Source organism: Eschrichtius robustus, chromosome 5 (genome assembly GCF_028021215.1).
Source record: "Eschrichtius robustus isolate mEscRob2 chromosome 5, mEscRob2.pri, whole genome shotgun sequence".
NCBI lineage: Eukaryota > Metazoa > Chordata > Mammalia > Artiodactyla > Eschrichtiidae > Eschrichtius > Eschrichtius robustus.
Window position 1 is genome coordinate 34,600,137 of NC_090828.1, and position 129,626 is coordinate 34,729,762.

Genomic DNA, 129,626 nt, shown 5'->3' on the forward strand with positions numbered 1-129,626 from the left:
CCAGGAAACACTGAACACCTATTTGAGGTTTGTGGTCATCGGCTTTAAGTGAGACCAGTCTGCAACACTGTGGTTTTACACCAGCCATAACCAAGAATTCCAGTACAAACATGGAGTAAGCAGACATATACGATTAACCAGTTTGGATTCTAGGACTGAAGGAAAGGCAAGGGTGTTGAGGGTTGGTGCAAGAGAGTAAGTTTAATGATGACACACGGACTCTAGTTGGGTAAAGAGGGAGTAAAGGAGTGAGAGGTGATGTTGACATTGGAAAGATGGCAGATAGTGTCAGTGGACTGACTAGAGGCCCCCGTGGCTCTGAAGACAGCTGAAGGGAGGGTCCTAGAGGAAGTGAGATGGAATTGTAGGAGGTGGTTTTCAGAGAGGGGCACACTTGAAGTTGAGACTTGGGTGGAAGTACAGATATTGGTAATGACAAAGTGTACTGGATTCGTGACGGAGCAGACATGGAGGTTAGGCTCACTTAAAGCGGGTGGGGAAGATCAGGGACAAATGCAGAGTGAAATAATGGGAAAGTGTATGCCAAATTAGAATTATAAGCGAATGAATTCTTCTTCTTTGTGTGTTCTTGTATTTCCCCAATATTCCACAATGAACATATATCACTATATAAGCAGAAAAAAATCATTAAGTAAAACCAAAGACACTACTCAGAGGTAAAAAGGAAAAAAATGTCTTTATTTATTGGTAAGGCAATTACTACTATTTACAAGTACTCAGTCCACAAAGCTCATAAAGTTTTTCCCATTCTAGAATTGTACCAGTATTTCCAGGCATCTTACAGCATCATTTTAAATAAGACCAAATGAGAGATGTGAGTTTCACAGTGTATAATATATACTTTGTTTCAAGAAATTCTTATTTTAAAATGCACATATATTTTTCTTTGTTGTATTTGCATTTGCACTAAGAAACCCTGAAATTATCTATGGGATGAGGAGGACAGAGGACCGGGCAGGCAATGCACAGAAATGGGGGCAAGAATTTTCTTGAACACCCTTTCATATTTTCTTATCTTTGAACAATGTAAAGATAGCACCTATTCAAAAATAAATTTAAACAGTAAAATTTAATATAATCTAAAAATTTTAATAGAAAAACCCTCTTTTAAATTTTCATACATGCAAAAGTTATGTTAAATACAATGTCTGTATTGCCAAATGGGTCTTTCTTTAAACAGGAAATTCCCTTATTGTTTTTTTAAAAGGGTTCTACTTTCAGAAATTTAGTTTCTGTTTAAAGATACAAATATGTCACTATATTCTTACCACATCTTTAAGAGCAAACTGCAGACTTTTGACAAGACTCAGACCCTACCAGAAAAAAGTTAAAAAAAAAACTTGTCACATACAATATATACCTCACCAGACCATAGCTACCCTTGCTTGGTATGTCTCCAGAGTTTAGAATGAGAACCCATGGTTCTAAGTACGTTCTAAGTGGGTAGGTTCAAGTCCAACAGAGAAAAAGATAATTAAAGCTGTCTGCAGGTGAAACCAGATGGCAGGATTGCAAAGCAAGAGATACACAGGATTGCAAATCCTCCACTAACAGCTGTGAGACTTTGGTAAGTTTAACACTCTGAAAGCTGGACCACAGGGTCTCTCAAATCCATGACTCTGTGTGTGGTGTGAGTTCCCTCTGCTGGAAGAGTTAAGGGGAGGGATGGTGAAGTAGAGTCTATAGGGTTGAGAGGATGGATTGGAGCAGGTTTCAAACAGATTAACCACTGACACTTGACAATAAACCTGAGAATCCCCAGCCACGGACCCTAATCTATGCTACATTTAAAAGTGCAATGTAAAGTTCATCACTTTCTGTGGGCACCCGGATGTGAGCACATCAGTTATGTGGCGGTACTCAAATATGAGGTGGTCATACGGAAGAGAAGGGCACTTGTATTAATTTTTAAAGATTATCCCCAAAAGGAATGACAACATTTAAAAATGACAACATTTAAAAATGAAGGGCACTTGTATTAATTTTTAAAGATTATCCCCAAAAGGAATGACAACATTTAAAAATGACAACATTTAAAAATGAAGGGCACTTGTATTAATTTTAAAGATTACCCCCACAAGGAATGACAACATTTAAAAATGACAACATTTAAAAATGAAGGGCACTTGTATTAATTTTTAAAGATTATCCCCAAAAGGAATGACAACATTTAAAAATGAAGGTGGAGGACTCTCAGACCCTGAAGATAAATCCACAAAAACCTAAGGGCCCAAGAATTTCAGGTTGAGAACTTGACTAGGTCACTCAGAAAGTATCCGACCTGGAAAATTCTGTTAATCAGATATGGCACACAAGTCGTCTATAAAATGAGGTAAATGTCTAATTTGGTTCACCTCAGCGGAGACTTGATCACTGATCTTTGGCTGCTATTCAGCCTCATTCACTGTTGTGTTAAACTGATCAGTGTCTGGTCTGATTGGTCAGTAACCACAATGTACTAGTTGCGTATATGTTTAAATTACCTGAGTATTGGGGGAATAATTATATTGCTAAGGGAAATGCCACGATATCAAACCTGCCCACCACCATGGTGAGTCCCTGAAGCAGACGCCAGTAGGATGCTGTAGTGACTAATAGTCCTAATAATGCTAAACATCGGTAGTATCATTATTAAATAACTAACATTTGCATAATACTCTATCAAAAGTTTTCATGTCTTTCATTTTGTTTGGTAGAAGCCAAACTTTTGAGCGATAAAAGAGAAAAGAAAAGAAAAAATTAACTACAGCTCTTGTAGGTTGAGCAAAACTAGGCACAATATACAGAAACCTTATTCCATCTGCCATTTTCATCATATATGTCTGGAAAGACAACGGCTGTAGGCACTGCCAAATGGTTGTGATCAATCACTTCCTTTTGTCTCTGGACTCTAAATTCACATACACACACACACACACACACACACACACACAAATACAGACAAGTGTGTATATGCTCCATTTAGGAAAAATGAGCCAAGAACGATTGCACTCCTGTTGTCTGTATAGACCCATGACTCACAGGCATAAATGTCTAGTGATTCCTCACGTGCTTGCTGGAGGCCTCTGTAAAGAAAGTTCATGGAAAGTTTCCTGATTCTAGAGTTTAACCCTGCACATGCACTAAGTTCCAGTGAAACAGAAATATAAAATAGGCCACAGGCCCAGGACTTCAACATCAAGCCCCACATATTTCTGATGCAGGAGAATTCATCACCTGTGTTGCCCAGCTGGACTCAGAGCCAAGAGCTGGCCTCGTTGTTCCTCAGTCAGAGAATACCAGCGGGTGTTGCTACTGTTGATTTGAAGCTAAAAGTCAGCAGGAATTAGATGCAAAGGAACTCAAACCCTGCTACTTCCATTAAGGTTACGACCAGAATACTGCTACCATGGGCCTTATATGCACCATGCCACAATTAGATTTAAACCTTAATCCTCCCAACAGATAATACTTCTCTGCTATATAGATAAGGCTCAAAAAAGTAGCTTGATTTAGTGTCTCAGAGCAAGGGAATCACAGCATACAACAGAAACCCAAGGCTTCTCTCTCCAGACCCTTTGCTCTTTCCTTTGTACCAAATCATGCTTCAACTAGCAAGGGACAGTTAAAGGGCCAAAAGCTGTGTATATCCAATTGGACAAAGACTGTACCCACCAGCTGTTAGCCTTGACTTGTATGAACAATGATTTTGGAAGATCATCCTGACATATATATGAGATTTGTTTCCTTGGTCAACCTACATTCAAATCTATGTAATTACTAGCTACATTATAACAAGGTTCTTATGAATATTCCTCATTGCAAATTTGCCAGACATTAATTTGACTTTCATAAAAATAATTATAAAATCAAGCATCACTGAGTTATTCTTTCTTCATTCCCTGACATCTTTCATGAGCACCTACATATCCAAGAAATGTTCATAAAGTCCTGTTATGACCCATGACATTCCAGTTCAGTTAAGTGGGAAATAAAATCCTGTAAACAATAGCTGGCTGGACGCTGTAGCAAATCACTCTGTCTCCTTGGGCTTCAGTTTCTTCATCTATAAATGAAGTCATTAACCACAGGACTTTCAATCTCCCTCCTTCCAGGAACTAACACTTAATTCCTTCCAAGAATTAAAAATTCCTCTTGAAATTTACAAAAAAAAAAAGTTCAGTACATAGGAGTGTTCACAACCTTAATTTTTAAAGTATCAAGCCTTCCATACAGAGCCACCCCCTCCAGAAGGCATAGCCAGACACTGCCTGGCTAGAGAGAGCAACAAGCCCTGTGAACACCTTCAGTCCCTGAGGCCGCCTCTCTCCTCATCACTTTGGGTCAGAGGAGCAGAGCGTGTTAGAGCAAAGGCAGGGGCTGTTGACTACAGTCAGCTGCCAACCCTGAGGACTCTGACCGAGACAGATGCTGTGTGCAGACTGAGTCCTGATTCAAGCCTCACCTGAAGCCAGTCTCCGCGTTCACGTGTTTTCAGGTGAAAGAAGGAACCCATTTTCTTTTTTGCTTTAGTTGGTGTGAGGTGGGTGCTCTGTCAGCGATGTCTGAAAGGTCCTGACCAACATGGAATTTAATACAAGGTTGTAAAGTCTGTGCTCCCAGAGCAGCTGAATGTGTCTGTCTTCATGCTGAGCTGTCATCTTCCGAGAGCCAACCCTGTTCTCGGCCCAGGAGAAACATTGCCTGCTTCTAGAAACACCTTCCTTACACTAAAGCAGGAAATGGGTGTGGCATAGATCAAATTTTAGGGGAGAACAGGGAGAGGGTCATTGAACCATGATCTCATCATCATCCAGTGTCCAAAACAAGACCATGCAGAGGGGATACAGAATTATAACAAGGGGTGAGCATATATAGAAGGGAAATCTAAGCTCAGTCAAGGCCACGAACAGTGGTTCTGAGCCAAAAGGAACCTTAAAATATACCCGGTCCCACCTTTTACTTCACAGATGCACAAACCGAGGCTAATCACTTTTTTCTCGGGGTGCCCAACTAAATTCAAGACTACAGTCCAAGGCTCCAATAAAGAAAGTTTCCTACCATTTAGACTTATCCAAAAAAAAACAACAACAAAAAAACAGATTTTGTTGTGTCAGAAAATAGGGTATGTTCTTCTACTAGAATGACAGGTGGAAGCCAGCTCACTACCTGTCACTGATTTCTATGACGGGTGGGAGGTTGGAAGCGATGCCCAAAGGGTCCTTTCAAGTTTAAGCGTCGATCAGAACTTTCTACTATAGTAAAAGTTCTTCCTGTGGCACAGGGAATACTACTTTTTTACGTAGTGTGAAAGCAGGTTGCGGCATCTGTTTTTTTTTTCCGCGTTTGTCCGCTTGTCGACTCACATCATCATTGACAGCGGTGAGAATGGATAAGATATCTTCCTGTCTGCAGGCAGAAAAGAAAATATATTTTCAACCAGGAGATAGAAATCACATACCAGGTCTTAGAAAACAGATTCTAAAATGTGTGGCTTCTTCCCAGTCTAGCATGCCAAGATTCTAACTGGAATTTTGCCAAATATAAAGAAACATTTTTTCTGAAATTAAAAAAGAAGTGCTAAATTATATAAAATTTTTCAATTCTACAGTCAGTATTTAAGAACATCATAATAATCACACCTCGCATTTGAATGCACTTAGTCCACAAAGACATTTTGCATGTAATTATTTTTCTGCGTTCTTCCTTCAAGCTGGTAGGTAGGTAGGTAGGTAGGTAGATAGATAGGTAGATAGATAGATAGATAGATAGAATAGGAGGTGATAGATATATAGAGAGAGAGAGCCTACTATTAATAATACCCTCTCTATTCTAGGTTTTGGGAGGGATAAAGGGCAAACATGACACAATTCCTGAACTTAAACACTTAGAATACAGACATGAAACATGTACCAAGGATAGCACAGAGACAAACTCCGTAATACAAGGCAGAATGTGATCAACACCGCATGAAAAGTAGGTCAAAGTTCCCCTGCAGATTCTGAGGAGAAGACAGTGCCTCTGGCTGGGAGAAGAAGAGAAGACTCCATAGAGGAGGCAGCATTTGATCCAGGGCTTATGTACATTTACCAGAATGTTCTGGGGGTGGGCAATACATATCACTGGAAGCAAAGCATAGGCTCTGGAGACAGAACTCAAGTTTGAATCATGCCTTCATGACTGGTTCTCAGCACCTGCATCCTGCATCACACTAGCTGTTCTCTCTGTCCCCAGATCTCCCTGTGGCTGACTCATCATTCAGTCTTGAAATATCGCCTCTACCAGGAAGCTTTCTCAAGTAGCTCCCTGCTCCACACTCTATATCATTATCCTGTTTTGCTTTTCATAGCAGGTATTACTTCCCAAAATTATCTCACTAATTCAAATATTCATTTACTTACATCTTTATTATCTGTCTTCCTGTCACTGAGCGGTAAGTCCCATGGAGAAGAGATTTTGTCTCTCTTGTTCACAACGATACCCCGAGCCCCCAGCTCAGTACCCAGTACAGTAGGCACATAGCAGGCCCTTGATAAATAGTGCATTTTCCCTGATGCCATAGGAATTGGTCTTTGACGGAGAGGTTGCTAAAGAAGGAAAAGCTAAGGTGACTCAAGGCTCCCATCCTGGTTCCCAATCCTGAATTCCCAGAATTGGAACCATTCCTAGAAATGGGGATTCAGGAGTAGGAGCCCCTGGAGAGGGCTAAGAAGATGAATTCAGGACTGTGCATATTGAATGTGAGGTCCAAAGGCAACAGAAAGGTGGGATGTCTGGCAGGCTGTGAGAAATGCATAGGACTGACCCAAAGAATGAAGTTGACTCAACCCGGCATTCACTGGTCCAGCAAATACTTATCAACCTCAACAATGTATCAGGTACTGTGTCGGGTGCTGAGGATATAAGGTTAAATGAAACATCTCTGCCTTTCAGAAACTCAGAGATGGCAATTTGGGAGATGTTTTCATGGAGTTGCCAGTGGCCTCCAGGTATAGCTAAAGCTGCCAAAAGGGGCTAGAGAGAGAGAGCAAAGAAGAGGGGCTGGGGCAGAACCTTGGTGAAGGCCCATTTCCATTGTACCAGGTAAACAGCATGTGACAGAGACAGAAGGAAAGTTGTCAGAGCAGTGGCAGGAAACCAAGGGTATTATAATGCCAAAGGCAGCACATGGGCATTCAGTAAATATAAGTGATTGATAATAAATAAATGAAGGAACAAATAAAAGACCTCCCTGCCTATACTGATGCTGTTCCCTCTCCCCAGAATGTCTTTCACCCTGATTATTCACCTAACATCTATTCGGCATCTCTAGAAGCTTCCCCTGATCCTCCAAATCTGGGTGAGGTACTAGTTTTATATGTTCCCATAATGCTTTACAATGTATATTTACCATAGGGAATGATCTTCCCCATATACTTGTCTGTCTTTCCAGATTGTGAGCAACTTGAGGACAAGTTTTCTTTTTTTAAATTCTGTATCTTCCTTTCCAGTTACGTGCCAGTGCTCAATACAGGTGTGTTGGATGGGTGGATGGATGGATGAATGGACGCATGGATGGATGCATGGGTGGGTGGATCGATGGATGAACAGGTAGGTGGATAGATGAATGAATGAACAGGCAGGTGAATGGAACAACTCAAGACTCTCACCTTGGGACCAAGTCCTTCAGATGATTATACAGAGATTGGATATACCAGCTACCTTCCTCCGCGTGCCGAAAGGACACGTAGCCGGGGACAGTGGCCAGGCCAAGAAGGAAATCCGCCTCAACGGGAACACTGTCCTGAAGGGAAGGGGGCACGTGCTCGGGATTTACTGCATCTGCTTCAATGGATACGGAAGGTTGTATTTCTTCACCTTGACAGGCCTGGATGAAAAAGAGTTTGGGTTTGTGAGCCAGAGCAGGACACTGCTGAGCTGTGAAGTGAGACATGATCTGCCGGATGGGAATGAGGTCCCCATCAGAAGAGTAGACAGCTCCAAATTTCCCATGGGTCAGAACACAGAACACAAAGCAGTCTCCATCAGCATGGCCTGGATGAGTCTGAAATTGCTGCAGAACCTCCTCTAGGTGGCCTTTAGTCACATTGACATAAATATGCACGCTGAACCCAAGCCACTGAAACACACGCTTCAGGCACTCTGTGAAAAAGGAGAGAAAGGGGAAATAGGGAAATGGAGGGAAACAAAACGAAACGAAGGGGTGAAACAGTGCTAGTAGTTATAAAAATCTGCATAGCAAATAGGCTGAAGCTTTGGACGTTTTTTCTACTTTCATAACAATAAAATTTTACAATTAACCTACCTTTTTATAGTAGCCACAGTGCTATCACAATGACCCTGTGAGTCAGCAGAGGCCAGAATTTTATCCTATTTCACAGAGGAGGAAGCTGAGGCCCCGTGAATCTCCCACACGATCACAAACCTGGTTAGTGGTGGAGGCACAACTCTAACCCAGGTTGTCTCATCTGACCCAGGTGCTCTCTCCCAACCAGAGTCGTAAATGGTCAGGGACTCTGGTCACTCCTTAAGCAGGTTGGTGACCCCAGGAGCTATGGTCTGAAAGTCTGTGTTCCCCCTCAACCCCCAAGGTGAGGGTATTAGGAAGCGGAGCCTTTGGGAGGTGCTTAGGTCATGAGGGTGGAGCCCATTAAGAAGACCCCCAAAGAGCAATCTTGCCCTGGCCGCTGAGTAAGGTTACAGAGAGAAGACGGTCATCTGGGAAGTGGGCTCTCACCAGATACCGAAATGCCAGAGCCTTGATCTTGGACTTCCCAGTCTCCAGAACTGTGAGAAATAAATGTTTGCTGTTTAAAAGGCATCTAATGGTATTAGACGCCATCGGATGGACTAAGACACCAGGAATGTACAGGAAGCTTAGAAACATTTCTGATATCATCCTTATATTTACATGGAAGATAAAAACTACAGAAAGAAAATGTGAAAATAAAAAGTGATTTTAAGATTTCTAACTTGCATTTCATGCGCTTCCAGACTCTCTTACCAGCATCTTTATTGGTCCCTGGTCTTTTTGACAGTGAGGTAAAACTGTGGTTATTGACAACAACACAAAGCCCTCTGTGTTTCCGATCCATCCTGTACACAGCTGTCTCCTTGAAAGAAGAAGAGACAGGAACCACTTATTAGGGAATCCTCATTTTAAAGGTTTAATGTTTCTAACCAGCCACTGCATTTATCAGTACCAAAGGCAGAGAGTTCTCAAGACCCTGGTCCTGATCTGGAATTAACGATTAATTCCAAGGTAGAATGCCAGGAATTCCTCATTAAAATTCAAACTTCACCTGTCTTGACTGCAGAATGTGAATTCGCAGTGTTAAATAATAAAATATGTATTTTTAACTTTGGCAAACCCAGGGTTTATGCAAAAGCATCTTTCTTGTTGGATTAGCAAAGTGAAGAAAGCATAGGTAAGGATCTAACAAGACAACAAAAATATCAAATGGTAATTTGTGTTTTAAAATGGTAGGATTCTGGAGTGATCTGATTCCTCCAAAAACAGAGAAATCTCTTTTGTAGAGATTACAGTGTGAATTTTAAAACATGTGCAATTGTTTTTGAAGATTATTGTAAATAGCATTTGATTACAAATTAGCTGAGTTGGCTTCAGCAGGGCCTCTCTGTGGCTAAAATGATCTCCTGAAAACATGGTACAGCTTTGATCCAAGCAGAAAAGAAGCGGCTTCAGTCGATGAAAAAGAAATTCCCCCTCTGCATATTTCAAAGGATATGCATGACTGAAAGGGCGATAACATCACCTCCATAGCCAAAGGTCAACACACTTCTGATTATTACAGAAAAAGGTGGAAAGAACAGAGACAATCACACAGAGACAGGAAGAAGAACCAAGATAGAAACAAAAATCTGAGCCCACAGAGTCATTAAGGGCTGGACCCTAGTTGGAGAAGACCTGAGGAAACAGTGCAAACCTTTGTGCTGGTTTCAGAAGTTAGAGTGTCAACAGATGCTCCCAACATCTCCACGGAGACCGAGGTTGCTCTGTCACCTAGAAAGACAAGTACTCAGACTCTTCAAATATCTTCCCCCAAACACTTAGATTTCCTTACAGAGGATGGGTTGGAATCAGCTCAAGTGTTGCTGGTTAAAAGTTTGCTTGGGTTGAGTCAACATTTATCTGTCACTGGATAGAGAGAGGCTGGGCAGACACCAAAAAGAAAGAGGGGGCGGGGGGGGGAAAAAAAGGCCCAGTGACCCAATTTGGGCAGAGCAAAAATCACCACAGCCCTGGGATCAATTTAGTCATGGCTTTGGCATTGGCTGCGGACTGCACTGCTTTGAAGTGCACCTGCAAACTCCCTGGTTCCTCCGGATAAGAATCCTTCGTAGAGAGAGGAAGCCAAAGATGAGTTGTCAGATGACAGTAAAGGGAAAATGTGACTTGAAGCTTTTCTTCTCCCACACACGCCTGGCAAGTTTTCAGTAGAATCCGGAAGCTCTGCCCTCGTCTGTGAGGCCTGAGTTAGCTATTAACCACGGTTAAGGGTCAGTCCTGGGCACTCAGCTCAGGCTGAGCAAGTCCAGGATCCTCCAGACCAGAGAACCTACCAAATGGGACCCCCGCTGCAGTCCTCCTGCGCACCTGTAAATTCCCCCTCAACGTGGGAGAAGGTAACTCTCCAGCGAAGACAGGTCTCAACTTTGAAACGGCAGAACTGCAGCACGGAAGGAAACGTGCTTGTTTTTCAGAGAAGTGAAACCATTGCCTGAGCTCTTGTAGCTGCAAGGGGTTAGAGCCAGGTCCTCAGAGGGTGTGCTCTGGAGTCAGACCGTCAGTTTCAAATCCCAGCTGCACTCCATTCTAGCTGCGTGACCTTCAGCAAAGCACCAGACCTCTTGGGTCTCAGTTTCCTCATCATTAAGTGGGAATAACAGTGGTACCTATCTCCAGGTGACTGGATTATTAAAGGAGATAAGTCCTAGAAAGCTCTTAGAACAGTGGCTGGCACATGACAAGAGCTCAGTAACAATAATTCTCATCCACATCATATCATGCAGCCTCCCAGATAGGCAGAAAGACAAAAGTCCCTAGGAAAGTGGGGTGTACTGGACTCTGAAGTTTACATTTCCAGGAAAAAAAGAAATGAGGAATGGACACATAACAGAGAGAACACCAGAACCCTGATTGTTTGTAAGCAGTTTAGCCCAGTGGGTTTCAAGGTCATGGTTTCTCAAGGTCATGGTTTCTGGGCAAGGATTCAGAGCATTAAACACACTGTTGCCAAGTCCCTCCGTCTGACCGCCTCTTTCCCTCTGAAAAATACAAGCAGCATCTGGAGCCAATACTATTCTACAGAGTCAACATTCTGTTCCCGATGCTGCTGCTGGCAGAGGGCTTCTGCCCACCAAGGGCTCCGTCCCTCCCCTCAGAGGGTGACCTCATTCTGAAGGGTGGAGGGAGACCAGCACTGCATTCCCCAGATGCTGGTAGGCTAGGCTTTCCAAGCAGAAACCACCCAGCCCTCGCCATCCGCCCCCATGGAAAAGCCTGGTATAATCCACGCATTCAGTGGCTTGCCCTGAATTAGAATAAAAACTGAATCCTCCACTCATTTGTAAGCCTTCTCCCAAGTCACCCCAAATTGCTTGGTATGTATCAAATATATCTATTACTGCCGTACTGATCCAAGTTATAAAAAGTGTATTAGAGGGAATTCCCTGGCCGTCCAGTGGTTAGGACTCGGCACTTTCACTGCGGGGGAACCCAGATTCAATCCCTGGTCAGGGAACTAAGATCCTGCAAGCCACGCAGCGTGGCAAAAAAAAAAAAAAAAAAAAGTGTATTAGAAACACCTACCATTTCTCTGTGCATGCTCATCTTGCCAGGACACCTCCTGCTGAGGCAAGAGGAAATTCATGAATTGCAGGAAATTCACACACTTAGGGTAAGGGCTGAAAATCTAGGCTTGATTCAGAGAAGAAAAAATACCTGATCCCCAGCCATAGAAAAAGTCACTAGCAGGTAACAAGAAAAGAGCAGAGCAAACAGGAAGGTTCACAAAGACACAGCGGCAAAAGTATATGACACATACACAAAGATATTTATTCACTGCAGCATTATTTGGAAAAACTGAAGACTGGAAATAACCCTAATGTTGACCAACAGGGAGTGGTCGAAAGAACAACCGGTTCGTCACACAGTGTGGTAGAAGGCGGAAGACCATCTCCCCAGGAGATACTGTGACATGAAAGAAGTAATGTGAAGATTGGTATTTAGTGTGCTTCCTCTTGTATAATAAAGGAGAGATACGAGTGGGTTTTTTTCAATGGGATAAATCAAAAAACTAATAAAAATGGTAATCTATGGGGGGAGGAAAAGCAGGGCAGGGATGCAATGCAGACTTCTCTGAGTGTACGCAATAGTTTTTCCTTTTAGTTTTATAAAATTAAATACAAAATTGAAGCACAGTTTAGGGCCTTTGTGTTTTCTGCATCCACTCCACTCCCACCACCCCCAGCCCTTAGCCTGCAGCTGAAAGCCCCAGAGGGGACATGGCCACGATGTTTTGGGGAAGGACTGACTCTGCCACTGGCTGTGTGGTGGGCAGTACCAGGACATCTGTTTGGCGTGACAGGCAAGTCACCCCCAAGTCACTGGGGGCGCCTCCCTCGTGGAGCCCACCAGGCTTCTGGCTGCAGGAGGGTGATTTCTCTTCGAGCCAGACCGGAGCTGCACTGCCTCACTCCCTAGCTGCCTGTGAGAAATGCGAGTCGTTTCTAAGGGGTGTGGCTCAGCCGTAATCTCTGAAGTGCGGCTGTTCCCGGCTCTGAGGGAACAAAGGCAAAGAAGTTTAGTTTCACTTTCCAGAAGACTTCCTGCCTTTCTTTTTGCGAGACACATTTCCCTTTCTTCTGCACCAGAGTCCTCCTCAACAGCATCCAAGGGCCAGGCAGGCTGTTTTCTGGGTTTGCACAGTTGGTTTTGAAAGCAGCTGAGTGAATTTTCTGGAATTAAGGGCATCACAGATACAGCAGTGGGCTCAGCCCAGGCATCTCCAGGCCCCAGGTTTCTTTGGTTTGTCTCTTCCCTTGTGCTGATAAAATCAGCCAGAAAAAGGACTAGGAATAAGCTTTAAGGTCTGTCTGGCTCTCTTTGTCTGAGAATGTCGCATCCCCTGTTGATACCTCCCAAGTAGCTGTGTCAGAGAGGAATGAATGAATGACCCATTGCCTGGCCACACTTGGTATTCTTTCCAGTGTTTTCCAGATGGGTCCAGTAAGGCCTTAAAAAGCAGCTGTTGTTATGTCTCCTCGTTAGAGGGCATGCATGTCTTTAAGAAAAGGCTAGGACACACTAAGAAATATTGATTTGGTTTTTAAACAAATTAGGGGATGCTGCTTGAAATACAGTTTTGTTTTGTTTTGTTTTGTTTTGTTTTGTTTTGTTTTACAACCTAACTGTCCATCGACAGATGAATGGACAAAAAAATGGAGTATATATTTGTACAAAGGAATATCATTCAGCCCCAAGAAAGAAGGAAATCCTGCCATTTGCAAAAACGTGGATGAACCTGGCGGATGTTAGGCCAAGTGAAATAATCCAGACACAGAAAGAAAAAAAGGTATCATCTCACTTACATGTGGAATCTAAACTAGTTGAACTCACAGGGTAGAATGGGGTTGTCAGAGGTTTGGTGGGGTGGAGGGGTGCAGGTGAAAAAGTGGAGAGATATTGGTCAAAGCGTACAAAGCTTAGCTATACGGGATGAATAAGTTCTGGAGATCTAATGTACAACATGGTGACTGTAGTTAACAGTGTATTGTATACTTGACACTTGTTAAGAGGGTGGATCTTTTTTTTTTTTTTAACATCTTTATTGGAGTGAAATACAGTTTTGATAAAAGAAATTTTCACATATTGAGGAACAGGGAAGTCATCCTGGCTTATACATGAGTTAACTTGAATTTTATGCTAACTAAAACAGCCTGTTTGTGGCCTATCAAGCATACACTGTACATCTGCTTTAATTATTAAAGAAAAGGGTGCACTGACCAGAAGTAAAAAATGTCCATAGTTAAAAAGATTAAATGCCTCCCTTCCTGGGGCACCAATGCTGGTCCTCCTTTGATGATAAGACCGTACCGACTTAGGTGCCAAGGCCATACCGACTCGCTGTGTACGTGCTGATCTGTTTTTGGTTTTCTTTTTGAAATCTTGAAGGAACGTTTCCCTGACTTTTTTGATGTTCTTTGCTCTGACAAGACATAAAACTGCTGAAAACCATGCTTCTCTGGAACAGTTTCTCAGAGTTATCTGAGAAACTGTCTTCCAGGCTATAGTCCTCAGTTTGGATCAAATAAAACCCTTTTCTATTCCTGTTATAGACTGTTTATTGATTTTTTTTTTTTTTGTCAATAGTTTCTTCTCATTAAATGCAATTGTTGGCAGTACTTTTTTATATAAGAAAACCTTTCAGGTACATATGAAACATGAGATAATTTACCAAGTTTTAGTTTATCTGTCACTTCACAGAGAGAGACTGGTGGCCTAGATAACTTTTAAGACACCTTCCAACCCTGAGAGTCTATGTGCATGTGTGTAATGTGAGGTGCTGCCCTCCAAAGCCTCCTGCACTCCCAGCACCACCATGGCTATTCTCCATCTTCATCTGGCCATGACCAGAATCACCCAACAGCAACAAAACAGCAGCACTTCAGAGGTTAAGGCTGAGCCACACGCCTTAGAAACTACTCAGGTTCTAGGAGGCAAAGGGGAAAGTCCTGTGTGTGTGTGTGCACGCGTGTGTGCGTGTGCGCGTGCGCGTGTGTGTGCGCCCACGTGTGTTTTCCACTTGCAAATCAGTCTCTGAGCACAAAACCAGGTAAAAATGTGGGTGAGGGACGGAATTAAGCTGAGTAGGCAAAACAACTTTTGAGGGAGAAAAGAGGGCTCCTGCTTACAGTAAAATGCTGAGGAGTAACACAAATGTGGAGAGAATACTGGAGTTTGAAAATCATTGCTTTTCAATCATGCAAGAATCATCAATGGATGCTCAATCTAAGGTGACATTTTAATTCATTTCAAGGGAAAAAATAGTAACTACATAAAATTAACTATATAGTGAAGAAATCAGACAACATCTGGACCAAATAATCAAAATTTAAATCATGAATAGGGAGCCAATGAACACCACATACCTGCAGATGGGATGCCCTGAGAAAGATATGGTATCATTGATGTAATATTCTGGCCAGAATATATAGCTTGAATCTAATCATGAGGTAACACCACACACACACACACACACACACACACGCACGTATGCACACACACAAAGAGGAAAATTCTATTTTTTTAATAAAAGGTGGTGGTGGTGGTGACTATATTCTTCAAAAGTGTCCATGTCATAAAAGAGGAAGAAAGTTGTGGAAATGAAAAGATTTAAGGAGACTAAAGAGACATGACAACTAAATACAATATATGATCCTAGACTGAATTATGTACTGGAGGGAAAAAAGCTATAAAACCTGTAAAAGATATTATTGGGTTAATAGATAAAATTGAAATATGGACAACTGACTTGGTGAAACTATTGTATAATTTAATTTAACTGTACTATAATCTGTAAAACAATATCCTTATTATTATGAAATATACACTGAAGTATTTAGGGGTAAAGAGCCATGATGTATGCAAGTTACTCTTAAAAAGTTCAGAAAAAATTATGTGTGTGCGTATACAAATAGATAAAGAGAGAGCACACAGATGACAAAGCAAATGGGACAAAAGTCACAACAGGTAGGTGAATCTGGGTAAACAAATTTTGTATTATTCACATTTTTTTCAACTTTTCTATAAGATTAAACATACTTCCAAATTTTTAAATAATAATTATAACTGTAAAAATATGACAGCATGAAAATAGTAAAGAAGCTATGAAAGAATTTTTTAAGAATTAAAAAATGAAACTTCCAGGGTGGGAGGGAGATGCAAGAGGGAGGGTATACGGAGATATATGTATACATATAGCTGATTCACTTTGTTGTACAGCAGAAACTAGCACAACATTGTAAAGCAATTATACTCCAATAAAGATGTTTAAAAAAATAAAAATAAATAAAAATAAAAAACTTCCAAAACAACCCAATTAAAAAATGGGCAAAGGACTTGAATAAACATTTCTTCAAAGAAGATATACAAATAGCCAACAAGCACATGAAAAGATCAACATCACTAATCATTAGGGAAATGCAAGTCAAAACTACAATGAAATACCACCTCACACCCATTAGGTTGGCTACTATCAAAAACCAAGAAAATAACAAGTGTTAGCAAGGGTGTGGAGAACCCTTGTGCCTTGTTTGTGAAAATGCAAAATGATGCAGCTGCTATGGAAAACAGTATGGTGGTTTCTCAAAAAATGAAATATAGGGAATTCCCTGGCAGTCAGTGGTTAGGACTTAGCGCTTTCACTGCCCAGGCCCAGGTTCAAACCCTGGTCGGGGAACTAAGATCCCTCAAGCTCCGAGGCACTGCCAAAAAGAAAAAAAGAAAAAAGAAAAGAAATATAGAATGATACATGATCCAGCAATTCCACTTCTGGGTATACCCCAAAAGAATTGAAAGCAGAGTCTCAAAGAGATATTTGTACACCCATGTTCATAAGCAGTATTATTCACAATAGCCAAAAGATAGAAGTCATTCAAGTGTCCATCCATGGATGAATGGATAAACAAGATGTGGTATATACACACAATGGAATATTACTGAGCCTTAAAAATGAAGAAAATTCTGACATGGATGAACCTTGAGGACATTATGCTAAGTGAAATAAGCCAGTCACAAAAAGGCAAATACTGTATGATTCCACTTATATGAGGCACCCAGAAGAGTCAAATTCATAGAGACAGGAAGTAGAATGGTGTCTGCCAGGGGCTGGTGGGAGGGGGAATGGGGAGTTAGTGTTTAACGGATATAGTTTCAGTTTTCAAGATGAAATGAGCTCTGGAAATTGTTTATACAACAATGTGACTGTACTTAACAATATTAAACTGTACACTTAAAAATCGCAAACATGGTACATTTTATGTTATTTGTATTTTACAACAACTTAAAAAATTTTTTTTGTATGGTTAAGATGGTAAATTTTATGTTATGTGTATTTTACCACAATTAGAAAACAAAACCAAAAACAAAAAATTCCAGGGACAACCTAACTTCATCGATGCTGACAGATGTCAGCAAAATAGAACTGCCAAGCAAGATGGGAATAAACATAAATCCCAGGGAAGAATGTCATGTGTCTTCCAAGGACCATGATGATGTTGTGAAGAATGGATTGCAAATTCTCCCAATGTTTCCCCCTCTACCTACCCTACCTTTGCTGGGTACTACAGGAACCCAGTTCTTGCCCTCTGGGACCCAGTGCAAAGTAAAACTGTGAGGCCCCTTGTTCACACATTATCAAGAATTTCAAAATAATGACAGCTGAGCAGTCAAAAAGTATGGGCCCTGTGCGATTGTACAGGCTGTATGCCCATGAAGCCAGCTGTGATCGAATCCCACAGATAAGAACAGAACCATTTCAAAGCAACCCAGTGATGTACTGGAGTCAGCTCTAACCAGCTAGTGAGAGCCAATCATTAGCTTTTCAGAAATTCTGCAATACAGTTAATATCAAGTTGGTAACTTGAAATCAGCCATGGTAGGAGTATTTACACCAAATGCTACAAATCATTCTCTCTCTCTCTCTCTCATTTGCAGTGAAGCTGGTGGTTACACATTTACCAACACACCAATGAACCTACCGGCAAGGCTCCAAGCAATTGGTTAATGTCCGAGTGGGAAAATAGTTCTTTCTCTCCTTGATGCAATGACTCAGTTTCCTTGGCTACAGGAGGTGCCCCTACCTGGGAGGCTGGGAAGAGAATCAGATAGAAAAACAAAAAAATCACCTTCTGACTAGTGGCAATCCGAAATAACCCATCATCATAAGAAATTATGTTATAGGGACCTGTAGATTTGTAGTGGCATTTGCTTAAAGAGGCCTACATGTATATACCCAGAAAAAATGTGAATTTATAAATTATTTTTATCATTATATTTTCATTCCTTGTATTATGATATTTGGTTCCTTACTATTTCTATTACTTTTGTAATTTAATTAGTTCCTTAAAATTACTATATACTTTACTAAATACCATTTCAGAACTTATGGTGCTCAATGTGTCAGGTAACTGCCAAATAAAGATTACAAAAGCACTACCTCAAGAAATAAAACCAGAACTCAGACTGTACTAGCAAATAAAGATTACAAAGGCACTACCTCAAGAAATAAAACCAGAACTCAGACTGTAATAGCAAAAAGAAAACGAAAGAAAGAAGCAAAAGAAGGTAGGAAGGGAAGGAAAGGAAAAGAAAAACCATTTAAAAGTGTTGATTAAATACATATGTTATATACAAAAAATATGTCTCTATGGAACCATTAAAAAAAATAAGCTATATCTGTGTTATATACATGGGAAAATGCCAGATATATTAGGTGGGAAAAAGCAAGTTACGGAATATGATTAGCATGATCTTCGCTAAATATGAATTATAGGTACCTATCTATCCATACATGCATACACACATGCACTTATCTCTATATAGAAGAAAAGCTACACAAATATACTCCAAACCGGGGTTACCTCTGGGGAATGGACTAGCTGTGGAAGAAAAAGAAGAGAGAGACTTTACCTCCTACACTCTGTATTGTTGTCATTATTTGAATTTCTATTTAATTTTATTATAATTATTATACATTATTTTTAATAATGAATTTAAAATATTAAAACAAACACCAAGGCTCAGGAAAACTCAGAAAGATATCCAGGTGGTCCTTAAACAGAGCTTGTGTCCTAATCAGATACAGTGGGCTTAGTCTTTCCACTCACCTCACTTACAGAAGCCTAAAATCTGCATACCTACTATCTTTTCAGTCCTTTAGTCCTTCATCCTAAATGGCAGAATTAAGCCCAAACTCTCAGAGGACTGTAGAAAGTCAATATTAAAATACTGAGACCTATGATATAATAATAAATATCCATGTGGTCTCTGCCCCTTTTCCTGGCACACAGTTCCTAAAACCCTACACTCTCTTAAGTGATAAGTGTCTTTTTGTATGTTAATGACATGACTGGTGGTTGGGGACATCCTGATAGCCTCAGGATGGGGGCTGGTTGCCAGGGGACCCAATCAAATGATCAGAGGGTTGGAACTTTCAGCTTTACTCCCAGAACTCTGGAAAGGGGACAGGGGCTAGAGGTTGAATTAATTACAATGGCCAATGATTTAATCAATCATGCCTACGTAACAAAGCCTCCATTAAAAACCCTAACTGAGGGACTTCCCTGGAGGTCCAGTGGTTAAGACTCTGCGCTTCCACTGCAGGGGGGGCACAGGTTCCATCCCTGGTCAGGGAATTGGGATCCCGCTGCCGTGCAGTGTGGCCAAAAAAAAAAAAAAAAAAAAAAAAAATCCCTAACTGAGGGGGTTCAGAGAGCTTCTGGGTTGGTGAACAAGTGGAGGTGTTGGGAGAGTGATCCCCCTGGAGGGGGCATGGAACTTCCATGCTCCTTCCCCCACGCCTTGCCCTATGCATCTCTTCCACTTGGCTGTTCCTGAGTTGTATACTTTTGTAATAAATCAGTAACCTAGTAAGTAAACTATTTTCCTAAGTTCTGTGAACAGTTCTAGCAAATTATCAAACCTGAGGAAGGGGTCATGGGAACCCCTGGTTTGCAACCAAGTTGAACAGAAGCTGTGGGTAATCTGGGGACCCACGACCTGAGATTGGTGGCTGAAGTGGTGGGGGGAGTCTTGGGGGACTGAACCCTTAACCTGTGGGATCTGCGAAAACTGATGAGTGTCAGAACTGAATTAAAACACAGGACACCCAGTTGGTGTCTGCAGAGTTGGAGAATTGCTTGGTGTAGAAAAACTCACACCCCTGGGGTCAGAAGTGTTCCAGAATGTTGTTGTGAGTATTAGTAAAGGAAAACAAGTTTTTTCTTTCAACATCCAAAAAATGATCATACAGCATGTAGATTATAAAAAAGAAAAATCAAAATTAGAATTCTTCTGACAGGGAACTATATTCAATATCTTGTAATAACCTATAATTGAAAAGAATCTGAAAAGAATGTGCATGTGTGTGTAACTGAATCACTTTGTTGTACACCTGAAACTAATACAATATTGTAAATCAAAAAAAAAAAGAATTCTTCTGATAATAAAGCTCAGTCCTCAAGACTCACTGAGGCAAATGTAAACATTTACTGCATAGAAACTAGAGAGCCTTCTCCAGAGTCCAAATAGTCAAATAATCTGGCCACCTGCCCTATGTTTACTCTGTGTGGAGTACTGCATTACAGGAAAACGATGATGTGATCAGAAAAAAAAAAAATCTCAGCATTCAGAGTTCAAGTGAGGATTTCAAATATACTTTCAACATCAACTCCCTGTTTTTATTTCTCACTTGATGACTTGATGGTTAGAAGAGCTGTTTTTATTCTTCATAATTTTTACTTAAAGTATACATTAAATTATCCATTGATTTGGTTATTGTTTGAGATTTTATCAAATTAACAACAGTACGTTTTGTTCCTTGACTCATTTTGTGTTAATACAATTCTTAGAGAGAAGTTTCCTTTTGGCTAGTTTTGTTTTCAACCAGATAAATTTGCACACTATGTTGAGTCTCTGAACTAAAATATGGGTGTGGCATACAAGCTTCATGAATACAATACTTTTAGCTTTTGTTTAATAGTGGAGAAATGGACTCAATAAACCACAAATATTCAGCATATTGACACATGGTAAGGCAGCCAAATTTGATTTCTGCCCTATGCAGCTACTTCTACGTAATACCACGGCAATACTACCTTTACAAGCCTGATTAAAAACAAAAGAGAAAGAAAGAATATTCTTCTCTGATAGTACTTTATGAGAATATGAAAGTTTTCATGACTTTCCCCTCTAACAAACGTATTCATAGGAATGTGTATTGAATGCTTACTCTATACCAGACATGCATTTTATAGGAATTACCTCATTCAATCCTCAAAAAAATTATGAAGTAGGTACTACGATTAGCCCCACTTTAAAGATGGGAAAAGTGAGACATAGAACAGCTGAGGAAAGGGCCACTGCACCATTAATAAGTGGAGTGCTGGCAATCTGACTCCATGGATCCCACTCTTAACTCCTGTGCCATCCTGCCTCCTTCTTTTTGATGTTATTTCATTCAAAACAATTTCTTTTACAATCACTTCCATGTAAGAATCAGAAGAAGACATTTGTCTAAAACCACTTTCCCTCACTAGAATATAAGCTCCAAGAAGGTAGAAGCTTTGCCTTATACCTTGCTGTAGCTCCAACTTCTAAAACTGTGCCTAGTACAAAGTATGCATTCAATAAACATGTGTTGAATGAACAAATGGGGAGATTTCAAAAGAATATTATCAGAGTGATAAGTAAACATCATACATTGCCAATTGGTTTAAGAATTCCCATGGTCTGATTCGAGCAAGCAAGCAAGCATAAGCTAGTTACCTTTCTCTCTTTTATATTTGTCTATCTTTCTCATAAGATTAGGTACAATTTTTTTGCAGAGATCCTCCAGTAATGTCAGATTATCTTCATCTATTTTATCTTGTTTCTCCAGATATGCCAGGAAACTTAGGGAGGTCTGCAAGAGAATCAATGGAGTCACATTTACTTGCCTACTGATTACCCATTGCAGTAATAAATTAGGTGGAGAGTCCATGCAGGAAGACTTCAGTAGTAGGGGGGAAGAGGCATTATAGAGATTGAAAATCTCTATACAATCTATATTAATACCAGATACCAAACACACATCACTCACTAACTACTCAGAAACAGTCCGATGAGCAGATGCTATTATATCCCCATTTTAAAGATGAAATAACTGAGGCACAGAGAGGTTCAGTAAGTCGTCCAAGGTCACAGAGCCAATAAGTGGCAGAGCTGGTATTTGAGTCCTGGCAGCCTGATGCCAAAGTCTGTCTCATTAACCATTGAGCAATAGTGCCTCTAACTCTCAGCTGTAAATGATATAAAAGATTAGGGCAGCAGCAAAACAGGGGTACCAAAGAAAAGAGAAGAAAATGTTTTGGAAGAATTTTATATTTGGTATTTTAAAAGAAAAAAATATCTTAAGCACTCCTGGGAAAAATTGCAAATTGGTTAGTATTATTTTAATATTGAATTACATATGAGGTGGAAGGCACCATAATCTTTTCAGTGATAAGGACTTCTCAACCAATGTATTAATCTGGTTATGAAAATATATATATGAATAAAATTGTGTTAGAGCCCACAGAAAAGAATAACTAATCAGAGGGACTTCCCTGGAGGTCCAGTGGTTAAGACCCCCCATGCTTCCACTGCAGGGGGCACGGGTTCGATCCCTGGTCGAGGAACTAAGATCCCACATGCTGCGCAGAGCGGCCAAAAAATAAATAAATAAAATAACTAATCAGAAAGTGAACAGCTAAACACTCGCTAACTGCGTACATAAGCATCAGCAGGATGGGAACAGGGGGCCGGGGAGTCTCCAGACATGCTGGCCAGTTGAAAAGGGACCGTATGGTCAGGAATATTGAGGAGGAGGCCTGAGTACAAACTCCGAGTGAAAGCTAGGCCACAGCTGGAACAGCAGGCTGGTATCAGGCCATGAAGGAACACCGAGGGGTTTGGGCAAGTACCCCATGGATGAAGGGGTTCCAGCAGGAATTTTTAAGGAGAACAGTGACATGAACAGGTTTGTTTTTAAATAGAAGTCTTGGGGATAGGTTGGAGGAGGAAGTGGGCTAGAGAGAAAATATCAGCAGGAAGATTAAATGCTCCGGTGAAGAGATCAACACGGCCTGGTCTAAAGCTAGTGGTGGAAACGCAGAGGAGGCGCTGGATTTGAGCGACTTTTCTGAGGTATCATTTGGTGAGCTGGGAGGTCAATTGGAGTGGGTGAAGAAAGGAAGGAAGAGTCGAAGACGACTTCAAATGGTGATGCCCCTCGTTTCTGCACGACTCACCTGCTCCACAGAGCAGGCGCCACACAAGCTGCACGTGGGAGGTGATACGTGAATCGCATCTCGAAGGATCACCACGCCTTCACTTCCGACATGCAAAAGGGCCTTCCAAGCAAAGAAAATCAGGTAGGGAAAATGAGAAACTGAAAATCTGGTTGTGAGCAGGCTCGTGGTAGTTTCGGCAAGAATAGTTTCGTGGGAGGGAAGGAGGCTGAAGCCATCTTGGAATGCGTTGGAGTGTGACTGAGAGTCGCGTCAGTGGAGAGAGAGCGTGTGTGGACTATTCTTTCAAGAAGTCTGGCGGTAGGACTTCCCTGGTGGCGCAGTGGTTAAGAATCCGCCTGCCAACGCAGGGGACACGGGTTCGAGCCCTGGTCCGGGAAGATCCCACATGCTGCGGAGCAACTAAGCCCGTGCATCACAACTACTGAGCCTGTGCTCTAGAGCCTGCGAGCCACAACTACTGAGCCCACATGCCATAACTACTGAAGCCCACGCGCCTAGAGCCTGTGCTCCGCAACAAAAGAAGCCACCGCAATGAGAAGCCCACGCACTGCAACGAAGACTAGCCCCCGCTCACCACAACCAGAGAAAGCCCGCGCAGCAACGAGGGTCCAACGCAGCCATAAATAAATAAATAAATAAATAAAATAAAGACAAGTAAATAAAATTAAAAAAAAAAAAGAAGTCTGGCAGTAAAGGGAAAGAAGATAGAGCAGTAACAAAGGATGAAAAAGGGTTAATGGAAGAATATGTGTGTGTATGTGTGCGCGCGCGCGCACGAAATGTGTGTTTTCAAACAAGGTACTCAAAATGCCAACAACCAAGGGAAAGGCCAGAGTTACAAAGTCTTAACTGATTTCTGTCCTAATCTGATCAAAAAAGAGATTATAAATTTTCAAGACATTCCAGAGACACATAGGAGAACCAAAAAGGCAAAGAAATGTGTGTGTCCTCATCTGCAGCGCCAGCACACCAACAACCTGCCCAGGAAATAAAGCAGGAGGGAGGAGGGGGTAAAGGAAGATTCATCCAGAGCTGATCAGCTGGGCAAAGGGGTCAGAGGGAATCCCCGAACAAGGTTCTACAGTCGGTTTATGTGCAAATGAGCTCCCGCTGAAGCTCAAAACAGAAACTCCTATCTTGACTTCATCCTACCAGGAGGAAGAAAAGGGGCTAAAACATGCTTCCAGAAGCAATGATGGAAATCCATTATACTTTGTACAAAGTGTATTAGATGTTGAGTAAATGACACCCTCCATACACACACACACACACACACACACAAACACACACACGAACACCCACAATATAAATGGAGTCTGCACATTAGTTTAAGAACACCACCCTGGCAAATATTAGCAGAAATTCTGAAACTCCCTTGCTCTGCATCTTTGTTAAAAAGATAGGTTTGGGTGTGGTTTCCTTTACATCTAACGTTCTATGTTGACTGCTACATTGAGAACGGATATCCTGACAGTTGTTTGGGTCACTCAGGATGTGTGAAGGCAGCTAAGTTTGCTCTAAGTTTGTGTGAAAGCTATCAAAGAGGAAACCTAGAACACCCTGCAAAGGTCGTTTCTGTCCATCCAGAGAGACCACGTGAATTCACAGTTCTTCCTTTTTATGGCTGAGAGGTATTCAGCCCCTCCTCCACTGGCTGGTAAAGAATTTATTTCTGTGATAAAGTCTTTTGCAATTGCAATTGCAGATAATGCAGTCCCATTAAGCCCTGGTATGGAAACACATCTGGGTTGCTTAGAGTTTGTCCTTTACGCACTTGAGAAGGCTGGCCTGATCACAAAGCCCAGTAGAGATCAACCTGGATTATCAGGTGTGTAACTCAGCCTCAATTCTGGCGTGAATAGTTAGATCTCCTTCAGAATACAGTGAGATCATTTGGAATCCAAGAAGGAAGTGCAGTTTTCATGAACTTGTCCAGGAAATTCCACAGTTTTATGCCACAGCTAAACACAGTAACTTCTAATTTACCGTTGTACAGAGTGAGAAAAGCATAAAATCATTTGGCTACTTGGGCACGGGCCTTTGATGATTTAAAAGCTAACTTAGCAGGAGGGAGAAATGTTTGGAATGATCCTGAACAATGAAAATGTTTCTGAAGCCACAGATGCCTGTAAGCAGAGGTCTAGGACCTGCGGAAAGGCCCAGAGGATTTTCTTAGTGGGAAATCATTGCTCGGTGTTGAGCATATCAAATGCCCTTCTCATCCTCCACCTCATTGTGGGGAGTAAGGACTTCTGTGCATGACAATAGGTGTAACAATAGAAAGTGGTCTCTTTTTATTTATAAACCCAGAGACTGGAAAAATTATGAGAGGATGCCCAAAGCTGGGAGATAATTTTATCCGAATATCCTGGAGGGTTTTTCAAACTACAAGAATCTCTTCTGATGTTGAGAAATTCTACATTTAAAGCAAAATGTTGTCATTTGAGTACGTAGCCACTTTGCACCAACATAAACTCGAGATTGCATCATCCCATTCATTCATGCTTTCACTCAGAGCACCATTTTGTAATTCTGCATTGTTTTGGGGCTATAATGATAAGTAAGACTCAGTCCCCATTCCCAAGGGTCCCACAGCCAATCCTTATGATAAAGGAGCCTGGAGAGAGAACCAATGGAAAGACGCAAGAGGCTAAAATCCCTGAGGGCTCTGAAAAGGAGAAAAAAAGGACTCAAAGGTTGCAACCAAAACAGAGAATTAACCTGCAGGTTAATTAACCTACAGGTCTGACACCAGGAAACATGTTTAATGAATTATTAAACATGGTCCTCATAAGACCTACCACATGTAAAAACAGCTTCCTACTCCCCAGTGATTTTTCTTTCAAAAAGAATTTATTTGTCAATAATATCAGTTAGTCTGGGGAGAATGTGATATGGGAGGGCTACACATGTAGGCTCTTTGCATTGGTGATGTGCTCATCTGTAAGTTGGACAGGGGATCCATGGCTGTTCACTTAGTTCTACATTTATAACTTCCATACATGTTACATGCCTTTTTTGGTGTTATCAAACATTATATAACTTAAAACCTAATAAAGATAGCAGTCGAATAACAAAATTAATGTTATAGGGTAAAATTTGAAAATTGGCCCCTTCCCAAATTAACTAACTTGCTTGTCACAAGCTGTTATGAGAATCAAAAGAAAAAATATAAAGTTTTGAGGCCTGGAAGAGAGATGTGCAGCTACTTTCCTGCCCTTAATTGTGACCAATCTAGCAAGAATATCAGCCGACAGCATTATGTTAATATTAAAAACATTACTGTTAGTTCCAAGCACTTGTATAGCCCTTTAGAAAGCACATCCTCAAACATCTGTCTCATTTGATTTTCACAAAACCCTACATGGGAGACACTGCAACGTCCACTGAAAAGGACACGGCTCCCTCAAAAACCTCAGCTAATGGAGGTGAGGAACAACTAATTCCCACTCTGCCATTAGCTACCACCTCCTCATTTCTTTGTGGCGCCCTGCACATTTCTATATCATAAAACACAGTGGATGCCAATAGCAATCATTTACTGCATGGTTAGTATGTGCAAAATACAGGCCCCAGCTAATAGTTTATGTACATTATTTCATCTAATCCTCTTAACACTCCTGGAAGGAAGTAGTATAATTGTCTATAATATGACACATTAGAAAATAGAGGCTCAGAAACATTCAATCACTTGCCCCACATCCAGGAGTTAGTCTAGGACTAGACTCCAGGCCCATCAAAAGGCAATGTTACTAACCCTTGTCTGATACTGTCTCCTGCAAAAAAAATGAGCCCTCCTGAAATCCCTTTCTAGCGTCTTCCCAAACACTGATTACGGCAATGTTCACAAAGACCCCATCCTATAGGGCCCACTCACCATCTGGACTTTTGGAATCCACTCCCTCAGAAGGAAGATCATGCTCTTTAAGTTCTCTGAGCTGATGTCTTCTGACAGTTCATAGAGCAGGTTTCTAAGACACACACCCAAGAGACAAATTAAAGCCTCGCACTTGCAGAGGATGGGCAGGAAATTGAGTGCTTTTATCGTATGTTATCTCTCATTTGAACGACCACAACCCTGTGAGTAAACAATTATTAATCCCATTTTATAGATTTAAAAACAGAAACTTTGAGCTTCAAAGTGACCTATTAAACGACAGCAACACAGTACGCAGTAGGAGCAGGCCTTCTGATTCCAAGTCCAGTGCTGTTTCAAATTCCACTAAGAAGGCGTAAAACACCATTTTGGCATGCCTGCCCTCCTCCGGACTCCATTCTAGAAATCAGGCTTACTTTATAGGCCCTCATCAGGGAGGACCGAATGCCAGTGAGTATAAAGTTCACTGTTGAAAAAGAAAGGAAACTATCCCGACTTCTGGAGAGTCATACAGTCGACAATTAGAAGAACTGAATATGGGGACTTCCCTGGCGGTCCAGTGGTTGGGCGCGGGTTCGATCCCTGGTTGGGGAACTAAGATCCCACATGCCGTGTGGCACAGCCAAAAAAAAAGAGAGAAGAAAAACTGAATACTTCATTCACAGCCCTGCATGCCTGAGACCATTCCTCAGCTGTCTAACCAGCAGAGTGGAAAAAATTATCTCCAGAATTCCCTCACTGACCCAAGGGCAGCTCAGGTTGTAGGAACCAGTTCAAGTGTTAAGGCCTGAAGGATTCTAACTGTCCAGGCCGTAAAATAGTATTACGAAGGCTCCACTTCGTAAGGCTGTTCGATGTAGATACTATGTTAGTGGATCGTTTAAAACAGCGTTGCTTAAGGTCTGTTGCCTTTATTCTACCTCTTTGGGCAAAATGCCTATATTTTACCTGTCTGGGTTTCACCCCAAAACTGGACAAACTGGACGTGGCATAAATGATGTCCCTCCCTACCCCAAAGACACATCTCCTTTTTTATTTTGCTCATTTGGGTCCAAGTATTCATTTCTCTCTTCTCAAATGGCTAGGTATAGGCTGACACACCAGGGACTCACTGGAGGCAGGAGGCTGAGAGCATGGAGGCTGGCAAAGAGGAAGGCGCTGGCCTGCTGCACACGGAGCAGGGCCTCCTTCCTCAGCGAGAAGCAGAACAAAGGGAAGCCACCACCAGGCACGGGGCTGGGTTTTGAAACTTTGCTGACCTCCCAGCCTCCCTTCTCATTAGCACCCGAAGTTAAGAAATCTCCTGCTTTAGAATCACCATACCATCCAAGGAGGTAGATGGGGGGGGGGGGGGTAAAAAAAAAAACAATCTTAAAAATTAATTCATCATTAATCCCAGCCTCTTTTCAAAGCCCAGTGGCCCTGCCGTGTCAATCACCTGAACAGAGAGACCTTCCGGCGGCCAGGCAGCCAGTGCTCCACCTGTTCCTTGGTGTAGCGCAGGTGCCGAAGCAGGACCTTCTGCTTGATGATGTAGAGGAGCTCCGCGAGGAAGGAGGGGTCTTCCTCACTCAGCCGCTCCTCTGCCATCAGGTAATCAAAGATATCCAAGGCTGAGCTGCATTTCTCCAGGTTCTTGGAGGCGATGGAGTCTCGGCAGAGAAACTTCAGGCGCTCCACATCTTGATCCCCCAGGTACGAATCAATAGTCAGAAGCGTCCCTCGGAAGTTCACTTGACAGTTATCATCTAAAGTGGAATTCAAACTTTGGCCTTGCGATGTCATGGCCAGCCTGAAAGAGATAAGGATTTGGGGGCCGCAGCTTAGAGAGGGAGGACAACACGGCACCCCAACTTCCCAGGCCCTCCCCCAGTTCCAGCCTCCTGTGTTCCAGGCCTTAGACTTTTCTAGAAATGCTGAAAAATGAAATTCTCTGCGAGGTCACTTCAAAAACCTATAGCCCAGAAAACATGACCCCAACACTGGCATGTTAACCTTTTAGGAAGTCTGGAGAGAGCTTTTATTGAAACTCAATTGACCCCGAGTTCCGCCAAATCAAAATGTCCCCATTGGGAGCTAGTCAAGACGGAGGACGACACAGCACAATTTCTCCCGCCTGGAGCTCTTAAGTCATTCCCACCAAATGGCAGAAGTAACACTTTTACATTTTAGAAATAAAGTAATGGTGGGGGGGTACATTTCTGAAGTATCTACCAACCCAAGGACAACAAGGTAACATTGCTAACCATACCAGGGCAGGCCTTTCTTTATCTTACAGAAAGAAAAGTCATAATCCCAGACCCCAGAAAGAGTGGTTTCAGACAACATTTGCTCAAATCATTGTAGGAAGTGACAAATTACCGAAGTCAGTATTTCCACACTAAATGTATTTCCACACTAAATTTCATTCTAATCAGAGGAGCAATGAATCGATAAAATTTTTTCAATGTAATTATTCATTCTTTAAGGACTTGAGGTATATATTCACTATGCAACACTTAACTATTTAGAAACAAGAAACTACTTTCTAAGGGAAGGCGAACATACCAATAACAAAAAAATAACAAAGAGTGGTTATATATAAGTGGTATAATTACAGATACTATAAATTTTATTCTGGGCTCTTGTCTGAGTTTCTCAAATTTTATGCAATGAACATATATTACTCTTATAGTTAGAAAAAGAAAAAAAAAATGTCATTGTTAATGTGAGCATCCATGGGGTCTTCCCTTCTAGTAGCTCTGTGATACTAGAAACAGTATGACTGGATTCCTGGAGACATCTTGTTCTAACACCGTACATTTGTCTTGCAGTTTCCTGAAAATTCTGATCTCTAGCTCTGGCAAGTCTGCCAGACTTTGTCTCCATTTATGGGCTAGCATATTTCTACCAGGAAAGGGCTGTGTTGGAGCCTTCCTGGGGCTTTCTAAGCTTTCTTTTTCCCTGGTACGGCTAGTAAATCCAGGCAGAAACAGTGCCACTGCTGACAATGTGAGATTTTACAAGTTTCCAGGAAGTAAAGCAAGGGGAAAAAAAGGCTGGCGCCTGAGACCCCAGAAGAGAAAAGGTCTTAATTACATACCTTCAGATCAAATTCCACTGATCCTCTGGAGATAAAAAGTTCTCAGAAAAATTTCCTGAAAACAGAGCTTTAAAGAAATTAGAATCCTCTTCGTGCTCCAAATCCAAGTTCCAAGGAAGCTCCCGTTTGCGCGGTTAAAAGAACTCAATTTGCCTGGCCGAACAAGTGAAAACTCGGTCAGCGGATTTGGGAAACTTATGCTAATTGCTGATGTCATCATTGACTCACTCGCCTTGCCTCCTCCCCTTTCCTGGGGTTAGGACAGTGCTGACAAACAGCGTCTCCTAAAGGCAGATGCACAACCTTCCCGCTGTAGAGCTCGGGACTTTCCCAGGTAAAGCCGAGGGCGCCTAACAGAGGAATTCCTGGCAGGCACTAAGTGCTCTAGTGTTTCCCTGGGGTCACTCCCCTCGGCAGTTAAAAAGGGAAGTGTCGATTATTTCCTGACCATCTCCTTCCCCAAACACACTAACCTTTAAAATAAAACTCAAAATGTTCATGAAATAGTAGTCAGCCATCTTAACCCTTTCTCAAGTAAGTACATGTGCAACTAAACAATAAAAAAATTTAAGGCAAAAAAAAATAAAGGAGGGGGCTGGACTCTAAGCCCATTTGGAAGTATTTGCAAGGAACTGAGTTAACAGTAGGCAAAACTGGTGAAGTCTCTGCCCTTCCAGCACATTCAGTCCAGCAGGAAAAAGACTCCGAAGACATTATTTCACGTAATAAAAACAATACCTAAAACTTGTATCCCAAGTACCATGTGCCAGGTACTATTTACTCATTTAATCATCCCAACAACTCTCTAAAAAAATACTATTACTATGACCCCTCTTTTAAGACGTGAAAATTAAAACACAAAAGGTTAAGTAATTTGCCCAAGATCACACAGGGAGCTGGTGGGAGAGCCAAGATTTAAACCAAGAAGTTTGGCTTTAAGTCACTACACTATAATTCAGCTAATTCAAATGCACAGTGCTGAAAGAAGTACAGACTCTTAGAAAGATATTTTATCTCTGAAAAAAAAAGATTTATGGGGGACTTCCCTGGTGACTCACGCTCCCAATGCAGGGGGCCCAGTTTAGATCCCTGGTCAGGGAACTAGATCCCACATGCATGCTGCAACTAAGAGTTGCTAAGGAGCCTGGCTGCCGCAGCTAAGACCCAGAGCAACCAAATACATACATACATACATACATACATACATAAATTTGGTCATGGAAAAAGTTATTTCTAAAAAAAAAAAAAAGATTTATGATGCCTTATTAACAAATGTATTACAGTGCCATTTCCATATCCTAGGCATGAAATTCTGTGTTTAAGAAAGACAAGCCCGAGTGGTGATGGTTGCACAACAATGTGACTATATTAACGCCACTGAATTGTACACTTGAAAATGGTTAAGACAGTAAATTTTATGTTATGTATATTTTACCAGAAATTTTTTTAAAAAAGATAACGATAAGACAGACAAGCTCTAAGTGTTGGTCTTCTATTCATTTCTTCAATTATACATATTTCACTCCCTGGACCATCTGGGAAGCCAATTTGATGAAACTATCGCTTCTCACCTTGTTCATAAAATACATTAACTTTTTCAACTTTTGTTCAATAATATTAAATATTTAGCAAGCTCTTCCTATGTGTAAAGCATGAACCCTCTAAGGTCAGTGTTATTATCCATATTCAATAGATGAGGAAATCAAAGTTCAGAGAGGAAAAGTATTTTGCCATCATCCCAACCCTGGGAAGAGTTGGGAATTCAGGACTGACACCTAGGTCTCTCTAATTCCAAATCCTATGCTCTTGATCCCAAGGCTACTACTGCCACTAACTCCATATGAGGTAATGTAATTTCTGTAACTACTGGGCAGGGTGATGCTGCAGTGGGGCTCACCTAAGTGCCACAGGAGCCCCACAGAGCAAGGCAGGAATCCAGATGGTGTTGCCTTGGAGGTATTTGAGCTAAGACTGAAAGGCAGAAGTAGAATAGAGACACCTGAAGTAAAACTTAAACCTTTATCCTAGGACTCCCAGTACTCAAGGGAAACACTTGAATCAAGTTAAAGGGGGGAGATTGTGTGCTATGTTATTTGCATTTGGCATTTCGTACTTCCCATTCAGAACACAATTACTGAGGGCATGCTGATGGTGAGTTGGTAGTAGTGGAAAGAATAAACATTTCTTACAGCCTCTTTCCTGATTGGTTGCAGTCGACTTGGTCCATATGAAGAGCCAATCAAAACCTACCACGGCCCTGGTGACAAAGGGGAAATACCAGATGGTTCCTATTTAGTTCTGCCTTGGGAGGGGGGCGGTGGTGTCAGTAATTGGCTTTCCTTTACATCCAGGGTCTGGTCCAAGTTCCCCCCCCCCGCCGCCAAAGTAAAAACTCGTGAACTAAAGAATGGACACAAGTGATGGGGAAGATAGATGTAGTAGCTAAGGAAAAAACCTTGGTGCCCTGAAACTTTCATTCCAACTCCTGGTCCTAAGGTAGCAGGTTCTTTTGATTAGCTATCCCATCCCCAACTTCTAGGACTTCCTCCCTTCCTCACCCCATACTTTTATTCACACACTTCAGACCTTCTCAGAACTAGTATTACTCTGGGTATATGGGAGCATGTGAAGCTAAGTTCTAAAGGAGAATGCTTTTTGCGGTAAGGATCCCAGCAGAGGTCTCCAAATGGTGCACTGGCAGGAGAGTATAGCTAGATGAGTAAAATGTGACCCATTTTGTATTCATTATACTACAGACTGATCTATTTTAAGACATTTTTTGGCCTTGCTGCACGGCATGTGGGATTTAGTTCCCTGACCAGGGATCAAACCCATGCCTCCTGAAGTGGAAGCGTGGAGTCTCAACCACTGGACCACCAGCGAAGTCCCCAGACTGATCTATTTTAACATGTCTCTTTTCTTAATAAAAAAGCAGTTAAAAAAAAAAGAGGTGAAAAATTTCCAATATTTAATGTAGAAAGCCTGGAAAATAGGGAAACACACAGAGTCATTTATAACCTATAACTACTGTTAAATTTTTATCAAATCAATATGTTGTACACCTTAAACTTACACAATGTTGTATATATGTCAATTATATCTCAATTTAAAAAATTTTAGTGTACATCCTTTCACTTTTCTCTGTGTAATTATTTTTCAAAAATTGAAATAAGCTGTACAGTTTGCTTTTTTCACTTAACAACACATATACCTTTTTTTTCATATCATTAAATAGTCTTTGACAACATGATGCTTAGTGGTTAGATGATATTCTCTTCCCTGGATATACCATATTTATTTAACTAATTTATAGTTATTGGACATTTAATTCATTTCCAATTTTTTACTACTGTGAGCAGTGCTGCATTGAAGATTCTTACAAATAAATCTCTGAACGTATTTATGATTTCCTTAGGATGAAACCCAATGTAGAATTAGCAAGCTAATCTTTAAATTCACCCTTCCCCACACTGTGAACCCCAGAGGCCTTCCATCCCACTTTCTTATCCAGTTGGGTTTGAAGCAAGAAGCCAGGGAATTCGGGGGTGATAAAACCTCAAAGTTCCACAAGGTGGTGATATTTCCTAAAAAAGTCCAACAAACTAGCATTAGATTGGCTAGGGAACTAGGCAGATGTGGCTAAAGGGGTAAAATAGTTTTAGTGCTGCAAAAAAGAAAAAAGAAAGAATCAAGAGGCCGAAAGGTCTTCCATTTAGAGGAGAGTTTGTCGTTTGAAAGAAGAAAAATAGAGAGAAAGCTGCTTTGGCCTTTGATTCAATAATTTTTCGAAAAGGCAGCATAAGACAGCCATGTTTATAAAAATTTACAAGGAGGCAAGTGACGTAAAATGTCCCTGATATCAATGTGTGCAAAAAGAGTCCAGTTAAGATGGCAGTATTCCCCAAATTGATCTTCATATTCAGTGCAATCACTATCAAAGTCCTTACTGCCCTTTTTTTTAAAAAAATATTTATTTATTTATTTTTCTGTCTGTGCCCTGCGGCATGTGGGATCTTAGTTCCCTGACCACTGATTGAACCCTCGTCCACTGCAGTGGAAGCACAGAGTCTTAACCACTGGACCACCAGGGAAGTCCCCTCACTGCCCTTGTTACAGAAATTGACAAGCTGATCCTAAAAGTCATGGACATGTAAGGGACTTGGGAGAGCCAAAATAATCTTGAGAAAGAACAGCAAAGTTGGAACATTCACACTCCCCAATTTTAAAACTTACTACAAAGTACAATAATCAAGACAATATGGTACTGCCATAAGGATAGATCCGTGGAATAGAATTGAGAGTCCAGAAATAAACCCTCACATTCACGGTCAGTTGATTTTCAACAAGGATGACAAACAATTCAATGGGGGAAAAATAGTCTTTTCAACAAATGGTGCTGGATATCCACTAGCAAAAGAATGAGGTTGAACCCATAGTTCATACCGTATACAAAAAATTACTCAAAATTGATCAAAGACTGAAATGTAAGAGTTAAAATCATAAAATCTTATAAGAAAATATAGGTGTAACTCTTCATAACCTTGGATTAGGCAATGGTTTCTTACATATGATGCCAAAAGCATAAGCAACAAAGAAGAAAACAGATCAATTGGACTTTAACAAAATATGAAGTTTTGTGCTGGAAAGGATACTATCCAAAAAATGAAGACAACCCACAGAATAGGTGACAAATTTTGCAGATCTTTATCCGATAAGAGACTAGTATCCAGGATATATAAACATAAAATTCAACAATAGAAAGACAATTTTTAAGGTTTTTTTTCTTTGATGTGGACTGTTCTTAAAGTCTTTATTGAATTTGTTACAATATTGCTTCTGTTTTATGTTTTGGTTTATTTTTTTGGCTATGAGGCATGTGGGATCTTATCTGCCCGACCAGGGATTAAACCCGCACCCCCTGCATTGGAAGGCGAAGTCTTAACCACTGAACTGCCAGGGAAGTCCCAAAAGACAATTTTTAAATGGGAAAGTACTGAATAGATGTTTCTTCAAAAACAATGTAAAAATGGCCAATACACACATGAAAAGTTGCTCAATATCATTAGTCAGTAGGAAAATACAAATCATAACCACAATGAGATACTAATTCATGCCCACTAGGATGCTTATAATAAAAAAGACAAACAATAACAAGTGTTGGAGAAGATGTAGAGAAATTGGAACCCTCATACCCTGCTGGTGGGAATGTAAAGTGGTATAGCCACTGTGAAAAACAGTTTGGCAGTCCTCAAAAAGGTAAACATAGAGTTACCAGCAATTCAACTCTGCCTTTATGACCCAACAACTCCACTTTTACATCTATACCCAAGAGAATTGAAAACATATATCCACACAAAAACTTATACATGAATACTCTTAGCAGCATCATTCATAATAGACAAAAAGTGGAAACCATCTAAATGTCCATCAATTGATGGATACACAAAATGTGGTATATCCATACAACGAAATATTATTCAGGCATAAAACAAAATGAAGTACTTACATATTCTACAACATAGATGAACCTTGAGAACATTATGCTAAATGGAAGAAGTCAGAAGGCCATGTATTGAATGATCTGTTTATATGAAATATCCGGAATAGGAAAATGTGTAGAAACAGGGAGTGGTAATCCAGGGGCTAGGAGGCAGGGAGGAATAAGGAACGATGGCTAATAGGTATGGGATTTCTTTTTTTATTATTATTTATTTATTTAGGCTGCACTGGGTCTTAGTTGCGGCACATGGGATCTTCGTTGCGGCATGTGGGCTCATAGTTGCTGCATGCCGGCTTCTAAGTTGCGGCATGTAATCTCTTAGTCACAGCACGCATGCAGGATCTTGTTCCCCGACCAGGGTTCGAACCCGGGCTCCCTGCATTGGGAGCGTGGAGTCTTACCCATGGACCACCAGGGAAGTCCTAGAATTTCTTTTGTAGGTAGATGAAAATGTTCTGAAATTAGGTCATGGTGATGACTGCACAACCGTGCATACATTAAAAACCAAAGAATTGTACACTTTAAAAGGATGAAGTTTTATGAAATGTGAATTATAGCTCAATAGGAAAAAAAAAAAAAAGGAAGATGTAGGATATGTCACAAACAACTTTCTGATGGTTAGTTCCATGTGTCAACTTGATTAGGCTAAAGGATGACCAGAGATCAAGTGAACCTTATTTTGGGGTGCGTCTGTAAGGATGTTTTTTAGAAGAGATTAGCATTTGAATCAGTAGACTAAGTAAAGAAGATCTGCCCTCACCAAAGTGGGTGGGCATCATCCAAGCCATTAGGGTCTGAATAGAACAAAAAAGGAGGAGAAAGGGTGAATTTTCTCTCTCTCTCTTCTTGAGCTGGGACATCCTCTTCTGCTCTCAGACTTTGGAGTTCCTGGTTCTCTGGGCCTTTGGACTCCAGGACTTCCACCAGCAACACCCCATTCCCCCATCCTGTCCCTCATCCCAACCTCCAGCCACAATCTTATTGTGTATGCATTGGAGAATCTTGAAGGTTTCTAAGGAGGAAAATGATAAAGATATGTTGAGAAAGATTCTTTGGGTTGCTGTGTATGACATGATCATAGGATTGAGAGGCTGGGGGCAATATCAGTGAGAAAGCTGTCGTCATAGTTCAGTGGAGGAGTAAGGAACGCAGAGGAAGTGTAATGATGGGGATAGATGGAAAAGACATTGTAGATGCAGAACCAGCCTGATTTAGATTTAGCCAGATGTAGAAACACAGGAGAGTGGAGACCAGGATGAAAGTGATGTTGGGGGTGATGCTGTTACCTAAAACTGGAGATGCAGGTAAAAGAGCAGATTGGGAATGGAGGTTTTTTTATGTTTGCAGTATACTGAGTTTGAGGTACCAGAGGGAAAATCAAGTGGAAAAGTATACCAGGAGGTTGCAGGGTGAGATTTGAACTTGAAGAGTCTGTGCTTGAATATCCCTCTTGTCATTGGCATAGAAGTAGTAATTGAAGCTACAAATTGTCAGAAGAAAAGTATATAAAGAGAAAAAACAATAGAGTGATCCTTGGGGATATCCACATTTAAGGATCAGGAGGAGAACGATACCAAGAAGACTTGGCCAGGAAGTCCTTGATAGAAATTCTATAGTGGAACACCCTGGAGAAGTAAGAAAACAAGGACACCAGGGTCCAAGGACCACTGGTTTGGTAACTATGGTTAATGTGACCCGTGGATCTTGTAGATTTGGTAAAATGATTAAGGTGAAATCCAGATGGCAGGGAAGTATGGAGTAAATGGGAAAGGTGAAATGGAGAGGGTGTAGACTAGCCTAAAATTCACATAAGACAGTGGCTTGAAAGAGAGGGACTTTATTTGAGGGGGAAGCAGAGCTTGTTTTCAGACTGAAGGATCACAGAGAGAGGAAGAGATTAAAGATACAAGAGACTTGAAATAATGCTCAGTCTTGGAAGAGGACTGACCTATGCCAACAGAGGGACTAAGAATCCGAGGTGAGGGACTAAGAATCGGAGGTCTGGGGCAGGAAGTCCTTACCAAATAAGGAAGAAAAGATGTTTCTTGTATCATCATTCAAATAGTGAAAAACTGGGAATGACTTAACTATCATACAGAGACATATAGGTATAGGCATGACCACATAAATGAAAAGAGAGAGAACAGTGTTAAAATATTATGCCATTTATGTTTAAAATGAGTATATTGTGTTTATATATATTAAAAGAGAATGAACATTTTTAACAATAAGTAAATTTTATTTTATATTTTAAAGTTACAATAATATGTGCTCTGCATAAAATGAAACAAAGAATACAGATGTGTTTATTCAAAATCACTGACTTTCCATATGGCTAAGTCGCTTTGCTGTGCACCTGAAACTACCACAGCATTGTTAATTGGCTATACTCCAGTATAAAATAAAAAGTTAAAAAAAAAAATCCCTGACTTTCCACCAACATTGGGCACATCAACACTTAATATAGAGCTACAGTAGTCATATTAGTGAAACAATAGACAAATATTATATCAATGGAACACAATAGACAGCCCAGAAACAGACCCATACAAATATAATCAACCAATCCTTGACAAAGGAACAAAGGTAACTCAATGGAGAAAAGTGTTTTCAACAAATGGTACTGGAACAACTGGACATGCAAAAAAATTAATATAGATACAGATCTTACACTTTTCACAAAAATTAACTCAAATTGGATCATAGACTTAAATGTAGAATGCAGAACTCTACAACTTCTAGAAGGTAACATAGGAGAAAACCGAGGTGACCTTAGGTTTGGTGATTTCTTATATACAACACCAAAAGCACAATCAATGAAAGAATATTTGGTAAGCTGGACTTCAATAAAATTTAAAACTTTTCTCTGTGAAAGACACTATTAAGAAAATGAAGACAAACCACAGACTGGGAGAAAATATTTGTAAAACATACATCTGATAAAAGACTTGTATCCAAAAGATACAAAGAACTCTTAAAACGCAACAGTAAGAAAACGACTCGATTTAAAAATGAGCAACAGGGCTTCCCTGGTGGTGCAGTGGTTGAGAATCCGCCTGCCAATGCTAGGGGACACGGGTTCGAGCCCTGGTCTGGGAAGATCCCACATGCCGCGGAGCAGCTGGGCCCGTGAGCCACAGTTACTGAGCTTGCGCTTCTGGAGCCTGTGCTCCGCAACAAGAGAGGCCGCGATAGTGAGAGGCCCGCGCACCGCGATGAAGAGTGGCCCCCGCTTGCCACCACTAGAGAAAGCCCTCGCACAGAAACGAAGACCCAACACAGCCATAAATAAATAAATAAATAAATTTTTAAAAAAGAAAATGAGCAACAGATTTGAACATGTATCTCAACAAAGAAGATATACGGGGAATTCCCTGGTGGTCCAGTGGTCAGGACTCCGTGCTTTCACTGCCGAGGGCCCGGGTTCAATCCCTGGTCGGAAGAAGACGTATGGATGGCAAATAAAGATATAAAAGTTGCTCATCATCATGTCATTAAATAATTGCAAATTAAAACAACAATATGAACACAACATTGTAAATCAACTATACTTCAATTTAAAAAATATATGATATCACTACATAGCTACTAAAATAGCTGAAATACAAACCACTAACACCACCAAATGTTGGCAAGGATGTGGAGCAAAGGAACTCTACAAAATGGTACAGCCACTTAGGAATACAGTCTTTCAGTTTTTTCCAAAGTTAAACATAGGCTTACCATACAATATAGAAATTGCTCTCCTAGGTATTCACTCAAATGAGTTGAACACATATCTACACAAAAATCAGCACACAAATGTATTTATAACAGCTTTATTCATAATGCCAAAACTTGGAAACCACCAAGATGTCCTTCAGTAGGTGAATGAACAATCTCTGGTATATCTATATAATGAAGTATTATTCAGCAATAAAAAGAAATGAGTTATCAAGCTATGAAAAGACATGGAGGAATTTTTTTTAATTAATTTATTTTATTTATTTATTTTTGGCTGTATTGGGTCTTCATTGCTGCCCACAGACTTCCTCTAGTTGCGGTGAGAGGGGGCTACTCTTCGTTGCGGTGGCTTCTCTTGCTGCAGAGCACAGGCTCTAGGTGCGCGGGCTTCAGTAGTTGTGGCTCACGGGCTCTAGAGTGCGGGCTCAGTAGTTGTGGCGCACGGGCTTGGTTGCTCCACAGCATGTGAGATCTTTCCGGACCAGTGTCCCTTTTCGAACCCGTGTCCCCTGCATGGGCAGGCGGATTCTTAACCACTATGCCACCAGGGAAACACGACATGGAGGAATTTTAAACACATATCACTAAATGAAAGAAGTCAGTCTGAAAAGGCTATATACTGTATGGCATTCTGGAAAAGGCAAAACTATAGAGAAAATAAAAAGATCTGCAGTTGCCAGGGGCTTAGGGAGAGAGAAGGATGAATATGAGGAGCACAAAGCATTTTTAGGGCAGTGAAACTATTCTGTATGATACAGTAACGGTGCATACATGACATTACGCAGTTGTCAAAACCAGGAACTATACAATACAGAATGAACCCTAATGTAGACCCTAGTAGACTTTCGTTTAATACTAATGTATCAATATTGTTCATCAATTGTAAAAATGTACCACACTAATGCAAGGTGTTCATAGGAGGAGAATTGTGGGGCATGGGGGAGTATATGGAAACTCTGTACTTTCTGCACAAATTTTCTGCAAACCTAAAGTTACTCTTAAAAATAATGTTTATTAAAAAGAAAAAAGGTTGGGGAGAAATGTTTGTGGAACAATTAATAAATGATCTTAATCTTCTCTTTTTTCCCTTTTTTTAAAAAAACTGAGGTGAAATCCACATAAAATGTACTATTTTAAAGTGTACAATTCAGTGGCTTTTAGTACATTTACAATGTTGTGCAACCATTACCTCTATCTAGTTCCAAAACATTTCAAGAACCTCAGAGGAGACCTTGTCCCCCTTAAGCAGTCTCTCCCCAGTCCCCTCTCACCCCAGTCCCTGGCAACCACCAATCTGCTATTTGTCTCTACGGATTTACCTAGTCTGGATATTTCATATAAATACCGTCATACAATATGTGACCTTTTGTGTCTGACTTCTTTCACTTAGCATAGCGTTTTCAAGGTTCATCTGCATTGTAGCCTATATCAGTACTTAATTCCTGCTTATAGATAAATAACTTTCCATTGTACAGATATACCACATTTGGTTTATCCATTCATCTGCTGATGGACATTTGAGTTGTTTCCACTTTTTGTCTGCTGTGCCTACGGCTATGAGCATGTATATACGAGTACTTGTTCACCTGTAATCTACCTTTTAGGTGACCCTCGTGGGGAGTTGGATTAATCTGTGGTACTTAGTGTATACCAGCCGATATTGCAGAGGGATTTATTGAAAAGAATTTGTATTTCTTGAATGTTTGCTTATTAAGTGTGTGATAGAGCCAAAGTGGAAAAGCCTGGACCCATGGGTCTTGCAGCTTTGGTATGGCACAAGAAGGAGAAGCAGAGGAAGTGTTTCTTGGAATAGAGAGGGCAGGTTCTTGAAAAATCAGTCATTACGTTTAATGGCCTTGACTGAGTCCTACGTTTCCATCTCTGGGGCTACTGTAGGCAAGGAAGGGTCTGGCTGGGAAACAAGAAATTGTGGATTTACAAGTAGTGAGTCCTTTGGAGTCATTATCTGTGGCGATCCTAAACACATGTGCAGAGTTACTGTTTCTTCTTTTTTTGTTGTTGTTGGTTTTTAAAAAATATTTATTTACTTATTTAGTTTTGGCTGTGTTGAGTCTTCGTTGCTGTGTGCGGGCTTTCTCTAGTTGCAGTGCGTGGGCTTCTCATTGCGGTGGCTTCTCCTGCTGTGGAGCACAGTCGCTAGGTGCACAGGCTTCAGTAGTTGTGGCATGTGGGCTCAGTAGTTGTGGCTGCAAGCTCTAGAGCACAGGCTCAGTAGTTGTGGCTCACAGGCTCAGTTGCTCCGCGGCATGTGGGATCTTCCCGGACCAGAGATTGAACCCGTGTCCCCTGCATTGGCAGGTGGATTCTTAACCACTGCGCCACCAGGGAAGTCCTACTGTTTCTTCTTTACATTCAGTTTTGTGTATGGATCTTTCAAGCTCTTATTCACTGTAAACCAGGTCCAAAAGCTGGTCTATACTGATGATTCAGTCAGAAGTTTTCCTTGTGGATTATATCTCTTATGAGGACAGTGTCCAAATCCTACTAATGTCTTAATAAAGCATCTCCATCTCTCCAACAGAAACCACAAAAATATAAAAGGAAATAAATGAGAGCATCATACATATTAAAAACTTAGGTCAGCTCAGGTGTTAACATTACATTTTTTAACAATACGTACATACATTTTTAAACAATAATTAAAAAATTAAAATGATTGCCTAGGCAAATATTTATTTTAAACTTATAACATGCATAAACATAAAAAAACACTTTAATCAAATAACAATGTACCAGTCAGACTAGGTTAGGTTAAAAGAAATATAAACCCCACATTTTTTTCTCTCACATAAATGTCCAGAGGTAGGTAATCTAGGTCTGGTACGGTGACTCTGCTCCTTAATGTCTTCACCCAACAAGGCTCCTTCCTGTTCACCACTCGGTCATCCCTACAGTGTGGCTCTTGTCCTCACAATTCAAGATGGCAGCTAGAGCTCCAGCCATCACATATGCAGTCTAGTCACTAAGACAGAGAAAGGGACAAAGGGGCGAAAGGCAAAAAGCAGCTGGCTTTTAAGAAAAATTCTCAGCAACTGCCAAACAATACCACTGCTTACATATTATTTTCCAGGACTAGACACATGACCACATCTTGCTACAAGTTGAGGCTTGGACAACTAGACCTGTATTCTGTGAGGCTTTGTGCCCAGTTTCAAATTAAGACTTCTATTACTAGGGAAAAAGAGAATGGATATTTGGGACAGTGAGCAGGGTCTGCCACACAGACAAATTGACAAGGCTGACCTCAAATTGTGACCTCTTGGTGGCATAAGTAACATGCTTAATCCTGAAAACCTGATCCTAGAATATGGCAGAAGAGATTCCCATTTCAAACACTGCAGACAGAAGAAGCTGTCAAGTGACCCCTACCATGGCCTATTCATGGAAGAGGATGGAAGGCGTTGGGGACTGGAATGGAACTGGGGTTGACGAGACAGTCCTCCTAACCAGTGGCCCAAAAACGCAGCCCTGAGACCAGGGGTCCTGCTACTGAAAAGAAGGGCTAGAGGTGAGACAGAGAAGTGAAGGCAGAGCTATAGGGAAGAGTAGTCTCTTTAGCATCAAAGAACCAGCTACTCAAAAGTTGACAGAGGGACTTCCCTGGTGGTCCCGTGGTTAAGACTCCGCACTCCCAATGCAGGGGACCTGGGTTTGATCCCTGGTCAGGGAACTAGATCCTGCATGCATGCCACAACTAAAAATCCCTCATTGCTGCAACTAAGACCTGGCACAGCCAAATACATACATAAATAAATAAATAAATAAACTTTTTTTAAAAAGTTGGAGGAATTACCTAGACTTTACTTTAGAAACCAGTATGCTTAAATATACAGAGATAGAAAAGAGGATTTGGAAAACAGAAAGCAAAGATACCAGCCATCGTTCTGTCATCCATACACCACTTTTGGAATATTTCTTGCCGGCCTTTTGTTTTCCTGTGAGACATATTTTTTGTTAGTTTTTGCTTTTTTTTTTTTTTTTTTTTTTGGCCACACCACACAGCATGTGGGATCTTCCCCAACCAGGGATCGAACCCATGTCCCCTGCATTGTAAGCGCACAGCCTTAACCAATGGAGCTCCGGGGAAGTCCTGTTTTGCTTTAAACGTACTTAGCTATAAAAATAAAGGCTCTGTTTATGGCTTGAGTTTATATCCTAGGCTGGGGTGACCAAGGACAAGCTACTTAGCATCCCTTTGCTCACTTTCCTCATCTATAAAATGGGAAGAAATAATAATGAGGACAATAATACCTACCTCAAAGAGCTGTTTTGAGGATTAAATGAGATAATTCATGTAATGAGCTAAGAACAGCTTTTGTAAGCCTTTATTATTTGTATATATAAGTTTAGCGGTTACATAAAATTCCAACCAGTGGACATTTTATCATAACCATGCTCCTGTTACTAAACACTTGACGAATTTTCAGTTGGGGGCTATTATAAAGTTTTAAATATTTTAATACATTTATCTCTTTTATATTTAGGGCTATTACTTAAAGCAGTATCTTCAGAGTCTTCATATAGATTTTAGAACATTTCATTTAAGCTGGGTTGTGGGTATGTATTCATTATATTGTTACCTAATATAATTCTCCTTCAGCATGCCTTAAATATTTCATTTAAAAACTATACTCAATGAAAAAGAATAAGGCATTTAGTAATCAAATTGCTCATATACACAAAAGTGTCAAAGAAGTAGTTGTAGACCCCACTATTAAAGTGAGAAAAATAAGTCACAAAATAACTTACATGAGAGCTGACTAAAAGACAGAGATGGGGGTTTTTATAGCTCTTCACATGCCAAACCACAGGCACCTCCTGGCTTACCACTCACCATTGCTCACATTCTCTCTGCTCCAGCTAAAAGTTACACTCATGGTTTTTAAAACATGCCTTACGTTTCCCTTATCTGACCCTTCGTTTGCTTTGTTTCTTCTCCTGCAATGTATTCTCTTCTCCACCTCAACCTGCCAAAATCCTACCAATTTTCAAGGTTTGATTCAACCTTTTCAAAATAACTCCTCCACAGTGTGCTGTAATAATAACAGCTATGTTCGCGTGGCATCACCAATGCAGTCATAAAAACTCTCTCATTGGGTATGATCATAAAGGCTCTCTCATTTCATCCTCAGAACAATTCTGCGAAGTAGGCAAGGGAAGGCAAGGCTTTATTCCTCCCATCTTGTTGGCCTGCTCCTGGAATCAAAGTCCCTCTTTACTCCACCCCATACCCCTTGCCAGTGAGCAAAACACACAAGCAAACCCTTAGCACTCTTTTTCCTTGGCACCTGCGGGTTGACTAATGAATGGTATTAATAAAAATAATGTAATCTAAAGACAGAAAAGTGACAAAAGTAAACAGACAGCACAATATAATTTAATAAATATACATTTTTTGTTTTTGTGTGTTTGTTTTGTTTTTGTTTTTTTGGTTTTTTTTTTGGCCGCATGTGGGATCTTAGTTCTCTGACCAGGGACCAGAGATTGAACCTGAACCCCCTGTGGTGGAAGCGCGGAGTCTTAACTACTGGACCGCCAGGGAAGTCCCCATAAATAATTGCTTTTTAAAAGGGAAGGAAAGAAAAGATGGTGATTTAACAGGCTCTGTATTTTCACCGTGTCCATCAGATGGGATACGGAAAGCTATGTGGCCATACTGCCTCTCTGCGGGGGGGAAAAGGGTGGGGCTGGGAAGGTAGGGTAATGACTCACAAACAGCTAAGAGAGGAGTATGATGCCTTCCCTGGAATGCATGCTACACATCTTCCAAAGTTTGTTCTAATTTCTGAAGGACACCAGATCATAAGGCTGGTCGTTAACATTCTCGATCCGGCGCTACCAATGATTTTCTCTGAGATTTGGGAACAGCTCACTTAAAAGCTGTGTGCCTCAGTTTCTTCAATCATAAAATGGATGTTCTCATTCTTTTTGGCATACATTATGGTTATCTACTCCCCAGGGAAGCTCCATGCCCCATTTTTCCCTAAAAGAACCCCAGCTTTTGGAGACCATGTGCCCAAGGGAGCTGAAGCCACTGAACCCCAGTCCCAGGGGACTGAGTCTGGGCTGGTATAAACCAACCATGGTAATCCCATTCCCTCTGCCAATGGTTGGTTTAAGGAAGAACATATCATGTGATTCTAGCCAATGAGAAGTGAGGGAAGGGAACTCTTGGGGAGGAGAGCTTCTGGGAAAATTTTCCTTTGATCTTAAGAAGCCACACAAGGAAGAGATGTTTTCTCTTCTGTGTTTGGGTATGATACTTGGACCTGTGGCCCTCTTGTGACTTTTAGATGACAAATTTGAAAATAAAAGCCCAAACCCTGAGATTACAGAGAGGAAAGGTGGAAAGCATCAAACCCTTGAGGAGATTGTTGAGCCAATGAATTAACCAAGCTAGCAACTACCCCCCTACCTCTGAACCTGTTGCTTAATAAGAGTAAACAAATTTTTTAAAAACTTTTTAAGTTAGGTCTTCTGTTACTTGCATCTAAAACATTTTGAATGATATGATTGTGTTTTTCAAATCTTTTTTTCCCCATTTTACTGAGAAATAATTGATATACATCACTGCATGAGTTTAAGGTATACAAGGTGATGATTACATATATTGTGAAATGATTACCACAATAGGGTCAGCTAACATTCACTGTCTCATATGTATACACTAAAAAGAAAAGAAAAAAGGAAAAAAATTTTTCTCCTTGTAATGAGAACGCTTAGGACTTACTCTCTTAACAAATTCCCTATGTATCACACGGCAGTGTTACCTCTAGTCATGATGTTGTACATTATACCCCTAGTACTTATTTATCTTACAACTGGAAGTTTGTCCCCTTTTCTTTTTGTAAATTTTTAATTTATTTTTAATTATTGGAATGAACATCATTGATGTGAATTTTCGAGAGATTATAGCTGTCAGGTGTCATTATATTATTTATTGAAAACCTAATGTCACAATATGCTATATCCTAAACTTTAATTCTTCACTGTCAGTCACACTTATACACTAACCCTGCTTGCATTCCATCCATCACACCCGTCTTGTAGGTCTTATTATTGTATATCACATAGCTGACTGTCTTTTGTTCTCTCTCATTCCATTTCTAAAACCTTTCTTCCATCTCTGGTTTACCTCTACCATATTCTCTATCAATCTCATAAGTTATAGCTCATGGGATTACAGACTGTAGCTGCTCCTAAACCCTCTCTAACTAAAAATCTCCTATGCATCATGTTCAGTTTTTGTGAAACGTAGCTTAGGTGTGGGAGAAATCAGGGCCTACATCAAGAATCTGATATTTCAGCCTAACATTGGACAATGCACTGCAGGTGCTTACCCGTGCTTAGAGCAGTCTTTTTTTTTTTCTTTTTTTTGGAAGTTTGTGCCTTTTGACCACCTTCCTCCAATTACTCCCTTCCCCCACCTCCGGTAACCACTGCCTGATCTCTTTTTCTATGAGTCTGGCTTGTTTTGTTTATGTTTTTGTTTTGTAGATTCCACATATAAATGAGAGCATATAATGCCTGGTATTTGTCTTTTATTTCACTTAGCATAATGACTTCACGGCCCCTCTTATTTTTATATTTAATGCAAATATAAGTTATCTTAATAATATATAAAAATATATAAAACTAAAAAGTAATATAAATAAATACTATGCTTGTGGTTGTATGAATATGGAAAATGCTTGTCCATATTCATATGGACAAGAATATGGAAAATGCTTGTCACCCGGTCAGGATGGGACAGAGGAGGATGCAAAAGCTGCCAGGTCATTAAGATCCCTCTCAGTTTCCCTCTGTAATAATTAACACAGGGTTCTGGTTCATGAGTCCAAGGACATACATTGTTCCTGCTGGTGCCCCGAGCAATGTGAAATTCAAAGACACCCTCAGGAGTCCCACATTCATTAATACAAGGATAGAAAATTACCTTTAAAGTAGAAATAAGTGTATGAAGTGTCTGAAAACTGTTCCTTTCATACTTTTCAGCCTTTGTTGAGTGATCATGTCAAAACACATATAAACATACCCACACAGAAACATACCACTTAAAACCAACTTAAAAATATATAAATAAGTTTTTTCTTAACGTCAAGTGATTTTTTTTGGCCGTGCCTCAGCATGTGGGATCTTTGTTCCCCAATCAGGGATTGAACTCATTCCCCCTGCAGTGGAAGCACGGAGTCTTAACCACTGGTCCACCAGGGAAGTCCCTTTAAATAATATTTTAAACAATAATATTCTTTTAGGTCATGCTTTCAAATCCAAGGAGGAAAGGTATACTGATTACTGTAGAATGCCATGTGAGTCCTGGATTAGGTCATGACAGGGCAGCCCTTATGAATAAGATCAGTGCCCTTATAAGAAGAGACACAAGACAGCCTGCTTTCTCTCTGTTCTCTTTGCCATGTGAAGATACAACAAGAGGGTCATCTGCCAACCTGGAGGCGGGTTCTCACCAGACACCTGATCTACAAGCACCTTGATCTTGGACTTCCCAGTCTCTAGAACTGTGAGAAATAAATGTTTGTCTTTCTGGCTAGCGATGGAGACTGCAAAGCTAAGAGGAGCCTTTGGCTTTTCATTTGCAAGAGAGGATGAGTTTCTTTCTCAGAGTGTGCTGCAGCCAGACACAGTACCTCTCCTTAGCAGACACTCTCTTGTTCCAATCATACACCTTGCTGTTGAGTTCAATGTGGAGTTCCAGGAGTGAGTGTTTTCTGGAGGGAATGAGAAAGGCAAAAATTAATCCCATGCAAATATCAACGAGGAGACAGATTAGCATTAGGGTGAAATCAGCCAACAGATATGAAAGTGCTTTAAAATTGTTCCTTTCTAAATATTCTACAAGCTGCTTAGCAAGTGATCCAAACAGGTTTGCAGCACTCTGACCCAATGACCACAGTCCCCACCCACAGGGGCAACTGAGTTTTAGTCTGGGTACACACCAGCCAGATGATAACCCATCTGGATCACCTATGCAAATGCAGGATGGATGTAAAAGGCCAATAATACCGTTGGCCCGTGGCGTATCTACCTTGGAAGGCTGCGTTGCCCCTGCTCTAGCCCTCCCTTTACTGCTGTGCCATCCCTGAGGAGGCTAGGGGTCCCAGGCCCTGAGATTTATTCCTGGGGTCCCCCAAACTACAACAGATGCCTTTCACAGGTGACTCAGAGAAATTCTAAACTGTGATTAGGGGGCAACAGAAAAGGGACTGCTAATCTTACATTTGAGGTACAGTGAGGCTTCCCTCATCCTAAATGGACACCAGGTCACCAACGTTTCCCTTAGAAAAGTATCCTTGCCAATAAACATCAAAAATGTCTAAGTTACAAAGACTTGCAGACCTGTATAGCCAGGTACCATCTTTCAGCTATCAACCTGTCAAGACTTGGGGAAATAAACGAGCACACGGTATCAGTGAGAATTCAGGGATGCAGACTCTCTCATAAAAGCTGATCTATGGGAATTCCCTGGGGTCCAGTGGTTAGGACTCGGGGCTCTCACTCCCAGGGGCCCAGGCTCAATCCTTGGTCTGGGAACTAAAGTCCTGCAAGCTGCGTGGTGTGGTCAAAAAACAAAAAGCTGGTCTAACTGTCCTAGAGGACAATCTGACGAGATGCATCAGAGGCTTTAAAAATGCTTGTCATTCAACAGCGTAATTCCACTTCTGGGAATTTTCACTTCAAGAAAACAATTAAGAATAAGCACAAATACTGAGCTACAAAGATGTTGAACACTTTCTTTTTTGTGAAAGCAAAACATTGCCCAACAACTAAAGACTTGCCAAGTAAATTATGCTATAGCCATATTAGGGACTGCTCTGCAGACATTAAAATGATACTATAGGGACTTCCCTGGTGGCGCAGTGGTTAAGAATCTGCCTGCCAACGCAGGGCACATGGGTTCGAGCCCCGGTCCGGGACGATCCCACATGCCGTGGAGCAACAAAGCCCGTGCACCACAACTACTGCGCCTGCGCTCTAGAGCCCGCGAGCCACAGCTACTGAGCCCGCGTGCCACAACTACTGAAGCCTGCATGCCTAGAGTCGGTACTCCACAACAAGAGAAACCTGCACAATGAGTAGCCCCTGCTCGCTGCAATAGAGAAAAAGCCTGCACGCGGCAACGAAGACCCGACTCAGCCAAAAATAAATAAATAATCAAATAAATTTTCAAACAAATAAATAAAATAAAATGATGCCATAAAAATGTGATTCCTGACATGTAAAAATATACTGTTGCACAAACTAAAAGCAGGTTATAAAGTAACAGTAGATTATGATTTCATTTTGGCTTAAAAAACATCTTTATATATGATTGTATCGGTATCCAAAAAAGTTCTGGAAGGCAACACTCCAAGATTTGGTTAACAGATTAGTTCTAATAAGTAGGATTATAACTGCTTGTTATGTTCTGCTTTCAGCATCTATATCTCATGGTTTATGTTCAGTAAGGAGTATGTATTGCGTTTGTAATAAGAAAAAACAAAACAAAAACATTTCTTAATTTTGAAGAAAAATATCCAAACCACAAGCTGACTACTATATGACCTTCTGAAGTACAAAGCATTCATAAGCTGTGCAGAGTCTATATCATACTCCCAAGGCAACCCCAACAAGGAATGAAAAATCCCTCCCCCTGAAGAAAAGGGCATCAAATGTGGCACAGTGGCACTTCCATCCTGGTAGCAGAAAATAAACAACTGGGTCCAGGATCCGCCACAGCTTGGGTGGCTCACCTTTCTTTCCCCAGTTTCTGGGAGAGGCACTTCAGGTACAGTGACGGTGAAGGGGAGGACCGCTCCAGCAGGGACACGTCCGCTTTGCATAGGCTCCAGAAGAAGTCAGCTTCTCGGTGAATCATGCAGGCCCCGGGCTGCCTGACCTTGAATTCTGCACTTTTCACTGATGGCCTATCCACCTCCAGGAAGCTGCTGTCCTCTAGCTGGCCCTCTGACGTCACATAGTTCTGGATAAAAAAGACCTTTGGCTTCCCTGAGAGAGAGGGGCATGCATCTGCCATGAACATCCTTCTGATATGATCCAAAGGGACCCCTGAGTGAGTCTGATCCACGCCAAACACGCTCTGGGAGCCCCCTCGGCTCACCAGGATACACACGAAGCTGTCGTAGTCTTGGTGTTGGGGCATGTGCGCAACTTGGCCAAGAATGTGCATTATATTTTCCACAGTGAGATGTAAGAAACGCTTGACTTCATAGCCCAGGGAAGTGAAGGTTTCCTGAAGAATGTCTGGAAAAAACAAACAAACATGAAAAACAACACAGGAGTAAGAAAAGCTCAAGAGACACTGGGTAGCAATCCTAAACATGGTCTAATCTCCATTACTTGTCTGTTTCTGCTTTTGTGTCATAGTTTGAGGATTTAAAGGACCTAAGAACGGGACAGGAGGGATAGAATCAGCCTAAAACATGAAATATGTGACTTTCATGTCCCAGGCTCCCAGTTATGGTCTGTCCCCTGTTATACCACTTCCCCTGCCTGAGGTCACCACTGCATCTGGCCACGGGCACAGACTGAGCCCACCTCTAGTCTAAACGAACCAAGAGAGGAAAAATACTTTTTCCTTTCAACCAAAACAAAGTTGGGGTTGTTCAGAGGGCTCTTTCTTACAATAACTCACAAGTTCATAGGAATGGGTGCATTTGCAGCATGCAGATCCAAACCTAGATCCAATGGCCGCAGAAAGGGTGACCCAGGTCATGAGTTCCCTCACCTCCACCTGCTGTGAGCTGATCCGGAGGTCCCTGGATCTAAGCTGGGACCATTCCCAGACTCCCCAGCTCCTCTTATGACCTACTTCCCAGTGTAGCCTTTGATTGAGCAAGGGGGGCCCTTGGCCAAGACGCCCCTACAGCAGCGGCCCCCAAACTTTTTGGCACCAGGGAACGCTTTTGTGGAAGACAGTTTATCCACAGACTGGGGGTGGGGTGGCGTGAAGTTTTGGGACGATTCAAGCGCTTTACATTTATTGTGTACTTTATTTCTATTAATATTACATTGTAATATATAATGAAATAATTCTACAACTCACCATAATGCGGAATCAGTGGGAGCCCTGAGCTTGTTTTCCTGCAACTAGATGGTCCCATCTGGGGGTGATGGGAGACAGTGACACCCAAAGTGTGTTGCTTATGTCCAGTCTACTCCGTAATCTCATTTTGGTTGCTGTCACTGCAGAAAACCCTGCTTCACAAAGACAGGATGTTGGAAATGAAAGCAGGCTTTTCCGTGCTTTTGTGGCAATCTCAGGATATTCCGCCTTGACTTTAATCCAGAAGGTATGGAGATTTGAAGTTGTCTCAAACATAATTTTAAGGCAACCATCATTTGCGATCTCAAGCAATTGATCCTCTTCTAGCACGGACAAAGTCGATTCACCCAGCTTATTCACAAATGGGTTGCAGATCCATTCCTTCCCAGTTTGGGGGTCTTTTGTGGTTGGGAAGTAATGCTCAAACTCTTTTGAAAGCTGAGATAGGTGATCATGCATCAGCTGGGAGAAAGAAGGCCCTAGTTCAGTCTCTTTCAAAATCTCTGCTAATGTTTGAAACATGTCAAAAATCCCAATGTTCACTCGTCACCCCCATAATTCCAGTTTGGCTTTGAATGCAGTCACTTTATCTGCCAACTTGAACACAGCTGTCGTTCTCCCCTGAAGTGACAGACTGAGTTCGGTGAGCAGGTTGAATATGTCACACGAGTAAGCAAGTTTTGCGACCCATTCTGTGTCACCGAAATGTGCTGCCAGTGGTGACTGTTTTTCTACAAGAAATCTCTGGCGTGGCTCTCATAACTCAAAAACTCTGGCCAGTGATCTACCTTTAGAAAGCCATCTCACTTCTGTGTATAAGAGAAGACGTGTGCTCTGTGTCCATCTCCTCACAGAGGGGCACGAACAGATGTGAGTTAAGGGCATGTACTTTAACGTCGTTGATAATTTTAACCATGTCCTGCAAAACATTGTTAAGTTCAGGTGCCATTTTTCGGCTAGCCAGCATTTTGCTAGGGATGACACAGTGAGTAGACTCACATTCAGAAGCGACCTCTTTGACCCGTAGTGAAACCAGAAAGCCGTCCAGTCATGGCAGCCTCTCCGTCTGTGCATATACCAACACAAAATGACCAATTCAGTTTTCCTGATATGTAATCGTTCAAAGACTTGAATAGTTCTGCAGCTGTGGTGTTGGTTGGCAACAAAAGCGCACATAACATATACTCATGCACATCCTCCTGAAAAATATATTGCACAAAAACAAGCATTGTTGCCTTGTCAACATCGGTAGACTCGTCAACCTGGATTGAGTACCACGGTGACTCATTAATCCTCTCTAACAACTGTGCCTCAATATCCTCTGCTATTTCATCAATTTGTCTAGTTACGGTGCTAGCCGAAAGAGGAACACGTGCCACCTTTTGAACTGCAGCCTCTCCTAAAAGTTCACGACACATGTCCTTAGCAGCAGGCAGGATCAACTCTTCACCAATAGTAAAGGACTTCTTAGCTTTAGCAATGCAGTAAGCCACTAAGAATGATGCTCTCAGTGCAGACACATTTGATGAAGTGGTAGCCTTCAATGATTGTTTCTGTTCTTCGTGTTCATGATTTTTTCTTTTGAAAAACTCCAAAGGCTTGTCGTTCTTTTTTTTATTTATTTATTTATTTTTGGCTGCATTGGGTCTTCGTTGCTGCACACGGGCTTTCTCTAGTTGCAGCGAGAGGCGGCTACTCTTCATTTTGGTGTGCGGGTTTCTCTTGTTACAGAGCAGGGGCTCTAGGCGCACGGGCTCAGTAGTTGTGGCTCGCGGGCTCTAGAGCGCAGGCTCAGTAGTTGTGGCACACGGGCTTAGTTGCTCCACGGCATGTGGGATCTTCCCAGGCCAGGGCTCGAGCCCGTGTCCCCTGCATTGGCAGGCGGATTCTTAGCCACTGCACCACCAGGGTAGTCCCCAAAGGATTGTCTTTTAATGCAGGGTGCTTGGTCTCCATGTAGCGAAGCAGTTTTGAAGGTTTCATGGCTCCGTTGGATAGCTGGTCGCCACAAATTATACAAAGCAGGCTTGGAGAATGTGAATCACCTGTTGCAATGAACCCATAATTTAAGTAGGACTCTTGGTATTTCCTTTAAAATGAAGCTTTCTTTTTGTTGGCAGTCTTAGAGTCTTCTGCTGTCTCATCATTGGGTCTTTCCCTCTTTTCAAAGAAGCTCTCCAGCACTGTTTGTTTTTTACCTATCTTGGCTAGGGTTAGCTTGCGGGCTTACCAAAACTGTGACTGAGACAAGTGCGCAGTGCGGGAAAGAGGTGTGGACGGAAATGGTAAATAAAATAATGGGTGGGCCACGCATGGACTAAAGTAAGTGTTGGATTCTGACTTTTTAAAGCCTGCCACCAGATGCAGCTGCTGTGCAACTGAAGTACATCAACTCATTTGCCACTATAAAGCCTGCCACCAGATGCAGCTTAACTGTCACTTTCCCCTCACTGATAGGGTTTTGATACGAGTCTGCAAGCAATTGCTTTATTATGGTCTCTGTGCAGTCAAACCTCTCTGCTAATGATAATCTGTATTTGCAGCCTCTCCCCAGCTCTAGCATCACCGCCTCAGCTCCACCTCAGATCATCAGGCATTAGATTCTCATAAGGAGCGCGCAACCTCGATCCCTCGCATGCAGAGTTCACAGTAGAGTTCGTGCTCCTATGAAAATCTAATGCCGCCACTGATCTGACAGGAGGCGGAGCTCAGGCAGTAATGTGAGCGATGGGGAGCAGCTGTAAATACAGATAAAGCTTCACTCGCTCGCTTCACTCGCTTGCCTGCCGCTCACCTCCTGCTGTGATGCCCCAGACCGGTACCAGTCAGTGGTTGGAGGGTTGGGGACCCCTGCCCTACAGGGCCCCCAGAGATTCTTCTCCTAGTTTCCAGGAATCCTGGGTTGACTTTGCCTCGAGAAGCAGTGTAAGGCAGTGGAAAAAGCAGACAAGCCTGCCTTCTAACGCTGACCTCACCACACCTATGGGCTGCATTGCTTTAAGGAAGTGGGTCTCCCTAGCTTTAAGTGGAAGTGGATACCCACCCTATGAGGATGCTGTGAAGATTAAATGAGATAATACAAATAAAGCTCCTGGTGCTCAATAAAAATATTCCCTGTTCTCTTTTTAAAAATCTTTTTGTTCATCTTCTAGAACTTTCTATGGCCTTGGAACCCTAGAAATCCTACCCATCTACTTTGTTCCCATCTGCTCAGTTTGCCTTCATTGGAGAAGTAGGTACCGAATTGTTTCATCTTTCTAATAGCAAAGAGAGACATCTTTCTCTTCCTCATTCAAAAAGTCCACATCCTTTTGAGCTACCCTTTAAGTTTCTATTCCTTGTCTGAGGGATGCCTGCAGTTCTTAGTCCATTTTCAGAGCAGAAAAACCATTCTGTCCTAAGCCCAGAGGCTAAACAAGAATCTCCTAATTCAGGTTGTCATCCAAACTATTAGCCACTTCTCTGGATTTGCTTCCCTGTCTCATGACTATGTACCCACTTCTCTTCCTCCCCTGGGGTATGACCTTCCAGAAGTCTACGACTGCATTCACCCCAAACCAAACAACATGGTAGTAATCAGAGTACCTATAACTTCCACCAAGGAACAGAGGGGTCCTATCTCATACCAGTTTAGGCATCACCCAAAGGGGTCAAGGCGAGATAAATAAGTGAAGGTACATAAAACAGTTTACTACAAATTCTCAATTCTCGACACTAAATGGGAACAATATGAAGTATGGATAGACAAATAATTCAGAGACTCACAGCTTCAACCAATAGTTTCAACTGTCTTGTCTTGCCAACTTTACCAACCACTAATAAACTATAAAAGTAAAAGTAAGCAATCACAATTTCTCTTCTGGCTTCTCAGCAGGAAACAGGAAAAAGATTAAAAGTTGGAAAAGAAACACAGCCTTGGGTTAACAAAAATCTGGAATCTAAGCAGCCACTGGACAAATAAGAGCTGGCTTGTGTGCTCTTAATTTAATTCACCCAGCCTATGAGCAGTATCTGGACACAATCACATAGAGCCTTGTAGAACATTCCACTCAGGAGACCCACATCCTGCCAGATATGGCGGTTTTAAATAAGTCCATGATTCTTTGACACTCCTCCCTTAAAAAGATAGAGTATAATTCCCCTCCCCTTGAATGTGGACCAACTTGGTAACTCGTTTCTAATGAATGGAATGTGGCCGAAGAGATACAACGTGACTTCCAAAGCCAGGTCACTGTGGAACAACTCACTCTGGGGGAAGCCAGTTGCCATGTCTTGAGAACACTCAATACAGGTCCCCAATGCCACGTGGAGAGGCCTCCACGGAGAAGAACTTAGGCCTCGCACCAACCAGCCACGTGACTGAGTACCTGAGAAGCCCCTCCAAAGCCAATCAAGCCTTCAGATGACCCCAGCTGACATCTGACCACAACCTCCCAAGAGACTCAGGGCCAGAACAACCTGGCTAAGCCACTCCTAAATTCCAGACCCACAGAAACTGTGAGACATATAAATAAATTCGTATTGTTGTTTTAAGCTACTAAATTTTGGAGTGATCTGTACACGTGATCAGATAAATAATTCACCAGGTAAGTCAACAAAAGGGAATGATAATAACCATTCCCTAAGAATGTAGTTAGGCTACTTACTTTTCTCCTTCTGCCTGGGCCATAGGTAAGGGTGAAAAAAATGAATTTGTATATGTATATATATATATATATATATATATATATATATCACATCATAATGAAGAGATACAAAAAAGGCGCCAACCTCCTTAAACCCCTGTGATAAGTAAGTATTATCAGGAAATGACAGTTGCGGAAAACCTATTAAATACCTCACTTGTCCACATAGAATCTCAGAGTGGTAGGAAAGGCGTAGCAGCACCACCCACTAGGCATGGCTTCTGAGGGTGTAGGCAAGGCTTCAGTACCCAGTTCTGCGCTCAGGATGAAACAAAGTGCTGTACCATGTGAGAGAACCTGGACTAGGACCCCAGTGCCATCCCCACTGCTTTAGTCCAAACTCTCCCTTTCAGGAGTCACACTCTCCCGTCATAGAGCATTCTCTCCTCTAGGGGGCAGAAGCAACCAGAGAAACACCAGATGCAAAGCTCTTTTGTTTACTTGTTATCTCAGGCTGGCTTGCTCCCCTCAAAAGCCTCTTTTCACTGATAGGTTTACTCCCTTATCAAAGTCCTTGAAAGAAAGCCACAGTCTCCCTTTCCATCCTGATATGCAGAGGTCTGGACAGAACACATGCTGTCCTGTGCCTTAATCCCTTTTCTTTATCTGGGCTCCCCGCAGGTTCTGGCTGGAGCAGCCGCTGGGCTGTCGCAAGGCAGTCAGCAGGCAGCTGCGTGATCCGGGTGAAAGAGGAACAGTCTTGGAATCACAAGATCTGAGTTTCAGTCCTGGCTCTTCCACCCACTTACTGGTCTGAACCTTGCCTGGTCCTGAAAAAAAAACTAACTGGTCCTGAAATAAAACTAACTTACACTAGCAGAAGAGCTAAGAAGGAGATGGGAATCTGAGGTCTAGGGCAGGAAGTCCTTACCTAATAGAACAGAAGGAAAAGGGCTAAAAGCTGGAGGTGAACCCAAAAGCCATACAGGTCCCCAAGGCCAAGTATAAGGCCAATCAGAACACCAAATCTGGATGGGCCTCAGACCAAGACGGAACATCCCTTAAACATCCCTGTGGCAACAGTCACTCAATGGACACAGCCTGAAGTCATCACAGCTGGCATTTCCCATTAACAGCACACCTTTCCTCTATCAGTTGGTGAGGACTGGTGCCAGCTGTTGTTCTTTCTTGGGCCAGCAAGAACACAGATATAGCCCAGTCTAATTTACAGGATCAGGGGGGTTGTGACAGTGTGACTTTGAACAAATTACATCTGTAGTTTATTCATATATAAAATGGATCAATACCAATGCCTATACCGTGTCCTCCAGAAGGTGGCTGAGAGGACCCATTGAGATTTCTGTCAAGATGCTTTGCAAACTGTTGAGTGCTTATTCAAATATATTAGTTTTAAAGAATATAAAGGCAGCCACTGCACCACAAATCATGCAGCCTGCCTGCGATACCTCTCTTGCATGGCATATACCTCCTTAGAACCCAGAGGGAGGTCTCTACAGCCTAAACTAAAATGCACTCAGAGCAGCCAGATTCTGTGTCCCATGTATCAACAGTAACTTCCTTGTCCTTACTTGCAAATAGGGGAAGAAAAACGTGGGTGTTGAGTTTGGAAAATAAAGCTTCAACCAACCGCATTAGTCCCACTTCTCCTTCTACCCACCTGGGAAACCCCACTCCTGACCCAGCCCTATCTCTGTAAAATTCACCTGCTCCTTTATTAACTTCCTGAAATGATAAGGGATTTCTTCTGGCCTTGAAGTTAGTACAGGGCTGTTCGTGAAGGGCTAGGATCAGCATTACCCACCTGTTTGGGGATCACTGAGATGAAATCCAAAGAATTAAATAAAATGTCATGACCTCATTCATTTAGAATGTGTTTTGACCAAAAATGAGCTCACATTTATCTTGACACTATCTAAAAAAAGGGATTCATTAAATAAATGTATAGAATAAATAAGAAAGAGGGGATGCTTCATCAGTCTATTCACGATCACTTACTGAGTACCTTAAATAAGCCCAGCTCAAATTACTCTAAAGCACATGAATGGAACACAAGTGGGCAGGATATTCTTAGTGGAAAGGGGAGTTTTGAGGTCAAATGTGAATGAGAAATGCAAGGTTGACAAGACTTAACCAGGTTTCGTTACAGGAACACTGCTCGGAAACTTTAAGGCCAACATTCACTGCAAATCTCCTAAAGAGGAACAAATTATTTCTTAAACTCACTTGACCCCAAAACTCATGTTTTACAAAGTTCCTCTTCCTGTGTTACAGAAACACTGTGATGAGGGGATACAGATGAAGTGTACAATGTAGTTCCTGTTCTTCAAGGAGCCCATAATCTTGCTAGAGAAGCAAAGTGTATAAATGTGCACAAAACAATGACTGACATGTCACATAGAACAGTAGGATTTTAGGTAAAATAGGAGGTCACAGTAGGGAAGATCAGTGTGGTCTGAGACACCTGGAGAGGAGATTATGGGAAAGGTGTAATTCAGCTGCGGCTCCAAAAAAAAACAGGGCAAAGGAAAGGCCCCCAAGTGGAAGGATGATGGTGAATAAAGACAGAAGAAAGAGTGAGGGAGGAAGCGGGGTTGGGGGGAGTGGGGCTTGTATAAATCTGACTTTCCATTTGTTCAGGGACACCAACAATTGGGGGTGTTACTGGACAATCCATATACACTCGAAATTATAAACTACTTTAAAGATGTCTTCTTTTTTTTTAAGCACAAATGATCACTAGTAACTCCTTCTGGACTAGCTTTTCTTAGGAGAAAACAATATCAATAATAAACATGTCAAGAGAGGCTTCTGTGGTCCCTCAGGTGGCCTAAAAGTCCTCTGCTTTTCCACATACCCACCACTCCTTATCCACAATTCCAAGACCCTAAAAGCTCTGAAAAACTTAGGTTCTTTTCCCTGACTCATTTTGTGGCAAAACCTTTCCTGAACTGATGAGAAGCTATTTACAGTCTTTATTCCACTTAGTGTAAATATCCATTCCTTTTGTTGTAGAAATAGTCACATATTTGATTATGGGGTACTGCCCTAGACCCCACTGGAATGTTCTATAAGTTACAGTATATGGACCATGTCGTCTTTCTAAACTCCTAAAACTTTAAAATTTTGAAATGCAAGGGTCCCCAATAAGGGATCGTGGACCTATAATTCTTTATACCCTAGCTTTATGCTGTCTGTGAAAAAAGGGTTTGTTATGTAGCACTGATTTAAAGGGAAATTTCATTAGTGATGCTAGTTTTCCAACTGAATGGCTGCTTGATCTCAGAGGATAAGAATGCCCAGAAAAAAAAGCATACCACCACAGACTTCCTGGTCTTTTGCCCCCAGGGAAGCTATCGTTAATAGTCCGCTATTCCCACAGGAGTTAAGAGGGGAGACTCCACTTCCTTGGCACTTAAGCTGGCAGGCAGTAGTAGCCGTTCCATGGGAACAAAGCCTCCATCTACCATCTCATGTGTCACTTACCACGTGTCTTCAAAGCTCAGGAGCAGAGGCCACAGTGGCGGCTCCGATTCCCCTTGCTGAGATTTGTTTACATCTACCAGTGCAGGAAAATGCTACTGATTTGGGTTGTTGCCGATTCCATTAAGGGAAAATGAGGAAAGGAGGCTGGGTAACCCCAAGGAGCAGCCAAGCTCCAATCAACACCACTGCAAAGCTCTTTCCGATCAACTTCGGGCTTTCAGGACTACTGCTGCTCTGTTAGAAGAGGAAGTTTACTTACGCAAGATTTCCCAGGGAAATGTGCAGCATCTGCTAGAAGAATCTAAGCCTTAGCCTGGTTAAAAGTACAGAAAAATCTTCAAGCTTTTCAGAAAGAGCAGGGAGAAAAGAGAGGAATAAACACATCCTCTTAAAACCTGCAAACACCAGCTTTCATTCAGCAGCCTAAAAACCAGCCAGAGCCCTAGGTCAAGGTCCAGAGTCCAAGTGTCTGTGATGTGAGGCTTTCGCTTCTCGGCTCCAAACACAAGAGCAAAAGTCCAGTGCTATGTCAGGGCACCTCGAAGCAGGGCCCCGCACAGGTCTAGCTTTGCTAGGTCTCTGACACAGGTGACGCAACACCGAGGACACCAAGCACAAAGCCACTGAACTAATTAGCCTCAAAACCTTACGTCTCCGTGTCTGCTCCAAGAAGAGGTTACTGACTTCTCCAAGGATTCTTCTCAAGAATGAGCCACCAAACAATAACCTTATAACCTTATCTTTGTTCACAATGTGGCTCTGAGGCCAGACTCTACTTCATGGCCTCCATACCTGCTTCACAAAGGGCCAAGCAAGGTGGGTTTTTTTGTTTTTGTTTTTAATTTGAATAACTAATGTGTCCAAACTTTAATATGAACTTATTTCTTTTTGCTTCAGTACTCTACCAAACTTATCTTTTACTGCAGTAACATGATTTGGTGTATCAACCATACCATTCACTGCTTTTTATATTTATTTTTTTTAACCTCTTTATTGGAGTATAATTGCTTTACATTTTTGTGTTAGTTTCTGCTGTATAACAAAGTGAATCAGCTATATGTATACATATATCCCCATATCCCCTCCCTCTTGCGTCTCCCTCCTACCCTCCCTATCCCACCCCTCTAGGTGGTCTCAAAGCACCAGGCTGATCTCCCTGTGCTATGCAGCTGCTTCCCACTAGCGATCTATTTTACATTTGGTAGTGTATATATGTCAATGCTACTCTCTCACTTAGTCCCAGCTTACCCTTCCCCCTCCCTATGTCCTCAAGTCCATTCTCTACGTCTGCGTCTTTATTCCTGTCCTGCCCCTAGGTTCTTCAGAACCATGGTTTTTTTTTTTCAATTCCATATATATGTGTTAGCATACAGTATTTGTTTTTCTTAGTTCCCCGACCAGGGATCAAACCCACATCCCCTGCGTTGGAAGGCAGATTCTTTACCACTGGGCAACCAGGGAAGTCCCAAGCATGGTGTTCTGCAATAGTAGGGGTGCAATAAACATTTATGGGATAAAGGAAGAATAAATCTGTAAAGGTTTGGGGAAATTACATACTCTTTGGATAAAAGTCTGATTTTTTTTTTGAGGACAGGAAAAGATAGGTATAAGAGAGTCTTCTAAATTCTACAGGTACAAAGGAATGGTTTTAGAAACACACCAAGACCAGTAGAGCTTACTCCTTCATTCATTCACCCAACAAATATTTACTGAGCTCCCACGTACCAGGCACGGTTCCAGGTTCTGGAGACACATAGGGAAAGCTCCCCACCTGCATGGAACTTACAGCAAAGTAGCTAAAAGCAGAGGCTTTGCAGTCAAGCTTTCAAATCCCAGCTCTATTACTTAACTAGAGAAGTTAGAAAGGAAGTTTAAAATAAAAAATAAAAAACAAAATAAAAAAAAAAAGAAAGGAAGTTTATTGTGCTCTGCTTGCTCACCTTGAAAATGGGGATAATAGTACCTATCTTGCAGTAATATTTATGAAAATTAAGTGAGAATCCCTGTAAAGGAATTAGCAAAGCACCTGACACATAGTATATTTTTAATAAATTTTACACCCTGGGACTTCCCTGGTGGCGCAATGGTTAAGAATCTGCCTGCCAATGCAAGGGACATGGGTTCGATCCCTGGTCCGGGAAGATCCCACATGCTGTGGAGCAACTAAACCCGTGCGCCACAACTACTGAGCCTGCGCTCTAGAGCCCGAGACCTACAACTACTGAGCCCGAGCACCACAACTACTGAAGACGGCGTGCCCTAGAGCCTGTGCTCCGCAACAAGAGAAGCCACCTCAATAAGAAGCCCACACGCCGCAACGAAGAGTAGCCCCCACTCACCACAACTAGAGAAAGCCCACACGCAACGAAGACCCAACACAGCAAAAAAAAAAAAAAAAAAAAATGTACACCCCGATCACTACCACCCTCAAGTTAGTCTTATCATATTATTGTTAGTTTCTTTTTTTTTTATTTTTTTTATGGGTTTGACAGAGTTAGATCCTTAGGAAGAGAGAACAATTAGTGGGCTGCTGAAATGGCCCTGAGCAAGAAGCTATGAAGAGGAAGAGAATTTGAGACAGTTTTAAAAAAAGGTGGTGAGGGGGGCAGTATTTACCAGCAATCCCACTCAGGAGAATTGAGAATATATGTCCACGCAAAAACTTGTATTAGTCAGGGTTCTCCAGAGAAAAGAACCAATAAGATAATACAGTGATATGTATAAGAGATTTATTACAGGAAGTGAGAGCCCTCGTTTCTAGTAATAATGTTTTTTGGGTTTTTTTTTTTAAGAAGAAAGCAGTTTCTTTTTTTTTAAATTTATTTATTTATTTTTGGCTGTGTTGGGTCTTTGTTTCTGTGCGAGGGCTTTCTCTAGTTGCGGCAAGCGGGGGTCACTCTTCATCGCGGTGCGCGGGCCTCTCATTGTCGCGGCCTCTCTTGTTGCGGAGCACAGGCTCCAGATACTCAGGCTCAGTAGTTGTGGCTCACGGGCCTAGTTGCTCCGCGGCATGTGGGATCTTCCCGGACCAGGGCTCGAACCCATGTCCCCTGCATTAGCAGGCAGATTCTCAACCACTGCACCACCAGGGAAGCCCTGTAATAATGTTTATTGCCAGACTCCTGCACTCCTCCCAAATGTTCAGCGTTAACCAAGTGAGAAAGTTAACTAGGGAAGAGACAAAGGAAACCCCACAGAATCATCTAGATGAACTGGGCTGTTAGGAAATGAAGAAATGAAAAGTGTTGCACATAATTAAGACTACTGTCAATCCAAGCAGGATTCCCAGCCCGGAGTCCTCAGAGAAAAATCGCTGGGAGGGGAATTGGAAAATGAAGTGCTGGAGGCCTAGAGCAGGAGTGTGAGAAGAAACTGTGTCTTCCATTTCACGTTAATTAATACTCTCCTGCCGTTCTGAGTCTCAGCTGGGTGTATAAATGGATTCAGGACCCGTCAGCTGATAAAAGCCACAGCACAACAGAAGTAAGAGCGTGCTATCTGGTTTCTTTACCTGTCAGTTAGCCACCTGAGCCCAAGGGCGTTGTAGATGTGGCCTCAAGCCCAGTTATTTGTATTGTTCCCAGAGGCAGGGAGAGCTTGAGTCAAGGAAGCAGACGTACAAATGCACCTCAGGCCAACACCTGTTCTTATCTCATCAAAGATGCCCCTGCTCCAGCTCCTAGAGATTCTGATTCTACGCTCCTTTCCATTTTTCTCTCCCATAAGGCCTTGCCACTCTCTGCCCTCCCTCCCCCTGGCGTTTGTGTTCAGATTCTCTTTCTCTGTCAGGCCCGCTCGTACCATGACTAGTAGGAATAGTCTCCCCAGCTATCCACCTGCGTATGTCCCCAGAAGTTACCCCCTCTGGGGGTTACCCCTTCTATTCCAGTTAGCCCCAGGCTATGGGGACCTGCCCCACTCCCCTATGAGCCCAGAACAGGCCTCAGGACCCCAGTTCTCTGGTCTCTCACTTGTCTGGGTCAGGCTCCATGTACCAAGCACAAAGCCATGGCAAGTTCTAGCTCAGTAGTTTGCAACTAAAATTAAACAAACAAAATGTACAAATAACATTAACTGGCATTTAGTACGTGCTTACAGTGTGTGTGTTAGGCACTGCCCTAAGTTATTTACAGGTAGGACTCACTCACTCCTCCCAACCTCCCTATGAGGTGGGTCCTGTTATTAACTCATTTTACAGAAGAAAAACTGAGCTACAGAGAGGCTAGAAAAACTGCCACAGGTAACAAGCTAGGCCATGGCAGAGCCATGATTCAAACCCACACAGTCGTATTCCAGGGCTCAACTCTGATCACAATCTTATAACACAGCAAAATACAAATATACACTCAGTCCCTGCCTAAAAGAGGCCTCTAACTCAGCAAGGGAAGCAGACAGTGGATTATAGCCACAAATTCACAAGTCATGGCTTTATCTTGGTGATTCCCCTCATACAACAGATACACATCCTGCACCAAGTCCAGTTGGGAACTTCCTGCTAACGCATGAAGCAGAACTGATTACAACCAAAAGAGGAGGACAATTACACATTCTCTTTTAAAGCAGGAAGTTACTCACTGAGAAAATATTTTCTCATTCTTATGTGAATACTAATGGCTAAAACAGAAAGAACACATCTTGTACATCAACCACACCTCAATTTAAGAAAAATAAAATTAAATAAATAAATAAAGGACACATCTATAGCTCAGGAGATAGCATTTCTCACATCCAACCAAATATAGGCCATGAGAAAGTGAGATCATACCCGAAATCCTGGGAAATTCAGCCTAATATTTCCTAATTTGATCTTCTCTTGGATTCTCTTCCCATAAAACTAACCATGGTAACATTCTAAGTGAGCCTAGAAGACAGTTCTGACTCATTCTAAGAGAATGTTGAGAAGCTGGACAACTGTGGAAATAGAACGAGCAATCCTTTCAAGAAAGAGATAGGGATTTCCCTTGTGGCGCCTCGGTTGAGAATCCGCCTGCCAGTGCCGGGGGGCATGGGTTCAAGCCCTGGTCCGGGAGGATCCCACATGCCGCAGAGCAATTGGGCCCGTGCGCCACAGCTACTGAGCCTGCGCTCTAGAGCCCGCGAGCCACAACTACTGAAGCCTGTGCTCCTAGAGCCCGTGCTCCGCAACAAGAGAAGCCACCGCAATGAGAAGCCCACGCACCGCAACAAAGAGTAGCCCCCGCTCGCCGCAACTAGAGAAAGCCTGCGTGCAGCAACGAAGACCCAACGCAGCCAAAAATAAACACATAAATTTATTTAAAATAAATAAATTAATTTTTTTTTAAAAAGAAAGAGATAAATAATTAAACCAAATGTTATTGTACTTATCTAGGCTCTTATTGTTCTCTTTTGATGCACCATCAGTGACTAATTCAGTTCGAGTCAGACATCCAACAACTGAGCAAAAGAATCGATTCAGATCCAAAGAAAGGTGACACACAGGTAGTACACACTCAGGCCAATAACCAAAGTCCAGGGTGACAGAACTAAGGGACACATTGCCTCTAAGGGAACACAAATTTATCCTATTTTTAATGTTCCCCAGAAAAGCTTTCAGAGTCTATCTAGGTGAAATGATGGGGTATCTGATAATACTGAAGCCCAGAACACTTTCCATTTTAAACCCCCCTTTGGATCCCAGGACTCCTCCCTGCCACAGCAGCCAGCATGGAAAGACAAGACTGAAGCTCACCAACTTTCACAAAGTTTGCCTTTGTGCCAGAGACAACGCTATGTGTTCCCCCAACCTCCTTTCATTTTCCTCCTGACACACAACTTGTCTACTGTGGTTGGATGGGGCACATGAGTTCTAACCAAAGGAATGAGGGTGGAATGCATATCACTTTCAGGCCTGTCCCTAAAGTCTCTTGTGAGATCTTCCACTCGCTTCCTTCATCCACCAGCCAGATATAGAGGATCCTGAGGAAAACTCCAAGCCCTCCGATGATGAGCACATGCAACAAAGCACTACAGTACCACCCGCACCAGACTGCAACATGAGTGAGAAACTACCCTTCATGTGTGAAACCACATTTTGGCATAGGTTTGTTACAGCAGCTAGTGTGGATCACTCGATGAATACAGCTTGTGTGTGCCGTGATCTCACTGTGATCCCACTGTGGGAGCATCAGTTCATCTGGAAAATTCACACCTACCTGTGTCATTGCCAATGCAATCAATTATCAGGCAGATGCCCAGGGGCTTGCTCTGCATCTTATATCTCTCTTCCAGTACGTGCTGGAAAGGAAAGCAGGGATTGTTAAAGACCCTAAACATTGTTCTTTTCCTCAAGGTTCCACCCATATGATCTTTTCTTTTGGATTTCCTTAAATTTCCTTTTGGCAGGTGAGTCACTCAATAGGCACAGGCTGAAGTCATCACAGCTGACATTTCCCTTCAATATCAACAAGCTACTTCAGTTTCTATTTAATTTTAATAAAAATTGCAGTCTCTTTACGCATGTCGTAGCTTTGTGGGATAAAGATAATTTAAAACACAGACAAAAGATGGGTCATATGTTTCCACAGTAACCTGAGATTGTACAAGTGATATCTTTCCAAACCAATACAAAAGGAGGCCTTTCTATTATGGAGAAGAGGTATCAGCATAGAAAAAGTCAGACCAAGTCAAGGTTCAGTGTCACTGCTTACTTATATATTCAGCAATCACTCAGCTAGGAAGAGAAATGCCACTTTGGAATTTTCCTGCATTCCAAAGTTCACTAATGCAATCCACTTGAACCTCTTTCTCTTTGCTACAACCAAGGTTCCCCTTTAGAACAGAAGAGTTCTCAGAATAGCACACCCTCAGCATCCTATTGTTACAAAGAATTCTTAATGGACAGATATTTTTAAAGCCATCAGTGTTCTCCACAGATACTGTGCTTGCAATACAATACCAAATCAGATCATTTATTCTGTACCTGAGGTAAAAATGCTTCTGATTCCTGAATGGATGTCTTCACTGGTTCTCCTGGGGGATGAGAGAGAAATCATTTACAAAGCTGAAGGAGAACTAGCCCTAATCCTAGTTCCTGCAGGCTGCGTTTCTTTATGTCACACCATTTTTCTTTCCCTATTTTCTTCCGCCTACTGTCTTTTCTTTCCCCAGCTATGCTCAGCCCCAAGCTTCTAATCTCACCCTGAAAAACCTAACTGATAAGAAAACACAAGTCCCCATGCTAAACAGGGGTTATGTAGAAAAACTGCTTAAATAGAAGTATAAGAAGGCTCTCCCTTGCCCTTCTCCAGGTAAGGACCCAGTGACTGGTGAGGTTTTAACCTGATAGGGAGAATTTAATAAATTAACCACCCAACAATATCAATAGCTTTACTGCATGTGCTGAAATTGTGCACAATGCCTCAAGGGAACAACCTTAGAGACACAGAGAAGGGAAAGCTTTTGTGGGTCTGCCACTTATAGAACAGATGGCCATGTTTTCTTAGTCCAGTGATATTGGGAGATCATAAAATAAAATGTCAATGGTAAGATAGGGGACAGTGGGCTTAGCAAATATAGATGAACCTAGAGCAACCTCTGTAGATAAAAAATGACTTCACTAGTCCCAGGGAGGTGGAAAAACCACCAGTTTTGAAGCCATAAAGGGCTAGCTGAAACCCTAGCACCATCACTAACAAGTCCTGTGATCTTGGGCAAGTTTCTGAAGTCTCAGGGTGTGTTGGGTTTTGTTTTGTCTTGTTTTGTTTTTTAATCTCAGAGATGAGCATCTAATTTATGACTGCTGCAAAAATGAGAAATAATGTCTAAAGACAGGCAAAGAAAATGCCAATATTTGGTAAGGTTTGGGGGAAATGAGCACTTTCAAATGGTAATGCTGTATAAGTTGAAACAGTCTTTTTAAAGGACAATTAGCAATACCTTTAAACCAACATTCTGCTTCTAGAAGTTTATCCTAAGGAAATAATAGAGCGCATGTGCAAAAATGTCAAGGAGATGTACTGAAGGACTGTTTGTAATGGCCCTAAGCTAGAAAGAAACTAAAAGCCTACCAACATGAAACTGGTTAAATAAATTATGATACCTACAATGGAATACTACACAATGTTAAAAAGGATACGAGAAATCTTTATGTATTTGACATGAAAAGATATGCAGGATGTATTAAGTGAAAAATAGATTACTGAATAATATTATAATATGGAGCCAACGTACTTAAAAATTTTACATGTGTTTGTGTGCGTATACCTACATATACTTACTAGAGGTACACAGATCAAACATTAATAGTGGTTATGTCTGATACTCAGAATTAAGAGGAAATTTCACTTTATCTTTTTGTATTTCAGCAATCATGGCTTAACAGAATTAAAAAAACACACAAAATAATATAGTAATATGTCCATCTCAGTTCAGGGCACTTAGCACTTACTAAGAGTGCTTAATAAATTGTAGTTATTATCATCATCATCCAATTGAAATCTATTTGGAAGTCCAAAATAATATGAATACTTGGTTTGATTATTTTAAACTTCTATTAGATTAAGGTCAAGTTATCAGGATGCTTTTCTCTTTTACTAGCAAATGAACCACATCCAGGCAAAAGCAGGCAACTAGCTCTCCAAAGGATCTGCAGGGCTGTTGGGAGCCTCACTTACCTCACCTGTTTGATTACCATCAAGGATAAACCTGCCATCAGGGAGCCCAATGGAAAAAACACTGATTATTATTATTATTTTTTTTTATTATTATTTTTGGCTGTGTTGGGTCTTCGTTTCTGTGCGAGGGCTTTCTCTAGTTGTGGCAAGCGGGGGCCACTCTTCATCGCGGTGCGCGGGCCTGTCACTATCGCGGCCTCTCTTGTTGCGGAGCACAGGCTCCAGACGCGCAGGCTCAGTAATTGTGGCTCACGGGCCTAGTTGCTCCGCAGCATGTGGGATCTTCCCAGACCAGGGCTCGAACCCATGTCCCCTGCATTGGCAGGCAGATTCTCAACCACTGCGCCACCAGGGAAGCCCAACACTGATTATTTTAAATTCCTATCCAAATCTACCAGGTCTCCCATTTTAAACAGCTAATTCTCACCACCTCACCAGTGTTTTAAGAAACATACTGTCACCTCAGAAATTAATTTGCTCCTCAACAGCTTTTACTGGAGAGCTGACTTTTACGAAGGGAATGCTGGGCATGAGCTGCTTCATCTGGCTGAGCTGGGCAGAAGGCTTGCAGGTGCACACAGACAGCATGTCGGCTGAGTCATGAGGTGTTGCCATATACAGGAGGTTTCCATCAGGCCACTGCCCTGCTCTCTACATTCAGGATCGCCCCTGCACACAAATTCCAAGCACCTCAGGGAAGACTGAGTCCTCCTTACCTGTCTATGCAGCCCCACCTCCGGGAGTTCTTAAGTACTACACTAAGAGACTGAGTCTCAGCCCTCACTTCAAGGAGGACTCAAGACAAGCAAAAAATACACTTCTTGAAAATGTTGGGATCAAGTGCTGATGTTTTAAGAGCAATGAGAGGGATCTTTAGGTCCCATTTGTTTATTTTTGTTTTTATTTCCATTACTCTAGGAGGTGGATCAAAAAAGATCTTGCTCTGATTTATGTCAAAGAGTGTTCTTCCTATGTTTTCCTCTAAGAGTTTTATAGTGTCCGGTCTTACATTTAGGTCTCGAATCCATTTTGAGTTTATTTTTGTGTATGGTGTTACGGAGTATTCTAATTTCATTCTTTTACATGTAGCTGTCCAGTTTTCCCAGCACCACTTATTGAAGAGACTGTCTTTTCTCCATTGTATATCTTTGCCTCCTTTGTCATAGATTAGTTGACCGTAGGTGCGTGGGTTTATCTCTGGGCTTTCTATCTTGTTCCATTGATCTATGTTTCTGTTTTTGTGCCAGTACCATATTGTCTTGATTACTGTAGCTTTGTAGTAGAGTCTGAAGTCAGGGAGTCTGATTCCTCCAGCTCCATTTTTTTCCCTCAAGACTGCTTTGGCTATTCGGGGTCTTTTGTGTCTCCATACAAATGTTAAGATGATTTGTTCTAGTTCCGTAAAATATGCCATTGGTAATTTGATAGGGATTGCATTGAATCTGTAGATTGCTTTGGGTAGTATAGTCATTTTCACAATGTTGATTCTTCCAATCCAAGAACATGGTATATCTCTCCATCTGTTGGTATCATCTTTAATTTCTTTCATCAGTGTCTTATAGTTTTCTGCATACAGGTCTTTTGTCTCCCTAGGTAGGTTTATTCCTAGGTATTTTATTCTTTTTGTTGCAATGGTAAATGGGAGTGTTTCCATAATTTCTCTTTCAGATTTTTCATCATTAGTGTATAGGAATGCAAGAGATTTCTGTGCATTTATTTTGTATCCTGCAACTTTACCATATTCATTAATTAGCTCTAGCAGTTTTCTGGTGGCAGTTTTAGGATTCTCTATGTATAACATCATGTCATCCGCAAACAGTGACAGTTTTACTTCTTCTTTTCCAATTTGTATTCCTTTTATTTCTTTTTCTTCTCTGGTTGCCGTGGCTAAGACTTCCAGAACTATGTTGAATAATAGTGGTGAGAGTGGACATCCTTGTCTCGTTCCTGATCTTAGAGGAAATGCTTTCAGTTTTTCACCATTGAGAATGATGTTTGCTGTGGGTTTGTCATAGATGGCCTTTATTATGTTGAGGTAGGTTCCCTCTATGCCCACTTTCTGGAGAGTTTTTATCATAAATGGGTGTTGAATTTTGTCAAAAGCTTTTTCTGCATCTATTGAGATGACCGTATGGTTTTTCTTCTTCAATTTGTTAATATGGTGTATCACATTGATTGATTTGCGTATATTGAAGAATCCTTGCATCCCTGGGATAAATCCCACTTGATCGTGGTGTATGATCCTTTTAATGTGTGGTTGGATTCTGTTTGCTAGTATTTTGTTGAGGATTTTTGCATCTATATTCATCAGTGATATCGGTCTGTAATTTTCTTTCTTTGTAGTGTCTTTGTCTGGTTTTGGTATCAGGGTGATGGTGGCCTCATAGAATGAGTTTGGGAGTGCTCCTTCCTCTGCAATTTTTTGGAAGAGTTTGAGAAGGATAGGTGTTAGCTCTTCTCTAAATGTTTGATAGAATTCACCTGTGAAGCCATCTGGTCCTGGACTTTTGTTTGTTGGAAGATTTTTAATCACAGTTTCAATTTCATTGCTTGTGATTGGCCTGTTCATATTTTCTGTTTCTTCCTCGTTCAGTCTTGGAAGGTTATACCTTTCTAAGAATTTGTCCATTTCTTCCAGGTTGTCCATTTTATTGGCATAAAGTTGCTTGTAGTAGTCTCTTAGGATGCTTTGTATTTCTGCAGTGTCTGTTGTAACTTCTCCTTTTTCATTTCTGATTTTATTGATTTGAGTCCTCTCCCTCTTTTTCTTGATGAGTCTGGCTAATGGCTTATCAATTTTGTTTATCTTCTCAAAGAACCAGCTTTTAGTTTTATTGATCTTTGCTATTGTTTTCTTTGTTTCTATTTCATTTATTTCTGCTCTGATCTTTATGATTTCTTTCCTTCTGCTAACTTTGGGTTTTGTTTGTTCTTCTTTCTCTAGTTTCTTTAGGTGTAAGGTTAGATTGTTTACTTGAGATTTTTCTTGTTTCTTTAGGTAGGCTTGTATAGCTATAAACTTCCCTCTTAGAACTGCTTTTGCTGCATCCCATAGGTTTTGGGTTGTCGTGTTTTCATTGTCATTTGTCTCTAGGTATTTTTTGATTTCCTCTTTGATTTCTTCAGTGATCTCTTGGTTATTTAGTAACGTATTGTTTAGCCTCCATGTGTTTGTCTTTTTTACGTTTTTTTCCCTGTAATTCATTTCTAATCTCATAGCATTGTGGTCAGAAAAGATGCTTGATATGATTTCAATTTTCCTAAATTTACTGAGGCTTGATTTGTGACCCAAGATGTGATCTATCCTGGAGAATGTTCCGTGCGCACTTGAGAAGAACGTGTAATCTGCTGTTTTTGGATGGAATGTCCTGTAAATATCAATTAAATCTATCTGGTCTATTGTGTCATTTAAAGCTTCTGTTTCCTTATTTATTTTCATTTTGGATGATCTGTCCATTGGTGTAAGTGAGGTGTTAAAGTCCCCCACTATTATTGTGTTACTGTCAATTTCCTCTTTTATGGCTGTTAGCAGTTGCCTTATGTATTGAGGTGCTCCTATGTTGGGTGCATATATATTTATAATTGTTATATCTTCTTCTTGGATTGATCCCTTGATCATTATGTAGTGTCCTTCTTTGTCTCTTGTAACATTCTTTACTTTAAAGTCTATTTTATCTGATATGAGTATAGCTACTCCAGCTTTCTTTTGATTTCCATTTGCATGGAATATCTTTTTCCATCCCCTCACTTTCAGTCTGTATGTGTCCCTAGGTCTAAAGTGGGTCTCTTGTAGACAGCATATATATGGGTCTTGTTTTTGTATCCATTCAGCAAGCCTGTGTCTTTTGGTTGGAGCATTTAATCCATTCACGTTTAAGGTAATTATTGATATGTATGTTCCTATGACCATTTTCTTAATTGTTTTGGGTTTGTTTTTGTAGGTCCTTTTCTTCTCTTGTGTTTCCCACTTAGAGAAGTTCCTTTAGCATTTGTTGTAGAGCTGGTTTGGTGGTGCTGAATTCTCTTAGCTTTTGCTTGTCTGTAAAGCTTTTGATTTCTCCATCAAATCTAAATGAGATCCTTGCCGGGTAGAGTAATCTTGGTTGTAGGTTCTTCCCTTTCATCACTTTAAGTATATCATGCCACTCCCTTCTGGCTTGTAGAGTTTCTGCTGAGAAATCAGCTGTTAACCTTATGGGAGTTCCCTTGTATGTTATTTGTCGTTTTTCCCTTGCTGCTTTCAATAATTTTTCTTTGTCTTTAATTTTTGCCATTTTGATTACTATGTGTCTCGGCGTGTTTCTCCTTGGGTTTATCCTGTATGGGACTCTCTGCGCTTCCTGGACTTGGGTGGCTATTTCCTTTCCCATGTTAGGGAAGTTTTCGACTATAATCTCTTCAAATATTTTCTCTGGCCCTTTCTCTCTCTCTTCGCCTTCTGGGACCCCTATAATGCGAATGTTGTTGAGTTTAATGTTGTCCCAGAGGTCTCGTAGGCTGTCTTCATTTCTTTTCATTCTTTTTTCTTTAGTCTGTTCCGCAGCAGTGAATTCCACCATTCTGTCTTCCAGGTCACTTATCCGTTCTTCTGCCTCAGTTATTCTGCTATTGATTCCTTCTAGTGTAGTTTTCATTTCACTTATTGTATTGGTCATCTCTGTTTGTTTGTTCTTTAATTCTTCTAGGTCTTTGTTAATCATTTCTTGCATCTTCTCAATCTTTGCCTCCATTCTTATTCCGAGGTCCTGGATCATCTTCACTATCATTATTCTGAATTCTTTTTCTGGAAGGTTGCCTATCTCCACTTCATTTAGTTGTTTTTCTGGGGTTTTTTTCTTGTTCCTTCATCTGATATATAGCCCTCTGCCTTTTCATCTTGTCTATCTTTCTGTAACTGTGGGTTTTGGTCCACAGGCTGCAGGATTGTAGTTTTTCTTGCTTCTGCTGTCTGCCCTCTGGTGGTTGAGGCTATCTAAGAGGCTTGATGGGAGGCTCTGGTGGTGGGTAGAGCTGACTGTTGCTGTGAGAGAGGGATCTTAAATCCCTTAAATCTTATGGTTGAAATGACTAGGTGTTTTTTTTTTCTTCCTTTCTTTGTAGGGGTGGGGAATGTCATCTGTACAGTATCTAGATTTATTAAATGGGCTATAAAACAATATCTTAGTAACCTTTCTTCTTCCTGCTGCTAGATATTTGGTTTAACATGGCTCATTAACATGGCTAGATTAATGTTTAACATGACCTGGTTATAGTTCTATTTCAGGTATAAATGTTATATCTCTTAAAAAATATAGTCAAGATGATGAAGCTGATGAAGTAAGAGGTGTTTAAACTCAAATAAGCTAATTTGATGGATAACTAGAAATGCCAATGAATACATTTTAAGAGTTTAACTGTTTTTTATTTTGAGAACTTAATTAAAATATGTAGATAAAAGAAAGGCAACTCTAAAAATGCAACATTCTGTACTTGAATTATCAATCATTTATAAAGAATGAATATAAAGAAAAGCTGGTCTTACTCTGAATGTCAGGTTGTCCCATCATGAGTCTGTGTTCTTTACTCCTCCCATTCTGGAGCTTCAAATATAAAAAATAAGGTCACACTCCCTGTTCATTTTTCAGAGACATTATATTACACCTCTTTAAATATCTCGATAGGATTCTTACCCAGGAAAAAATAAAAATATCACATTAACTGTTAAATTATCTAAAGAAGGCTAGCAAGAGCCATTAACTACATAAATCCATATTCTATGGCCAAAGTAGCAATTTAAAGTGACAATACAATGAATGTGTAAATATGCTCAACTAGCATTTAGAATATGGTATAGGAGAGTTGCTACAATAGCTCCAAGTTAGAACAAGCTGTTGGAACATGCAATTGACATTCAACCTGATCTTTAACACAGAGGCAAGGTACAGTATGGTTAAGAGTGGGAGTGGGATTCTGCCACTTACTAGCTATGTAACTTTGAGCAAGTTCTTTAACTATATGTCTGTTTCTTTATCTTCAAAATGAGGATAATAATAGTACTTACCTTATAATTTTTTTGAAGATTAAATGTACACAAAGCACTCAGCACAGTGCCTTTTAAGCACACGGAAGTGCTTAATAAATGTCCAGTTATTATTTTTCTATAATGCCTAGCTACACACAAGCCACATGTGGGAGTGGTTCTTGAAAATTAGCTACCCTTTCTGAGGGCCAGAATGGGATGAATCAGAGAATGAAAGATTGAACAGACCCTTTCTCTTCTCAGATGACAGGTCCTGTGTAAGGTACACATAGCACACACTGTCAACCATCTGATACGCTCAGCTTTCAAATGACAGTTCTCCTCTGAAGCTATCCTAGCCAAAAGAGAGAAGTACACTATTTATTAAGCTGTGTCTGTAGCTAAGTCTGTGCATCTAAATGAAAGAAAAACATATAAGTTGCTTTTATCACTAATAACCAATGACTTAGCCAGAGGATAATGATATTAGACAGAATTTGGAACCCCACATAGGTGTGCATTCACTTTTACATACTATTAAAGAGATATAACATCAAATCAAAGCTAGATTTATTGCAGATAAATATAAAAAGCATTATATTACAGAGTCACAACTTTTTTTTTGGCTGCACAGCACGGCTTGAGGGATCTTAGTTCCCCAACCAGGGATCAAGCCCGTGCCCTCTGCAGTGGAAGCATGGAGTCCTAACCACTGGACCACCAAGGAATTCCCACAACTTCTTTATTCTATAGTATGTTGGTATCATGTGTTATTTTGCAGCCTTGTATGAGTTAACATCCAGGTATTCAGTTCCCAAATCTTGTGAGCAATTCACTGAATCCATATGCCACAGTGCCTGCTAACTAAATGAGTGAATGATCAGGGTCACAGATTAATATAGCAAATTTAAAGAAAAATTTACACACAGAGCATGTGGGTTCCTAATAGGCTATATGGACAGTGAATACAATTACTTGCATTAACAGACTAGAAAGACAATAACAAAAATATGGCAGGCTTTTAACTAAGAATGACAGTATAATTTATGTTAGATAGACAATAGCAGAGAAAGCCCAGAAAATCTGGATCTGAATCCTAAATCAGTTTTCTCTCATGATTTGGTATCATAGAGATTCAGAAGGACAAGAAAAGCATATTTAATTCTTGACAAAAATGACAGATATATCTAAGCTATGACACGATACCATGTAGTTTATTAAACACACCATGGTGTAGAGAAAGGAGTATGGACTGGCCCAGGTCTGGCGGTAGGTAGAGGTGGGCAGTCACTTAATGTTCCTTAGGCCTAAATGTCCTTACTTATTTAATGAGGGTGTTGGACAGTATAATGCTTACCATCCATCTGAGCTCTGAAATTCTATTGCTTAGTGGTATCTCTTACAGATTATATTCTCCACAAAACTATTTTTATTACAGATATAGTCAATATGTTCATCACATACTTTTATGAAAGTGCTTATGATTTAATCACAGATTATAAACTGTGGTCTAAGTCCTGACTACAAATTCCACATATCCTTATATGGAATGAGGATGAGGATGAGATTACACTAAGGTTAACTTCTCAAGATAAAAGATTAACCAAAGCACAATTCTCATGATAACCTTGCACCACTGACTAACACAACCAGAAGTGACTACATATTATTTACGGTCACAAATCAATCACTCAGTAACATCACTCAATAACAAAAACACTTTTGCTGAAATCATTAAAATAAGCTCAATGAAAAGCAAAGGCACAGAGAGGTAAATACAAGGATATTTATTTTGAAGTATTGTTTTATAACAAAAGATTGGGAATAATCTAAAAGTCCACATATACAAGAAAAGGCTAAACATATTGATACATCTAGAAAGTGAAACTATGTTCAATCATTAAAAACGATTAAATAAAGGCAGTCCCGTATGATTCATGTGAAACAATTTCCAAGAATTCTCAGATCAGGAAGTGGGCATAGTGTGCTACCATTTGTACAGAAGAAAAAAATACAAATTAAATATGATATTTGCAAAGACTATCGCTGGATAGAAGAAAATGGTTACCAATAGCTGCCTCTGGGGAAAGGAACTGGGGTAAGAGGAAATATACTTTAAAAATTCTTTTAGCACATTTTGAATTCTTTGTCCATGGGCATGTCCTACCTATTTTTACTTAAGAAGCTAAATTTTCAAAGGAACAAGTGAACAATGAAAAAAATGTTTGTATATGTAGATACACACACAGGAAAACAAAAAGACTAGAAGGGAATAACTGTTAACATGGAGGTGATTTATTTTCTTCCCTTTATATATATTTCTCTGTATTTTCCAAATTATTTCAATGAACACATGTTAGCTTTGAAATTATAAGAATTTATACATATTTTAAAACAAATGCACATTTCTGTCACAATTTTTTTTCAGATATTAAACAAAGTACATGCTGGGAGAATATGTACATTTTTATCAAAGTTCTGAAACTGTTTCATGCTGGGATTCCACACATTTGCTCCAGACTCACCCTTAGGTTATATGAAGGATCCTTAATACTCAAGTTTGGCAGAGATGCCTGGAGAGCATTTACGTAATTCGTTTCCACTCCTTGAGCTGCAAGCAGAAGACAGGCTCTGAGTTAAGATTTACAAATTATCATCAAATGAATCCTCAACAGTGGCTCAGTTCAGGGTCAATCATGATCTTTCAAAATACCCTAAACTTTCCAGCCACCTTACTGAATTCAAAATATCAGATCAGATGACTCTTCTATCAATGTCATTAAGAACAGACTAAAAATGCTACTCCTGTTCTTGATCTTGAATCAGCCATTGTGGGGGGGGGGCGGGGGCAGGGCTGTGTGTAGATCCCTGAGTATCAGCCATGCCCTGTGGTGGTAGTAGACTGCTAGCAGAGCCCACGCTGACTGTGAGTCTAAAAGACAACAGGTAGGGGTGCCATGAGAGAGAAGGCCAGGGTGAGCTGGTCCCCTTTATGGGAGGAGGGGTTCTCAGCAGAAAAGATGCCCTTTTGCATGAGGAGGTTTTGTGCAACTGGAGACATATGCAGGGCAGTTATAGGACCCCAGTGATAGGATATCATCCCAAGTCAGGCCAAACTCTGGAGCAAGGCAGCAGGGCTCAGCATAGACTCAAAAGCCCTGAGTGCCCACAGCGCCACCAGCCAGTACAGAAAATGGGGGTGCAGACACTTTCCTGAAGACCAGAATGTTAAGAGCTGCTTGGCAGCATTTTGCAGAGGGCCAAGACTCTGTGGTCAGGGGTGCTGGGTGATGAAGTTAGCAGATGGGGGTATGGAGGATATAAAGGGTTCTGATCTCTAGCCACAGGCTGGTGGGAGCTGTGGACCTTCGGGTTCTGTTCCATCCACCCGTCCAACACACGGATCTCTACCAATGAAACCCACTATGCACAGATACTTCCTTAGGCCACAGAGAGGCCAAAATGCTGCTCACCAGACTGCTTGTATTTCTGGATTTTTGTCTTCAGGTCTATTCTGTGGATGTTCCTTAGGCATTTTTCTAATAAATCCAAGTGATCTGGAGCAACCAGGTTTAGCTTCTCCAGTTCAATCACAAGATCCAAGAAACTCTATGAGAACCACCAACAAGAAACAAATGTCAGTAGGGCTGACTATTAGGCCTCATATGCAAACCTCAGGCTGTGTAATTTATTAGAGCAAGAAAATGTGACCAGAGGAGCCCTTTCAGTGACCTTCAGTGATCCTAAACCAGACCTCTCTGTTTTATAGTCCCTCCAAAGCCATGAGCAAATTACACTCCTGGAATTTACTCAGAAAAGAGGTAAGTCTTCGGGGGGCCAACCTGTACCTAGGTTGGGGATAGATACATGGGCCATTTGTGTCATGAAGGATTGAGAGAGCAGGCCTGAAAATAAAATCCTCCCAAGTTCATTCTCTTCCCAAAAGCCAGGCTGGTGTTATACTGAAAAACTCGTGAGGGCTTTACTGAAAAAAGGAAGTGAGAAGGTAGCTGGGGAAACGTTTTTACTAGAAAAATTCTAACGATACAGTTTTGAAGTCCCTAAAATATTTTAATCAATGCTGGAAATTCCAACTCATTCTGACACAGCAGACATGAGGTGGCAAAATTACAGGGTTAGGGTATTTTGCTACTCATTCACCCTGGACCACAGGGATTGTGAAAGAACTATATTTCTGAAATAGGCACTGCTTTTGGTGTTATTTACTTTCTGTTTAACATTTGGTTACTAATGTGCTATCTTTATTTTTAAATTAATAACGATAATTAAATCTACATAAATGATTGGGAAATAAGTTGATTAGGGGACACCAAAAAAGGAGTTTTATTTTTTCATTTTCCTTCCCATTTTGCATTTGATGGTGGGGGCATACAGTCACCCTATATTCCCAAATTTCAGAAATGAAACAACAATCATTAAGGAACATGAGGAAATTCTTAAGCAGTGATTTACCAGAGTCCTCAGAAGCAGGTCCTTGGTGGACATACTGTCACATACTAGAGACCCGAGCTTTTCCTGGCCTGTCCATAGGTCAGAAGTACCATATAAGGCCAGCTGGAATTTATATACTTTTCCAGCAATCACAGCATCCCTGAGATCTTCACCCCTACCTCATTTTCAACCCCAAATCTGTACTTTTGCCATTCCCTGGATACATCAGTCTCAAGGACCTTCCCCTGCCCAGCTCCCCTGCAGCCTAATGACTCCACACTGATCCTGAGCTGGCTGAGGAGAAATAGATGACAGTCAGAGCGCAAGATGGGAGTGGACCGGCATTTCCTCCTGTTTCTACTCAGCATGAGCAGAAGGGACTCCCTAACCCTCCCAGATGATCTGTCAAACCAGGGAGAGAAGCTGATATATAAGCCAGGCCTATGAATTTTACACAAATAAAGGATAAAATACAAGGATGAAAGAAACACCCAGGGCCACACCAGCCGATATCATTCTACTGCCTCTCAATTTATGAACCAATTTTCTTCCCATCAATGTTACTATGAAAAAAAAAAACCCATACTCTTCTCCCTTCCCACCTTCACCCCCGACTTGGTCCTCCCTGCTTAAGTGCCTGTTTCCCTCTCTTCACACCATAGAGAGCACCCCTCCAACTTCCGATAGGCTCTTGGAAACATGAACCAAGAAAAAGAAAGAAAACTCACCTTATCCTTGGCTATCTTGCCTCGGCCCATATAATCTCTCATGAGGAATATTAATGAGGACACATCAGATTTATCCAAACCCTCACCGATCTCCATCAACAGCACCCTGTAAACCAGACAAGTTTCTTTAGTAAATTCAGAGACCAGTCCTAGTGAGAACACCAAGAGCCTAGGCCTCCTCTATGCCAATAATTGGTTAAAAGACTAATTCTTGCCCCCATTTGAATGTGCCTCCAAGAAAACAGAAAGCTTAGATCACCCCAGGAGGAGATCTTAAGGGAAGTCAAAAAGCAAATTTATCCTTTCCCCAGTTTTCAATAGGAGATGGTACCTCTTTTTTACAACTGCTATGAAAAGAACAAGAGAATAAAAACTTCCCCAAAGAATCCCCTAGCTCCCCCAGAAGTTATAATGAAATAAATGAAGAACCTAAATGACTAAGACGAAAGACGTAAATAGAATTCAAAGTGATCTTGTCTTCTCTGTTTAACAAACCCCCAGTGATACTGACGCTGCTAATCCAGGGACAATGATTTGAGTCACAAGATTGTGAAGCAAAGTAACACCTGGGCTATCCTGGCCCGCGCCCGAACTCAAAGGTTAAAAGGCATCTAGATCCCGGGGATTGTGACTGTAAATATCTCTGTCTAGAAAGCCCCTCCTGACTTAGCCACCTCTGTTCCAGCTGGAGTTACCATCATGCTTTATCAGGGTTCCCAAGGACACCTCATGATTGTCATTACTACCTTAACATTGTCATCATTACTTAGAAGCCTGTTTTCCCAATTAGACTCTAATATTCTTGAGGATGGAAGATTCTTCATTCGTTTTGCTTTAGTGCTTACCAAACACCTGGCATAAGTCAACCCACAATAAAGCCCACTCAACAGAAGAATAAATGAATCTAGCACTCCCGGGCCTCTCTACTCAGAGGCCCAAAGGAACCACCTCCATTCACCACAGCAAGGAAACAAGAGAGGGAGAGCCTCCCCTGACTTATTCACAAAAACCCAGTCAGTGCCTCCCGAAAAGTTTTAAGAAGATTATGACATCGTGATGGTTGGAGAGGTGGAAGATGATCAAGAATAACAGCAACAATAATAATAAACCCTTATATTTGTAGAGTGCTGCCCAGTTTTAAAAAGTACTTCACATAATTTAAAATAATAATAATAATTTTTAAAAAGTACTTCACATACTAAATTATCACAATCGATCCTTACAAACACACTTGTGAAATCAGATATTATTATTTTTAGCTTCACAAGTAGAAAAACGAAGGCCCAACTGATGTCAGTGGCTGGCTCAGCCTACGTGGCTTGTAACTGACAGTTCTGAGGCTTCAAACAGGCCTTTAGACCTCAAATCTCATATACGTTCCAAGGGCCACACTGCTTGCAACTCTCTTTAATATAGTTTTTAATCATGTACATCACCTCCAAGTATATATTATCGATATAACTAAAGGCTGGTGGTCTGGAGAAAAAGGAATCACTGATTTAAGGTTACAAATTATCTTTCTTTCCCCAGAAACGCAGCCCTTCCGCTGGTTTCTGTGCTCCTCTGAACCGCCAAGAGAATATTATGTGAACAGGAGGAAGGAACAACTCAAAGGCTGTCTGAACCAGAGGGGACTCCAGTGGCCGTTCCTCTCTGAACCGAAGGGGGTCTAGAGACGGTTAATTGAAGAAACGTCCAATCTGGGCTCCCCAGAGCCTTCGGGAGCAGGGACCTCACAGAAAGCAAGCCCACCCCACTAATTTCCTCAGCAGGGGAAAGATCGGAGGGGGTTCAGGAAGGATCACAGAGCTCTACAAAGGTCAGGAAGATTGCTGTCAGGCTTGTTATTTCCTTTCTCAGTAACCGGAAATTACCAGGCTCTGACATCACAGGCTAGCAAAGAACACAGCAGGTCTCACAATCAGAGAGGCCTGCAAGAGTACTAGCTCTTAGTCACTCGTCTCTCATTCTACCCATCAGGCAAACACATACCATCCATCCCTTCCACTTTCATTCTGATCTTCTACCCAATTACTTTACGCAGACATGTCCTAAGAATTCAGAGTTCAGAGGAATGAAGTAACATCGATATGGCAAGAGGATCAGTGGGTAAAGAAAGTAATGAGGCTGCTTTTCTTACTGTCCTCATTTCTGTGATTCTGAAGTCTAGACCTCCTCCCTCCCTCCCACCAGTCCAGCCTCAGGAGGGGCTGATGAATTACCTATAGTCCGAAATAAGATGTGGGTGCCTGTGCAGGAGGGCCTCCGCTGTCGGTCTGTCCATCTTCAAGACCCTCTTGAGCAAGTCAAACCGCCTTACTCTGTAGAGCAGCTCAGCCAAGCTCACAGAAGACAGCTTTCCTCTCTCTCTTAAAACATCCAGAAGGTCCCTGACATTAAGTGGAACCACATCTGCAGCAACGTCTCGGCACAGAAAAAGAAGCATCTCCTTCTCATCTTCATCAAGTGCTTCTTCCACCTGATGGATGACCTCAGCAGACATCCTGTACAGTGTCATTCCAAGGAACAGCAGTAAGAAAAGTCTAGTCCAGTCAACAGAAGGCCATGAAGCTACCGATTGCATTTCTGATGGTTTTCTTCATTTCTTTCAGAATCCTTTCCAATGGAGGAGTTCTGTGGTTAAAAGGGAATTTTTTAAAATCCTCCTATCAAAGTAACTTATGCCTAAAATTCTAGGTATAGGCTCTTCCTTTCTTGCTGATCTCTCTAATCTAGCAGACTAAATTCACATTGTTAAGTCTACAGAAAGCGATCCTCTCAGTAGACAAAGAGACTGACCCAAAATTCAAGACGGACAAAGAAGATAACCTACATTTTAAAGGAAATGAGACCAGAGACAAATTATTTCCAAAAAATCCCATGTGCTTTATCAGAACTTATCAGAATGTAAAGTGTGGTAAGGGGGAAATCACTGCTTGGGATTTAATGACGAAGTGGCAAATGATTGACCTTGGTTGGGGGCAGAGGAAAAGCCCAATGACTAAGCTGCTTTCTGGATAAGAGAAACTGATGTCACAGGGGTTAACTCCTTTTCGGTGACCTCCCGGTAGGCTTGAACAAATACAAATCTTAGCAAAGGGGACCCTCTGCAAAGTGTCAAAAGTGATGGGAGAAAACAGGTTTCTGTCCCTTTTTTCCCATCCCTTTTTTCCAGTTGTTCTCCTACTTTGAAACCCTTCATTCACACCTGCTGCCATCCTCCCAAAACCCAGGCCCTTTACACAGCATCATCATGAATGCTCATAGGACCTGCCACCATGGCTGAACTTAGGCCTCGTCAAGTTTTGATCACCTCTTTGGACCTTGAGCCCCTTGGAAGAGTCAGAAGTCTGCACTCACAACACACTGCTGGACAGCAATTATCACTAGAGTTCCTGATGGTATCAGTGGAAGGAAGGAGGTTGAGCAGATCTGCAGAAAGATCTGGGAATTGGGTGGGAACGGTGGGGAGTTCATGCCATGGGTGTATTCTTAACTTCTTGCATTGGAACTCAACCTATTTTCTTTCAAAATTTAAGTTGCAAATGGGGGTCACTGTCTACTCTAAAGTTTCATAGCTATATTTTATGTTAAATAAGCTCTTATGTTCTAGGAGAGTACCCTGTTTCTATCAGACAGCATTTCAGTTTAAAAGCTAATCTTAGCAAAAGATAACTGGAAAACAACCTAACTGTAAGTTGCTAACTGTTGCTACATATTTGTGTACAAGCATATTTATGTATTTATCTAGCAGGATTTACTCAAAGGAACACTGAATCTATTTTATTTATTTATATGCAATCTCAGTTCACAAAAGATGAGGCATCTTACAATAAAAACATGTAAGTAGAAAAAAAATTTATATGAGAAAAAGGGGGAAAAAAATTAGGTTAGAAAGTCAAAATGAGGTGGAGGGATAAAGAATACAATGCAAATATGCAGGCCAGAAAGACCTAAACAGATTTTAGTAGACCTTGAATTTGTCCCGAGCTTCCTGCCAGTCAAAGCAGAAAGGGATATAGGGGATGTTAAACAGCTCTTGCTGTCAAAAATAAGAAAAATTGGGCTTCCCTGGTGGTGCAGTGGTTAAGAATCCGCCTGCCAATGCAGGAGACACGGGTTCGAGCCCTGGTCTGGGAAGATCCCACATGCCGCGGAGCAACTAAGACCGTGCGCCACAACTACTGAGCCTGTGCTCTAGAGCCAGCGAGCCACAACTGCTGAAGCCCGCACGCCTAGAGCCCGCGCTCTGCAACAAGAGAGGCCACCGCAATGAGAAGCCCGCGCACCGCAACAAAGAGTAGCCCCCGCTCGCCGCAGCTAGAGAAAGCCCGTGCACAGCAACAAAGACCCAACGCAGCCAATAAATAAATAAATTAATTAATTAATTATTTTAAAAAAAGAAAAATTGAAAGATTCTTAGAGGAAGCATAATTTCCCTAGAGTTCCAGAGTTCCCCATCAATGAAAATATTAGTGACTACTTTAGTGTCTGAAGTTAACAAAATTACATTTATTTTAAATTTTGGTTTTTAAAAATTTAAAATATTTGACTTTAAAATAAATCCATTCATTCATACCTTTCACACTGGCCTTCCCCCCAGTAGTCTAAATGGGTGAGTTCTTAATAAAAACAGACATTTTAGTTAATGTAGACTTGTTAAAAAGTATTGGCGTGTCTATGCCAATCCCATGCCCATTCAACCAAGCCTCACGTAAACAAGGCTATTCTAAATGACTGGAGGAATGAAATTTACTTCTACTTTCAGTAAATAATAAATGATTATTTACTGAAAGTAGAAGAACTGGTACTCAGACTACTTTATTATTATTTTTTTAATCTGAAAGCTCCATACTAATTTTATGTGTTCTGCAGAGCCTAAATCTGTACTCCACTCACAGGCTAACAGGACTTTAACCTAACCACTAGTTTCCATAAAAGAAGGTCAAGTTATTTTTCTATTCACTGAAAGTCACAATTTTGTTAGTTGCTGTTATTATAAATTAACCTGTAAAATATTTATACACACTAGAAAGTATAAAATAAGTAAACACAGGAAGAAATGAGATGTTATCTACATTCACCAAACATACCTGAAAAAGAACCAGAGCTACTAGAAATGAAATGTTCAATTCCCTCTTTTTAAAAACATTAACAAACTTTTGTAATTCATAATTATCGGTGATATAATCATGCCATCAAGAGTTAACAAAATTAGATAATGTTTTAAAAAATATTATCTGCTCAGTTCATTTCCTCCAGCCATTACACCCAGGGCTGCTTTCTGCCAGTCACACACAATCAGTCAGCAAGAGGACAGGCATGCTGTCTTCCCTCTGTACTAACAGAGGTATAGTTTGGCAGTAAAATCCAAATTACTTGGTGGTAGCATCTGGCATAGTCAAAGAAAATATCAAAAGGAAAACTACAGATCCTGTGTTGACCCAGGCCAACCAGATGCAGCAAAATACCAGTGCTTATATGTTGGGGTAGTGTTGGAGACAGTTAATTGGGACTAGAGGTGATAGGCACTTGAGAGAGGGGAGCATGAAAGGAAGAAGTAGGGTTACAGTCCAAATAATCACTACTTTGTTGGGGTTTCTTTTAAGCCCAAACCAAGAAATTAACATAAAAGTTATTCTCAGACTAGGAAGCCCATAGGGGTCTTCTTTTTTTTGGGGGGGGGGTGCTTTTTAACATTTCAGGCACCATAAATAGCAAAAAATAAATATTGCAAAAACAATACAAAAAGATTTAAAATATATAATTTACATATAACCATCATGTAAGTATATGTCTTCGTTACATACATTTTATTCATAATTTTGTTTATAGCTTTATTTTATTATCTGTTACGGTTCCAGTAATGTGTTATATCCTTTATAAAAGCCTTGCAATATTTTTACTAGAAGTCAAGCCCATAAGGTCTTGAGAGACAAACTCCAAACCACCCTATAAGGTCAACTTCCCAACCCAGGGGATATGAAACATCCATTCTGCTGGAGGTGAGCTCATGATTAAAAATCACCATGCATAAACATAAAAATCACCACGACAGTAGACAAAACAGAACTCACATCCTAGGAACCTACATCTGAAAGAGTTTAAAATAAGCATCTTAAAAGTTTCAAGGGACTTCCCTGGTGGCACAGTGGTTAAGAATCTGCCTGCCAATACAGGGGACACGGGTTCAATCCCTGGTCCGGGAAGATCCCACATGCTGCAGAGCAACTGAGCCCATGCGCCACAACGACTGAGACTGCGCTCTAGAGCCTGTGAGCCACAACTACTGAGCCCGTGTGCCACAACTACTGAAGCCCATGCACCTAGAGCCCATGCTCCCAACAAGAGAAATCACCGCAATGAGAAGCCCGTGCACCACAACGAAGAGTAGCCCCCGCTTGCCGCAGCTAGAGAAAGCCCACGCGCAGCAACAAAGACCCAATGCAGCCAAAAAAATAAACTAAAAAAAAAAAAAATTTCAGGACTTCCCTGGTGGCGCAGTGGTTAAGAATCCGCCCGCCAATGCTGGGGACATGGGTTCGAACCCTGGTCCGGGAAGATTCCACGTGCCGCAGAACAACTAGGCCCGTGCGCCACAACTACTGAGCCTGTGCTCTAGAGCCCGCAAAGGGGAGCCCCGTGCCACAATTACTGAAGACTATGCGCCTAGAGCCTGTGCTCCGCAACAAGAGAAGCCACCACAATGAGAAGCCCGCACACCACAACAAAAAGTAGCCCCCCTCGACACAACTAGAGAAAAGCCCACACGCAGCAACGAAGACCCAATGCAGCCAAAAATAAATAAATTTATTTAAAAAAAGAAAAAAAGAAATTTCAAGAAGATAAGGGCAATTTTTGAAATGTGACAGGCCAAATCAATGGTTCTTAATCAGGGGCAATTTTGCCCCTCAGGGGACATTTGACAATTTTTGGTTAAATTTGAGATATTTTTGGTCATCATAACCAGGTGGTGCTACTGGCATCTAGAGAACAGAAGCTAGGTATGCTGCTGAACATTACACAATGCATATTCCCCTCAACAAAGAATTATCCAACCCTAAATGGCAATAGTGCCAAAATTGAGAAACCCTGCGCTAGACAATCTGAAAAAGAAAAATGGCTATAATACACACTGAAATGCTAAATAAAACATTAAAAACATTTGCTCAAATATATAGTTGAGCATTTAAGAAAGTAAGTAAGGAGGGCAAAAAGAAAAAACAGCTCAAAACCACAGTGTTGGTTCTCTAAGATTTGCCATATACAATAGCATTAAAACAGAAAACATGTAGGAATGATTCTAACAAAGATATGCAAGACATTAACAGGAAAAAAAACTATAAAATATTATTGGAAAGACATTAATAAAGATCTAGATAAATGGAGAGCTTTACCTTGCTCATGAATAGGGAGATTCAATATGATAAAGACATGAGTTCTCTAAAAACGATGCTCTATGGATTAAAAGCAAGGGACTTATGAGGCAGCAATTTATAAATAGTTCAATAGTAATTATGAGAAAAAGAGGAAAGTCCACTGCAAATATTATACTTAATGGTGACATGTTAGAAGCATTCCTTTAAAACTGAGGCTCAAGACAAGTATATGTATGATCATCCCTTCTATTCAACATTGTACTAGAGGACAGAGCTTAGCACTAAAATAAGATAAAAAGGTTAGTTAGAGTATAAGCATCGGAACCAAAGAAACAACTATCATTCTTCACGTGCAATAAGATTTTCTACTTGGATAGGAAATCCAAGTATACCAACAGACAAAATGTTAGAATTCATAAGAGGTTAAGGTTTTGAGATATATGATTAATAAATAAAAGTCAATTACATCTCTGTACATTAGCAAAAAACAGGAAGAAAATGTGTATTTCAAAGAAAAAAAGATACTATTTACAACAGCAACAAAACCTGTAAGGTATACAGAATAAACCTAACAAAAGGTACACGAGACATTAAAGAATAAATTATAAAACTTTACTGAAGACTTCAGTTAAGACAGATAATTGAAGAAATGTACAATAATCATGGACAGAAGACTCAGTATCATCAAGATATCAATTCTCAAATGAATTTATAAATTTAAGCCCAATCAAAAATCCAAATCCAAAAACTTTTGCCATGGACTGTGGCAAGCTAATTTTGAACTGATATGAAGGAGAAAGGCCAAGAATAACCAGTATAAGCTTTAAGACCAACCAGTTGGAGGAAGTTGCCTTAGCAGATATCAAGACTTAATACAAATGTATAGTAATATGACAAGAAATAGATAATAAAACAACCAATACACAGATAAGAGCTCAGAAATTAATCCACACACAGATGTCTAGGGTGGTCCTGTAAATCAACAGGGAAAGGACATTAATGTCCAGAAATAGTGCTGAGAAAACTGGTTATCCATACATATAGAGAGGATAAACTGGGATCCTTTCCTCACACCATTTACAAGTCAGTTCCACATGTACTAAAGTCCTGGACATAAAATTTCTAGAAGAGATTCTCCAAGAATATTATTATAACCTACAATTACAAAAATGATTTTGTAAGACATAAAAAGCATACATCTTTTTAAAAATGAAAAAAAGATAAAGAGCAGACTCAGAAGACAAACGCATCATACTTAATTAACAAAGAACTAGTATCTACAATGTAGAAAGCATTTCTGCAAATCAATAAGCGTAAGACAAGCAACTCAAGGGAAGAATAGGCAATAGGTAGTTCCCAGAAAAAAAGAAAACTCCAAACAGCCATAAACCATATGAAAAGATATTCAAACCAAAACAGTATTCAGAGAAATGCAAATTTAAACTACAGTGAGATATTATTTCACATTGGCCAAATGCTAGTATCTGTTACCAAATGCCAGAGAAAATACAGTGAAATATGAAACCTTTTACATTGCTGGAGGAATTATAAACTGATATAGCCACTTTGAAGAACAATTTGGCAATACCTGGTAAAGATGAAAGCACTCATTACGCCATGACATGAAAATTTCATTCCTAAGTGAATATCCTTTTAAAACTCTTAGACAGATATACCAAGACATGTACATAATGTTCCAAGCAGCAGTGAATGGTATAGCAAAATAATGGAAACCACTTAAAAGTCTACCAAGAAGAGATTGAATAAAATATCACAGTCCTTTGATGAAATACTATACAGCCCTGAAAATGAAAAACCATGAATGAATCTCACAAACAAACAAAAAACAAAACAACAAAACAAATATTTTTGCTAAGGCAAAAAGTTGCTAAAGCATGCATACCATATAATTAATTTACATTAAGGTCCTAAATGTTAAAAATAACACCATATATTGTTTAGGGATGTGTGTGTGTGTGTGTGTGTGTGTGTGTGTGTGTATACTGAAAATATTAAAAGGGATTAACAGAATGTGACTAGATAAAAATACAGAGGGGAAATGACTGAATTTGTAACATTTTACTTCATAAACTCGGCAACAGGTATATAGATAGTAAAATAAATATACCTCTGACCACATTTTCTGACCACAGTACAATAAAATTAGAAAACGATAATTAGCCAAAAGGAAACCCTGTAAGTTTTTGAACTGAAAAAGGCATTTCTCTCTCTCTCTTCTGCACTCAGCATTTACAGTCCAGTTAACAAGTACTACATAAAAAAAACAACCGGAGTATGCCATATAGAAACTATCTCACAGCATTCAAGATGCTTTTAGAGTTTTTTGATGTATATATAGACAATCCTTAGAACAAGAAAGCCTAGAGGCATCCCAAAGTTATCGTCAAAAAGAACAAGTCAGATTTTATTTAACATGGTTCAAAAGATAGGGTAGAAGGAGTGGGGAGGGGGATGGCAGGTAGAATAAGTTCTTTAGAGTCTGGTGAAAGCATAGTGCCCACCACTTACCAGCCCCATTCTGCCTGAACTTCCTAGTTCCGCACCACACACCTCCTCTGAAGTCAACGGCTTCACCTCACTCAGGGACAAAGGAGCTGTCCAAGCCCAATTTTTTCTCTTTCCTGCTTTCAAACACCCAGTCCTCCAGATTGACCACTATTTCTGTTAGTGTCCTTTCACTCCCACTGTCTTCCCTAAATGGGGGAAACTGGCAGGTATGTGTGTTTAGAAAGTTTAAGGAATTCCCCTGTTCTTGTACCCCCTCACTGGCAAATTGTAATTTAATGACTGTCTCTCCTTTTCCACACCCACGCAGAATTTCCACAATGGTACAAACTGTCCCCCACCTTCAGAGCCAGAGCAGTTCCAGTTTCATTTCTCTAGTAGTTGCCAGTGATCACTGAAAACACCAAACAAAGCAGATGTAAGTCACCAGGGTTCATTTCCACTGGCTAAAGGAAAGGGTGTCAGGTGCTAGAAGCAGAAACCACTTGTTATTTTGAGTAGAAATACATTGAAGTAGGTGCTTACAAAACTGCTGTAAGGGCTGGAGAAATGGGCCCTTGAGTGAGCTTCTGAGAAAGACTCCCAGGGCTCCCAGAAAGACCTTGTCTCAGCCAAGGCAGCAAGGAAGCAGGAGGCCATCACCGGTAGCACAGAGCTCAAGAACACCTCGGGCAGTGACCCCGAGATCAGAGGGCCAACTGCCACCCCATCTGCCTCCACTCCTCCAAAGCTGGTGACTGGACTTCATAATGCTGCTGCCCAAATCCCCACGTCACCACCACCACGCTTGCCAGCAGAGAAATAAACAAAAGCAGCCAGCTATTGGCCTCTACCCCACTTGTTTACAAATCTTGCCCAAATGCACCTTAATTCACATCCTGGTTGTAAAGGAGTCTGGGAAAGGCAGTTTGTAGTTTTCTACCCTCTAGATGGAGGTGGGAGTGGGTCCTGGGCACCAACTGACCTTAGCCACCAGAGAAGGATATTCCATGAGAATATTTTTATCTTCTTTGTGGTTAGATCCTCTGCACAGACCCCAGTGCCTGACTCCTAGTAAGCACTCAATTGAGTATTTGAATGAACGAATAAATGGAGTTTTGTTAAGTCGCTACCAGGTAACGGCCTCACTTCCTTTGCTCCCCAGATGGGACCTAGAGCATGTGCTACAAACCCTCTTCTGGCCAGCACCTCAATTCTTTTTTGCCCTTTTGCCGCCTGACTGCCAGCTCTGCAACACCTTGGTGTGCCAGAACTTTCCAGTTTGAGCACTGAAAGTCCCATGTTCCAGGAAACTCCTCAGTCCCGGGCAAACTGGGATGATCACCTCAACATCCCATCCTCAGATGGTGAGCCTCCACCACTCATACATCTAGAGGAGAAGTCGTGCTGAACGGAGGGGAAAGATCACCCCACACGCTTGTAGTCTTCAACCTCAGCTGTCCCCTTCCTGCTGCTCGCCATGCTATTCCAGGACTGCGGTCAGCTCCTTTCAACACCCTCTCACAGCTTTTTTCCATCCTAACACCACGCACTGGGGCCACTTTTCATCAATGAGCTTGCCACTCATCAAGAGTGAGCTCCGGCAGCCTGCTACCTTCCCCTGCCGTCCCTCGTCCTCCAGGGCCATCCACTTCCCCTGTGCCCTCCTGTCTCCATAAGCCCCTGCGCTTACCCTTTCGTCAACCTCTCTCCACCTTCAGGGACCCCTCCCCTCAGCTTGTAAACATGTTCAGTCTCTTCCATCTTAAAAATAAAGAAAACAAAAAACCCCTTCAGCCTGAGATCCCCTAGACCAACCAGTCTTTCACTCTCTTTCTTTCATGTGACGCTAGGATTTCAGAAAGGCAGACTGTAATGTGTACTTCAGCTCCTTCAACTTCTCAGTTCACTCCTCAATATGGCTCCACCTGCATCCTCCCTGCCCCACATCCTCTACACAATGACACTCAGTGCCACATTGGAACATGAGGCAAAGGAAGACTCAGTAATGCGGATACTGTCTTTATTTAAAATTTTGATATTTTGTTCATCATGGGTCTTTCGCATTCATGTCAATTTTTTCAAAATCTTGCATTAAAATATTATCTTGATTTTCGCACCCCCTTAAATATCGTGCCTGAGGTGAGTGCCTCACTCTCCTCACCCTAGTGTCCTCATCTGAAGTGTTCTTCTAGAGGCCTTGGTGACCTCCTAGTGGCCACATCCAAGGTCACATGGAAGTCTTCTTTTACCCAAGCATTCCGACCTGTTCCTTGAAACTCTTCTCCCTTAGCTGATCTCACACCACTATATTCTACACGGTCCCCCTCTAACCTTCCCTGACTCCTCAGCACCCTTTCTGCACCTGCTTCTTCTTAAATAAATTTATTTATTTATTTATTTTTGGCTGCGTTTGGTCTTTGTTGCTGTGCGTGGGCTTTCTCTAGTTGCGGCGAGCGGGGGTTACTCTTTGTTGCAGTGTGCGGGCTTCTCATTGCTGTGGCTTCTCTTGTTGCAAAGCACAGGCTCTAGGCGCGCGGGCTTCAGTGGTTGTGGCACGCGGGCTCAGTAGTTGTGGCTCGCGGGCTCTAGAGCGCAGGCTCAGTAGTTGTGGCTCACAGGCTTAGTTGCTCCGCGGCATGTGGGATCTTCCCGAACCAGGGCTCAAACCCATGTCCCCTGTATTGGCAGGTAGATTCTTAACCACTGCACCACCAGGGAAGCCCCTGCACCTGCTTCTTAAATGAGGGTGTGCCCTAGCATCCATCTCTCACCCTGGCCTTTCTGTTCCCTCTGCCTATGGCCTCACCCTCTTCAAACAGATCTTATCAGAATGAACTTCCTGAAGTTCTTGCTTGAACCAAATCACTTTCCTAAATTCAGACCTTTCAATGATTCCTCATCTCCCATTGCAGGTTCCGATTTTCTTTGTATTCAAGGCCCCTCCTGGTCTAGCATCTGCATTCATCTCTCATTAACACACACCTTGCACTTTCGGATTCAAACAAACCTCAACAAGGAGTTCTTTCCTGTGCCTCTGCACATTTGCCTGGATTACTCGCTTCCACTTACCTGCCTGGCAAAACCCTACTTGGTTTGCAGGGCCAGCTGAAGTGTCTCCTAAGTGTAAAGCTTTCCTGGGAAGAACTCATCTAGACGTGGTTAGTAGCTCCTTTGTTCCACCACCATATTGTGTACCTAGCTCCGTGGCACCCAGCATAGCTCCAATAGGTGACAGTAAAATGTGGTTAAATCAGGCTTTTCAGCCTTTCTCACAGAATGTCAACTTTGCCTCCAACCATCTGGTATTGAAAGCACATAACGTTCCCAGTAGATAGCTGCCAGCATGACTGGTTCCCATCATACTTAAACCTATCCAAGGACAGACATACTTAATATTCCATTCTTTGTACTGCTCTGGTCATGGCATGCCTGAAAGCAAGGTCATGTTCACTGAGCCACAGCCTGCAAGCAAATGCAATTTCCCAGCAACGTTACAAAACTGAGCCGCAGTGGGGAGAAGCCTGCCTTGCCAGCTGCAGAAAGCAGCATGCAAACCTGGAACGTTCAGGTGTCCAGAAATCCCCACTGAGATATGAAGTTGAAGGCCCTGAGGGAGTCACCCAGAAGTTTCTAAAAAGATAAAGGAGAAGGGGTTACATGATCCTGGGCAAAAAGAATGTGACCACCTCATAGGAGTTCAGTGCATCCCTGAACATAACAGGACCCACCTTCCTCCTCGTCCATCTGCGTACGGAACCTGTGGGTGTGGGCTCTGTGTGTAGCAATTCGAGCAGCTAATATAATGAACCCATCTTTACTACATCTGTAGGCATTTTAACCCTAAGATAGTGCACAAGGTGCCACTTTGTGCCCTTTTCCCCCAATATTTAAAATGAGGTATTTAGTAATAGATCATCACGTGGGTTCTGATTTCTGCAGTGCTGCAGAAACAGCCTAGAAAACCATGGACTGAGGCTGAAGCATAAACACATTCCAATTTGAGATTATTTAATGTGTAGTTTTAAATTTAATATTTTTCTGTTTTTTAAATTTAATATTTAATAATTTTAATGCACACTTTTAGCTACTGATACATAATGTATCAACAGCTAAAAGTATGCATTAAAAAATTATTTGGTTTCCCAAGCACTGCATTTCAATTATAGCAAATTGCCCACAAACTATAGATGATCCCAATTATAAAATGGCATAAAATTAGAAGGTATATTTTATAAAGTTCTTTGATGAGGCTCAGCCCCATGACTCTCAGGGAAACTCCCACAAATTTCAACATAACATTACCTCAAATAACTTCCCTGGTTCGTAACAGCTGCATACGGGCTGCAGAAAATGAAGGAAGAACCCCAGAAGGGGAAAAGATCAAGATTGAAAGGAGATCATGAATCATCTAGTTGGATACAGAAGCACGAGCAGAGTCACTAGAGAAATCCATTTCATGCAGTGGTCCACTCCTCCTGAATCAAAGTTGTTTTCACTAGGGCAAACTTCTCATACAGAGCCCAAGCACCTCAGAGTACCTCCCCTCCTCTGCCCAACCCATAATCTAATTCAAGACATTTATCTCAGCGTTCCCTGGACAGTGCTTTTCTGTCCCAACATCTTTGCTCAAGCACTTGCCTCCAGTTGGAAAGCCCCTTCCCTCTTTTCAGTCTCTGCCTATTGAAATTCTATCCCATCTTTCAAGGCATCTCTTCCTGAAGTTGTCTTGATTCCTAAATCAGGTCATCTCCTCCTGCTTCATAGCACTGTTTTTACTTTCTTCTTGAGTACTATCATATATGATAAGCTCCCACTCATCTGCATTAGGCTGTAGTGGGTGCTGACCACGATCACCAAGCTCACCCTCCTAGGCCTTGAACAGACTGGTCATCATTACAGCTCCAGCAGGCCTGTACTTGTGTAATGCCTACTCATCCTTTCATAATCTACAATGAATATGGAGCTGGTGGTGGAGTAAGAACCATACTTGGAAACTGGTTGTTAGATCCAGGAGACAGAGCTCATGAAAGGAAGTTTTTGCAATTCTATGGGGGTAACAATGGTGTTGTTTAAGAGCTGGGTGACGCACCATGCGTCACCATGCTCCTGGGAGCAGACAGGACCTCATCATGAACAGACAGAATACAATGTCTCCAGCCAAGTTCACCAGACATCCCCTGGCCTTTTAGCAAAACGTACATCTCCCCAGTACATTTGGCTAAAAATTTATCCTTTGCACTTATCACAAGTTCTAAAACTCTAAGATTTATGGGTGAGAGTTTTCATTTTGCCAAACCTCCAGACCAGTCCTCTGTGTGTAGTATGGACTCAAAAGTGCCTAAAATTTAAACTAGTTTTTCCTCAAGTAGGACAGTCCTCTGACATCCCCATCATTACTGATAGCATCATACAAAATAAGAAAAATAAAAGAGAGCAAACTACATATTTAAAAAAAATACTTAGACTGTATTTAAGTGCATAAATGTCTGGAAAAGACAATAAACTGCAACTTTTGGTTATCTTAGGGAATGGACCCCTGCAGACTTTCTCTATTTACTTTGCATGTATTTTAACCCAGATAATTATAATACAATTTGACTGAAAATTTTTTGAGAAAAAATATTACAACACAGAGTGTTAAATGCAATCCTATGGTAAGTGCAAAGATAGTCCCTGAGTATAGGAAAGTACAGAGGAAGGGAATCCTTACTTCCTCTATGGATGGTTGTGAAGTCTTTCTTGAGGAGGTGGCAGTAACCGAATATAAAGGAGAAATAGGTCATTTCAATCATAGTGTTTCTTACATAACTGATTTACTCTGTAACCTGTTATCACTTCCCCAACCTGGCCCAACCGGCCTCCTCCCATTCTAGACTGTTGATTCTAGACCCTTTTCTAGGCTGCCTTGAATCCAAGTTAACTTTGCAGGTAATTTTGCTGGGTCTCCCCAACCACTCCATGATTTTTTTCTCTGTGGGGAAAAGAAAACAAGTTCAGATCCATCTCTATGTTCCCAGCACCCAGAACTCTGCCTGGTCTTGAAGAGTACAATATATATTTATACTGAATTATACTGAATTAAAGGAAAGGAGGCATTTCAGTCCATAAACACGAGTTTAATTAGCCTTTGGGGTCCTGTAAGGAAGAAATAACCAAAAAGAATTCATTCCTGAGATTGTAAAAAGCGAAAGACACTCCTGGCGACTTGGAGTGCTGTGGGTGAGTCCCAAGGAGGCTCAAGGAAGGGCTGAAAGCGGGAGACTCAAGCTTTTTTTGCCGGGATCAGGGGACAGTGCCCCGACGCCCCCAGAGCTGAGGGCGACGCCAGCAGGGGGCGCAGGTCGGGAGAAAGGATTCTCCGTCTATTCACCCCCGGGCAGCCGCCTGCTCTTCCCGATGACTTCCGCCGGGAACCTCGCCCACCCTTGCCGGACACGACGGACCTGACGCTCCAGAAAACCAGAGTTGGAAATATTTCCAGTAAGTCCCCTACATACGAACCTTCAAGTTGCAAACTTTCAAAGGTGCGAACGTGCGTTGGCGTGTCCAATCACGTAAGTTAGTTCAGGTGTCTGGCATACATGCGTGCACTTTGATAAGTGGTTATACTTTTGTATACTTTATGGTACAGTACTGTATAGAGTACAGTAGTACAGTATCTTTATTTCAAGCCCAGGAAGTTCACTCGATGCAAGCCCCTGTGCCAGCTGTTGTACTGTACTACTGAACTTTTCGAGGTACTGTACTGTAAGATTAAAAATGTTTTATTTTTTGTGTTTGTTTTGTATGTATTATTTATGTGAAAAGTATTATAAACCTATTACAGTACAGTACTATATAGCCAATTGTGTTAGTTGGGTACCTAGGCTAACGCTGGACTTACCAACGTGCTCCGGTTTGTATGTAGGGGACTTACTTGTACTCCAGACAGGACCAGGAACTGGAGGAGAGCATCGCAGGCGCCAAGAGGTGGCTTCCAAGTCAGGCATAAAGCCTCTGTGCGCTTCCTCCCAGCAGCCCGCCAGGAACGCACAGCCCAAACGAAACTTCCTGCTCCAGAACCCTCCGCCCCTACACCTCAAAAACTCCACAGGAACACACGGGTGTCCCTCTAGAAAGTAAAACTCTCCCTCGTGTGGGCAAAGAGCCCACCTGGCATTGCGGGGAATTACTTGCGTCAGGTCAAGAACCAGTGGGCGTGGCCGCTGCGCTCCACCACCCCACTGAGAGCCGGGCTGGGACCCGCCTGCCCCCAGGGATCAAACCTGCTTCCGTTTCAGCTGTCAATCGGCCCTCGGCCACCGCTCAAAAAAAACTGCCGCCGACTACCCTCCCGACACTCCAGTCGCGCAAGATTCCCAGCGGGCAGGGGGCGAGGGGCACCCAGCCCCTGCGGGCCTGCAGGTGGATTCACCTTCGAGAGCGGGTGCCAGGTAGTAATACTGTTAAATGAAGTGTAAATGTCAGTTACAAACAAATGTAAAACAAGAAGTCGTTAGGAAAAGCCATTTTAATCAGGACGTCCAACTCAGAAGCTGTAAGTAAAATAAGTATTAATATTAAAAATGCAACTTCTGTATGGCAGACACATTCAAAAGTCCCTTCCAAACCCGAGCCTCTCTCTCTTTTTTTTTTTTTTTTTTAAATTTTGGAGTTGGCCCAAATTTTTAGCCTCTCCCCATGAAACTTTTTAAAGATTATTTAGGGGAACCACCGGAGGGAAATTACCAAAAATTCAGTTTCTCTTATCTGAAATCTCTCATCTGAAGCAGGTCAAGCCTGCCAGAGACCGGTCTGGTGTTAGTTTTTAGATTCCCTATTGGCACTACCTCTCGTTTCGTAAATAAATTTCAAATGTCAACAAATGAAAATATTCGAGAGCTTTAGCGTCCTTGAACTTACTTCCTGTTACTTGAACCAAAAATTTGTTCTGAATTTCAATGGTCTTTGTTCTATTGCATTCCACTGTTAATATTTAAAAAGAATATGCCCTGACCAGACATTCCCCAGACCCTTAAGAGAAAAAGGGGGGCGTGGGGGAGGACAAGTTTATTTCAAGGCTTTACAAAAAAATCTTTTATCAGTCAGTCATTCCGAACCTTCCCAAGGCAAGCTATTCCTCCAGTTTGCCAAAATACGCATCTCACTGGTATGAGAAATAGCAACCCTGACCTACTTCACCAGAGAGAGTAAGTATTCTTGTCTCTCCTGTTGCTTCCGCCAAGACACACACTACTGCACAAAAAGTCCTAGTTCTCATCAACTTTGCCAAAGGAAGACTGCCAGATCTTTTGAGCAGGTCACCCCCAGAATTGAGCAACCCTGCCACAAAGCTCACGGCCCGTTTTCTGGTGCTTCAGTTTGGGGCGAGAGTCACTGGGTCTGGGCGATCCGCCGCTCCGACCGCACCAGAATCCCGGAAGACTCAAGCGCCCCTCCAGAGAATCGGGGGCGGGGGCGCTCCGGCCCGCCTGGTGCCCGCGGGGCAAATCGGAGATAAGAGGTCGGCGGGACTGAGTCACCTGCCAGAAGGACCACCCCTCCCCTGGCCCCTGCCAGGCACCCCCCGCCCAGGCCGAGTGCGAGGAAGCGCGAGTCCGGGAACGCGAGAAGATGCGGGGCCTGGCGTCCGGCGGGGAGCTGGGGAGGGTGGGGAGCTGCGGGGTCCCGCGCGGGCACGTACCGTCCTGCCCGCGGCTAGGCTGTCCTTTGGCTGCGACCCGCCAAGACTTCACTCCTCTGATACCTGAAAATCGCAGGCAAGATGGAGGCAAAGAAACCGAAAGCCTGAAAGCGGATGTGGCTTTCCTGCCCCGTCCCGCATGCGCTCGCCTTGCTCACCCTGGACTTCTCTCGCATCGTACAAAAGCTTTAACCCTCTAAAAGGTTGATGGTCTGACATTCACTGTGTTAGACCCAGAGATCCCCCCCCGCCCCCCCACTCACCAGCCCTTTGAGTTGAAATACTGCCGTGCTGTTCAACAACCCGCCTGCCTGCTGTTTCCTGTTTACACCCGCTCTGACTGGGCTTGCTGTGAACTCTGGGTGGTTGCCTAAGTACGCTGACTACTTGTCACTATGGACAGAACAAACTGTGAACACAAGCTCTTGTGTCCAAGAGCACAGTGAGGCCAAACAAACGGAAACCTTAGAGTTTGGAGCAGAGAAAGGTTTTTTGCAAGGCCATGCAAGAAGAGGAGGTGGCCCGTGCCCTAAAAAGCCTGGAGCTCCCCAAAGGGTTTCGGCACTTTTAAAAGCCAAGTAGGGGGTGGAGGTGTCGCAGGATAAGTGATCAGCTCGTACACAATTCTCTGATTGGCTGATGGTGAGGTAGGGGGGTGGTGTCACAGGAGTGAACAGGATCAGTCCTTAGGCTTCAGGAGGCCTGGGGCTCTGTGCTCATGGTCGTCCAATAGTTAACATCTTACGTTTGTTGAAGAGGGGGGGTTTTTACATCTGCAAAACAACTCAGGAAATGTGCGTCAAATATTATTATCGAGGTACTTCAGAGAGGAGCTAAAGCAGAGGAAATGGGGAGGGAGGCCTGCTCCACGGGGAGGGAGGCCTGTTCCACGGGAAGGCCCCCACGGGGTCCTGCTCCTTAACAGCACTTCTAGTGTTTGTTACCAATGTCTTGGAAAGATAATAAAGAGCATATGTAAAAGCGCTTTATGCTTTATTCCTCGTAACTACTTTCTTGTGATTTTTTTAAAGTTTCTAAACTTTTCTTAAATATATTTAAACTTACAGGAAAGTTGCAAAAATAATACCAAGAAAAATTCACCACCGCATGACAGCATGAGGAGCTCTGCTGACCCACTCCCTAATGAAACTGATGAAAATTGTTTTAAGACAAGCAAAAACAACCATTTAAAACCTTGGAAATATTCCTAAAAGAGCAAATATCTATTCAAGAAAATCTAGGAAAAATTGGTAAGAAAGGCGAGAATCTGTGGTATTTTAACCAAGCCCTCTTCCTCTCTTTGCCCTCCCAACTGCAAGGCAGAGTCCCCACTCTGTCTTTAAACCGGGAGCACTGAGCCTCCTCTTCCCAGGCTCCCAGTGGGAGGGGCAGATGTCAACAATTCTCACCCTGCCTGCCCCTGGCTACCTGATACTGAGCCTAAGTCCTGTATAAATGTGGTTGAGAGATGGAGGATTCTTTCTTCCATCCAGCCCCACTCATGCAACAGAGGCTCTACCTTGGGCTGGAGCGCTGAGAATACTGGGGTCCTAATCACCCTTACCTCAGCTGCTGTAGTAGTGGTTCAAGCCAGAAGAAAAAAGCCAAGAGAACCTCGGGCTGCTACCGCATCCTCACCTAGAATTCAGCCTCTAGAACAGGGATGTGAGTCTGAGAGAGGCTTGCCATTGTTCCACCTCCAAAGCCCAGACTTAGTGATTGTGCCCCCCGATGTTTTATGGATGGGTCCATAAAACAGATAGCTCTTAATCTCTTCCCATAGAAACTGACTTCATTTGCAACAGAATGTGGAGAAATACAAGCCAAGGGGTGCTCTCAAAAACCTGGAGGTTGTGGTGATAGGCAATTGGGAGGAGATTCAAGATATGAGCTAAATTGTAAACTGGCTAGTTTGCAGGAAAGAATCAAAGATAAAGACAGCTGAGAGAAGCCCTCCTGGGGTAAGACAAATATTAAACACTGACCTCATAAACTTTTGCTTCAAAGGGGCCAGATTTTGATTGGATTTATTTGTAGAACAATATATGTACAAGCAAATAACAATAAGGAGGTTGGGGAGGGTGGGGAGGGTGGAGAGGGTGGGGAGTGGGGAGGAAACAAGTACCCAGAGTTGCTACAATACATTATCTAAAATGTCCAGTTTCCAACAAAAAATTATGAGGCATGCAAGCAAACAGGAAAGTATGACCCATACATTGGAAAAGTAGCAGGCAACAGAAACTGCTTTAAGAGCAACAGGATGTTGGATTTATCAGAAAAAAAAAATTCAAAGTATTATAGCTATTATAAACATGTTCACAGAACTAAAGTAAAACATGGTTAGAGTATGATGACAACGTCATACCAAATAGAAAATATCAATAGATATTCAGCCCCTAGAACAGGGATGTGACTCAGAAATCATAAAAATGAACTAAATAGAAACTCTGGAGTTGAAAAGTACAATAACTGAAATAACTTCATTAGGGGCTTAACAGGAGTCTTGAACTGGCAGAAGAAAGAATAAGCTGTCTTGAAGGTACATGGATAGGGATTATGCAAGCCAAAGAACAGAGAAAAATGTAAAGAGCCTCAGAGAAATGTGGGACATCAGTAAGCACACGAACATGTGCATAATAGGAGCGCTAGAAGGAGAGGAAAGTGAAGAAGGAGCAGAAAAAATCCAAAGAAATAATGGCTAAAAACTTTCCAAATTTATTGAAAAACTATAACTTACATATCCAGGAAGTTCAACAAATTCCAAATGTTCCAAATAGGATTCCAAGAGATCTACAGACACAATAGACCAAAAATGCTGAAAGTCAAAGACAAGGAAGAAATCTTGAAAGCAGCAAAAGAAAAATGACTCATTACTTACAAATAAATTCCAGTAAGATTAATAACTGACTTCTCAGGAAAAACAAGAGAAACCAGAAGGCAATGAGATAACATATTCAAAGTGCTCCATCCAAGAAACAATCTTATGAAAATAAGTTGGTGAAATAAGGTGAAATTTTCCCAAATAAACAAAAACTGAGTGAATTTGTGCTAGCAGACCTGCCTTACAAGAAATACTAAAGGAAGTTCCTCAGGTTGAAAGCAAATAACCCCAGACAGTAATTCAAATTCATACCAAAAAAAAAAAAAAAACCATCAGAAAAGGCAGTTATAGACTGGGATTGACACATATACATTATTGGTACTATATATAAAATAGACAACTGATGGGAACATACTGTATAGCACAGGGAACTGTACCTAATGCACTATGGTAACTTAAATGGGAGCGAAGTCCAAAAGGGAGGGGATATCTGTATGTGTATGGCTGATTCATTTTGTTGTGCAGTGGAGGCTAACACAACATTGTAAAGCAACCATACTCCAATAAAGATTAATAAAAAAAAAAGAAAAGGCAATTATATAATTATGAGACAGTATAAATGAACATTTTTCCTACTCTTAACTGATTTTAAAAGCAATTGTATAAAATAATATAATGGATTGTTGTGCCTATAACATATAGAAATTAATATATGTGTACTGGTAAAAGGAGAGCAAACTAAACCTAAAGCAGCCAGAAGGAAGAAAATAATAAAGATTAAAGTGGAAGGGGCTTCCCTGGTGGCGCAGTAGTTAAGAATCCGCCTGCCAATGCAGGGGACATGGGTTCGAGCCCTGGTCCGGGAAGATCAGCCTGTGCGCCACAACTTGAGCCTGCGCTCTAGAGCCCGCGAGCCACAAATACTGAGCCCCCGCACCTGGATCCCGTGCTCTGCAACAAGAGAAGCCACCAGGATGAGAAGCTGGCACACCGCACCAAGAGTAGCCCCCACTCACTGCAAGTAGAGAAAGCCCGCTCACAGCAACCGAAGACCCAATGCAGCCAAAAATAAATAAATAAAATAAATAAATTTTTTAAAAAGGATTAAAGTGGAAATTAATAAAATGTAGAATAGAAAAACAATAGAGAAAATCAATTAAACCAAAAGCTGATTTTTTGAAAAGGTGAACAAAATTGCAAACCTTTTGCTACATTGACCAAGAGAAAAAGAAGACTCAAAATTACTAGAATAAGAAATGAAAGAGAAAGAATGAATGAATTGGGAGATTGGGACTGACATATATACACTAATATGTATAAAATAGATAACTAATAAGAACCTACTGTATAAAAAAATAAATAAATAAGATATAATTCAAAAAATAAAAAATAAATTATATTTTTCAAAAAAGAAGAAAAAGAAAGCGGGTACATTACTACTGACCCTACAGAAATAAAAAGGACTATAAAGGAACACTATGAATAATTGTACTACAACAAATTAGATAACCTAGATGGACAAATCCCTAGAAAGACACAAACTATCAAAACTGACTCAAGAAGAAATAGACAATTTGAGTAGACCTATACAAAGTGAAGAAATTTATAAATCTACCCACAAAGAAAAGCCCAGGCCCAGACAGCTTCATTTGTAAATTCTACCAAACTTTTAAGGAAGAATATTCTTCACAAACTATCAAAAAACAGAAGAGGAGTGTGTTAGTTTGCTTGGGTTGCCATAACAAAATACCACAGACTAGGTGACTTAAACAACAGAAATTTATTTCTCACCGTTCTGGAGGCTAGAAGTTTGAAGTCAAGACATCAGTAAGTTTGGTTTCTTCTGAGGCCTCTACCCTGGACTTTAGATAGCAGTCTTCTTGCTGTGTCCTCACATGGTCTTTCCTCTGTATGCACACATCCTTAGTGTCCTTCTATGTGTTCTCTTCTTATAAGGACACCAGTCATATTGGATTAGGGCCAACCCTAATAGCCTCATTTTAACTTTGCCTCTTTAAAGACCTTATCTATGACTACAGTAACATTGTCAGGTACTAGGAGTTAGGACTTTAACATATGAACTGGGGGTAGGGGTAGAGGGGTAGGACACAATTCAGCCCATAACAAGAAAGGAACACTCCCCAACTCATGAGGCCATTATTACTATGATACCAAAACCAGACAAAGACCTCGCAGGCAAAGGAAAGTGCAGACCAATATCTTGTGCATGTGGATGCAAAAGCCCTCAACAAAGTACTAGCAAACTGAATCCAGCAACATGTAAAAATAATTATCCACCATAACCAAGTGGGACTTATCCCAGGACTGCAAGATTGGTTTAACGTCTGAAAATCAATTAATGTAATACATTATATCAATAGAATAAAAAATAGAATTCACATGACCATTGCAATAGACACAGAAAAAGCATCTGACAAATTCCAGCATGGTTTCATGATAAAAACACTCAACAAACTAGAGATAGAAGGGGACTCCACAACTTTAGAAAGGGCATCTAAACTTAGGAATAAGTTTAACATAAGAAGTATAAAGTAGTGTGGTACTGGCACAAGGATAGATATATAGATCAATGAAACAGAAGTAAGAGCCCAGAAATAAACCCATATATGTATGGTCAACTGATTTTAGACAAGAGTACTGAGATTATCCAATGGGGATAATAGTCTTTTCAACAAATGGTGCTGGGACAAATGGATTTCCACATGCCAAAGGATAAAGTTGGACCACTACTTCATACCATATATAAAAATCAATTTGAGATGAATCAAAGACCTAAATGTAAGAGCTAAAACTATAACATTCTTAGAAGAAAATGTAGTAGTAAAACTTAATGACATTGGATTTGGCAAAGGATTCTTAGATATGACCCCCCAAAGCCTCAGCAACAAGGGAAAAAATAGATAAATTTGACTTCCTCAAAATCAAAACCTTTTGTGCTTCAAATGACACAATCAAGAAAATGAAAATACAACCTACAGAATGGGAGAAAATATTTGCAAACTCTGTATCAATAAGGGACTTATATCCAGAATATATAAAGAACTCTTACAACTCAATAATAAAGAGAGACATAAAAGAATTTTTAAATGGGCAAAGGATCTGAATAGATATTTCTCCAAGGAAAATATACAAATAGCCAATAAGCACATGAAAAGATGTTCAACATCATTAGTCATCAAGGAAATGCAAGTCAAACCCACAATGAGATACCATTTAATACTCACTAGGATGGCTAGAATCAAAAAGTCAGATAATAACAAGTGTTGGTAAGGATGTGGAGAAATTGGAACCCTCATATACTGCTAGTGGGGATGTGAAATGGAGCAATCTCTTTGGAAAACAGCCAGGCAGTTCCACAAATGATTAAACATAGAGTTACTATATGTACCAGCAATTCTACTTCTAGGTATAAACTCAAAAGAAATAAACATATGTCCATGCAAATACTTATACACAAATGCTTATAGTAGTATTATAGCCAAGAACAATCCAAATGTCCATCAGCTAATGAATATTTAAACAAAACGTGTTATAGTCATACAATGGAATATTATTCAGTCATGAAAAATAATAAAGTACTGATACACGGCATAATATGGATGAACCTTGAAAAATCCTGCTAATTGTGTGTGTGTGTGTGTGTGTGTGTGTATAGTTTATATAAACTCTTACAATTAAAAAGAGAAATGCTTATCATGGAGGCTGTGGAAAAGATATATAAATAGACAATTCCCAAAAGAGGAAGTATAAATGGCTAAAATACATTTGAGATAACCACCCCTGCCTCCCCTCTATCCCCCCATAGATACCCCCACAGCTTGTTTGGGCTCTAATACTGCACACCAGACAGCCACTCTGCTTGGATGACTATTCTTCTCTGCCCCACATAGTGGGGCTTTAAGGCTGGATTATCAGGAAGGAAGAGGGGAAGGAAAGAAGGAACAAAATTTATTTTTTTAACCATGAATGAATGCTGAATTTAATAAAGTGCTTTTCCTGCATCTAGTTAGCCCTTCTCCAGAGGCAACCTTTCACTTCTTTTAGATGATTATTTTATTTGTGTTTCTAAATAACATGCTTACATTGTTACTTCTCGATTTTTTTAGGTTTGGGTATTTCCTATTGACTTCGTATTATACAAGATGAGACTATAGCTCTCTTTTTCCACAAACTCCACTCGATGTTCCCTCCAACCTTTCTAATATCACCATGTTCCTAAGATAGTTATATTCTGATTTTGATTAGATCAATTTTAGTACTTACGCTATTATAATCATACAAGTGATAGTCACAGCAAAGTCATGTGAGAACCTATGATTACTTTTCCTTCCCTGCATGACTTTTAGTTTTCCCTGGAGTTAATAATTGTCTTGTTTTGTTTGGTTTTCTAAGTAATTCAAACCTAGACTCTTTGTCACTTATCCAAAGCTTGCTTCAATTTATTGACACATAAGGTATATAATTAATGTCAGGTTCCTGGAGAAGTGACTTCCAAAGCTGTTGGACATGCTCCAGTCTGTGCTGGTTTTCCTCTACAAAGAGTACCCAGCTGTCATCCTGGGATCTCCCTTAACCATCAGCCTGGAAATTCCTTTTATCTCCTTTTTATGTGTATCTTCTGTATCATGGACTCCATGTCTTTCTCTTTCTTGGTTTGTTCCCTCATTATGCTTCAGCAGCATCCCACTGTAGTTTCCTGAAAATGGGTGAGAATTTACAGTCTGTAAATGTCTTTATTATCTTCATTCTGGGCATAGACATTCTAGATTGGGAATAAGTTTTTTTCAGAATGAGAAAAGCATTTCTCCCATTGTCTTCTATCAGTTTTGCTATTGAATCATCCAAAGACATTTTCATTCCTATTTTTATATGTGAACTTTTCCCCCACTCCCCTCTCTGGAAGTGTGATCCTTAATTTGTGTGTCAATTTCACTGGGCCAAGGGAAGCCGATAGCGGGCAAAACATTATTTCTGGGTGTGTCTGTGAGAATGTTTCTGAAAGAGATAAGCATTTGAATTGGTAGATTCAGGAAAGAAGAGTGGTGGGCACCATCCAATCTTTTGAGGACCTGAATAGAAAAAAAAGGCAGAGGAAGCATGAATTCTATCTCTTCCTTAGCTGGGATGTCCATCTTCTCCTGCCCTCAAACATTGGTGTTCCCAGTTCTTGGGCCTTCAGACTTGGACTGGGACTTACACCACCGGCTTTCCTGGGCCTCTAGGTTGCAGATCGTGGGACGAAGATTCCATAACCAATGAGCCAATCCCTCATAATAGACCTCTTTCTTTAAATTTCTTTACACCCTATTGGTTCTATTTCTCTGGAGAACCCTGACCAATATAAGAAGTGTGTAGCATCTTCTCACTGTTCTTAGTATTCTGAAATTTCACAGTATATGCTGTACATCCACAATTTGCATTCACTGCGCTGGGCACTCAGAGTCTTCAATCTGGAAATACATCCTTCAGTTCTAGAAGACTTTAAGCATTTGGCTGGTGATTTGTCCTACCCATTTTTCTCTGTTTCTTTTCCCGTTCCCTCTTCCTTCTCTGTTTCTTTTCCCTTTCTTTCTTTCTCTTTCTTTCTTTCTTTCTTTCTTTCTTTCTTTCTTTCTTTCTTTCTTTCTTTCTTTCTTTCTTTCCTTCTTTCCTTCTTTCTTTCTTTGTCCCTCCTTAACTTGCTCTGTATTTTTTGTTCTATTTTCTCCTTTTTTCTTTGTCTTTTACCTCTACTTTTTGGGACACTTCTATTTTCTAACCCTTCTATTGAGGTTTTCTTTTCTTTTTTTAATCCCAGAGTTAAGAATTATAATGAAGTTAGGGCTCCTTGAATTTTTAAAAACTGTGAAATGTAAAAGAATTCAAAAAAGTGTATGAAACATAAATACACACATTAATAAAGAATTATAAATCAAACATCCATGTAACCACCACCCAAGGCACAAAACAGAAACATCTCAGAGGTCCCCTGTGTGTCCCTCCCTGATCATAACCCACTTCCTCCCCCTAGAGGTAACCACTATCCCAACTTCGGAGATAATGATTTTCTTGACTTTATAAGTTTTACCACTTACATATGCATCTCTAAACAGTATAGCTTAGTTTTGGCTATTTTTGCACTCTATATGAATGAAAATAAACTGTATTCTTTTGTGCCTTCCTTTTTATGCTCAATATTATGTTCATTGAGATTTATTGTGTTGTATGTCTGTATAGTTAATTGATTTTCATTGCTGTATACTACAAAATTCTTAGAAGAACATCTTTGAAATTTTGGGGTAGGCAGAGGTTTGTTAGACAAGACATAAAAAAGCACAAATCATAAAAGAAAACATTTACAAATTGGTATCCATCAAAAATCTGTTCTTCAAAAGACCCTCATTAAAAGGATAAAAATTGGACTTCCCTGGTGGTCCAGTGTTTATGACTCTGCGCTTCCACTGCAGAGGTTGTGGGTTCCATCCCTTGTTGGGAAACTAAGATCCCACATGCTGCTCAGTGCAGCCAAAAAATAAAAAGAAATAAAAATTTAAAAATAAAAAATAAAATTCCTGTCCATAAAAAAAAGACTCTCATTAAGAAAATGAAAAGGCAAACCATAGACTAGGGGAATATATTTTCAATATATATCTCTCAAAGGACATAAAGCTTGAATATATGAAGAATTCTTACTCTGAAAAATAAAACAAATGACCCATTTTTAAAATGGGCAAAAGAGGGGACTTCTCTGGTGGTCCAGTGGGTAAGACTCCACGCTCCCAATGCAGGGGGCCCAGGTTCGATCCCTGGTCGGGGAACTAGACCCCACATGCATGCCGCAACTAAGAAGCCCACATGCCACAACTAAACATGCTGAACGAAGACCCTGCGTGCTGCAACTAAGACCTGGCGCAGCCAATAAATAAATAAATAAATATTTTAAAATAATAAAATAAAATAAATGGGCAAAAGATTTGAACAGACACCTCACAAAATAGGATACACAATGGCCAATAAGTACATGAAAAGCTATTCAATATCATTAGTTATCAGGGAAATAAAAATTAAAAGCCTACAGGAATGGCTAAAATCAAAACAGCTGACAATACAAAGAATCAGTGAGAATGTGAAATAACAACTCTAATACATTGCTGGCAGAAATGTAACATAATACAACTTGGAAACCAGTTTGGCTATTTGCTATAAAGTACACTTAGCATATAACCAAGCAAAAGCACTTTTAAGTCCTTACTCAAGAGAAATAAAAGCATATATCTATACAAAGACTTGCATATGAATGTTTATAGCAGCTTTGCTAATAATAACCCCAAACTGGGAATAACTTAAATATTCATCAACAGGCAAATGGATAAGGACTTCCCTGGTGGCACAGTGATTAAGACTCCTCACCCCTGATGCAGGGGGCCTGTGTTCAATCCCTGGTCAGGGTACCAGATCCCACATGCATGCTGCAACTAAGAGTTTGCATGCCACAACTAAGGAGCCTGCCTGTACAACTAAGACCGGGCGCAACCAAATAAATAAATAAATATTTTTTTAAAACAACAGGCAAATGGATAAACCATGTTAAATATATTCATATAATGGAATAGTAGTCAGCAGTAAAAAGGAAGAAACAACTGATCCATGCAACAACATGGATAATTATGCCCAACATACATGCTAAAGTATTTAAGGGAATTGTGCTGATGTCTTTAAAATACATCAAAAATAAGATGGATTGACAGAAAAATGGAAAAATGGATGTGTTAAAGCAAGTGTTGTAGAATGTAATGGTATAATCTAGTGGTAGATATATGTAACTGTAGACATATGTCACTGTAAAATTCTCGCAGCTTTACTTTGTGATTGACCAATTTATAACAAAAAGCTTGTGAAGAAAACACTGTGTGAGTGAAAGAATCCAGGTACACAAAAAGTACACACTGTATGGTTTATTTATAAAAAAAATTTTAGAACAGACAAAACAAATCTATAGTGACAGAAAGTTCATCAGTGGTTGCCTGGGAGAAGTGCTGATTGTACAAAGTCATGAGGAAATTTTGGAGTAATGGAAATATTCTGTAGATTGTATGATAGTTACATGGAAATATATATTTGTCAAAAAACTGTACACTTAAAACGTATTTATTTATATAAATTACACATTGATAAATTTGATTTTTTTTTTTTTTTTTTTTTTGCCGCATGGTGCATCTTGCGGGGATCTTAGTTCCCCGAGCAGGGATCAAACCTGGGCCCTCAGCAGGGAAAGCACAGAGTCCTAACCACTGGACCACCGGGGAATCCTGATAAAGTTGATTTTAAAACAAAAAGACAAGGACTTCCCTTGTGGTCCAGTGGTAAAGAATCCGCCTTAGAATGCCGGGGATGTGGGTTTGATCCCTGGTCAGGGAACTAAGATCCCACATGCCGTGGGGCAACTAAGCCCACCCGCCTCAACTAGAGAGCCTGCATGCGCAGACTACAGAGCCCATGCACCCTGGAGCCTGCGCGTCACAACTAGAGAAGAGAAAACCCATAAGCCACAGCTAGAGAGAAGCCCATGCACCACAACTAAGACCCGACAGAGCCAAAAATAAATAAATAATAAATAAATCTTTAAAAAAAGACAAATGTTGTTAATAAGTAAATAAATAAAACAGACAAAAGTGAATTGGAAGCACTGAGCTCCTAAGTGGGTCTAATCCATTCTGAGCATCTCAGTGGATGATATGGCTGAGCTATGTCCTTGGGGAACCCCCATTGTCAGTATTTTCAAAATTTTCCTTTTCAGTTGGTCAGATTTAGCAGAGATGACTCTTCTAATCTCCTGCCTGCAGAGGTAAGGCCTGGTTGCAAGAGCTTCTAGAGTGGAGTGAGAGAAGATTGATGAGGTAATCCAATAGGCATACTTCATCTTAGTTGGATACTCTTGACATGTCCCTCTTATTGAAACCCTTACTTCCTTTGCTTCTAGGATCCAACTCTCTCCAGATTTATCTCCCACTTCTCTGATCTTTCCTTCTCAGTCTCTTTACAGACTTCCTTTCCTTTGTTTGCCCCTTAAATATTGGTTCTGTCTTTGACTCTCTTCTTTTTGTCAACCAGAATTTAATTATCTTTTGTTTTAATGATCATGCATCCCTCTACTGTGTTTTTCTAGTTTCCATGTACATCTGATTTCCTCCATGGTCTGTTGGAGTTTCTATCTGTCATCTGCCTTTGTGAAGCACTAAAGAAATGTGTTGAGTACAGAATGTGACAGAGGGAGACAATCAAGGTCAGAGGAGAGAAAAATCATCAGAGCCCAATGGCCACCAGCTGGTTCAGCAATGTCCCAGGCTTGGAGGAAGATGCTAACACAGATGGAGGCCAAGCCTCGGTACAGATGTATCATTTCTGTGTCATCCTGCTGCTGTTCCTTACTTGTGATGAGCTATTTCCATGCTGTTGCTCCACAGCAAGGAGCCCTTTCCCAACACAAAATAAATGCTCGGGCACCCTGGTTTTCCCTTCCTGATGACTGAACATTTTATAATAAAATGTTAAAACATTGGGCTAAGTGCAAGAAGTCAGACACCAAAGAATACATACTGTTTCAATACCTAAACTGAAGTGTAGCTCAGGGCACAGACTCCAGGGGAGAATCTGTCACGCACATATGCCCTCCTGGGGCCTGCAAGGAGACATTGACAAGGAGAGCCATCGTTTGAAAGTAGGCATGCAGGGGCTTCCCTGGTAGCGCAATGGTTAAGAATCCGCCTGCCAATGCAGGCGACGTGGGTTCGAGCCCTGGCCCGGGAGGACCCACGTGCCACGGAGCAACTAAGCCCGGGCGCCACAGCTACTGAGCCTGAGCTCCAGACCCCGCGAGCCACAACTACTGAAGCTCGTACACCTAGAGCCTGTGCTCCGCAACAACAGAAGCCACCGCAATGAGAAGCCCACACACCGCAACAAAGAGTAGCCCCCGCTCGCCGCAACTAGAGAAAGCCCACACGCACCTACTGAAGGACATCTTGGCTGCTTTCAAGTTTTGGCAATTATGAAAGCTGCTATAAACATCTATATGCAGGTTTTTGCATGGACATAGTTTTCAACTTCTTTGGGTAACTACCAAGGAGCACAATTGCTGGATGGTATGGCAAGAGTATGTTGAATTTTTTAAGAAACCCCTAAACTGTCTTTCAGAGTATCAGTACCATTTTGCATTTTCACCAGCAATGTATGAGAATTCCTGTTGCTCCACATCCTTACCAGCATTTGGTGTTGTCAATGTCCCAGATTTTGGCCATTCTAATAGGTGTGTAGTGGTATCGTATTATTGTTTCAATTTGCATTTTCCCCAACATATGATGTGGAGCAGGTTTTCTTTTTTTTTCCTTTTTTAAAAAGTCTTTTCCATTATGGTTTATCACAGGATATTGAATATAGTTCCCTGTGCTATATAGGAGGACCTTGTTGTTTATCTATTTTATTTTTTTATAAATTTATCTATTTATTTATTTTATTGTTGGCTGCGTTGGGTCTTCGTTGCTGCACGTGGGCTTTCTCTAGTGCAGCGAGCAGGGGATATTCTTCATTGAGGTGTGTGGGCTTCTCATTGCGGTGGCTTCTCTTGTTGCAGAGCACTGGCTCTAGGCACTCGGGCTTCCGTATTTGTGACACGTGGGCTCAGTAGTTGTGGCTTGTGGGCTCTGGAGCACAGGCTCAGTAGTTGTGGTGCCTGGACTTAGTTGCTCCTCGGCATGTGGGATCCTCCTGGACCAGGGATGGAACCCGTGTCCCCTGCATTGGCAGGCGGATTCTTAACCACTACGCCACCAAGAAAGTGCCTGCTTATCTATTTTATATATAGTAGTTTGTATCTGCTAATCCCAAACTCCTAATTTATCCTCCCCCACCCCTTTCCCCGCTTGGTAAACATAAGTTTGTTTTCTGTGTCGGTGAATCTGTTTTTGTTTTGTAAATAAGTTCATTTGTATCACATTTTAGATTCCACATATTAGTGATATCATATGATATTTGTCATTCTCTTTCTGACTTACTTCACTTAGTATGATAATCTCTAGGTCCATCCATGTTGCTGCAAATAGAATTATCTCATTCTTTTTTATTATTCCATTGTATATATTGGAGCATCTTTTCATATGCTTATTTGCCATCTGTATGTCTTCTTTGGTGAGATGTCTGCTAAGATCTTTGGCCCTTTTTATGGGAATTCTCTGGCGGTCCAGCGGTTAGGACTTGGTGCTTTCGTGTTTTCACTGCTGTGGCCCGAGCTCAATCCCTGGCTGGGGAATTAATATCTTGCAAACCGCATGACCAAAATAAATTAAGTATTTTTTTTATTTTTTTTAAAAAGATCTTTGGCCCTTTTTAAAATCAGATTGTTTCCTTGTTGTTAGGTTTTAAGATTTCTTTTTATATTTTGAATAATAGTTCTTTATCATATGTGTCTTTTGCAAATATTTTCTCCCAGTCTGTGACTTCTCTTCTTATTCTCTTAATATTGTCTTTTTTTTTCTTTTTTTTTTTAATTTATTTATTTATTTTTTATTTTTATTTATGGCTGTGTTGGGTCTTCATTTCTGTGCGAGGGCTTTCTCCAGTTGTGGCAAGCGGGGGCCACTCTTCATCGCGGTGCGCGGGCCTCTCACCATCGCGGCCTCTCTTGTTGCGGAGCACAGGCTCCAGACGCGCAGGCTCAGTAATTGTGGCTCACGGGCCTAGTTGCTCCGCGGCATATGGGATCCTCCCAGACCGGGGCTCGAACCCGTGTCCCCTGCATTGGCAGGCAGATTCCCAACCACTGCGCCACCAGGGAAGCCCAATATTGTCTTTTATAGAGCAGAAGTCTTTAAATGTTAATGAAGTCCAGCTTATCAATTATTTCTTTCATAGATGTGCCTTTAGTGTTGTATGTAAAAAGTGACTGCCAAATCCAAGGTCACTTAGGTTTTGTCTGATGTTATCTTCCAGGAGTTTTATGGTTTTACATTTTATATTTAAGTCTGTGATCCTTTGAGTTAATTTTTGTGAAAGGTGTAAGGTCTGTGTTTGTATTAATTTTTGGCATGTGTATGTCCAATTCTTCCAGCAGCACCTGCTAAAGAGACTATTTTTTGCTCCATTGTATTATCTTTGTCCCTTTGTCAAAGATTAGTTGACTATATTTATGGGGGTCTATTTCTGGGATCTCTATTCCATCCCATTGATCTATTTGTCTACTCTTTTGCCAATACCACACTGTCTTCATTACTGGAGCTTTACAGTAAGTCTTGAAGTCAGGTAGCATCAGTCCCCCAGCTTTGTTCTTCTGCAATATTATGTTGAGTATTCTGGGTCTTTTGCCCTCCACATGAAATTTAGAATCAGTTTGCTGATATTCATAAAATAATTTTCTGGTATTTTGATTGGGAATCCACTGAATCTATAGATCAAGTTGGGATTGGTTTAGTTCTGGAGAGGACCTATACCTATTGGGGAGTAGGAGTTATGGGAGTAGGAGTTATATGAGTAGGAGATAAAAGAATAATAAGTTAATTAAAATCAGCTACAGGCAAAGGGAGATTTTAGCATAGACTGTGTTAGATAATACCATGTATTTATTTTAAATTTCTTGGGTGTAATAGTGGTAATTTTATTATGTAGGCGAATGTCCTTGTTCACAGGAGATAAATACTGAAATATTTAGAGGTAAAGTATCACAGTGCCTGCAAGTTACTTTCAAATGGTTTAGCAAAGTTTGTGTGTGTGTGTGTGTGCGTGTGTCTCAAGGAAAATGAAACAAAGTGGCTAAATGTTATCAATTGGTGACTCTAGGTGAAAGATATATGTGTATTCTTTAAACCTTTCTGATTTACATATTTGAAATGCTTGAAAATAAAAAATTGGAAAAATATCTATTTGTGATTCTGATATCCTACCAATTGCATTCAAAATGCACTACAAGATTTTTCACACACATCATTTTGTTTTAAAATGTTGTATTGACTTTGGGGAGGATACAAGTATAAACATTTCCTATACAAATGTTAGTCAAAAACACTGTATAAAGGAAAATATATTCTTTGAAGTTTGGGTATTAAAAGCAAGATGTATTCTACTAGGAAGACATGAACTAGGGAGGTGCTTTGCAGGGTGTGACTATATATATGTTTCTTTCCTTGTTTATCTTTCTTGACTAACCTTTAAGATCCATGAGCTAGGGATCATTACATTTTTGTTTCTCACTGAACAGCCAGCATTTAACACACTGCTTGGTTCACAGTAGGTCCCTGTATTAGTCGGATAACACTCATGCTTCAACAAAGTAACCCCAAAATAGCAGTAGCTTAACACAATGGAAGTTTGTTTCATCATCACCTAGCTGATCAATACAGGTGTTTCCGGCAGGCAGCTTCCCTCCATGCAGTGATTTCAGGGACTGAGACTCCTTTCATGTTTTGGCCTCACCATTCCAAGGGTACTTGTTATCCTCAGCATTCAGTCAGCAGAAGGGGAAAGAGTGTGAAGAAACATATCTGCTTCTTAAAATCCTTGCCCTAAAAATGACACACCTCATTTCCACTCACATTTCATTGGTGAAAACTAGACATATGGCCACTGAGAAAGCAAGATGTGTGTGTGGTGGGGGAGGGTGTCTGGAAAACCATAGTCCCTGGCCTGGCAGCCACTTCCCAAAGACAATTCTGTAATATAGAAAAGGGGCAGACTGTAGTGGACAGCTAGCCATCTCTATCAGTGTTTAAATATTTGCTGAATGAATGGATAAAGTTTCTAGGTCTGCTGTATTCTTTGCAAATGTAATGCCATGTAAATCTCAGGATGTGGAGGAGCTCAGATGCAGTCCATGCAACCACTGGTGGTTCTGTTGACTTTATAAGTTCTCTAGCAAAATGTAGTAACAAGGCCTGGAGTACCCTCCTGCCTGAGACAACTAAAAAACCAGATGGACAAAATGTAAAAAACAATAACTTTCAGACATTGCACATCAAGCAGTGCAGGACAGTGATCCTCCAGAGAGGTGAGCCCTATGATTACCCTAGCATGCTGCCTAGAAAGAGTTTCCAGGTCATGACACAGGGAGAGAGAACTCAAGCAGAGCCTGGTAGTCTCTTTTAATTGACGAGACAGAGTCCAGGGAGCCACAGTGGCTAGAGTTCACAGGGCGAAGTCTCAGAGGTGAGAGACCTGCACAGAGAGACTGCTCTAGGGAATTTCAGATAGTCTCCCTCAAGTTTTCAGCTGAATGCTAATCAGTGCATACAAGGAAGAAAACCATCCAAGTCCGGGGAAGAACTACCTGAAAGGAGCAAAGGAAACAATTCTCGAAGCTCATACAAGGACAAGAATAGTTCAAGTTCATACCAGACAGAATGGAAAATCTTATAATTCATGGTTCTGAGTAGTGGAGGAAAATTAGCCCTAGACTAAAGGCAACTCTAGTCCCACATAACAAAGCTGAAGAGCAAGCCTCAAAAAGATTTAACTGTTTATAAATAATTTAACTGTATTTCTAGAACAAAGCTCCAAAATATTTATAGGAATACAAAAATACCCAGCCCCAACAAGGTAAAGTTCACAATGTCTGGCACTTAATCAGAAAATTACAAAAATGCAAGGAACCAGGAAAATACAATCTATAATGAAGACAACAATCAATTACTAGAATTAGACTCAGAAATGCCACAGATCATAGAAGTAGTAGACAGGGATATTAAAACAGATACTATTCCATATGTTCAAGAAGACAGAGGGAAAATTGAGCATGTTAAGTCAATATATGAAAGATTAAAAGACCCACATTAAAGTCCTAGATGCAAACTACAATGTCTGAGGTGAAAAATATATTGCATGAAGTTAGCAGCAGATGAAATACTCAAGAAGAAAAGATTAGTGAATCTGAAGGCATAACAACAGAAACTATCCAAAACGAAACACACAGATAAAAAAAAAAAAAACAGTGTCAGGGAAGCTGTAATATAACTTTAAGCAACCTAACATACATGTAACTGGAGTCTCTGAAAAAAAGTGTGTGGGAGACAGAAAAAAATACTTGAAGAAAAAATGACTGAAAACTTCAAATTAGATAAAAACTATAACCCATAGATCAAAGAAACTCAATGAAACCCAAGTACAAGAAAGATGGATAAAATGATACCAAATAACATGATAAATTGCTTTAAACCAGTGATATGAAATGACTGAGCGATCAATCTGTCCCATAACTTTCCTTTGGACTGGAAATAACCTAACTACAGACACAGTATTGCTGGAACTTCGCCAGAATATGAAGTTTAGTGTCTGCTCCATCCCAGGCTCTTTAAATGAATCAGATCAGCCCTAAAATGTGAGATCCAGCCTCAGGCAATACCAGCTGTCACCAGCTTTCATTCAGATGGCCTGTCATTTACTGTCCAGAATTGTCCCATTTATTTTCTTTGCCTGCCTGGCTTGACAATCCCCTTGAATTTTAATTTATGCACACATTCTTTGTAATTGCACAATCCATTTGGACAGGATTTTCTGCCTCTGGCTTTCAGCACTCTCTTCAGACCTGACTTGGTAAATGCCCTGTACCCCAGTCCTCAGGAGCTATACCAGATAGGCCACACACCATTCCTACCAGTTTTCCTGTGAAAAATTTCCAGGAAATTTTAAGGGAATAGGTCTTAAAAGTTCTCATCGCAAGGAAAAAAAAGTGTAACTATGTGAGATGATGGATGTTAACTAAACTTATTCTGGTAATCATTTTGTAATATATACATATACCAAATCATTACGTTGTACACCTAAAACAAATACCATGTTACATGTCAATTATATCTCAATAAAACGATTTACAGAATTAATTTAAACTTTCTAACCGTGTGACCAAACTCTAAGCAGGCAATGTTGGGATCCACCAGTTGCTGTGAAAGTTTCATCAAGCTGAAAGTTGAGAATTTCAGTAGAATTTGCCATATAAATTTGGAACCTGAATTGAAATATATCCTCACATCAAATATGCCTTATGAGAAATAACTGTATTCTTGCTGCCTCAGTCACAATTGAGCAATAACTGCTAATGCTATTGGCACAAATGCTAACTCTACAGCAGGGCACTTTTGTATAAATAAAGTTGAAGAAAGTATTTTTGGACATCTTTTATACTACTGAAAAAATTAATTTTTGGAATTGCTGACTTCTATAGTTGTCATTAAAAAATTAGCCTTCTACACACATGGATTTCTAATCATGTTGCTCTTCATTAAAAACACTTGGACAAGAAATCACACCTCAGCAAACATCAGAGGACTCACACAGAGAAGAAATCATGTATGGAAGAGACTGGCTATATGTACACCCAAACTCACTTTCTTTTTCTTTGGGGCACACAGTTAGCCTGCATTTCTCAGCCTTCCTTTACTGTGGGTGGGACCATATAACTGACCTGTGGCCAGGAGAATTTGAACACAAGCAATAAACATTAATTCCAGGCCAGGCCACAAGAAAAAAAAAAAAACCTTCCATGCATTCCTGCTGACTTTTTATGCCCTGTGGTTCTGAAGTGCAAATCTGCTCCCCACACCCCCACCCCAGTTTGCCTTGGGAGCCATTGGGTGGAGATGGCAACCATGACTTAAGACAGAAAAAATTGATTATGATTATGGAAAGCAGAAATTTTCCCAACTCTACCAAAAAAAAGTCCATTTGTGCTTTACCTGAGTGAGAAACAAATATTCACTGTTGGGAAACAAACAAACAAACAAAAAACACTTGGACACCCTTCTGCTGAATAAACAATGCTTACATGTCTATGTAGTCATATGTGGCTTATGTGCTCAACCCTAAAATAAACCAGAATGGGTGGTGCAGCTCTAGTGGTACCAAAGGAGGCTAAAACCAAAGAAGTTCTAGAACACAACTTTATTTTTATTTTGGTGAACATCTGGACCATCTGGACCTACAATGGGATGACAGGGGAGTAGTGAGATGATGAAGATGAAAATACCTAGTCTTAGTCTCAAGGAGTTAACAATCTAGAGGCAAGATAAGAGTCATGCAAAGTAGAATGAGATAAATTGTAAATTGAGTATAAGCATTGTGCTGAGGGCTTGAAGAAATGGGACTTATTACATTTGTGGCAGGAATTAGGTTCCAGTAAGTAAGACAGGGAGTGAAAAGGAATGTGGGACATCAGAGAAAACAGCCTGGGGCTTCAAACAGTTGCTAGATGTTGAGCTTTGGAATGCTTGTGGCACTGCAGCTAAATCTATGTGACTCATGGCTTAGCAAACAGATGTCTCACTGTCTCCTGTGGCCTATGGTGACCATAGGACCTTGAGCACAGACAAGAGTGCTTCCTATTAATCTACATGACCAGGTCAGCCCCACTCTATGATCGACATACTCAGGCCACCTCTCACGTAGCCCAGACTGCCACGCAAACCCACTACATAGCTGCAAATGTAGGCCACTTCATTATTTTAGCTTTTGTAACTCTTCGGAATTATACATTTTATTATGGTTTTTATTACCTTTAGCAAGAATAATCAATTGACTTTGAAGGATAATGGAAAGGGGAAAGAAATGATGTAATATATGAAACAAGTATGGTAAATGCTTAAGTAGATTTTAAAAATAGAGAGGAGATCAATGTATAAATTGGGTGAAATTCTCTAGTTTGATCAAGATGAAGATTTCTGACATATTATGAAACTTTCAAAATCTGATGGTTAAAAGCTTTTGATAAAATTCAACACCCATTTATGATAAAAACTCTCCATAAATTAGGCATAGAGGCAACCTACCTCAACATAATAAAGGTCATATATGACAAACCCACAGCAAACATCATTCTCAATGGTGAAAAACTGAAAGCATTTCCTCTAAGATCAGGAACAAGACAAGGATGTCCACTCTCACAACTATTATTCAACGTAGTTTTGGAAGTTGTAGCCACAGCAATCAGAGAAGAAAAAGAAATAAAAGGAATACAAATTGGAAAAGAAGAAGTAAAACTGTCACTGTTGGGACTTCCCTGGTGGCACAGTGGTTAAGAATCTGCCTGCCAATGCAGGAGCCATGGGTTCAATCCCTGGTCTGGGAAGATCCCACATGCCGCGGAGCAACTAAACCCGTGCTCCACAACTACTGAGCCTGAGCTCTAGAGCCTGCGAGCCACAACTACTGAGCCTGTGTGCCACAACTACTGAAGCCCAAGTGCCTAGAGCCTATGCTCCGCAACAAGAGAAGCCACGACAATGAGAAGCCTGTGCACCACAACGAAGAGTAGCCCCCGCTCGCTGCAACTAGAACAAGCCCGCACGCAGCAATGAAGACCCAACACAGCCAAAAAAACCCAAAAAACAAAAACAAAAACTTACTTTCCTAAACTTTAAAAAAAACCCAAAATCGTCACTGTTTGCAGATGACATGATACTATACATAGAAAATCCTAAAAATGCCACCAGAAAACTACTAGAGCTAATCAATGAATTTGGTAAAATTGCAGGATACAAAATTAATGTGCAGAAATCTTTTGCATTCCTATACACTAACAACAAAAGATCAGAAAGAGAAATTAAGGAAACAATCCCATTTACCATCACAACAAAAAAATAAAATATCTAGGAATAAACCTACCTAAGGAGGCAAAAGACCTGTACTCAGAAAACTATAAAGCACTGATGAAAGAAATCAAAGATGACACAAACAGATGGAGAGATATACCATGTTCTTGGACTGGAAGAATCAATATTGTGAAAATGACTTTACTACCCAAAGCAATCTACAGATTCAATGCAATCCCTATCAAATTACCAATGGCATTTTTCACAAAATTAGAACACAAAATTTTACAATTTATATGGACACACAAAAGACCCCAAATACCTAAAGCAATCTTGAGAAAGAAAAACAGAGCTGGAGTAATCAGGCTCCCTGACTTCAGACTCTACTACAAAGCTACAGTAATCAAGACAATATGGTACTGGCACAAAAACAGAAATATAGATCAATGGAACAGGATAGAAAGACCAGAGATAAACCCATGCACCTATGGTCACCTAATCTATGACAAAGGAGGCAAGGATATACAGTGGAGAAAAGACAGTCTCTTCAATAAGTGGTTCTGGGAAAACTGGACAGCTACATGTAAAAGAATGAAATTAGAACACTCCCTAACACCATACACAAAAATAAACTCAAAATGGATTAAAGACCTAAATGTAAGACCAGACACTATAAAACCCTCAGAGGAAAACATAGGAAGAACACACTTTGACATAAATCACAGCAATATCTTTTTTGACCCATTTCCTAGAGTAATGAAAATAAAAACAAAAATAAACAAATAGGACCTAATTAAACTTAAAAGCTTTTGCACAGCAAAGAAAACTGTAAATAAGACAAAACGACAACACTCAGAATGGGAGAAAATATTTGCAAACGAAGCAACTGACAAAGGATTAATCTCCAAAATACACAAACAGCTCATGCAGCTCAATATCAAAAAAAAAAAAATAACCCAATCAAAAAATGGGCAGAAGACCTAAATAGACATTTCTCCAAAGAAGACATACAGATGGTCAAGAGGTACATGAAAAGATGCTCAACATCACTAATTATTAGAGAAATGCAAATCAAAACCACAATGAGGTATCACCACACACCGGTCGGAATGGCCATCTTCAAAAATATCTACAAACAACAAATGCTGGAGAGGGTGTGGAGAAAAGGGAACCCTCTTGCACTCTTGGTGGGAATGTAAATTGATACAGCCACTATGGAGAACAGTATGGAAGTTCCTTAAAAACTAAAAATAGAACTACCATATGACCCAGCAATCCCACTACTGGGCATATACCCTGAGAAAACCATAATTCAAAAAGAGTCATGTACCACAATGCTCATTGCAGTTCTATTTACAATAGCTAGAACATGGAAGCAACTTAAGTGTCCATCGACAGATGAATGGATAAAGAAGATGTTGCACATATATACAATGGAATATTACTCAGCCATATAAAGGAATGAAATCGGGTCATTTGTAGAGACGTGGATGGACCTAGAGTCTGTCATACAGAGTGAAGTAAGTCAGAAAGAGAAAAACAAATATATATTGATGCATATATGTGGAATCTAGAAAAATGGTACAGATGAACCTATTTGCAGGGCAGGAATAGAGACGCAGACGTAGAGAACGGATGTGTGGACACAGAGGGGGGAGGGGGAAGGGGAATTGGGATGAATTGGGAGATTGGGATTGACATATATACACTACCATGTGTAAAACAGATAGCTAGTGGGAACCTGCTGTATAGCCCAGGGAGCTCAGCTCGGTGCTCTGTGGTGACCTAGGCGGGTGGCAGGGAGGTCCAAGAAGGAGGGGATATACGCATACATATAGCTGATTCACTTTGTTGTACAGGAGAAACTAACACAACATTATAAAGCAACCATACCCCAATTAAAAAAAAAATCTGATGGTTATGTTTTTATTTCCTCAGTTACTCTTTTATTTCTTTCCTTTTTAAAGGATTGATTTTAGGTGGTTAGGCAAAAGAGGAATTTATAGTCCTCATAAGAACTGATTTTAAAAAATTTTAAGTAAGTAAAATTACTTTAAGCATGTTCAATTCTGTTCGGCAAATATTTATTGAGGGTTTCCTTTTCACAAAGCACTGTGAAAGAAAAGTAGTCTAATTGTGTATAAATAGCGTAAATGAGAATTATACTCATTATAAGAATTGTGATAAAGTCTTTGTTAAAAAACAGAAGTAATGAATAGACGTTTTTTCAAAGAAGTCATACAGATGGCCCACAGGTTCATGAAAAGATACTCAACATCACTAATCATCAGGGGAACGAAAATCAGACAATGAGATATCACCTCACACTTGTTAGAATGGCTATTATCAAAAACAAACAAACAAACAAACAAAAAAACCAAGAAATAACAAGTGTTGTCAAGGATGGAGAGAAAAGGGAACCCTCGTACACAGATGGTGGGAATGTAAATTGGTGCAGCCACTATGGAAAACAGTGTGGAGGATTCTCAAAAATTTTTAAATAGAAATACTGTATCATCTAGCAAGTCTACTTCTGGGTATTTATCCAAAGAAAACAAAAACACTAACTTGAAAAGATATCTGCACCCCCATGTTCATTGCAGCATTATTTGCAGGAGCCAAGATATAGAAACAATATGTGTCCATTGACAGATGAATAAATAAAGAAAATGTGGTATGTATATGTACAATGGAACATTATTCAGTCATAAAAAAGAACAAAATCTTGCCATTTGTGACAATAGAAATGGATCTTGAGGGTTTTATGCTAAGTGAAATAAGTCAGACAGAGGAAGACAAATACCATGTGATCTCACTTATATGTGCAATCCAAAAAGGAAAAAAAAAGAAAAACAAACCAGCCAAGCTCATAGGTACAGAGAAGAGATTGGTGGTTGCCAGAGGCAAAGGGTGGGGGGATGGGGGAAAATGGGTGAAGGGAGTCAAAAATACAAACTTCCAGTTATCAAATAAATAAGTCATGGGGATGTGGTGTACAGCATGGTGACTATAGTTAGTAATACTGTATTGTATATCTGAAAGCTGCTAAGAGAGTAAATCTTTTTTTTAAATATTTAATTAATTAATTAATTAATTAATTAATTTAGTTGCACTGGGTCTTAGTTGCGGCAGGCAGGCTCCTTAATTGCAGCTCGCCAGCCCCTTAATTGTGGCATGCGAATTTTTAGTTGCAGCATGCATGTAGAATCTAGTTCCCTGACCAGGGATCAAACCCAGGCTCCTGCATTGGGAACACAGAGTCTTAACCACTGCGCCACCAGGGAAGTCCGCAAGAGAGTAAATCTTAAACGTTCTCATCATAAGAAAAAAAATTCTGTGTCTATGTATGATGATGGATATGAACTAGACATTGTGGTGATCACTTCACAATATATACAAACATCAAATCATTGTGTTGTACACCTGAAACTAATGTAATGTTGTATGTTAACTATGCCTCCATTTTAAAAACCAGAATTAAGTCCAAATTAAACATTTGTTGAACATTTATCATGTGTAAGGCACTGTGTAGCAGATAAAAGAATAAATAAGGTAAGATTTTCAAGAATTTAAAATCTGCTAGAGAATAAAGCAAGTATAAAAGTAACTGAGTTACAAGGTAAGGCAAGATATATTTTACTAGGAGGGTACAAAGTTCTGAGCAATTTATAGGAGGGAAAGATCATTATCAAGAATCAAGACTCACTGACAAACTGCAATATCAGATTTATAGTATTAGGGAAAAAAAAAGTTTGATTGACAAAATATACTGCATGTGGACAAAATGTCTCTCGTGCCTGCCAGGTAGAGAATAGACCCACTATTAGTAATGATAATCCTGCACCCGTATGTAAGTACCAAGAGGAGAGAAATTCGTCTGTTTTGTTCATTGATGTACACTTTGTGCCATAAAGATCCCTGGTACCTAGGAGGTGCTCACTAAATATTTAAGTGAATGAATAAAATTCGAAGAAAAGGAGCTGAGATGTCTCTTTTCTAGTTGTAACTCCCTGAAGCTTCTTGACTTGGACTTTGGAGGAAGGTTGGGCAAGCATGCCTTATGTGCATGCAGGGGTTATGTTCCTTGTAATCTTGAGAAAACAAAACAAAAAATGACCAATGTATTGAATGAGAAATATTTATTGCACGCAGCCATAGGGTAATTGTTTGGTTGCATTTAGCAGAAATTAGTCTTGACCTCTGATGGTTAGTATTTTTATTACCAACTCATCAGCAAGTAGGGGAAGGTTACATAGCATGTGTCAGAAAGCTTAGGCATAGCTCAGTTCTAACATCCTTGCCAAGGGATTGGGGAAATGCCTCCCAGTCCTGGAATATGTGCCCAGGTTACCATCACAGGCCTTTTGTAAATGATCTCAGTTTTCTTGTAGGCAATTGGAACCAATGAAGCCTCTTAGACATTGGAAAATATGTGACCCTCTCCAATCCTTCATTCCCACTAACCCTTTATTGATTCATAGATGAGGTGTTAATCTGTGACTAATCGTCTCTATTACCTCACTTGTATATTTAGATCTCTAATTTTGTTTTTTTTAATATAAACTTTTTAAAATACATTTATTTATTTTATTTATTTATTTTTGGCTGCGTTGGGTCTTCGTTGCTTTCTCTAGTTGCAGCGAGCGGGGCCTACTCTTTGTTGTGGTGCGCGGGCTTCTCATTGCGGTGGCTTCTCTTGTTGCGGAGCACAGGCTCTAGGCACGTGGGCTTCAGTAGTTATGGCACGCAGTCTCAGTGGCTGTGGCCCATGGGCTCTAGAGCACAGTCTCAGTAGCTGTGGCGCACAGGCTTAGTTGCTTCCCGGCATGTGGTATCTTCCTGGACCAGGGCTGGAACCCGTGTCCCCTGAATTGGCAGGCGGATTCTTAACCACTGTGCCACCAGGGAAGCCCTAGATCTCTAATTTTGAATTCATTCATTCAACAGACACTGCCTAAATACCCATCACAAAGGTACAGTCCCTGTCTTCAAGGAGGCCATGATTTAATGAGGGGGTCAGACACTGAGTGAATAATTAAGACGCATTATGATTCGTGCTATAATAGAAATATGTTTCGGGTTTAAGGCTGTAAAAAATTTCTTTCATTTACTTATAAATGTAGAAATTGACTTATTAGAATTATAATTGCTGATAAACCCAGGCCAAATATAAGGGAGCATTTATAAGCCATGAATGAAGGAATTAATACCTTGAGTTTAATCTCTGTATTGTTTTTTTAAAATATTTATTTATTTATTTATTTATTATATTTATTTTGGTTGTACCGGGTCTTAGTTGCAGCACACGGGATCTTCGTTGCTGCATGTTTAATTGTGGCATGCGAGATCTTTAGTTGCGGCATGCATGTGGGATCTAGTTCTCCGACCAGGGATTGAATCCGGGCCCCCTGCATTGGGAGTGCGGAGTCTTACCCACTGGACCACCAGGGAAGTCTCCTTGTATTGTTAAATACATGAATTGTGACATGTTTCCTTGTTGGAACTTATTTAGCATCTACAGATACGGTTTTAATTTTTAATTATGTTTCACTAGAGATCCTGGTCTAAATATAAGATCTAATTTTAAACTTTTCTATCTGTATTAAACCCTCATGTTACTATCACATGGGATTCCCAGGTCCAGGTGATACCACTGCCTGTGAACCTGATTCTTTCTCAGTAAGATGATTCCATCTGTGCTGATACAGGGACTCTTTATTTTTAGGACAGCTATTGCCATGGTTACTGTGAACCACAGAGTGGGCCTTCAGTACTATGTCCCTGAACAGTATTTCCCACGAAATTTTGTAGCAAGAGAATAAATGAAATAAAATATATCATACATATAACACAAGAAGAGCTATAATCACAAAACATTCACTTAACTGTGTCATTCATTTAAATGTGTAATGCAAAGATTTTTTAAAAATCCCTTTGCTCTTCTACAATAAGGTAAAAAAGTCTGACCAATGTATTTAAAATAAGTACATTTAGAAAGATGTTTGATTAATTATCAAGTCAGCAGGAAAAGGCAAGTTAAATGCTGTTATTATTTCCAAATTCAGTTTGGGAACTGAACAATTAAAATTAAAGTAGGTGGAACATTTGAATGGGGTATTAAATGCTTTATTTATAATGAGATTTAATTAATAATTTACAAATACTCTAATTGGTAAAAATCTAAATGTAAAACATTTCTTTCTAGTCATAATTTGCTTTGCAGGGCACTCTTTGGAACATTATTAAGAATTATTCTTTCAGTTTCAAAACACAAAATGAAAATATATGACTTTTCCAAATGGCACAAAATCTTCTGATTTACTTCTTAAATGTACTTAATGTTCTTATTTTGCAATGGATTTCCAGAAACATAAGTCTTTAGCAATCCTTTTTAGGTAGTTTTATAACTTGGGGCCACATTTTCAAAGAGTTTTTTTTTTTTTAATTTTTTTTATGTGAGATTCAACAGAAAAATATACAGACCTTGAGACAAGAAATTTTGTTGTTGTTGTTGTTGTTTTTAAATAGCTAAAGCCAGTTTAAAATTGTTTATATGTGTCAAAGTTAATTCAATCTAATACAATATATGGCATTTAATAATTTAATGAGTTAAGCATTTTGAATATTATATTTATAATATATGATAAATGTAATACTATATAAAAATAAAGTATATAATATATATTCTATACATAACATAATGTGTTAAAACAACACTGTGCAATAGATCCTTTTTAATATAATTATTGGCAGGCAATGCAATTTCCATTGTGTGGTCTAGTTTCTGAGTTCCTGAAGCTGATTTTCTGACCCAAAACAAAAATAAAAACAAAAGCAAAAAAACCACCCCATTTCCCTCTGCTAACTGATATTGAGGTAAATTAGGACTCAAGTGGAGGATTCTATTCTCAATAGTATAGCTGTTTAATTTGAAACAAGCAAGCGACTGAAAAGTCCCTTTGTTCTCCCCTTTGGAGGGCAGAACTCCCACTTTCCCCTCAGGATACCTTAGTTACCAACAATTCTATGTGATCACTTGCAAACCTTGAAATTCTAGAGATTCTGAGGACCCATGAGGATTATATCAAATTTTGAAACTCATGTTGCCAACTGAGTGAGAAGCCATCATGAAATAACATTTAATTTTTGTTGCTAAACTACCCGGGTTTTATATAATAAACTATACATTAAAAAAACAAAAACTTTAAATATCTGATGAGTCCTCTGAATGCTATTTTTTAATGACAGCTGAATACTCTGAGGAGAAAGTACATTAAATCCCCATCTTTGTCTTAACATTTTATATGTAATATGTAAATATTATCATCTACATTAAGAATACACAAATATAGAAATTAAGGGTAATACAAAGATTAAACACAATTTTTTAAAGTGTTATTATAAGTGGTTATTATTATATTCACAGTTATGTGTACCATCACTACAGTCAATTTTAGTAATTTTTTTTCGCCTTACCGCATGTGGGATCTTAGTTCTCAGACCAGGGATGGAACCCAGGCCCCCTGCAGTGGAAGCACAGAGCCTTAACCACTGGACCACCAGGGAAGTCCCCAATTCTAGTCAAACATAATTTTAAATTTCCTAATCATGAAGACTACATGGGGACTTCCCTGGTGGTCCAGAGGTTAAGACTCCGCCTTCCCAATGCAGGGGTTCCGGGTTCAATTCCTGGTCAGAGAACTAGATCCCACATGCCACAACTAAGAGCCAGCACGCCAGCAACTAAAGATCCCGCACACTGCAACAAACATACCGCATGCGGTAACGAAGATCCCGCGTGCCTCAGCTAAGACCCGACGTAGCCAAATAAATAAATATTTTTTAAAAAGGACTACATGCCATCATTAGTTAATATATCAGATTTATATACTCTTAGGGCAAGGTTTATTGTACTAACAGTGGGTCCAATCCATAATTTGATCTTTTTTTTTTTTTTTTTGGTTGACTTTTTTTTCATGGTTAGATCATTGTAATTTACCTGGTAATGTTGCTGATGAAGAGTTCATAATTTATTTTCTTCTTGTTTGCTTGTTCATGCATATCACTATTAGCAGCTTCTTTGTAAAAAACCTTTTTAAGGCACTTACCCACTTCACGAAGTTTAGTTTAGTAAAACTAGTAGATAATAAATTCCAAGAACCAAGTACATATGAAGTACAATCTGTAGCAATCGACTGAAAAGTCCCTTTGTTCTCCCCTTTGGAGGGCAGAACTCCCACTTTCCCCTCAGGATACCTTAGTTACCAACAATTCTATGTGATCACTTGGTAGCCACCAAATAAGGGAAAACCTCACTGTCTGTCTGTACATTAAACATTAGCAAAATTGAATTCATTTTTATTAAACATGAAAATAAATATGTTTAAATTTCTTCTCTTCTCACATCAATGCATAGTCTCACACATCCCATGAGTTGTGTGTATCCCATTTGGGGGACCACCATGTTAGAAAATGTCTGTCTATTCTCTGATACCTAAATTTTTAAAAAGAAAAATGACAAATATGATCAGTGATAGGAAAGAGAAAGAGAAGAATGAAGGGTAAGACTCAATTTATTTCTACTGGAATAGTTTTATCTAGTCCCTAACCAAGTAAGCCTTGCCAATGTCCTCTCTCTCCAAACTTAAACAAATTTATGTTAATATGTAGACTGACTGTGTTAAAACCCAATGTAAAGTACCTTCCTTTTCACAGTATCATTAAGGTCTATATTTGATTGAAGCAGCGAGTGGATGATTGTTAATACATCCTATTGTGCAAGTTCTGCTTGTCTCTGCTGCTTCCATCAGGTCCATAATCCTACAACCCCTGGTCTTTTCCTTTTTTATTTTCTTCTAATTTGTTTCTTCCATCATATTAATTGCCCAGTTGGATAAATTCTTATTCTTTCCATGGTTTTGTCTTTGTACACATTTTCTATGCCAACTTGTCCCTCCAAAGTCCTCATGTTACTTTAAAAAAATGTCTAAATCTGTTTCATTAGGTGTATCAAAACAGAGTTCCCTTCAAAGTACAAGTATACAGTAAAATGACTGTATTCATTATTTTTTCATAAAATATTACATGCCACATTTTAGATTGTTAAAAATCCCTACTGTTTACTTCAAGCGTAATTAGAAAGTAGCGCTGAGAAAAGATCCAAAACGATAATTTTATGGCATCTTATAGTAGTTATCAGACACAACATGATAGGTAACATAATTTAGTGGTAACTATGGGCTGTGGAGTCCGACCTGGATTCAAATCTAACTCTAGAACTTACTAGCTATGCCATCTTAGGTTTTGTTACTTTACTATGAACTTGGCCAACATACAGAAAAGGGCTAATAACCCTTTTAATAATCATCTACAGTGCTTATTCATGAGGCTAGCAGACACATAATTAGCATTATTCTCAAATGTACTTCGGTCATTTTAAGAACGAGTATCACATTTAATTGGCTCTAGTTCAAGTAATGGCAACAGCTAAGATGACAGTCGTTTGTATGCTTTGCAACTCCTAAGGCATTCAGGCAATAATTTTCAAATTAAAATATAAAGAAAACTTTACTTCTTGCTTCCAGCAAATATTATGATGGATAAGAAAAATCAATTCTAAGATTTGAGAACAAAACTACTATTATTCTCTACTATTAATGTATCAAGCACTGCACTTTCCATCTTTTCGCTACCTAACCCAGCAAATGAATTTACAATTAACCAGAGATTCAATTTCTTTAATATATATATTGCTATTCAGGTTATTTACTTCTTTAGTGAGCTTTGGTAGTTTGTCTCATAAGGATGTAGTCAATTTCATCAAAGTTTATTTGCATAACGTTGCCAATAAATATTATTGTTTCATTGTTGTTTTAATGTCTCTAAGGGATCTGTAGTGATGTCTCTTCTTTCATTACTAGTATTCCTAACTTGTGTCTTTCTTCTCATCAGTCTAGCTAGAGATCAATCTTATTAGCTGCATGCCACAAATTTTGCTATTTGTGTTTTCATTTTATTCAGTTAAAGATATTTTCTAATATACCTAGACTTTTTTGAGCAGGGGCTATTTACAAGTGTGCTGTCCAATTTCCAAATATTTGTAGATTTTTCAGATGTTATTTTTAGTCTAATTTCTTCATGGTCTAAGAATATACTTTGTGTTGTTTCAATCCTCTTAAATATAGTTTTATGGCCCAGAATATAGTCTGTTGTGGTAAATGTTCCATGTTCATTTGAAAAGAATGCTCTACTGAGCCTGCGCTCTAGAGCCCACGAGCCACAACTACTGAAGCCTGCGTGCCACAACTACTGAAGCCCACGTGCCTACAGCCTGTGCTCCACAACAAGAGAAGCCACCGCAGTGAGAAGCCCGTGCACTGCAACGAAGAGTAG

At 40.6% G+C, this 129,626-nt stretch overlaps 2 protein-coding genes across 9 annotated transcripts; both read right to left on the reverse strand.

Moving 5' to 3' along the window:
- Positions 1 to 678: 678 nt before the first annotated feature.
- Positions 679 to 30,202, reverse strand: CASP10 (caspase 10). 4 transcript variants are annotated; one of them, XM_068544667.1, is made up of 10 exons: positions 30,036 to 30,202; positions 28,392 to 28,745; positions 26,954 to 27,047; positions 21,572 to 21,707; positions 17,785 to 17,894; positions 11,834 to 11,870; positions 9,948 to 10,024; positions 9,005 to 9,113; positions 7,650 to 8,142; positions 679 to 5,409 (listed from the first exon to the last, which is right to left on the reverse strand). In XM_068544667.1, the coding sequence occupies exons 2-10, from the start codon at positions 28,736 to 28,738 to the stop codon at positions 5,256 to 5,258; spliced, it is 1,557 nt and encodes a 518-aa protein (XP_068400768.1). In that variant the 5' UTR covers positions 28,739 to 28,745; positions 30,036 to 30,202; the 3' UTR covers positions 679 to 5,255. The 4 variants fall into 4 exon arrangements, with proteins under 4 accessions (XP_068400768.1, XP_068400767.1, XP_068400770.1 ...); XM_068544666.1 differs by having other exon boundaries at positions 11,834 to 11,873; XM_068544669.1 differs by lacking the exons at positions 679 to 5,409; positions 7,650 to 8,142; positions 9,005 to 9,113; positions 9,948 to 10,024; positions 11,834 to 11,870 and adding an exon at positions 15,894 to 16,509.
- A 7,551-nt stretch (positions 30,203 to 37,753) lies between these two features.
- Positions 37,754 to 100,668, reverse strand: CFLAR (CASP8 and FADD like apoptosis regulator). Of its 5 annotated transcripts, XM_068544674.1 has the most exons (10): positions 97,851 to 98,091; positions 81,503 to 81,914; positions 79,281 to 79,386; positions 77,574 to 77,709; positions 76,626 to 76,711; positions 73,624 to 73,681; positions 66,410 to 66,459; positions 65,643 to 65,724; positions 50,028 to 50,538; positions 37,754 to 48,005 (listed from the first exon to the last, which is right to left on the reverse strand). In XM_068544674.1, exons 2-10 carry the CDS (start codon positions 81,862 to 81,864, stop codon positions 47,867 to 47,869), a joined length of 1,530 nt encoding a protein of 509 aa, XP_068400775.1. In that variant the 5' UTR covers positions 81,865 to 81,914; positions 97,851 to 98,091; the 3' UTR covers positions 37,754 to 47,866. The 5 variants fall into 5 exon arrangements, with proteins under 5 accessions (XP_068400775.1, XP_068400773.1, XP_068400774.1 ...); XM_068544670.1 differs by lacking the exons at positions 37,754 to 48,005; positions 50,028 to 50,538; positions 65,643 to 65,724; positions 66,410 to 66,459; positions 73,624 to 73,681 and adding an exon at positions 98,114 to 98,369 and having other exon boundaries at positions 75,903 to 76,711; positions 97,851 to 97,913; XM_068544672.1 differs by lacking the exons at positions 37,754 to 48,005; positions 50,028 to 50,538; positions 65,643 to 65,724; ... (1 more) ...; positions 73,624 to 73,681; positions 97,851 to 98,091 and adding an exon at positions 100,588 to 100,668 and having other exon boundaries at positions 75,902 to 76,711.
- Between the last annotated feature and the right edge of the window lie 28,958 nt (positions 100,669 to 129,626).

Excerpts from the sequence above, each read along its gene's own strand:
- CFLAR (XM_068544674.1), bottom strand. The coding sequence starts at position 81,864 with ATGCAATCGGTAGCTTCATGGCCTTCTGTTGACTGGACTAGACTTTTC. Across the intron at positions 76,712-77,573 it reads CCAGAAATACAAGCAGTCTG|CTCAAGGAGTGGAAACGAAT; the intron begins GTGAGCAGCATT and ends TTCTGCTTGCAG. Across the intron at positions 50,539-65,642 it reads TTGCATTGGCAATGACACAG|ACATTCTTCAGGAAACCTTC; the intron begins GTAGGTGTGAAT and ends TGTTTTTTCCAG.
- CASP10 (XM_068544666.1), bottom strand. The coding sequence starts at position 28,738 with ATGACATCGCAAGGCCAAAGTTTGAATTCCACTTTAGATGATAACTGT. Across the intron at positions 17,895-21,571 it reads CAAATATAAAAGAGAGAAAG|CCTCCCAGGTAGGGGCACCT; the intron begins GTAACTAGCTTA and ends TTCTCTTCCCAG. Across the intron at positions 8,143-9,004 it reads AGGGACCAATAAAGATGCTG|AGTGCCTGAAGCGTGTGTTT; the intron begins GTAAGAGAGTCT and ends CCTTTTTCACAG.